The sequence below is a fragment of the Lithobates pipiens genome, unplaced genomic scaffold, assembly GCF_037356315.1.
Source record: "Lithobates pipiens isolate NorthernLeopardFrog02 unplaced genomic scaffold, aLitPip1_a1.2 Scaffold_13, whole genome shotgun sequence".
NCBI lineage: Eukaryota > Metazoa > Chordata > Amphibia > Anura > Ranidae > Lithobates > Lithobates pipiens.
Genome location: NW_027507718.1, coordinates 135,431,586 through 135,575,764, shown reverse-complemented (window position 1 = coordinate 135,575,764; position 144,179 = coordinate 135,431,586). Strand labels below are relative to the sequence as shown.

The 144,179-nt window shown below is 45.0% G+C and overlaps 1 protein-coding gene across 1 annotated transcript; it reads left to right on the top strand.

Annotated features, from left to right (window-relative positions):
* Positions 1–24,905: 24,905 nt before the first annotated feature.
* On the top strand, positions 24,906–124,576 carry SHC2 (SHC adaptor protein 2). The gene is made up of 13 exons (XM_077475615.1): positions 24,906–25,612; positions 83,240–83,310; positions 83,869–83,929; positions 87,598–87,717; positions 88,046–88,099; positions 88,178–88,229; positions 100,437–100,563; positions 104,142–104,328; positions 105,448–105,514; positions 107,128–107,292; positions 116,518–116,810; positions 119,821–119,955; positions 123,709–124,576. The coding sequence occupies exons 1-12, from the start codon at positions 24,938–24,940 to the stop codon at positions 119,953–119,955; spliced, it is 2,007 nt and encodes a 668-aa protein (XP_077331741.1). The 5' UTR covers positions 24,906–24,937; the 3' UTR covers positions 123,709–124,576.
* The last annotated feature ends 19,603 nt before the right edge of the window (positions 124,577–144,179 follow it).

Here is a 144,179-nt window from a genome sequence, read left to right as displayed (position 1 = left end):
TGCATGTTACACAGATCCCCTACAGTGCAGACCCCCTCCCTACCATACTGACCCCCATCTACAGTGTAGACCCCCCTACAGTACAGAATCCTCCCCTACAGTGCAGACCCTCCTACAGTACAGACCCCTTCACCCTATAGCGCAGACCCCCCCCTACAGTGCAGACCCTCCTACAGTACAGACCCACCCCCCTACAGCGCAGACCCCCCTACAGTACAGACTCCCCTACAGTACAGGATCCTCACCTACAGTACAGACCCCCCTACAGTGCAGAATCTTCCCCTACAGTACAGACCCCCCCCTACAGTGCAGGACCCCTTCTACAGTGCAGGACCCCTTCTACAGTGCAGGACCCCTTCTACAGTGCAGGACCCCCTACAGTGCAGGACCCCTTCTACAGTGCAGGACCCCTTCTAAAGTGCAGACCCCCTACAGTGCAGACCCCCCTACAGTGCAGGACCCCTTCTACAGTGCAGGACCCCTTCTACAGTGCAGGACCCCCCCCTACAGTGCAGGACCCCTTCTACAGTGCAGGACCCCTTCTACAGTGCAGGACCCCCCTACAGTGCAGACCCCCTACAGTGCAGGACCCCTTCTACAGTGCAGGACCCCTTCTACAGTGCAGGACCCCCCTACAGTGCAGGACCCCCCCTACAGTGCAGGACCCCATCTACAGTGCAGGACCCCCCTACAGTGCAGACCCCCTACAGTGCAGGACCCCTTCTACAGTGCAGGACCCCCCCTACAGTGCAGGACCCCTTCTACAGTGCAGGGCCCCTTCTACAGTGCAGGACCCCTACAGTGCAGGACCCCTATAGTGCATGACCCCTTCTACAGTGCAGGACCCCTTCTACAGTGCAGGACCTCCCTACAGTGCAGGACCCCTTCTACAGTGCAGGACCCCCCCTACAGTGCAGGACCCCCCCTACAGTGCAGACCCCCCTACAGTGCAGACCCCCTACAGTGCAGACCCCCTACAGTGCAGGACCCCCTACAGTGCAGAACCCCCCCTACAGTGCAGGACCCACCACAGTAAAGAACCCCCCTACAGTGCAGGAACCCCCCCTACAGTGCAGGACCCCCCTACAGTGCAGGACTCCCCCTGCAGACCCCCTACAGTGCAGGACCCCCCTACAGTGCAGACCCCCTACAGTGCAGGACCCCCTACAGTGCAGGACCCACCACAGTAAAGAACCCCTAGTGTACCTGGAGCCCAAGGCAGCGGCATTGCAGGGGGGAGGTGCGAGCAGCACCCGAGTGGAGTGTCACCTGTCGGCTCAGTGATCCGGGACCCGGCGCAATAATCCCCTTCTCTCTGTAGTCACGTGACTCACATCGCACCGTTCAGATCAGTCTCGGGCAGCGGCTGTCACTCACAGCCGAGCAGAGTGAAGCCGCCTCCCCCTCCTTGTCTACACAGTGCTGTGCATGGAGGAGGGGGAGGCGGCTTCACTCTGCTCGGCTGTGAGTGACAGCCGCTGCCCGAGACTGATCAGAACGGTAGTGCGACGCGACCACAGAGAGAAGGGGAGCCGGGCCCCGGATCACTGAGCCGGCAGATGTCACTCCACTCGGGTGCTGCTCGCACCCCCCCCCGCAATGCCGCCCACTGCCAGTGCCTCGGGCTCCTCACTGCGCTGTCTGACACTTCAGTTGCGGAGAGGGGAGGGGGGGGGCGCTGGCCTGACACCCCCCCCAGTGTGTGGCACCCGGGGCGGCACGCCCCCCCGCCCCCCCACTTAGTACGCCCCTGGAGGGTAGTGTTAATGAGCTCACGACATTCCATATATCTGGCAAAGTCATTCAAGTCTGATCTCTCACTCTTCGGTGCCAAAGTAACTTGTGGAACCCCTCGAGTGTGAAAGTTCTCTGGTGAAGTAGGGCAAGGTTTACCAGGATGAAATGATGTTGCAAGAATGTGGTGTAGTCCCTAAGGCTTGTGCTGGCTGTGGCTTGAGCTGCGGCTTGTCACTAGAAGTCACCTTGTTGTCAGCAAGAGTGATGCAGTTTGTTGCATAGATACACATGTGTTATAGACTTGAAGAGGCTCACGCATTTGGAGCTCAGAGGTCTCTGTATTGAGAGTCAGAACAGTGTTGTTAGTAAGACGTACAGGAGATAACTCTGTATCATTGCAAGTATTATGCTTTAGTACATATTCACTGGTGTGTTGAACTGGGTCTTGCAGTTCCGCTGGGATGGACCAGTCTGAGTTAGCACTTTCTACCAATGCTTATTCGAGAACTCTCAGCCTTGCTAGGGCAGCTGCTTCTTCCTTTCCATTTACATAATCTTTAATTGGGAATCTGCCTCTGCTTGTTGAGCTTCCATTTCTGCTTGTTGAGCTTTCATCCCCGCTTGCATCTTTGCCTTTTGTGTTTCTATTTCTGCTTGGTGAGCTTGCATTTCTGCTTGGTGAGTTACCATTTTGTGTTTCTACTTCTGCTTCCTTTCTGGTAAAGGAGCTTTGCACTCTTTTTGATTCCGCATCAGCCTCTATTATCTTAGAGCTTAATGTTGAACTTCTGGAGCAAGAGGATCTAGAAGAACGTGCAGTGTGCTTGGTTGATGTGGATCTGTGAGGTCTGGTCTCTTGCAGTTGAGCAATGCGGAGTTCTGCGTTACACTGGGCTTTTTGATCTAAGGCCGCGTACACACGGGCGGACTGTTCGCCCAACTTTGTCCGCTGAACAGTGTTTGGGCGGACAGTCCGCTCGTGTGTGGGCTTTCAGCGGACAGTTTCAGCGGACAGTTTGACGAACAAGGTTTTTCGGAAATTCCGTAAAACTGTCCGCTGAAATCTTGTTTGAGCGAACAGTCCGCCCGTGTGTAGGCTTGTTCGTCAAACTAAGTCCAGCGCATGCTCAGAAAGGATTTACACTCCGAAAGTTATAATGCAGTGTATAGGACGTCGTATTTTTCGTCCCGTCGTACGTGCCGTTCACGTCATCGCGCACGGTTTCAGCAAACTGTTCGTTCGTCGTGTGTGGGCATGTCCGTCCATGCTAATTTTGAGCGGACTGTTTGCCGAAACTGTTTGACGGACAAAGTTGGACGAACAGTCCCCGCGTGTGTACGCGGCCTAAGAGATCCTTTGTTGGTTTAGTGCATCAGCCCTGGTCAGTTCTGCTGAAGAGTCCTCCATATTACAGTCCTGCAAGAAAGCTTTGTATTTTGCAAACAGCGGCTGGTAGCGTTCGTACGCGGCAGATAAGCGATCTATAGAGTCTCTTAGTTCAGCTGGTTGATCATTCAAGTGTAACAAAACTGACATGCAGTGTGAAGTATTGTCCCATGAGTCTGACAGATTGCTGGAGAACTCATCTCTAGTAGTTTTATAGTTTTCTCAGAGTTTCTGTGTAGGTTTTATTGTACGTTTAGGTCTTACACTCTGTTCAGCAATATCTGCAGAATCCGCTCCCTATACATCTGTGGGTTCAGAGGCATGATGAATCTGCGTTGGTTCAGCCACAAAAGGGTGCTCAGAGTCTTGTCTAGACATTTTTCAAGTTTTTGAAAGAAATGGTACTGTCTCTTTAAGAAGACGAACAGCAGCTTAGATAGGAGGGGAGACACAGTTTAATGTAGAGAAACAGTTTTTAACATTCACATGAGGTGCAGTAACAAGATGGTGGATGGCACTGAGCTTGATTGCAGACCAGGCACACATACACACAACAGATTGTGGGAATTCTATACATCTTTTGACTAGTCTGACTCCGATTGTTGTTAAGCTACTATCCCTATATGCCTGGCCTGTATAAGATATAATCACTGAGGACAATCCTCTTTAGTTGAACTCACCAAATACTGATTCCATCCACAAGATGCTTTTATTCTGAACATCAGGTTACAGCAGATGACTGGATAAAAACAGATGAATAGGTTGTAGTATTTATGTGGTCAAAAGATGATATTGTCTTTAGCTTACAATGCAGAATATATGTGCCCTGCTACATGTGGCTTGTTAGCTGCATCCATGAGACAGGAAGTGTGTCATATATAAGGGAAAAAGAACATAAGAAACAAGTGCATTACCACAAAAGTTCACTAGATGGCAACATGTGAACTAAATATAAATTTCCATAGGAAATGGTTAGGAAAACAATCTATTATAAATTCTATGACCTGTTGGGGCAGCACAGGGTAAGCAGGTAGCAATAATTGGCAACGGCTCCTGCTGGGTGCTATGGGTAATGACACTCATTATCGTAGCCCTGAATAGCAGGCAGAGCACAAACGTCCTTCCCATGGGCTCAATTCCTTAACGGTGGTGGAACAAAGCACATTGTTCACAAATCTCTAAATTTGTTAGTGAGCGCTTCTCCTTTGCTGAGATAATCCATCCACCTCACAGGTGTGGCATATCAAGATGTTGATTAGACAGCATGATTATTGCACAGGTGTGCCTTAGGCTGGCCACAATAAAAGGCCACTCTAAAATGTGCAGTTTTATCACACAGCACAATGCCACAGATGTCGCAAGTTTTGAGGGAGGATGCAATTGGCACGCTGACTGCAGGAATGTCCACTAGAGCTATTGCCCTTGAATTGAATGTTCATTTCTCTACCATAAGCCATCCTCAAAGGCGTTTCAGAGAATTTGGCAGTACATCCAACCGGCCTCACAACCGCAGACCACGTGTAACTACACCAGCCCAGGACCTCCAAATCCAGCATCTTCACCTCCAAGATCGTCTGAGACCAGCCATCTGGACAGCTGCTGCATCAATCGGTTTGCATAACCAATGAATTTCTGCAAAAACTGTCAGAAACCGTCTCAGGGAAACTCATCTGCATGCTCTTCATCCTCATCAAGGTCTCAACCTGACTGCAGTTCGTCGTTGTAACTGACTTGAGAAGCCAAATGCTCACATTCAATGGCATCTGGCACTTTGGAGAGGAGTTCTATTCATGGATGAATCCCGGTTTTCACTGTACAGTAGAGGTGGCAGACAACGTGTATGGCGTTGTGTTTGGTGAGTGGTTTGCTAATATCAACATTGTAGATCGAGTGGCCCATGGGGGGGTTATGGTATGGGCAGGCATATGCTATGGACAACGAAAGCAGGTGCGTTTTATTGTTGCCATTTTAAATGCACAGAGATACCGTGACGAGATCCTGAGGCCCATTGTTGTGCCATTCATCCACGACCATCACCTCATGTTGCAGCATGATAATGCACGGCCCCATGTTGGAAGGATTTGTACACAATTCCCGGAAGCTGAAAAAATCCCAGTTCTTGCATGGCCAGCATACTCACCAGACATGTCACCCATTGAGCATGTTTGGGATGCTCTGCAACTTCACACAGCCATTGAAGAGAAATGGAACAACATTCCATAGGCCACAATCAACAACCTGATTAACTCTATGTGAAGGAGATGTGCTGCACTGCGTGAGACAAATGGTGGTCACACCAGATACTGACTGGTTTTTGGACCCCCCTGAACCCCCCCCCCCCCCCCCCATACAGTAAAACTGCACATTTTAGATTGGCCTTTTATTGTGGCCGGCCTAAGGCACACCTGTGTAATAATCATGCTGTCTAATCAGCATCTTGATATGCCACACCTGTGAGATGGATGGATTATCTCTGCAAAGGAGAAGTGCTCACTAACAGATTTATACAGATTTGTGAACAATATTTGAGAGAAATAGGCCTTTTGTGTACATAGAAAAGGTCTTAGATCTTTATGTAGCATCCTGGTATTAGGCAGGGTTGCTAACAAATTTAGTTATGCTAGGCGTTAATTAGTCTGGCTAATTGGTAGTTGTATCCTCTGACTTTTTTGCCTTAAGCCTGAATCTGGTGCATTTATATCTTCTATAAATAGGCGGCACTGCTGCCTTTAGCATTAGAATGACACGACCACAGTGAGTTCAGGTTGTGAATAGCCAATCATATTTGTGGCTAAGCATGTGGGGAGAGTCTATTTAAGGGGAATGAGTCAGGTGATCAGTGTTTTCTTGCTGAAGCCTGGGGGCTGTATGTGAAGAAGCAGCTAAAGGTTAGGCCTAAGCCTGAGGCCTAGCCACGTTTGCAGAGGCTCAGCCCGAGGGGAACCTGATCGTTGCAGAGGTTCACCCGGACAGTGAACCAAGTGTTGCCAGAGGTGAAGGAGAAGCAGTTGCCACCTGGGATGACCATCCCTGTTACCAGAGGCAAGTGAGAACCAGAAGTTAGTGATAAAGGAGACACAGTCGCCAGTAAGGGACAACTACTCCTGTTATCAGGGGCCAGGATTGTGAAGTCTGAAGAAGTACCAAAGCAGCCTTTTTCACTAGGTGGGGATGGTGGACAAGTTGGGAAAGCTTCAGGGTTCTAGTCAGGGACCCAGCGGATGAGCGTGGTCTATGCTTGGAGTGTACAGCGGGTTACCTGTGGAAGAGCTCAGGGGATCCAGAGGGCGGCTGGGATCTGAAAGTTTGGTGAGAAGACCGGAAGCTACAGTGGGAGGCTGTGAGATTTAGGTCAGGTCCTCCACAACAGGGATACCAAGTCTGGTATGTGTACAGATCTGTGTTGAAGTCAACCTATAAGCTAAATTGCCATAGGAGACAGCAGTTCTTCAAATACAGTGCTGCAACTAGCTTAAAGGCCCTTAACCTGTATAGCTGTCTGCCTGTTTTGTCTCGGAGTCTGCCAATTGCTATTGCATCTGCCTAAGGATGTTCAGGCCCTAACCCTCTCTCCCCAAGTTATTGTTATGTCAATGTGACATTCACCTGGAAATAACGGCCACGCAGGGCCTAACAAGTCATTTCTGACTAACATAGTCTCCTAGCTCTTATCCATTCTTATCCTCCCCCCTTACTCCCTCCCCCTTTTCACAGCTCAAACACACGAATACAACCAGATGCATATCATAGGTGAGTTCTTTCCCATTCAGGATTGTTTTATCATCATATGACCATTACAGAATAGTTATCCCTTTATTTATTTGGTTCCACTCTCTGTATCTTAACCAACCAGAATTGGTATTTCCAAAAGACTGTCATTTTCTCTGGTCCTGCCCCCCCACTGTCACACTATTATGTTAAAATAGTATCGGGTTAAATGGCGCTACCTAAAAACAGGCCTCCATTCCAAAGTGGACTTATAGAGGATAAATAATAGAGATACAGGCCAAGGTCTTTTTCCAAAGAACCCAATAGTCTCCCTCAGCCTAATACTAATGAAACTCTATGTTGATAAACCCAGGAAAACATAAAAAACATCAGCTTCACCCAGAGAAAGGTTAAATCAAACAATGAATGTGATAAATCTATAGGCCACCAGGGACAGTAGTCCCAAAACATAGATTTCTAATGCCAGGGACTAATAATCAAACCTATTATATATTAATTCTCCAAAACAGCGGAAATATCAGGAACTGACAGGGGAGGGCTGGGCCAGGGGGCAGGGATGCAATTGCCCCCTGGGCTGCTCTGATATGCAGTGGCAAAGGCTGCTGTGTCGTCAGCTCAAAACCGCAACATGCACAGTTCTTGAGCTGGCCGAGTCCAGTACTGTGAGCCAGAGATGTCTTCATGTCAGGGCTGACAGTCTGTGTTACACAGCACAGCCCCGCCCAGCCCCTCCCTACTCCACACCATTGGCTTGCAGAGGCTGGACCTGCTCTCTGCTCAATCTGAGCAGTTGGCTGGAATCCAGTGAGGCTCCTGGGAGGCTGGGACCATCCAAGTAAGTGAGCTCCTCCTCTCTCCTCCTCTCTGCAGCCAAGGAGTTTTTTTCTAGCAGCCTGTGCCAGTACCTTGCCCTCCTAGGGCTAGGTGGTATGATGTGGGCTCTCACTGACATGCTGCAGATTGGCTGCAGTGCTGGTGTACTGGCAGTCATCCTGCATGTTGCCCCTGGGACATAGAGGATGCACATTTTTACTGCATGTTCTGAAAGTGCACAAAACGTTGTGCATGCTGCATGTTTGGTGCACTTTCAGAACATGCAGCAACAATGAGTAACCTAAAAGAAGACTGAGGGGGTGTGACACCCGCCAGTACACCCGCACTGCAGCCAAACCACAGCACACCAGTGTGAGCCTAAATGCTTGTATTCACTTGCAGCAGCCACTGCCACTCCTCTGAAAAGTGATCCATGCTCAGGTCACTTTTCAGAGGCATTTGACAGGCAGTGAATAGTTGATATCACATTTCATCCCTGCCTGCTTTAACCCCCCTGAATGCCAATCCCTGCAGGTAATGACACAGTTCACTTTGAACTCCACCTTATTTCCATTACTCTGTAGGTATTATATGTGGTCTCACCTTTTTGTTTGCACATCTAATACCCAAGGGTAATTTTACACTGGGGCGATGTGGGCGGTAGTGGTACAGCGCTGCTCGTTTTAGTGGCGCTTTACCATTGTTTTAGTGGCGCTAGCGGGGGAACTTTTAACCCCCACTAGTGGCCAAAGAAAGTGTTAAAAATGGCCGTGTTGCATTCATTTCAATGGGCTGGGCACCTCTCCCAAACTGCCCCAATAATGCTGCTTGCTGGACTTTTCATAATGTCCTACAAGCACACGGCCCCAGTGGGAAACCTGGGGTGGCATAAGAAGTGCTTTACAGGTGCAATTTCTTAGCACTAAAATGCCTGTACGGCGCCTTCAGTGTTAAAGGACCCTAAAGAGAGTTCTGGAAATAAGGTGGAGTTCAAAGTGAATTTCTACACCTAAGTGGAGCCCCCCTTTCAGAAGATTTGAGGATATTATTAAACCCAGAGACTGGTGGACTTAGGCCACAATAGACAGATTGAATTTCTGCCGGTTCAGCAGACATTTCAATCTATCTCTGTGCAGACTGGTTGTACAGAATTTGACTCCATCAACTGACACTACAACCAGCGTGTCTTTATGTTTTTTAGCGATCAGTGCTGGCTGCTATAGCTGCCAGCAGTGATCACTGTATTCTGATGGCCTGGAAACTTTCACCTCAGAGCCCACATCCACACACGGCTCTTACGGAAGCTTGGTAATTCAAGTTCTAGGCTTCCCTAACATTACAGCCCTGTGGGGCTGTGACCAAGTCTGGGCAAGAGCTGGGATATGACATTACTTACCTCATATCCCTGCCACTCCTAAACCTACTCCACTGCAGCACCAGGCCCACAATGCCCTTAATCTGGCCTGTGCCCCGGCATGCGCCTGCATGTGCATTTCTTACTATCCGCAATTGAGACAGGAGGAACCTGCACCCTGGTGAATCTGGTGTTCATGCCGGGGAGACAGCAGGACTTGCGTGTTTAGCCTGCTGCGCTCACTGTGACTCTCAGCTACTCTGCTTACTTGGCTTGCTCAGTGGTGTGGTGCTCACTCACCAGAGAAGCTCTGGACTCCACAGGTAGTGCTTAGTGTGGTGGCAGTGACAGCACAGTGTTTAGTCTTCATCTTCCTGCAGTCTCATTGGTCTGTGTACTGGGTGTGGGGAAGGGGCAAGCTCTTTTTCTCAGTCTCTCTGGGGGCAATCATGCAGTCTCTTTCTGAGAGACTGCTCCATTCTCTGAGAGACTGCTCCATTTCACACTGCCTGTACAGAGACTGACTGCTTCACAGTGCCTGCACAGAAAGTGGCTGCTCTCTCTGTGCAGGCAGTGTGAAGCGGGGTCTGTGCAGGCCGTGTGAAGCGGGGTCTCTCTCTGTGGAGGCAGTGTGAAGCGGGGTCTCTCTCTGTGGAGGCAGTGTGAAGCGGGGTCTGTGCAGGCAGTGTGAAGCAGGGTCTCTCTCTGTGGAGGCAGTGTGAAGCGGGGTCTCTCTCTGTGGAGGCAGTGTGAAGCGGGGTCTCTCTCTGTGCAGGCAGTGTGAAGCGGGGTCTCTCTCTGTGCAGGCAGTGTGAAGCGGTCTCTCTCTGTGGAGGCAGTGTGAAGCAGTCTCTCTCTCTTTGGGGCAATGTGGAGCAGTCTCCCTCTCTCTCTGTACGGGGAATGTGGTGTAGATGGGTGGGGAGCTGATTCATTGGTTCAATGGGCCACTTGACTGGACTTTCCCCCCAGGCCTAAGGCTGCCAGCCCTCCCCTGGGAACTGATGATGTTGGAACAGGCCAGAATACTTCCTTACAAAATATAATCAAACCCTCAATCTCAAATGGATTATAAATTTAGGCCAAAAGCATAAAAACACGTGTACCAAACTACATGTACAACCTAATGTGTTTATAAATCAAGTCGCAGAAATGCGAAAAAATCACTCAGTGGTAAAACCTACTATCAACAACACCATAGGTACCTTATACCAGTGTAAAGTGATAAAAATATATATATATACTTGGTGTAACGTTCATTAATAATCAACCTGAAATCACATAAGTATACTCAAACAGTGTATAGTGACAAAAATATATATATATAAGCCTGAAACAGTGTTTATGTTAAACCAATGTATAGTGACAAAAATATATATATAGACCAAATAACTAAATATGTGAACACTACACAACCCAGAACCTATGGCAATTATAAATAAAAATTGTGTGTGTATTCGTGCATACAGGGGGTGAAAAATACTCTAATAGAAAACCTTTTAGCGATAAAGGCTGAAAAAGCTCTAAACCATAAAAATATATGTGAGAAGTGCATATGCACATAGAAATGAAAAAATAAAAAAATAAAAAATAAAAATAAAAATAAGGATAAAAATAAAAATAAAAATAAAAATAGAAATAAAAATATATAAAAATAAAGTGCAGAAAAATACAAAAAATATATGTGAGAAACAAAAGATATATATATGAAAATAAGTCCCAAATAAATGTTCAATGGTGTTAATCCAGAAAAATCCTTAAAAATCCTTAAAGTGACTTTCGTGCTTCCTATGTAGTCTTCACTGTGACTTCTGTGCTCCCCCACCAGGAATCCTACTCACCAGAAGTAAATACCCCTGCAGGGGTTGTACGCCTTAAGGATCAATCTCCAGATATCCCGTTCTTTACTTTGTGATAGATGACTGAACATGTATCAGCATGGAATCCATAAGCCCTCATGGGAAAAAAATGGAAGCCTCCATAGTGTAATCCGTATAAAAATGGTTTATTGGCACAGTAAATATAAAAATATATATGTAAAAAACAACCATAAAAGGCAAAAACAGCGCAACAAAAAATCAAAACAAGAAAAAACAAAAAATACTAAAAGTCCACAACTCTCATAAAGTGAGTTATATTGTGAGACCACAGTTAATCAGGGGGTTGATATAATAATCTCCCCAAAAAGTTCCGGATTGACCCCAGAAAATACCATAAAAAATATATGTAGTAATACTAAGAACACAAACGAAAAATGGAATCACTATCTCGGGAAACCAGAACAAACCTCCCTATAGAGGTGGTGGATCTCAGCTGTGTTCACCCTGGGATAGAGCCTTTTCCGTAGTGTCCAAAACCAAAGCGCAATTCTTTCCTCGGGGACACTATTATGTTAATAACCTTTGGATGTTTACCTCTTAACCCACTGTATTGTCGGATTCATACCATGCCCTCCACACTTTAGCAAATTTTTTCCCACACCCCCTAGCCCTGTATGTGGTTTTATAGTAGGGCAACATGGAGTTAATCAACCTTTTCCAGAAGCTAATATCTGCTGTGTTTATGTTTTTCCATTTGAGTAGTATGGCTTTTTTACCGTAGAACAAAGGATGGTAAGTAATGTTCTCAGTGCCCTTTTAGGAACCACCTCCTCTACCAATCCCAACAAGCACACTCCCCCAGTTATTGTTAAGAGACAATAAATCTCCTTTTTGTTCGCATTGAAAAAGTGACTGGTGCCCAATCATTCTATCTTGTATAGCGATACCCTCACTTAAGAGGGCCGCAAGTTTGGTTTGGGTCCTGAGCACAGCTCCGCCAACCCCCCGGCAATCTGCACTACCCACTCTGGCACAGTTAGTATCTAGCAATACACATTAAATCACTTATACTCTAAATATGTGTGTGTGCGTGCGTGGGTAACTCAAGCTCATAGACAATCTTTGAAAGTATATAACTGACTTTACTTGTTGTTTTATAAAAGGAATAACATGAATTGAACATTTGGTTTGCAACACATAAGCAGGTCCCTGCAGTAACCAGTAATAAAGATAAACAGAGTAATCAGCACAATAAAGTATTGCTATGCAACTCTAACGCTGCCCTTTTTCAGCTACTTCCCCGCATGGGTAAACTAACACCCAGCACTATCTACCTATGCAGTCAGGCCTGACTGATCTAGATGGAAGTCCAGTAAAACAATATTCGCTAGCAATCTTTCGGTGGTGCACTTGAAGAACAACTTTGTAATCCAAACGAATAATAAAGATAAAGCATCTGTCTTTAAACAGCTCTCACCACCCGGACAAGTCCAAGTCTGGTTTCTCTGCCTTTTCGTCTAGGAACAGGAATCCACCGACCTCCAAGTCTTCAATCCTTCTGGTGTACTGCAGCAAGGAATGAGAAAATGTCTCTCAGGTGCAACTAGGCTGGCAGAGAGCTCTTTGGAAAAGAGCACAAGGCCCAGGCTTCAGGCCTTGTGCCTCAGCAGTTCAGCACAGATCTCCTCTTGCTTGAAGAGAGGGGGGTGTCCAAAGAGGAAGAACTAGGCCTCTCCCCCTCCTTATATATCCTCCCCCATAAGTCTTTGAGACATAACTCAAAACATCCTGGGAACCAGCGGGGTTCTGGGAACAGTAGTTTTATAGTCCTTAAAGAGACCCCGCTACACACTCCCCCCACTGAAACTCTTTGGTCCCCAAAGATAAACTTTTAACACATATCCTGTACCAATTTTGAAAGTGCTGGGTATGATGTTGGTACAGGGAATTTCCACCAGAACTCAGAGGTGGGATTCCCTGTCCCACAGGTCACACTGACATGAGTGGCCTGCCTAACTGTGCCAGAGAGTGAGCTGGGGTTGCCCTCCACCAAATGGTCAGTGGAAGGATTAGAGTGTTCAGCACTTCTTCTAGCAGTCACAACAGAGTCCTCAGAGCTCTCCCCCATTTGAGAGTAGGTTAGCTTCTTGGGGGGTCTCACAACTCGGCGAGCTCTCTGTTCTCTTGGGACTTCAGGCTCTGGTGCCACAGGCTCTACTTCAAGAACACATTCTGACAGCATCACTGGTTCTGGAACATCGGTTCCTTCCTCTTCTGAGTAAATGCTAGGGATATCTTCCCAGCCTTCAGGCACACCACTAGATGGAATGAACTCTGTAGCTTCTGGGTTCAGTGTCCCATCCTGTGTATCCTCAGTAGGTGGGAGATCTATGGCAGAATTTTCTGGAGTTGATGAAGGCCATAGCCACTCAAGCTCTCCTCTTCCACCTTCACCTCGTTGGGGATCTTGTCCATCTCTAACCCGGGAGGTCTGAGACCGAGTGCTGGGTCCCGGGGTATCCAGAATGGAAACAGATTCAGGTGGATTTCTCACTGGAGGTATTCTGACTGCTTCAGTAAGCGGGAGCAAATGATTCCTGTGCCAAGTCTTCAAGGGCCCCACTTTCCCCTCTGGTTTTAGCTTATACACAGGCAATCCAGGTAGCTTTCTGCAAATGACATAGGGCTCCGATCTCCATCTATCAGCAAGCTTGTGCTTCCCAGGGATCCCCAGATTGCGTAGCAGTACACGGTCCCCAGGCTGCAGGTCTTGCACTCAAAACTTCAGATCGAAGTTCCTCTTGTTGCGGGCTCCCCTTTGGTCCGAGGCCGCCTGAGCTCGTTCATGGGCCACTTTCAAATTGTGTCTAAGTCGATCCACATATCCCTTGTGGGAGGTAGCAGAGGCATGGTCTAGGGAAATGCCAAAGGCCAGATCCACCGGCAATCTTGCTTCCCTCCCAAACATGAGCCGGTAGGGGGAGCAACCCGTCACATCACTTGTGGTGCAGTTGTAAGCGTGCACCAAAGCTGATATGTGTTGGCTCCAGTGTTGCTTCTTCTCTGTCTCTAGAGTTCCAAGCATGTTTAGTAAGGTCCGATTAAACCTCTCAGGTTGGGCATTTCCTTCTGGATGATAAGGTGTAGTCCTGGTCTTCTCTACTCCCAATGAGTCCAGTAGGTTCCGGATCAGACGACTCTCAAAGTCCCTTCCTTGGTCTGAGTGGATTCTCTGTGGTAATCCATAGTGGACAAAGTATTTTTCCATGAGCACCTTGGCCACAGTGGAGGCCTTTTGGTCTTTGGTGGGGAAAGCCTGGGCATAACGGGTGAAATGATCGATTATCACCAGAACATTTCCCAATCCACTCAAATCGGGTTCGAGGCAGAGAAAGTCAATGCACACCAGATCCATTGGACCCTGACTCTGTAGGTGGCCCATTGGGGCAGCTTGATGGGGTAGAGTCTTCCTCTGGATGCATCGTGCACAAGAACGGCAATATTCCTCCACTTCTGCCCTCATACAGGGCCAATAGAACCGGCTTCTGACAAGCTGGAAAGTTCTCTCCGCCCCTAGATGGCCATGCTGGTCATGTAAGGCAATTAGTACCGTCTCTCGGTGCTTCTCTGGGAGAAACAACTGCCACTTATCTTCTGAGTTATCAGAGGGGCCCCTTCGGTAGACCACTCCCTGATGTACTTGTAGCTTATCCAACTCTTTCCTCAGCAGGCGAGCCTCCTTGGAAGGGTGATGTCGAAGTCCCTCTGGATTCTCGTTCTCCAAAGCTTCAAGGACCAATCTCCCCATGGGGTCTTCCAATTGGTCATAGCTCAGCTCCTTTCTGGACAGCTTTGGCAGGAGTTCCTCTGCTAGTTGAGTTACCCCACAGTAGGGTTGAGAGACTCCCACTGCGGTGACTCCTATCTCCTCTGCTCTGGGGCCCCCTCTTGCTTGAAACTCAGCACCCTGACAGAGTGCTCGCACTCCTTCCGGTGCTACCTGGGTCCAGTCTTCCCAGTCATTGACCATGACATGAGATCTTCGGGACAGGGCATCTGCATCCCTATTTCCAGCCCCTGGTCTGTACTTTAGACTGAAGTTGAATCCGGATAATGCAGCCAACCATCTGTGTCCGGTTGCATCTAACTTTGCAGTAGTGAAGAGGTAGGTCAGAGGATTGTTATCTGTCTTTACGGTAAACTCCGCCCCATAGAGATAGTCCTTCAGTTTGTCTACTACTGCCCATTTGAGGGCCAAGAACTCCAATTTATGAGTGGGGTAGTTCTTCTCCGAGGGAGTCAGGCTCCGGCTCACATAGGCCACTGGTCGCAGCTGCCCTTCATACTCTTGATAGAGCACTCCGCCTAGGCCCTCATGACTGGCATCGACATGTAGCTCATATGGTCTGGTGGGGTCGGCATAGGCCAGGACTGGGGCCGTGGTAAGGCTCCTCTTCAAGGTTCGGAAAGCCTCTTCACACCTTGGGTTCCACTGATCTTGAACCGACTCACCGGCCCTCCTAGGTCCCAAGCCATCCTCTTCTCCTTCAGTCTTGAGCAATTCGTTTAGTGGCTTGGCAATCCGGGCAAACCCATCCACAAATCTTCTATAATAGGAGCAGAACCCCAAGAAAGATCTGAGCTCTGTGACTGTTGTCGGTCTTGGCCAAGAGGTAACTGCCTCCAACTTCTCAGGGTCTGTAGCCACTCCCTTTTCAGACACTATGTGTCCCAGATAGTTCACAGAGGATTGGTAAAACCGGCACTTCTCGGGAGAAAGCTTGAGTCCCTCTTCGCTGAGTCTTCTCAACACCTTCTCCAACCTGGCCTCATGTTCTTCCAAAGTTTTCCCGAAGACAATGACATCGTCCAAGTACACAAGGACTTCTATGAGGTTCATGTCTCCAACGGTCTTCTCCATGAGGCGTTGAAAGGTAGCAGGGGCTCCAGACAGGCCCTGAGGCATTCTGTTGAATTCGAAGAATCCCACTGGGGTTATGAAGGCTGTCTTCTCTCGGTCTTCCTGGTGCATGGGGATTTGGTAGTACCCACTCTTGAGGTCCATTACACTGAACCACTTGGCACCAGCCAAACTCTGTAGGGCATCCTCTATTCTCGGTGTGGTATACTGGTCAGGGATGGTCCTCCTGTTGAGAGTCCTGTAGTCAATACAAAGCCTCAACGACCCATTCTTTTTCCTGACCACCACTATGGGGGAGGCATATGGACTTCTAGACTCCCGAATCACACCAGTCTTCTTCAACTCCGCAAGCTGCTCCCTCAGATCCTCCAGATCAGCTAGAGGGACCCGCCTAACCCTTTCCCTGAAGGGTTTGTCTTCTTGGAGGCGGATTCGGTGGGTGGCACTCCTGGCACATCCCACATCAAACTCATCCTTTGAGAAAATCCTCTCCCATCTAGTCAGCTGGGCCTTGGCTCTCTCCTTCCAGGCTCCAGGTAGGTCCGGGTTCTCCATGGAAAGTTTCTCCTAAACATCTCCTCCTTCACCCGTTCCTTTTACTTCTGACCAGCTGACTGGGGCCGCAGGACTCACCTGCCCCAACAGCATCCTGGCAGGGATCTCTATGGGTCTCTCCGTAGGGTTTCTCACACTCACTGGGACTCTTCCTCGAGCCTTCTTCAGGGCCTTGATTGAAATCACTTCCGGTATCACTTCCAGGCCTGAGTGGTCCTCCCTTGGATCGGATTCCAGCATGACAAAGGGGCCAGGCTGCTCCCAGGTAAGCTTCACCGTGGCCCTGAGGCAGGCTACCCCTCCGGGCTGCAGCACCACTCCCTCTCTCCCAAGTCTCCACACCTTCCTTATCCCCTCTCCTGGGGTCTTATGCTCTAGGACCAACCGTTGGTAGGCTGTCTTCAGCATGGGATGGATATTGGGATCTTGATGGTTTCTCGTCTCCACTAGAGGGGTCAGAAGTCTTCGCACCAGATCCGTATTGATCCCTATGATGAGGGACATCTTGCTGGCCCCGGGCGGTCTAGGACACACAACTGCCAGGGTGTCAAACACCTCTGTTTTCCCCGCCACAGATGGATCAAAGGTCAGCTTTATGGGCAGGTAACCATCGTAGGGGAAACTCTGAGCTCCCGGGCCCCATATCTCCAGCTCTTCTATCTTCTGTATAGGCAAATGGCTCAAGTGCCTATCATAGAAGTCTCTGTACAACAAAGTCACTTGAGCTCCAGTATCCAGGAGGGCCTTCGTGTAGACTCCTTCCACCTGGATGGAGACAGTGGGGGATGGGCCGACCAATTCTTCTGGGTAGGGCCGGGTTGAGGCCACCCTCTTCTGGGGACCCGTCTTCATCCAGTTGGTTTTAGACTTTATTCTCTTTCGAGTCTGGTATGCATTGACCCTCCCCACAGTAATGGGAGTACAAACCCGCTGAGGGATGTTATCGTTTCTTATTTGTAGACATTCCTTCTGAGGGGTCTGGTTTTCTCTCTTCCTCTTCCCTCTATTCAGTTTGGAGTTCACTGAAAGGCATGGGCACCCGGTTGACTCCCTCACCGGGGCCCTCTGGCGTTTCCCGACGGCTGGCGGTTATCTATCTTCTTCTTCTTGGGACTGGAACATCTACTGGCGAAGTGGCCACTGCCCCCGCAGTTGTAGCATAGCGTCTCTTCTCGGTCTCGAGTGGGGCTTGGTGTTGGTGTATCTGGAAACAACTCCTTCCTAGGACTTGGTTTCTCGGCTCCCCCTTGACCTTTCGCCATCATAGCAGTCAACATCTCCATCACCTGGGACATCTGTAACTTCAAAGTGTCCACCTCCTTATCTCTAGCGGTAGTCATGGCCGGTGTAACTATTGCTACCGGTTGTTTGACGGGCTCGGTGAGATGTTCTTCCCTTTTCTCTTCCAGTAGGGCCTCTTCCTCTCTGATCATTCGGATGAGGTCAGTGTACTCCAGATTCTTCCCATCCAGTCGGGCACGCAGTGTCCATGCAATAGGATCCATGTGTTGAGCTCCCCTCAGTACCTGTTGAGCACGGGCCTCATCTACTTTTCTTGGGCTGATCCCCTTCTTTAGGATCATCCTATGCAGGATTTTATCTAAACGTCCCATGTAGTCTGATAGTTTTTCACCCTTTTTCTGGTAGCAATGCTCTAACTGATAAGCAAGCTCAGAGATTTTCTCTGTCCCACCAAACACAATCTGTAGTACATCTAGGTACTCCTGCGCATTACAGTCTGTCCTGGTCATCTTCAGGTTGCGTACGGCCTCTAGAGCAGGCCCCTTTAGACTTTCCACAATCCTCTGCTTCTTTATGCGCTCTGGAACTTCCCATTCCTCTAGTGCCTGAGTTGCGCTATCTAACCACTCTTCAAATCCCTCTTCTTCCGAAGGTACAGGTTTCCTCCCTGAAAACATCCAGAGTTTTCTGTACCCCGACATCGGGTAATCTGTGGGATCCTTCTTGCACTGGGCCACAATCTCCCCCAGGACAGCACACAGTTCTGCGCTAAGGGTGGCCGGTGCTGATCTGAGACTCTCGGGTGAGGTACGGGCCGCAGCCTGCGGTGATCCCGTTGGCGAAGGCTCCTCCTTTATTGCGTGCGCCAACCTAAAGGATCTGTTGTCTTGTGTCCGTACACGGTTGCGCTTGCAAGCCTCTGGCATCCCATCCCAGTATTCCACTAGCGCATACTGATATTAGATGTCTGGGTCTGATTTTATCTCCATCACCCATGGTTCATGGTCTGGGGACACTGACTTCATTAACTCCTCTACGGTCTCAGTCGACCATTTCTCCCCTGGGAGGCTAATGACCACTGACTGACTTGGGTCGGCCTTAGCGGCTTCACACCACGCTCTGACTCCCTGTGGGTCCATGCCGGTACCTCTGGCGTGTTCACCGCTGTCTCAGAAATCCCGGATTTACGAGCCCCCACGTATAGCGATACCCTCACTTAAGAGGGCCGCAAGTTTGGTTTGGATCCTGAGCACAGCTCCGCCAACCCCCCGGCAATCTGCACTACCCACTCTGGCACAGTTAGTATCTAGCAATACACATTAAATCACTTATACTCTAAATATGTGTGTGTGCGTGCGTGGGTAACTCAAGCTCATAGACAATCTTTGAAAGTATATAACTGACTTTACTTGTTGTTTTATAAAAGGAATAACATGAATTGAACATTTGGTTTGCAACACATAAGCAGGTCCCTGCAGTAACCAGTAATAAAGATAAACAGAGTAATCAGCACAATAAAGTATTGCTATGCAACTCTAACGCTGCCCTTTTTCAGCTACTTCCCCGCATGGGTAAACTAACACCCAGCACTATCTACCTATGCAGTCAGGCCTGACTGATCTAGATGGAAGTCCAGTAAAACAATATTCGCTAGCAATCTTTCGGTGGTGCACTTGAAGAACAACTTTGTAATCCAAACGAATAATAAAGATAAAGCATCTGTCTTTAAACAGCTCTCACCACCCGGACAAGTCCAAGTCCGGTTTCTCTGCCTTTTCGTCTAGGAACAGGAATCCACCGACCTCCGAGTCTTCAATCCTTCTGGTGTACTGTAGCAAGGAATGAGAAAATGTCTCTCAGGTGCAACTAGGCTGGCAGAGAGCTCTTTGGAAAAGAGCACAAGGCTAGAGGTCGACCGATATAACGGCGGCCGATATATCGGCCGATATTTGCCGTTTTTTAAATAATCGGCATCGGCCGATTTGTGCTGATGAAAAGCCGATTTAGAACTACAGCGGGACTTTGAAATGACTTCTGTATAGAAGTCAGTCTAAGTTGACTGAGTCGTCATAGCAACCCTTTCCTCCTCTCTGGGCAGGCTGCCAAGAAAAGAACTAAATGATACAATGTTTACACTTGAATGAATGAAGTCATCTCAGTGTGTAGAAGTTCTCAGTTTAACCATTTAAAGACTAAATCTTTTCTGACACTTGTTGCTTACAAGTAAAAATCCTGTATTTTCTGCCAGAAAATCACTTAGACCCCCCCAAAAATGATATATATTTTTTTAGCAGAGATCCTAGGGAATAAAATAGCGGTTGTTGCAATATTTTATGTCACACGGCATTTGCACAGAGGTCTTTCAAATGCATTTTTTTGGGAAAAAAATACACCATTTAAAAAATAAAAATAAAATAAAAACAGTAAAGTTAGCCCATTTTTTTTTTTTGTCCAAAAGTTTTGACTACCTGTTTTTATTTAATATATATATATATATATATATATATATATATATATATATATATATATATATATATATATATTTTTTATCTAAATCATACATACAAGTAAACTGATTGGAGGTTTGTTTTGTTTAATAAATGTTTAACTGTAAGAAATTTTCTGTATCACGTATGAAGGCCGCTTTCACACTGGAGCGGGCAGGCGTTGATGGTAAAACGCAAGTTTTAGCGGCTCTTTACCATAATTTTAGCGGTGCTATTTGGCTGCTAGTGGGGCACATATAACCCAGCTAGCGGCCAAGGAAGAGGTTAAATGCGCCCATGAAGCACTGCTGCCAAATCACATTGCATGCGCTTCGGCAGTGGTGCCCATTCATATCAATGGGCAGGAGTGGTGGAGGAGTGGTATACACCACTCCAAACGTGCTGCTTGCAGGACTTTTTTTTAAGATCCTGCCAGCGCATCGCCTCAGTGTGAAAGCACTCTGTCTTTCACACAGACTGCAGGGGAGCCATTTTACAGGCACTTTACAGGCGCTATTTTTAGCCCAAAAGCGCCTTAAAACGCCACAGTGGGAAAGGTGTGTTAGATCAAGGGGGATTAAAAATAAATAAATAAATAAAATAAAATCGGCCTAACATATCGGCCCAAAAAAATCGGCATCATATATCGGCAATCGGCCGCCATGATTTCTAAATATCGGCATCGGCATAGGCCAGAGAAAAACCCATATCGGTCGACCTCTACACAAGGCCCAGGCTTCAGGCCTTGTGCCTCAGCAGTTCAGCACAGATCTCCTCTTGCTTGAAGAGAGGGGGGTGTCCAAAGAGGAAGAACTAGGCCTCTCCCCCTCCTTATATATCCTCCCCCATAAGTCTTTGAGACATAACTCAAAACATCCTGGGAACCAGCGGGGTTCTGGGAACAGTAGTTTTATAGTCCTTAAAGAGACCCCGCTACACTTGCATTACACCGAACCCACTAAAGAAGGATGTCAGCTCTCCCTGACTCTCGAGATCACCATTAGGCCTCTAGGGGTCGGGCCCTTGCTACATTTAAGTTAAGCTCATGATAAATAGGGGCAAACACAAAAGTGTTCAGTTTATAATTTTGCTCAGTGTATCTTTTCAGGTTACTCTTTAGGACCAGAATATGTAAAACATACCCTACCTTCAAAAATGTATAGTAAGGTTATTAGTAGTGGATGTGTAGCACAGACCCAAGGTCTGTCCCATGTTGTTCCATTCCATATAAGGGCACAGCAGCCAGGCGCACAGCAGCTGTACAGTCTCACAACTCAATAAACAAGACAGTGCATGTCTTTTTGTAGTTTTAATGCTGATTAAACTGGGTTAGGGTGCGGGTGTGCCTTAGGATATTTAAAATTCAGTGCAAAATATAAAAGAGGACACTCTCTAAGTCTCTAAGCCCACGTACACACGGTCGGAGATTTTGCCAACCAAATCCGTTGGATTTAATCCGACGGATTGTGTCCGAAACTGTTGCATACACACGGTCGGGCCAAGTTGGCGAAAAATCCGATCTTTCAGAACGTGATGATGTAATTTCGTTACGATGGGACTACATTCAGGCTAGTAGCCAATAGCTTTGATGTAGGAATTTGATCTGAGCATGAGTGGCACTTGGTCCAATGAAAATGCTCTACACATGATCGGATTAGGTCCGTCCGGCCCAATTGGTCGGGAAATATTTCCAACATGTTGGAAAATTGGGTCGGACAGAGATTCGGACGGAATCAGTCCGATGCATACCACACACAGTTGGATTATCTGACGACACGGTCCGATAAGACTCATTCCAACAGATTCTCCGACCGTGTGTACAAGGGCTAAGACTGACTCTTCAGGGTGAAACCCCTCTTGAGTCTAGCAATAGGTGAACTACAGCTCAGTGGACTCCAATGCAAGAGTAAACCTGAGTCAGCAACTCTGGAACTGTCTTTCCAAGGGTTAACAAGAACAGTCACTAGGATCTCTCACTCTCAGGCCTTTACTTACTGGGCCCTATGTACTTGGGTCCTTTTCTGCAGTACCAGCAAGCTTCTCTACTGTGAGCCTCCAGGCCAGATCCTCAGTGGATTTCCTCCAAACTGCTCCCAGCAACTTCAAAGAATACACCCCCCAGCTCTACCTGAGTTGGAAGCTCAAGGACCCTGCTGTTCTAGGCCCCAGTCTATTTATACCCACCTGAGGCTGTATGAATATGGAAGTTGAAGATTCAGCCGACGTCACCGACCAATGCATCACCAGGTGGCCCTGTCGCTTACCTATATAAGAACTGTCAAACGGCGGAACCTGCAGTCGTTTATTAGCTTTCGTCGCGGGCTGACCTTTTCTTTTTCTTTTTTTTTTTCAGGGTCTGCCAGTGGTGGCGGGCGTGGTGACCTACATCAGGCGACATTGTTTTTTTATTTTTAATAAAGGAATTGTCAAAAACTGTGTCTGTTTTTTTTTTCTTTTTGACACTTTTTTGGTCAATGGGTAGGAGTACAATATACCCTATACTCATTCACATCAGGAGGCTGGGATCTGGGGGCACCCTTCTTAAAGGAGGCGTCTAGGCTCCTGTCCCCATCAACATGGGAACAAGGTGCTTTGGGGGACCTGCTAATGTCTGGTATGGATTTTGGGGAGGCCCCAGGCCATTAAAAACAAAATTGGCTATAGGGTTCCCCTTTAAAACTATACCAGACCTAGGGGTTTGGTATGGATTGGGGGGGAGGGGGGGCATACCATTTTATTTTTTATTTACACATTATAAACATACTAACATTATTTTATGCTTCTGGGTCAGCTCACAGGAAGTGTCACAGGAAGTGACAAGACACTGCATTTCTGAACAGATGAACAGGTATTTTCTGTACTTGCTGTAAGTATTTTACCCTGATAAAAGGCAACCAATGCAGTCGTCACGTCTAAGAACTAGTAAGCTGCCACATTATATTTTTGTTCTTGTGCTTACATATTCTTTGTGATCTATAGCAGTGAATGCAATTCAGTGTTAGAGTAGAATTTTGTTTAAAATTTTTAATTTTAAGAATGTTTGTTTAATTTGTTTCATTGTTGGTGTGGTCACATTGATGTTCAAAAGAAAATTCAAAGGAGGAGGATGAAAATCTTTTCCAGAATGAATTAATTTCATACAGAGAATGTGTTTTTTGTTTGGGAAATTACATTCATTCCAATCAAATGTTAAAAACAAACACAATTTTGAAGCACTTTTGAATGACATTCAACCAGTCATCAAATGCCAATTTACTAGTATGTGACAAGCTTAAGGCACCTCCTTCTCTCCAGTTTGCACTCAGCATACACTAATGCTGCGTACACACAACCGTTTTTTTCCGTCAGATAAACTCTGACTTTTTTTTCCAACGGAGTTCCGCTGAAACGGTCTTGCCTACACACGGTCACACCAAAGTCCGACCGTCTAGAGCGCAGTGATGCACCACGCATACGATGGGACTAGAAAAAGGAAGTTCAATAGCCAGTAGCCAATAGCTGCCATCTCGTACTTGCTTCAGAGCATGCGTAGTTTTTTGGTCCGTCGGAACAGCATACAGACGAACGGTTTTCCCAATAGGAATTGGTTCTGTTGGAAAGATTTAAAACATGTTCTATTTTTAGGTCCATCAGAATTTTCAAAAAAAAAAGTCAGATGAGGCACACATGATCGGAATATCTTATGAAAAGATTCTGTCTGACTTTTTCTGCTGGAAAGTCCAACCGTGTGTACACAGCACTACTGTAACAATATCACTCCAAAGTCCATTCTTAAATATCAGCTGTCCATTTGTGGGCAAGATTAAGCTCTTTTTAGGCAAAACACGTAAAAGGATGAAGGTCCTAGGTGGGGCTAAGTGTGGACCATTCAAATGTAAAAATCAAGTTTGAAGCTGAACCTGAAGTGTGGCGTTGGCTCCTAATTATATGGTGGATTACTCTTCTTTTGCCATACTTGGCTAGCCTTTACTTTAAACTTACAGAAATCATAACTTTTAAGATGTTGTTTTTTCACAGTTGTGCTAATAAACCTAGTAAATGGTCTCTTCAAATGAAATACACTCCTGTTTCTTGCTTTGTATTATGTTAAATCAGTAGTTCAGTAGTAACAAACAGAGTCATGTATGTGGATCCTAGGTCACAGTTCTACACAATGCAAGATTCATTGTTCCCCCCCCCCCCACCCCAAAAAAAAAAAGATGCAGCGTGATATGACCTGCATCCACCCTTGAAATGTATGTGGAAGAATATTCCCCATCCTTCTGCAGAGTATCCATCTTATTATTCTACTAGCATCATGACACTTTCAATTACAGTGATACACTGATACACACCTCTCTTAATTAACAAATTCAGCTACTGTATATCAATGTTATTGTATTCCAGAAATCACAGGCATTGAAATACATACAGTACCTTGCAGTACATTCTCTTAAAATACAGTATTTACACTCACCAATCTCCTAATTTTGTAATGTTAAAGGTTTTTTTATTTTTTATTTTTGAGTAATCAATTCAGGAAACATATTCTCTTCTTCATAATACAGTTATATATACACCTCTAATATACAGTTTTGTATGTCATTGTGATTGCATGATGTCAGGATGCAGGCTTCTTGTTCAGATAAGCCACTTTGCTTCATTTTTTGGCTAGAGAGCTTTTCATCCTTTTAAAGTGGTTGCTTAGAAACAGCGCGGGAGAAAGATAAATCAGTTCCTTAATTTAAGCCGTGCATGTAAGACCAATACTTTACAGCACAAGAGGATCTTGAACTTAAACTACCTCTTTTATAAACAATCGCCCTGTGCCTTTATTTAGAGGGCTGGGGGATGTGTTGATAAGGAGGCAGGTTCTGCTGACCTGAGCTGGGATGATGTGTGTGGTGGGGGTACATGAGTAATATGAGAATGACATCATCTTGTGAGAGTGGATCCTCCCCAGGGAGAAGGGGTAAGCAAGAGGAGGGGATGAGAGAAAGGAGCAATCACTCTGAAAGCTCTGGATGGATCCCAGCACACGGCATGCTGGCTGACTCCAAGTATGATCGCTTTCGCAATGACTCTATAACTTCTGCAGAGGAGCAGATACCTCTGGCAGCTGAAGCTATGAGTGGACAAGTGGCCCCAAATTCTCCAACCACCTCGCCGGCACTGGGTCAGCCATTTGCTGAGTCGCAATGCCCAGAAGAACAGGATGTGGCTACCACCTTCTGCATGATGATACCCCGAATGGGGCAGTGGAAATTCTCAAGTCCTGCGGCTTTCCTGAGCCGATCTCCTTCTGGAGCTAGCAAGGAGCTTTCGCTGGAGAAATCTGGGTCTTCTGGGGGACTGGGATCAGTGTTCGGAGCTTGTGATCCAGTTTGTTCCACACCTTGTACTCTGCAGGTGATAAACCGGTTGCGAGGAGGAGCGTCAGGAGGAGGTAGAAAGACTTCCAGAGCAGAGACATTTAAACTGTCTGGAGAGGAATGGACCCGTAAAGGAAATTTTATCAGTAAACCAGCTCAGGGATGGCTTCATCCTGATGACCGGCTGCAGGGTCCTGGAGTTTCTTATATTGTAAGGGTAAGTCATGTTGCAACAAGAATCAATAGAAGCATGTGTGAGCCACCAAAAAAAATGAAAGAATTTTGGGTGGGGCAGCCTTTCTGCAAATAATAAAGATGCAGCATTATACCAAAATGAATTATAGGTGGAAGCTAAAGAGCTTATCATTTGCACTAGGTACGTTAAACACAAGGATTGCAGAAAACAAATACAAATAAATAGCTTTCTGCTCCGAACAGCTGTCTAATAAATCAAATTAACCCCTTTTCATCCTGGCTCATAACACTTTCAGAGATACACCCTGTGTTACCACAATTATGTGCATGCCTCTTTAACTAATGGCTCGGCGCAGTAAGAGCAGTGCGCAGGGTGTTCTGTCCTGTTACCTGATTGGCTATTTTCTCTTGCCTGGTGCTGATTTGTAAAAGTGCTGATGCAATGTTTTTCTTTGTTTTGCTGAGCACTGATTGGCTAATATCTTCTTTGTTTTGAAGGAACTAAGGAAGGGCTTGCTGATGATACTGTAACCATATTACCTTCTAGAACAGTTGTTCTTAAACAGTCTTGGAAAGCCATTATCTGTTTCACCAGTACTGCCAAAGGGAGAGAGAATATCATTTGCATCCAAATGTTTTGGGGGTAAAAATAAAATGTATGTTTGAGATGTAGCAATCCCTTATATATGGCTAAAACTAAGGACCACCTTTTTGCAAAACCATTGCATTCATTATGTAGCTAGAGCTGCTAAAGTTTGCCTAAGTTCTATACAGCTGTGAATTTTGCATGGAGGTACAAATCTGTATGGTTATCTAATTTTAATATAGATGGGTTAGATATATATATATGCATAAATAAAGAGAGATAGAGAGAGCAAATAAGAGTGATTGTCTAAAGGTAATGGGGAGATGTCAAAATTTTGCCAAGGGCTTAATACTCTCTTGCTTCAGTAGAGAATTAGGTTGACATCTAAAGTGGAAACTGATCTAAAGCCTCCTTACCCTTAATTGCCCTACCTCCTCTGCTGTGTTTTTATGCAATATTCAGTTTCTGTAAAGTAGGTTTGCATTTTCTCTTGCCTTTCCCAGGGGTAATCATCTGAGCCAAGGAGTGGCTTCCTTCTGTCATCCATTCTGGACTGTTGCACATTTTGGTTGCAACTCAATTTATTTATTTATAAGAAGCAAGGAAGAAAGATAAAAGGGAATAGAACAAAGTATTTGTCAGATAATGTCTAAGGCATGCAAGAACGTCAGATAAAATGTTGATGTTTACATAAGGGGAATTGCATCTTTTAAAAATCTTGTGCTTTTACATTAATCATTGAATGCACATCTATAATTTATAGAAAGAGTGAGTTGTTTTCCAGCAGTATCCTTATTACAAACAGCTTCCAACAGATTGCATTAGGTCATTGTTTTCATATACAGTAGGTACATTACAAAGGGCTAGCACTCCTCATAAAAAGCAGACCAGGTCCTAAAATCTGAGAATTCTAGTAAAGGTAATTATAGACATAATATGATGGTTATAAGACCCAACTGACACAATATTAGTATTTTGCACAGTCCTGGCATAAACATGCAAAACCACACTGGCCAAGCATATACCCTTTGCGCTGGCCTAAATCAGTGGAACAATAACAACACATAAAGAAAATCTATAGTGAATTTGTAAACAATTATTTCTAGATTACTTTGACAAGTTGACTGCACAACCAAACAATTGTTTCCAGACTGGAAAACTGTCATAGACTTAACTTCCACAAAAGCTGATCCAATAAGGATAAATCATGTACCTGTACATGCCTTCTTTATTTTCATCAGCTGTCCCAAAGGCCCAAAATGCAAGAGGCTAAATATACAAATATGACTTGGACTCTGTGTCTTAACTGGGTATATTTTTTCATAGTTAAATTAAGTTTGCTTGTGAACCTGTCAGGCATTTTTAACTTTAAACAATACCTGCCTAAGAAACACCAAAGTGCTAATAAATATTTAAGCTATAAGATTTTACTCTGTTTACCTCTTTGCTGTAGCTTCACTTTGTAATGAGGGGCTTGACTTTCCCAACTTGAGGATGCCAAAGCTTTGCTTACTAAATGCCCTCTAGTTGAATGAGAGTACCTCCACCTAGGATACAGCAGTGTGGGTATAAAATGTAAGCGGAAAATGGGGTCAGCAATTTTTTCTTTGAAGAATATCAATTTATTTTGTAGATCATCCTCATTCTCTCAATTTTTATCCCCTAAATTTCTATTTTTGCATAGTTACATTGACCCAGTCTGGGCCAATGTAGGTAAGTATGTGCCATACCTGGCACCTCTACTATAGTGATTGTCACTTTCTTCTGGGTCCCATGCTGAGCAGCTGCACTACTGCTTGGTGAAAACAGAGAGTTGCTCGCTCAGCAAGGCGCTATTCAGAGAACACTTTCTCTGATTGGACAAGGTGGGGATAGGGATGTCACATACCATCTTTCACCTCATCCATTCAGAGAATACTTTGTATACATTGAGAAAATGCAAAATGATCTCTGAATGGTGCCTGTGCTAAGCCAACACATGTATGGATGTTGGGGTTCTGTGCAGATCCAAACTTAGCACTTTTTTGTTTGTGATGTGATCCTTCTTAAATAAATAAACTTTTAGACTTATTCTAAAGATCTGGGGTATGCTGGCAAATATTTACATTGTGTGCTGAGCAAGCAACCTCTTGCATTCACTAAGCATTGAGGCAACTATTCAGCACATGACCCAGAAGCCAGCGACAATTACTGTAGTGAATACCACAGACATGCAGACTCACTCTTGAGCCTGGCTGTGTGCTTCCATAGAAACAAACAGCACAGCTCATCCCTGCCTCACACTCTGCTCGCAGTATTTGTTTGACAGCCGTAGGAGCCAATGCAAAGGTGAAAGGGTGAAAGGAGGGTGCTGCTGCAGACTGGTACAGCGGTGGATTCAGGTACGTGTTTAGAGGGAGTGAGGGGTTGATACCACTACTATTACATTTTTTACCTTAATGCTCAGAATACATTATGGTAAATAATAGCTTTGCTTTATAACCACTTAGGACAGCGGGGGACCATAGGCTTCTGCTGCTGTCAGTCAAACTCCTGTGATGAGGGAGCAAGGACATGGCTTATCAACGGCGTGTGTGTTGTGGACACACACAGCCCAGCACAGGAGCAGGAGCACATGGCTTGCTAAGGGGGCAAACGTAGGAAGAAGGAGCAGATGGCGGCAAAGACAAGGTATGGGACCGCTTTGTGCAATATTTTTATGAGAAAAATAACATTTAAAGTGTTTGTTAACCCCCAAAAAATACAGATCCTGGTCATTATATTATACTTGTGCTGTATAATCTGCCCCCCTCTAAACATTAAAAAACCTCCCTGATTCCTCCACTTCCTATGTCCCCCTCTCTGTGCTACAAAAAATCAGAACTGCTGAGCCCTGACCACCGTGGTCAGAGTATGTCCCTTGTCATCCACAGCTGTCCTCTCTGCTCTCATCTCTATCCCTCACCCCCTCCTTCCTGCCTGTCACCTCCGTATCTGTGTCTCTGTCTCCACCCCCCCAGCTTCTATTCGTAAAGATAAAAAGTTATAAATTGTCACTGCCAGCCCCTCTATAGTAGGCAGGCATAGCAAACTGTATACATTTTTTACTTAAATGAGGCTTGTAAATACTGATAGCGAGATCTTCAGGCCAGTCACGTGACTCTTGGCTGGTTTCCAGAGCTACTGCAGGAGGCCATTCGTCAGAGCTGTACAGCAGCCATGAGTCATGTGACCGGCTGAAGAAAGCTCTAAACAAGTATTTACAAGCCTTGTTTTCAGAAAAGACAGGTACAGTGTGCTATTCCAGGCTTTATAGAGGGGTTGGCATAGACTTCATAATATGGATTAACAAACACTTTAATATCCCTTTAAGTTCAGAATGCAGCAGAGAAAATGAAAATAGGTACCTTTTGATTAATTTTAAAAACCAGGTACATTTCTAAAAACAAAACCTGGACTGAAATTGGGGCAATTGACAGATATGCAGGTTAAAGCACTTGAGTGGTTGGTATAGGATACATGTACCACGTCTTTACCCAAAAACAATACAAGATCTATCATCATAAATAAATTACAGCTGTGAGAAAGTTTACGGTATGTACCCTTAGGCATTTCCTGGAAATATGCATTAACAGCTTGAAATCAGGTCAGAATCATATATAAAGACAGAATTGTTTAACAATAACACACATAACAGTTTATGTTTTTCATACATGAAGCTTACCTAAAATATGTTTGCTATAGCCCTTAGCCATAATACGGTCCCCACTTCTTACTATGGGAGATTAGGCACACCCCCTTTTGCACCCCACAGAGCAAGGGTTGGTGGTTATAATTCCTAGTATATCGCTTACTCCCGAAGGAGCCAATGGAAATTTCCCAGTGGATTGTCCCGCAGCCAGACAAGCGCTCCCAGTCACTCTTCTCTTCAAAAACCAGCATAGGGGTGTTCTTTTTAGTGTTTTTATTTTTGGAGAACTTGGATAGGGTTGAGGGAATTGAGTGGGATAAACCAAAAAACAGAACTATGTACAGATTTGAGGACAATAAACTCGTGAGGACTTGGCTTTGTAGTGGAAACAGTTAAATGCAGACTTCTTTCTTTAGAGCACCCAGAGAAGAGCCCCATCACAAAGAATCAGAGCTCTTCAAGAGACCAGCTGATGTCCCCTGGCAGTAGTCCTGTGCACACCGCTATTTACTCTCTCTTGTAACACAGAAGCCCGGCTTCTGTGTTACAAGTGACAGCGTTCTTCTCTTAACAGCTCTTAACAGAATGCTCTCCGCCCGACTCTCAGAGCGGGGACATGGTAAGGACAGCTTTTGGCTCACAGTGTGATACGGACTGCAGGGGAGGGTATCTCATGCTGAGCTTCAGCCTTGTGTCCGCATACTAATGCCCCTGCTGGTTATGCTGGTTGATCTTGCTACTGTTCAACAGGTGCTGGCCACTGGGGAAGAGGTGGAACCGAGAAACAGCACAGTAGCCAAGTGGCTACTGAGAAGTGAGCAGATGGGGACATTGAAGGGGTGGGGAGGATCATGTGTGCAAAGGTGAAGGCTGTGCTGGCAGAAAGATCAGAGCTAAAGTAGATGGCTGCAGAGCTTAAAGTGATTATAAAGAAAAAACCTTAAAAAAATTAAATAACAAACATCTTTATACTTACCAGCTCTGTGTAATAGAATTGCACAGAGTGGGCACAAACTTCCTATTTTTGGGTCCCCTGCTGGCGCTCCTGGCCCCTCCTCTCTGTCCAGTGCCCCTATGGAAAGCTGCCTTCCATGGGGGCACTTGTACGTGCTCGCTCCTGAGCCCCGCTGTTGCGTCCATTGACACAGACAGTGGGACTCGACCCCCCCACCCACTCCCTCATAACTGGCTTTGATTGACAGCAGCAGGAGCCAATGGCTTCCAGTGCTCTGAGCATAACACATGCTTAAACTCTGCATTCTGTGTGTAAAAAACTCCCATACCATGCATTCTGAGCATAATGCACTGAACCCTACACTCTGTGCGTACGCACTGCTGAACCCTGCACTTGTGTGTTATTTCCTCCTGTCTTTACTTAATAATGCCCCTTTAAGACCCTCCCACTGGTGCAATTTGGCCAAACCCACCTTATGACACATGTCTGGGAAGCGTGGTGCGGATGGGGAGAGTGAGTTCCTGCACCTCTTCTCTGAGAAACAAAGTCCTGCATACTGCCATCTGCATAGCTCCATACCTATGTTCCAGAGAATTCTACAGCTCTCTGGAAGGCCGAGGGAGCAATCAGCCTAGCAGCAGTTGAGAACACTGAACTCACCTAATTAATCAGCTGCACTGGTTACAGTGAGCACAGCTAGATTTGCCTGACACAACAAATACACCCACACTGATTATAGTGAGGCAACCTAAAATAAACAAAACACACCCAGCTCCACTGAACATAGTAAGCCAGCCCTAAATCTAATGCATCCTAGCACCTAACTAGGAGGTTGCTACACTAACTTTAGGATTGTTATTTTGGGAACATGCGCCTATGTATGTGAAATTACTGGCTTAAAGCAGTAGTAAATAGTGATGGACGAACTTCCGACGGGACGTTTCGCGAACGCGAAACGCGAACGGACACAAACGTTCGCGAAAACGACCGTTCGCCGCGGGCTCCATTGACTTCAATGGGAGGCGAATTTCGCAAACCTTTAGGTCGAATTTGCGGCCACGGGGTAATTATTAGGGGGTAGCACGTAGTCCCACCACCTGGACAATAGCATAATACATGTATGAGGTGAATTTGGGATCGATAACTACAAGCATTTTTTTTTTATTTGGGAAATTGTTCTGACAATTCAGGACTATGGAGCTAATGAAGGCAATGGAGGAGAGGGAAGGTCAGGGACCAGGGTAGGCAAACAAGAGGGTGCAGGAGATACAGAGCACTGACAGCAGCACCGTAATACAGAGCACTGACATCAGCACCGTGACATACAGCGCTGACAGCAGCTCCGTGACATACAGCGCTGACAGCAGCTCCGTGACATACAGCGCTGACAGCAGCTCCGTGACATACAGCGCTGACAGCAGCTCCGTGACATACAGCGCTGACAGCACCACCGTGACATACAGCGCTGACAGCAGCTCCGTGACATACAGCGCTGACAGCAGCTCCGTGACATACAGCGCTGACAGCAGCTCCGTGACATACAGCACTGACAGCAGCTCCGTGACATACAGCGCTGACAGCAGCTCCGTGACATACAGCGCTGACAGCAGCACCGTGACATACAGCGCTGACAGCAGCTCCGTGACATACAGCGCTGACAGCAGCTCCGTGACATACAGCGCTGACAGCAGCTCCGTGACATACAGCGCTGACAGCAGCTCCGTGACATACAGCGCTGACAGCAGCTCCGTGACATACAGCGCTGACAGCAGCTCCGTGACATACAGCGCTGACAGCAGCTCCGTGACATACAGCGCTGACAGCAGCTCCGTGACATACAGCGCTGACAGCAGCTCCGTGACATACAGCGCTGACAGCAGCTCCGTGACATACAGCGCTGACAGCAGCTCCGTGACATACAGCGCTGACAGCAGCTCCGTGACATACAGCGCTGACAGCAGCTCCGTGACATACAGCGCTGACAGCAGCTCCGTGACATACAGCGCTGACAGCAGCTCCGTGACATACAGCGCTGACAGCAGCTCCGTGACATACAGCGCTGACAGCAGCACCGTAAGCAGCCCCAGGAGGAAGTCAGCACAGCACAGGGATGGTGTGATCCCCTCATAATAAGAACCCCCAGGAGGAAGTCAGCACAGCACAGGGATGGTGGGAGCCCCTCATAATAAGAACACCCAGGAGGAAGTCAGCACAGCACAGGGATGGTGGGAACCCCTCATAATAAGCAGCCCCAGTAGAAATATGACACCGCTCAACCTCTTCAAAGAGGAGGGTAGGGGCATATAGTACGGTGTGCTTTTTTGGGTCAGGGAAGTGAGCCAAATGAATTAAGAAGGTCTGTGTGCTTGATTCCAAAAATTGTTTATAGACATATACATGGTCTACTGATCACATGTGTTGAATTCCTCCGAGATCCATGCCTCATTCATTTTTAGAAATGTGAGGTAGTTAACACTGTGGTGAGCTAGGCGAGTACGCTTATCGGTCACAATCCCCCCTGCTGCGCTGAACGTCCTTTCGGACAGGACACTGGATGAGGGGCAAGCCAACAGTTCGATTGCAAATTGGGCAAGCTCTGGCCAGAGGTCAAGCCTGCCCACCCAGTAGTCTAGGGGTTCATCACTCCTCAGAGCGTCCACATCGGCCGTTAACCCAATGTAGTCGGACACCTGACGGTCTAGGCGTTCCCTGATGCTGGATCCGGATGACACCTGTCGATGGGTCGGCTGAAAGAATGACCTCATATCCGAAGTCACCAACACATCTTCAAACCGGCCTCTTCTTGCAGGCGCTGTTGGATTGGTACCCGCAAATCCTTCTCTGGGAGTGGGAATTGCTCCTCTGCCAGCGCACGCAAAAGCAGAATGCAGCATTTCTCGAAGCAAGGCCTGGAAGTGCTGCATTCTGACAGCCCTCTGCGACGGCGGTAACATTTCCGCCATTTTGTGTTTGTACCGGGGGTCTAAGTACGTTGCCACCCAGTACTGGTCCTTGACCCTCATGCTTTTTATACGGGGGTCCCTATTAAAACACTGGAGCATGAAGGCCCCCATTTGCACTAAAGTGGAAGCGGTGTGGTGGCCTGGCTCCTGCTCATCATCCAGGATAATGTCGTCCTCTTCATTCTCCTCTCCCCATCCTCGCACAACAGGGATCCCAGAAAGGTTTAAAGCATGCTCTTCTTGCTCCTGCTCATCCGCCCCGGCACCATCCTCCTCTGACTCCTCATCAGACTCCTGTTGTTGACTTGTCTCAGATAGAGTAGCCCCCCCTGGGAATTCATCCAGCATTGCGACTTCCTCATCTTCCCGCTCCTGCTCCTCCACAGCCTGATCAATGACACGACGCAATGCACGCTCCAGAAAGAAGGCATAAGGTACCATGTCACTGATGGCGCCATGGCTGCGACTGACCAGTTTGGTGATCTCCTCAAATGGCCGCAGAAGTCTGCATGTGTCGCGCATGAGCAGCCACTGGCGCGGTGAAAAAAAACCCAGCTCCCCAGAACCGTTTCTTTCGCAGAGTTCATACAGGTAGACGTTAACTGCACGTTTCTGCTGGAGCAGCCTATCAAGCATATAGAAGGTTGAGTTCCATCGCGTCGGGCAATCGCAAATAAGACGTCTGACCGGCAGATGGTGTCGCCGCTGAATGTCAGCAAGGCGAGCCATGGCCGTGTAAGATCTTCTGAAATGGGCCGAGATTTTCCTTGCCTGCCGCAAGATGTCCTGGACCCCAGGGTATTTGACAAGGAATCGCTGCACGACCAAGTTTAAGACGTGTGCCATGCACGGCACGTGCGTGATTTTGCCCTGTTTCAATGCGCTAAGCAGATTGGCACCGTTGTCACACACCACTTTACCAACTGTCAAATTGAGCGGTGTTAGCCACTCATCTGCCTGTGAACGCAAAGCTGAAAGGAGTGCCGGGCCAGTGTGGCTCTTTGCTTCCAGGCACAACAGACGCAGCACGGCATGGCAACGTCTCACCTGGCATGTGGAATAGGTTCTGGGGAGCTTGGGCGGTGCAGTGGAAGAGACGCTAGCAGCGGAAAAGGAGGAGGCAGCTGAGGAGGAGAGGGAGGAGGATGGAGTAGGAGGAGGAGAAGAAGAGTCAGGCCTGCATGCAATCCGTGGCGGTAAAACCAAATCTACACGGGTGCCACGGGTTACATGCTTGACGGCCGTCAGAAGGTTCACCCAGTGGGCAGTAAAACTGATATACCTTCCCTGCCCGTGTTTGCTAGACCACGTGTCTGTGGTCAGATGTATCTTGGCACCGACACTGTGTGCCAGAGATACATTCACTTGCCGCTGAACATGGCCATATAGCTCTGGGATGCCCTTCTCTGAGAAATACTTCCTTCCTGGGACCTTCCATTGTGGTGTTCCAATGGCCACAAATTTGCGAAAGGCCTCCGAGTCCACCAGTTTATATGGCAGTAGTTGGCGGGCTATGAGTTCTGACAAGCCAGCCGCCAACCGTTGGGCAAGAGGGTTATCCGGCGTCATCATTTTTTTACGCTCAAACATTAGGCCCACGGAAGCCTGCCTTTTTGCAGAAAAATGTGAGCTTGGCGTGATGGAAGGTGGAGTGGAGGACAATTGTGAGGAGAGAGGAGAAGGAGAAGTAGAAGACGAGGCTGGACGGTGAGAGCCTGCAGTGTGGCTTTGTGTGTTCCGTTGCTCCCACTGGGCTCGGTGATGGCTGCTCATGTGCCTTCTTAAGGCGGTCGTCCCTAGGTGAGTATTGGGCTTACCGCGACTAACGCGTTGACTGCAAAGATTGCAGATGGCAACGCTATTGTCAGCAGCGGACACGTTAAAAAAAGCCCACACTGCGGAGCCATGTGCCGGTGTCCTGGGAGCGCCAGATGTGACCGTACATGGTCGATGACTCGCTCCTGATACATTTGCAGTCTGCTTTGTCCCTGCTGTGCAATGTAAGTCATTGCTGCTTCTCCTCCCTATCTGCTGGTCCATATCTCCCTCTGAACTCCCCTCCTCTTCCTCTCTTGTGGGCACCCACGTGACATCACTAGACACGTCATCATCAACGTCACCTTCCCCACCGCTATAAGTAGAGTAGGCAGCAACACCGGGGACCAACCTCCTCCTTGGGCTGATCTGGGTACTGGCGTCAGACTGCTGAGTAGCGCTTGTTGCTACCTCCTCTTCCTGATCCAATACCAAGAGTGGCTGCGCATCAGAAATGTCCTCTTGATATGGATCGGAAAATAATTCCAGTGACTCAAGCGGAAGGTATGTGGTGGTGGTGGTGGTGGTCGTGTTGTTGGTGGTAGTGTCTTTGGGGGTGCACATAGCAGAGAGTGAAGAAGAGGGTGCAGATCGAGAGGATGAGGAGGGTGCAGAAGAGTAAGGCTGAGCGAGCCACTCAACCAAGTCTGGTGCATCCTTTAAAGTAATTGAACGCACCTTCTGCAACTTCCCACTTTGGCTCAAGCCTGTTGCTCCTGCCCTACCCCTACCACCCCTGCGGAAGGGCCTGCCTCTTCCTCTGCATGTCATTTTTTAAATGACCCTGTGACAAAACTCTTAGTCCCTATACCGCTGAAGGACTGCTGCAGTATAGGTGAGCGGTCAGCAGTGGTGCACGTCAACCCTATCTATTGTGGACCTATAGCGGTCCTTACAGAACAGCAGACTGTACCGCACTCAAGCCTATGTACCGTAGCACCCTATACCAAGTTACCAGTCCTTATAAGAACTTTTGTGGACCAAGCAGGTTGTGTATTAGTGTTTAGCAGACTGTACGTCAGTCCCTATACCGCTGAAGGACTGCTGCAGTATAGGGCAGCGGTCAGCAGTGGTGCACGTCAACCCTATCTATTGTGGACCGATAGCGGTCCTTACAGAACAGCAGACTGTACCGCACTCAAGCCTATGTACCGTAGCACCCTATACCAAGTTACCAGTCCTTATAAGAACTTTTGTGGACCAAGCAGGTTGTGTATTAGTGTTTAGCAGACTGTACGTCAGTCCCTATACCGCTGAAGGACTGCTGCAGTATAGGGCAGCGGTCAGCAGTGGTGCACGTCAACCCTATCTATTGTGGACCGATAGCGGTCCTTACAGAACAGCAGACTGTATCGCACTCAAGCCTATGTACCGTAGCACCCTATACCAAGTTACCAGTCCTTATAAGAACTTTTGTGGACCAAGCAGGTTGTGTATTAGTGTTTAGCAGACTGTACGTCAGTCCCTATACCGCTGAAGGACTGCTGCAGTATAGGGCAGCGGTCAGCAGTGGTGCACGTCAACCCTATCTATTGTGGACCGATAGCGGTCCTTACAGAACAGCAGACTGTACCGCACTCAAGCCTATGTACCGTAGCACCCTATACCAAGTTACCAGTCCTTATAAGAACTTTTGTGGACCAAGCAGGTTGTGTATTAGTGTTTAGCAGACTGTACGTCAGTCCCTATACCGCTGAAGGACTGCTGCAGTATAGGGCAGCGGTCAGCAGTGGTGCACGTCAACCCTATCTATTGTGGACCGATAGCGGTCCTTACAGAACAGCAGACTGTACCGCACTCAAGCCTATGTACCGTAGCACCCTATACCAAGTTACCAGTCCTTATAAGAACTTTTGTGGAACAAGCAGGTTGTGTGTTAGTGATTAGCAGACTGTACGTCAGTCCCTATACCGCTGAAGGACTGCTGCAGTATAGGGCAGCGGTCAGCAGTAGTGCACGTCAACCCTATGTATTGTGGACCGATAGCGGTCCTTACAGAACAGCAGACTGTAACGCACTCAGGCCTATGTACCGTAGCACCCTATACCAAGTTACCAGTCCTTATAAGAACTTTTGTGGACCAAGCAGGTTGTGTATTAGTGTTTAGCAGACTGTGCGTCAGTCCCTATACCGCTGAAGGACTGCTGCAGTATAGGGCAGCGGTCAGCAGTAGTGCACGTCAACCCTATGTATTGTGGACCGATAGCGGTCCTTACAGAACAGCAGACTGTAACGCACTCAGGCCTATGTACCGTAGCACCCTATACCAAGTTACCAGTCCTTATAAAAACTTTTGTGGACCAAGCAGGTTGTGTGTTAGTGTTTAGCAGACTGTGCGTCAGTCCCTATACCGCTGAAGGACTGCTGCAGTATAGGGCAGCGGTCAGCAGTAGTGCACGTCAACCCTATGTATTGTGGACCGATAGCGGTCCTTACAGAACAGCAGACTGTAACGCACTCAGGCCTATGTACCGTAGCACCCTATACCAAGTTACCAGTCCTTATAAGAACTTTTGTGGACCAAGCAGGTTGTGTATTAGTGTTTAGCAGACTGTGCGTCAGTCCCTATACCGCTGAAGGACTGCTGCAGTATAGGGCAGCGGTCAGCAGTAGTGCACGTCAACCCTATGTATTGTGGACCGATAGCGGTCCTTACAGAACAGCAGACTGTAACGCACTCAGGCCTATGTACCGTAGCACCCTATACCAAGTTACCAGTCCTTATAAGAACTTTTGTGGACCAAGCAGGTTGTGTATTAGTGTTTAGCAGACTGTGCGTCAGTCCCTATACCGCTGAAGGACTGCTGCAGTATAGGGCAGCGGTCAGCAGTAGTGCACGTCAACCCTATGTATTGTGGACCGATAGCGGTCCTTACAGAACAGCAGACTGTAACGCACTCAGGCCTATGTACCGTAGCACCCTATACCAAGTTACCAGTCCTTATAAGAACTTTTGTGGACCAAGCAGGTTGTGTATTAGTGTTTAGCAGACTGTGCGTCAGTCCCTATACCGCTGAAGGACTGCTGCAGTATAGGGCAGCGGTCAGCAGTAGTGCACGTCAACCCTATGTATTGTGGACCGATAGCGGTCCTTACAGAACAGCAGACTGTAACGCACTCAGGCCTATGTACCGTAGCACCCTATACCAAGTTACCAGTCCTTATAAGAACTTTTGTGGACCAAGCAGGTTGTGTATTAGTGTTTAGCAGACTGTGCGTCAGTCCCTATACCGCTGAAGGACTGCTGCAGTATAGGGCAGCGGTCAGCAGTAGTGCACGTCAACCCTATGTATTGTGGACCGATAGCGGTCCTTACAGAACAGCAGACTGTAACGCACTCAGGCCTATGTACCGTAGCACCCTATACCAAGTTACCAGTCCTTATAAGAACTTTTGTGGACCAAGCAGGTTGTGTATTAGTGTTTAGCAGACTGTGCGTCAGTCCCTATACCGCTGAAGGACTGCTGCAGTATAGGGCAGCGGTCAGCAGTAGTGCACGTCAACCCTATGTATTGTGGACCGATAGCGGTCCTTACAGAACAGCAGACTGTAACGCACTCAGGCCTATGTACCGTAGCACCCTATACCAAGTTACCAGTCCTTATAAGAACTTTTGTGGACCAAGCAGGTTGTGTATTAGTGTTTAGCAGACTGTGCGTCAGTCCCTATACCGCTGAAGGACTGCTGCAGTATAGGGCAGCGGTCAGCAGTAGTGCACGGCAACCCTATGTATTGTGGACCGATAGCGGTCCTTACAGAACAGCAGACTGTACTGCACTCAGGCCTATGTACCGTAGCACCCTATACCAAGTTACCAGTCCTTATAAAAACTTTTGTGGACCAAGCAGGTTGTGTGTTAGTGTTTAGCAGACTGTGCGTCAGTCCCTATACCGCTGAAGGACTGCTGCAGTATAGGGCAGCGGTCAGCAGTAGTGCACGTCAACCCTATGTATTGTGGACCGATAGCGGTCCTTACAGAACAGCAGACTGTAACGCACTCAGGCCTATGTACCGTAGCACCCTATACCAAGTTACCAGTCCTTATAAGAACTTTTGTGGACCAAGCAGGTTGTGTATTAGTGTTTAGCAGACTGTGCGTCAGTCCCTATACCGCTGAAGGACTGCTGCAGTATAGGGCAGCGGTCAGCAGTAGTGCACGGCAACCCTATGTATTGTGGACCGATAGCGGTCCTTACAGAACAGCAGACTGTACCGCACCCAAGCCTATGTACCGTAGCACCCTAGACAGACCAAGTTACCAGTCCTGATAAAGAGCTTTGTGGAACAAGTGAGTTGTGAATGATTAGCAGACTGCAGCAGAAGGGCAGCAGTCAAGTATAATATTCTTTCTATATTTGGAAGAAAGAATATTATACGTGTACAAGCCTATTACCGTACCACTGATACCAGTCCTGAAAAGAACCTTTGTGGAACTAATAGTAACAGCAAGTCTTTAAAATTATCCTCACTGCCTGACACACTGCTTCCTGCCTGTCCCTATACAAATTGGCAAAAAAGAGTAGGCTGGAACGATTAGCTGGAATAGCTCTTTTGTGGACCTGATAGTAACAGCTAATGATGATGATGATGATGATGATGAAGAAAGACTAATCTGGCTGAGCTGTCCCTAAAATAGCAGCATACAGCGCTCTGTCCCTTTATCTAAACTGACAAAAGAAACTCAGGCTGCTGACCTAACACCTATACCAGTCCTGAAAAGAACTTTTGTGTACCAAATAGCTAGCGTTTTCTCTGTCCCTACTCCACACAGGATCCTTTCCCTACAGTGACAGAAGAAAGAATGTAAAATGGCCACCGGATCGGGTGTATTTATAGGTTAGGGGGAATGTCCAAGTGTCCATGAGCTGTCATGTCTCAATTGGTTGTCCTGTAACACATGATAAACGTGTCACGAAAGGTTAAAGTTCTTGTATACATTAAACACGTAAGTCCGCCGGGGCGAACGACGGAAAAAGGCGTTCGAACCCGCGGACGGCGAAAGTCGGAAATTCGCCGCGAAACGACCGCCGGGCGAACCGTTCGGCCATCACTAGTAGTAAATGTGAAAAAAAAATGTGGGCCCTCTACAGGTTTGTGCCGTAATGTACTAGTATGCACCACAAAGCAGAACATTACGACAATCTTACCTTTCAAACAAAGCCTTCCAGCAGCACACTGTTACTGCTACCGGGGCTCCCATCTTCCCCCAGTGTTCCTTCTGGGCTCGCAGGCTCTGGCCATTTGAATGGCCGGCCCATGATGATGTTACTTCCGCATCCATGTGTTGGAGTCACAACCGCAGCACAGCATTTGCATTTCATGGCACACTCTGCGTGCTGTGAATGCAAAGCCCCACTGCTTGGCAACTTCATTGGCTACTGCCAATGTGAATAGCTCCTAAATGGTGCATGTTTAGGAGATGTTTATTGTACCTACAAGTAAGCCATTTTGAAAGTTTACATTTAGGTACAATTTGGTATGCAGAGTTTACTACCGCGGACTGTATGAGCAATAATGATAGATAGGCACTAGGGAACTTATCACTTTGCATGCAGGCCCCTGAGTACAGATTTACATACATTTTATCTACCATTCTTTACACTTGGTTTGAGCGCAGTACTTTTTTCCAAACATTGTATAGCACTCTGTCAAAAAAATAAATAAAAATCTTATCTGTTTATACAAAATTGCTCCAATGTTACTGTGGAACATTCAGGAGGTCCTCAGAAAATTAGAAGAGACGGCATACAAACGGAGGAACGGATCCAGCAGAATCAGTGAACAATTTAAAATCGCTATCTACAATAAATTCTTCTTACCAGAATGTTCTTTCTTTAAAATGAACAAAAAAGTAACATATTTTCTTTCAATCCATTAGTCAATCTTATATGTGAAAATCATATATTTTCACTTCAATCCAGAAATAGCCATGTAGAGCCTTCTATAAAATATTCTACCTATTGGCAATACTCGAGTAGCAAAAGAAAATCATCAAGGTAATGTAATAAAAAAGGATAACCCGACTTAACAGAAACAATCCATTCTAAAAAAGTGGAAATTGATTCAAAATAAAAACAAGAAAGGGAGCACCCCATTGGAAGAAATCTATCAAAATAAAATTTACCATTAAAATGAAAACCCAAGGAATTAAAACTGCTGGGGTATATAGGGAGTAACCGAAAGGCCACTTTAATATTGGCTAAAGCGTTGTCACCTAATAATCCAATTTTTTGTATCGCACTAGCAAAAGAGGTATAAGTAACCGAAAAAGATCTTCATCAATTTGGGCATTCAAATAAGAACCCAGAGGAAAAGATAAATGATGGATCAATGGTACGAATGAGGTTCTTTTTTAAGCACCAGCCCTAAAGGGGATAACCAAAAATCTGGAAAAGGCGGGGAATCAAAAGGACCAGAAATTCTGCTCTCCAGAAGTTCTTTTTGTAACTTATCTGCAACTATATGTGATAGATCGGAAACAGAAGAAAGATTTTTAATCATAGTACAACCTGAACCTTTAAATGGTGGAAGGAGAAAACCTTCCGAGAACCTATCAATTAGTCGCATCGCTAGCTGCTGATTTGGGTAACATTGGAGCCAAGGCAGAATGCTTTCCAATCTGACTGGAGTGGTCACGTCATATGACGTCCGATCAGGATTATGCAACCACTTTGCCCCCGTCAATTTGTTATAGGGCGGGCAGCAAGTGGTTAAGGTTTCACTGACACTCCCAGCAGTCCGCATAGGGCAGTGTGAACTGCCGGCGGGAGGCATGCGATGCGGGAACCTGCCGCGGATTCGCGGCGTTCCCGCATCGACCAGTGTGAACCCAGCCTTAGAGCAGGTCCTCAAATTTTCCGACAAGAAAACTTGTTGTCGGAAATTCCGAGCGTGTGTACACAATTCCTACGCCCAAAAGTCCACACATGCTCAGAATCAAGCAGAAGAGCCTCACTGGCTTTTGAACTTCATTTTTCTCGGCTCGTCATACGTGTTGTACATCACCGCGTTCTTGACGTTCGGAATTTCCGCCAACATTTGTGTGACCGTTGTGTATGCAAGACTAGTTTGAGACAACATCCTTCAGAAAAAATTCCACGGTTTTGTTGTTGGGAAAATACCATTGTGTGTACAGGGTATAAGACTCTGGATGTGAGCCTTTACACAAAGTGCACTCATGTTTGTATTTACAATTAGTATTCCATTTACATGTGCTATCATTGAAAGAAAAACATATGCCTTTTTTGTATTGTATAGGCGTACTAGTTACATAGTTACATAGTTACATAGTTAGTCAGGTTGAAAAAAGACACAAGTCCATCCAGTTCAACCTTAAAAACAAATAAATAAAATAAAAAATAATCGTAGTGTTGATAGGAGCCAATGATGGTGTGGAAAAACTTTGTCTTGGAGGAATAAAAAGATTAAGCCAAAGACCAACATCTTTAGTGTCCCATTGTAAACCTGACTCTACTGCTATTTTTTGGTGAAATGCTTCGTCATAACTGTACCAAGAAAAAACACCAAAATTCCTATAAGCTTCCTGAATAATGTCTATATGCTGAAAGATACCCGGGCTCTTTTCCAGAGATCTTTCACACAACACACTAGCATATATACACATTCCTTGTAACCAATTAGCAAAAGATTTTGCTACTGGCCTGTGTCTATCCTCCTCATTTCTGTCATCCTTTTTTTCCATCTTTAACCACTTTCAGACCGGACCATTTTGCTGGTAAATGACCAGAGGTCTTTTTACACTTTGGCACTGCGCTGCTTTAACTGGTAATTGCGCGGTCATGCAATGTTGTACCCAAACAAAATTTGCGTCCTTTTCTTCCCACAAATAGAGCTTTCTTTTGATGGTATTTGATGGCCTCTGCGATTTTTATTTTTTGCGATATAAACGTAAAAAGACCGCAAATTTTGAAAAAAAATGATATTTTCTACTTTTTGTTATTAGAAAAATCCAATAAACTCAATTTTAGTCATACATTTAGGCCAAAATGTATTCAGCCACATGTCTTTGGTAAAAAAAAAGTCAATAATTGTATATTTATTGGTTTGCGCAAAAGTTGTCACATCTACAAACTAAGGTACGTTTTCTGCAATTTACGCAGCTTTTAGTTTACGACTGCCTATCTCATTTCTTGAGGTGCTAAAATGGCAGGGCAGTACAAAACCCCCCCAAATGACCCCATTTTGGAAAGTAGACCCCCTAAGGAAATTGATAAGAGGCATGTTGAGCCCATTGAATATTTTATTTTTTTGCCTCAAGCGATTGAATAATGACAAAAAAAAAAATTTTTTTTTTTTTTTACACAAAGTTGTCACTAAATGATATATTGCTCACACATGCTATGGGCGTATGTGAAATAACACCCCAAAATAAATTCTGCTGCTTCTCCTGAGTACGGGGATACCACATATGTGGGACTTTTTGGGAGCCTAGCCGCGTACGGGGCCCCGAAAACCAAGCACCGCCTTCAGGCTTTCTAAGGGCGTACATTTTTGAGTTCACTTCTCACTACCTATTACAGTTTTGAAGGCCATAAAATGCCAAGATGGCACAAAACCCCCACAAATGACCCCATTTTAGAAAGTAGACACCCCAAGCTATTTGCTGAGAGGCATGTTGAGTTCATGGAATATTTTATATTTTGCCACAAGTTGCGGGAAAATTACAAACTTTTTTTTTTTTTTTTTTTTTTTCACAAAGTTGTCACTAAATGATATATTGCTCACACATGCCATGGGCATATGTGAAATGACACCCCAAAATAAATTCTGCTGCTTCTCCTGAGTACGGGGATACCACATATGTGGGACTTTTTGGGAGCCTAGCCGCGTACGGGGCCCCGAAAACCAAGCACCGCCTTCAGGCTTTCTAAGGGCGTAAATTTTTGAGTTCACTTCTCACTACCTATTACAGTTTTGAAGGCCATAAAATGCCAAGATGGCACAAAACCCCCACAAATGACCCCATTTTAGAAAGTAGACACCCCAAGCTATTTGCTGAGAGGCATGTTGAGTCCATGGAATATTTTATATTTTGCCACAAGTTGCGGGAAAATTACAAACTTTTTTTTTTTTTTTTTTTTTTTCACAAAGTTGTCACTAAATGATATATTGCTCACGCATGCCATGGGCATATGTGAAATGACACCCCAAAATAAATTCTGCTGCTTCTCCTGAGTACGGGGATACCACATATGTGGGACTTTTTGGGAGCCTAGCCGCGTACGGGGCCCCGAAAACCAAGCACCGCCTTCAGGCTTTCTAAGGGCGTTACAGTTTTGAAGGCCATAAAATGCCAAGATGGCACAAACCCCCCCCAAATGACCCCATTTTGGAAAGTAGACACCCCTAAATTTAGGGGTACACTAGTGAGACTAGGTAATAAATGGCGGGTGCCCTGAAACTATAAAAAAATAACTAACCAACCAGCGTCACCTGTAACAGTTATATGGTGATCACTGGTGAAAGGGTTAACTAGGGGGCAATCAGGGGGCTTTATGCGGTAGTATATGGGGGTCCCTGGCGCTATAAAAAGCTGCGGCGAACCTAAATACCTACCTGCCTAACTAGCGTCACCTGTGACACTAATACAGCGATCAGAAAAACGATCGCTTATTAGGCTGGGTTCACACTGGAGCGATGCGGGAACGCCACGAATGCGCGGCGGGTTCCCGCATCGCATGCCTCCCGGCGGCAGTTCACACTGCCCTATGCGAACTGCTGGGAGTGTCAGTGAAATGTTACTGACACCCCCAGATCAGTTCGCATATCGCAGTGCGATCTGCAAACTCGGATCGCATGGTGTGAACACCCATGCGATCCGATTCTGCTGCGGGCCAAAAAAAGGGTCCCGTGCGAATTTGCGGCGGGTGCGGCGGGTGTGGCGGGTGCGGCGGGTGCGGCGAATGGCTGAACTCGAATCGCACAGAGATCGGATGTGATTTGCACTGCAGTGCGGTGCGAATCACATCCGTTCTCATAAACCGCTGCAATGTGAACCCAGCCTTAGTGACACTGGCGACGGGGGGTGATCACGGGGTTAAACCTTTATTGGGGGGGTTAGGGGGGTACCTTAGAACTAAAGGGGGCTAACCCTAACTGCCCTAACAGTTATTAGTCACAAATGACACCCGCCGGGTGATCAGGGGGTTAAACCTTTATTAGGTAATAAATGGCGGGTGCCCTGAAACTATAAAAAATAACTAACCAACCAGCGTCACCTGTAACAGTTATATGGTGATCACTGGTGAAAGGGTTAACTAGGGGGCAATCAGGGGGCTTTATGCGGTAGTATATGGGGGTCCCTGGCGCTATAAAAAGCTGCGGCGAACCTAAATACCTACCTGCCTAACTAGCGTCACCTGTGACACTAATACGGCGATCAGAAAAATGATCGCTTATTAGGCTGGGTTCACACTGGAGCGATGCGGAAACGCCGCAAATCCGCGGCGGGTTCCCGCATCGCATGCCTCCCGGCGGCAGTTCACACTGCCCTATGCGAACTGCTGGGAGTGTCAGTGAAATGTTACTGACACCCCCAGATCAGTTCGCATATCGCAGTGCGATCTGCAAACTCGGATCGCATGGTGTGAACACCCATGCGATCCGATTCTGCTGCGGGCCAAAAAAAGGGTCCCGTGCGAATTTGCGGTGGGTGCGGCGGGTGTGGCGGGTGCGGCGAATGGCTGAACTCGAATCGCACAGAGATCGGATGTGATTTGCACTGCAGTGCGGTGCGAATCACATTCGTTCTCATAAACCGCTGCAATGTGAACCCAGCCTTAGTGACACTGGCGACGGGGGGTGATCACGGGGTTAAACCTTTATTGGGGGGGTTAGGGGGGTACATTAGAACTAAAGGGGGCTAACTCTAACTGCCCTAACAGTTATTACAGTCACAAATGACACCAATGCAAAAAAAAAAAAAAAAAAATGACATTGGTGTCACTGTGACTGGGGGGCAGGGGTAATTGGGGGGGTGATCGGGGGGTAAAGGGGGGGTGTGAGTGTGCCTGGCATGTTCTACTGTGTGTGTAGAGTGTTGGTGCAACTCACCGATCCGCTCTCCTCCGTGTCGGAACGAAAAATACCGACACGGAGGAGAGAATACATCACTTCCTCTCCTGTGTTTACATTACAGGAGAGGAAGTGATGTCACGGGGGATTCCTATTCGTCGGGAGCGATCGCGAGGGGGTGGCCATGAACGAATGGCCGTCCCCTCGTCCGGGATCGCTCCCGCACGAATACCGACCGCCGCAGGCACCGGGCGGGGGCCCGATCGGGCCCCCGACCCGCGGGAGGCAAGGGACGTACATGTACGCCAATATGCCTGCCCGTGCCATGCTATCGACGTACATCGTCGTGCGGCGGTCGGCAACTGGTTAAAATTAATTCTCTGACAGATGGTAAAAAGGACAATATAGCCACAAATTCACCCTTCCATATTTTTTCTTTTATGCATAAAGGACGGTGAAAACCCAAAGGAGATAGTACACAGGGTATTGTTTCTTTTAAACGCAATTCAGGGACAAATAGAAACCACATTCTCTTTTTCATCATTAGGAGAAATTAAACATTGAAGTAAAGAACCACTATTGATAACTGAGCTAGCTGCCCAAACCGAAGCAGCAGGATCAGAAGACCCCATAGTTGCATGAGATGAATTAGCAGATTTTGAATGCAAATCTTTAAATACGTTTGAAAGAGAGGATGACAATTCACACCACAGTCGCATTTGCTGGAATTTTCAGAAACCAGATTTCTTACTGAATCTGGCTGCTGAGATGAACATAGCACTGGAATGCTGTACCCAACTGGATTGGTTCCCAGCTGGGCAGCCACCACTGAGCTACCAGGTGTTGCAGGCTCCCCGCTTCGCTGCTCTGGTTCTGGTGACACTGAAAGAGTCATCTTTTGCTGAGGAGAAAGCACCCTGACACTAGGCATCCTTTTAACGCCTCTGCCCCTGCCGGCTCTGCCCACCGCTATATGCTGCTCAAGCCGTTTACCATGTGATCGGTCTGTCAAATGAGCGATCATTTATAAACAAACCGGCATCATGTCCGGTTCCTCTCTCCTCTCTCTGTACGATCTGTATAGAGAGGGGAAAGAGGAACCGGACATGACGCCGCTGTGGGCTGGATGTATACTGCCCACATCGCTGATATGTGACGATTCCAGCACTCATCCATCCCAGCAATACTCATCCATCTATCCATCCCAGCAATACGCATCCATCCATCCCAACAATATTCATCCATCCATCCCAACAATAATCATCAATACTCATCCAGCCATCCCAGCAATACTCATCCATCCATCCCAGCAATACTCATCCATCATCCCAACAATACTCATCCATCCATCCCAGCAATACTCATCCATCCATCCCAGCAATACTCATCCATTTATCCCAGCAATATTCATCCATCCATCCCAGCAAACTTATCAATACGTATCCAGCCATCCCAGAAATACTCATACATCCATCCCAGCAATACTCATCAATACTCATTCAGCCATTCCAGCAATACTCATCCAGCCATCCAAGCAATACTCATCAATACTCATCCATCCATGCATCCACCCTCAGCAATACTTATCCAGCCATCCATGCTCAGTCATCCATACTCATCTATGCTCAGCAATACTTATCCATCCATACACAGCAATACTCATCCATCCATCCATACTCAGCCATGCCCAGCCATCTCATCCACACTCAGCCATACCCACCCAGCCATACTCAGCCATACCCGACCCAGCCATCCCATCTATACCCAGCCATACTCAGCCATACCCAGCCATACCGTCCACACTCAGCCATACCCAACCCAGCCATACTCTGCCATCCCATCCATATTCACCCAGCCATACTCAACCATCCCATCCATATAATCCATATAGCTGTACCCAACCATCCACATTCATGGCTCAACCATCCTTAGTCATCCCCATCCAGGGCTCATCCATGCCACTACAGTGCCTAAAAGTGTAATAGGTAGTCAAATTAGATTTGAAATTTATGTCCCTAGAACGCCTGATGGTGCTCCCTGCATGTTGGGCCTCTGTATATGGTCAAGCTGTGTAAAAGTCTCACACATGTGGTATCGCCATACTCAGGAGGAGTAGAAAACAATGTTTTGGGGTGTAATTTTTGCCATGTACATGCTATGTGTTAGAAATATTGTATAAATAGACAAAAATAAAAAAAATGCGTTTTCATTTTCTTTCCACATTTTCCAAAAACTTGTAGAAAAAAATGACATGTTCAAAAGACACGATGTGCCTCATAGATTATACGTCGGGGTGTTTTTTTTCCATAATGAATCACCATGCCTCTAACTAAATACCTTTGAATGTCTCATTTCCAAAAAGGTGTCATTTGGGCAATATTTGTACTGTCCTGGCTTATTAGGGTCTCAATAAATGAGATAGGTCGTCAGTACTTCAAGTGTGATCAATTTTCAGTGATTGGCACCATAGCTTGTGGACTGAAAGCTGAAAATTGGTCTGGTTAGGAAATGAGTTTAAGTGCCCAGTGGTCAAGTGGTTAAAGCAAGTAGAGAGGCTTTAAGTTGGAAAGATCCTGTGGCCACCCCTTCCAAGCAAATTAAATACTTCTAACAATTTAAGAAGGAAATTGTCAACTTTCCATTCTTTGCTGAACTTGGCCAAGTCATCACAGACGAATGGGGTAAGGTGGAGAAAAAGAATTCCATGCTTTCTAAAGTTCTGAAGCTTTATCTCTTCAAAGAGGAAGAGGTCAAGCATTGGAGCAAGTGGATGCAGCTGTGACGAGGCTGGTAAAACATGTAACTCCTCCCTTGGAATATACAGTCTCCTTTAAGGACGCCTTGTATAGACGGATCGACTCTGATCTGAAGAGAGTTTACCTTACAGCAGGTATGTCCTGCAAGCCAGCTTTCATAGTTTCATAGTTAGTAAGGTTGAATAAAGACACCAGTCCAACCTGAGTGAGTGTCTATCCCTATCCCTGTACATTACACACTCACCTTGGTCCCTGCCCTCAAGGAGCCCACAATCTAAGGTCCCCATTCATATACTAGGGCCAATTTTGGACAGAAGCCAATTAGCCTAGCTGCATGTCTTTGGAGTGTGGGAGGAAACCGGAGTACCCGGAGGAAACCCACGCAGGCACAGGGAGAACATGCAAACTCCAGGCAGGTAGTGTCGTGGTTGGGATTTGAACCAATTACCCTTTTTACTGCTAGGTGAGAGTGCTAACCACTACACCACTGTGCCGCTTTAGCTCTGGCTGCCATGTCCAAGGCCATGGAACATCTCAGAACATCTCAGCGAGGAGTTCACCCATCCAGGAGCTGAGGCTAGCATCTGCCTTTCTGGCCTTCATCTATATCATCCATCTGGTGGCTTGGGTCATGCTTTCAACTGTCACCACCAAGCGTGCCTTGTGGCTCCGTCCTTGGCTGGCTGACCCAGCATCTAAACAGGTGTGGTGCCGAATTCTTTTTTAATGGTCTTCCTTTTCTGGCAACAAATTGGATAACCCAGGCCACTGGTGGTAAGTTGGGGTTCCTTCCTCAGGATCTGCGTTTGCGAGGCCAGAGAAGATCTTTCCAAAGGAAACAGTAACAGGAACGAGCCAGGGAAGCTCATAGCTACAGGCCGGGCCATGAATTCTCCAGGTCATGGAAGGCAAGGCAGTCATCCTTCAAGAAACCCGCCAACAGCGGTTCAACTGGGGAGAGGGAACCGACCAAGTCCTCTTGAGATTGGGCCCGCTCAGACAGGCCAGGTGGGGGCTCACCTTCTCCACATTCGGCACGTCTGGGTGGCCTCAATTCAGGACTTCTGGACAGTCAAGACGGTCTCTTCAGGCCATGCCTCGGTCTTCAGCAGCGCTCCCAGACTCAGGTGTGTTCCCACCTCTCTTCCGGCCTCAGAAGAAAAAAGGCTGATTCTGTTAGCCTATGTAGAATCTTTATTTGATTGGATCAAGGTGCTGCTATCCCAGACAACCAGGCAAGGGATTTACTCTCCTCTCTTTATGGTCAAAAAGAACGGTGCATGGAAGCCGATCATAGATCTGACCCACCTGAATCGTTTTATCTCAAAAGAAAAGTTCAAGATGGAGACACTGTCTACAATTCAGCAGTCGGTCCAATCAGGAAGCTGGATGCTTTTTTTTATGTTGCTGTGGCAGAGGATTTTCAACAATTTCTCCACTACAGTGAAAGGCACCATCTCTTTACCCGATGGAAAGATTTCGATAGTCCGAGACAGAATTCGGCCGGGTCCCTCTGCTTCTCATCTCCATTCCCTCCAGTGTCTGAGGATTGTCGGCACCACGGTGGCCATGATACCGATGGTGAAGTGGGCGCAGTGGAAGATGCATCCCTTCCAAAAAGGCTTTCTTCATCAGTGGTCATGCAACAAAGCCCAGCTTATTCGCATTACTTCGACCATGAGAAGTTCCCTTCCCTGGTGGCTCCAGTGGGAAAACCTATGCAACTGCCACTCCATTCTTCCCATCACATGGGTCACGATAATAGAATAGAAATTTGGAGGCCTGGTCCCCAACCAGCACCACCAGAGGAAGGGAGCTAGCGGACTATCATGGTACGTGTTAAAGATGAAGTATAAATGATCATGTACACAAATATATAAAAAATCTATATCAATTTATTTATACATAAAACCAGTTGACAATAAAGAACAGGTACATGTGGTGAAGTATTTAGACTAGTTTCGCTATATCTTAGCTTCTTCAAGAAATGTATACATCTGAAAAAAATATAAACATATAATAGCATTGAAATAGAAAAGGACCTATATTTATTAAATAAAAATAGGGAAGAGAAAAAAAGGGCAAACACAATTCATAAACCACAGGTTCTTACCCCACTTATAGTACCATCAAGGCATACGGGACCCAGTAGAGCCTCCCACGGTGATTGGGGGAGGTATTCAATAACCAACAGGCCAGTGTCTGCATAAAAAGATAACATATTGACTTGCCTTAAAAACAGGGAATAATAATTGACCGTAGGTTCCGACACAATACTAAGTGGCAGGATCCAAACACCATGACCGGCTTTAACCATATGTGTAAGATCAGATTGAAAAAGTGCAGGACAACAACTAGTTGCAATACATAAGCCACTTAGGGTGAAGATGGTGTGAGTGAGGATGGTGATCAGTGAAAGGTGAAGGGGGATTAGAATATCCAGGACAAGAAGTCAAGGGAAATCAAGGGAAGAAAGAGGGTGGGAGGGGAGTTGGATCTTAACCTTGGGGATCTCCCCAGAAGTTGATCTCTTTGCCTCCCCTTGCAACAAGAAGCTGGTGAGGTACTACTCAAGGTTCTGGGATCCTTAGGCCTATGGGGTGAATGCCCTGATGGAGCAATGGTTGTTCCGCAAAGCTTATGCCTGTCCACCAACCCCCATCATTCTCCAGTTCCTGCGGAGACTCAGGTCAGAAGTAGTGGAGGTGATAGCCATAATACCTTACTGGCCCAACAGGCCTTGGTTTCCCCCCCTAATGCTCCTCAGTATCCAGGATCCGATTCCCTTGCCACTCAGACCAGATCTTCTGTCTCAGGCCTTAAAACGACATCCTTGCCTTGCTTACCCACGCCTAAAGGCCTAGTTTTTGAGAGGGGAAGGCTGGAGGCATTAGGCTGCCCCAAAGAGGTCATTCCCACTCTCCTCAATGCAAGAAGGAGAAGTACCAATCGGGTATATGAAAGAATTTGGGCTAAATTCACAAGCCACATGTCCTCCAGATCCAACTCTTGTAGTGCTCCGGCAGTTACGGACATCTTAAGTTTCCTGCAAACGGGACTGGATATCTTCTTGTCTGTTGGTTCTCTCCATGTTCAAGTATCATCAATTTCAGCTTTCTCTGAGGTGTCATGCGCCAAACATCCTCTGGTCCAACAGTTCTTCAAGGGGGCAGTCAGGCTCAGGTCGCAGAGGAAACCTAGGTTCCTCAAATGGGATCTTCCACTAGTTCTTGATTTTTTCTTGCAGCTTGACAAGCCACTCTTGATCAGAGAACTTACCCTTAAGACTACCTTTCGGGTAGCCATAACTTCGGTGAAGAGTATTTCTGAAATTCAGTCTCTAGGGTTAAAGGAACCCTTTCTCACCTTTTTTCCGGGCAGAGTGGTTCTAATCCTGATGCTAGGGGCAAATCCCAAGGTCACCTTAATCTTCCATGAGAACCAGGAAATCACGCTTCCTACATTTAATTCTGCTGGAAGTCTAGAACTACATCCCCTCGATATGGGAGTTGCCCTGAAGCAGTACCTGGAGGCTACAGCTTCTTTTTGACAAGCTATCTCTTTGTCCTGTTCCATGGAAAAAAACAAGGGCCTCCAGGCTTCCGTCAGATCCATTGCTGCATGGGTTGTTCAAGCTATCCAATGGGCTTATAAACCGAAGGGCTTGGCTCCTCCTGAGGTGGTAACAACTCTCAACTTCATGGGTGACCTTACGTCATGTTGCACCTGAAGTGATCTGCAGAGCAGCTTCATGGTCATCAATTCCTACTTTTATGTCTCATTATTGTGTTGAACCAGCTACTTTGTCTTCTGTCAATTTAGGTTTGAAAGTACTGTCGATTGACGGTGTTAAATAAATCTTTGTTCAGCATTTTTGCCCAATCAGGTGTGTATGGCGAGTTATTTCCCACACGTTGCTGCCATGGATTCTATCAGGAAGATGGAAAATTACTGGACTCCATGGCAGCAGGAATTCTCTCCCAAATGGCTGGAGTAGACTAGTTATTGAACATGGCCACTGGCAGAGAGAAAAGATTTATGGAAGTAGTGTCCTATAGGGTAGTAGAGGTGGGACTAAACCCAAACACTGCTGCCATGGAGTCCATCAGGAAAACAAAATTACGGTAAGTATTTTGATAGGAATTTTCCATTTTTCCTTTATCCAAGTGATAACATGCATACAGTTTGGGACCCCTGTGATTAAAGTAATGTATCAAGAAATCTAAACTGCACATCCACTAGAGGTGAATGAGTTATTTGCATTATATGTAGGGTTGCCACCTCATCCCTTTAAACCCGAACACATATGAATTACACAGGTTCTGTGGCTGATTAAGGTGGAAATTAAACTCACTTGGTGCCTTATCTGCATTAAATTAGCCTCAGAACTTGTGTAATTAATATGCGTTCGGGTTTAAAGGGATGAGATGGCAACTCTAATTATATGTGACAACATTGATAAATGCCAGCACACAAAAAATAGGGTAAAGAGGATCGGTCTTCACTTGCACAGCATACTGATGTTGACATTTCGGCACCACACAGGGCCAATTTATACAGTCATCTTGATAAAGGGGTCTTGTGTGGCCCCAAAATGTCAATTTCAGTATGTCATGCAAGTAAAGAGCAACCATAATGCTATACTCTGGTGTGCTGGCATTAATCTACTTTGTGATTAGAGGGCACCTGCTATGTTGATATCAGCCTACATGTCTTTAATTTAATTTACTAAGAGGTTGTATGGAGATGTGACTAGCTGCCCTTATTGTCCCAGACACAAACATGTATATATTTTACCAAAATAAATATCTATTTAAATATGAATATACATTTCATACATACATATTTTGATATTTGTAAATAATAGTAACCTTACACTAATAAGATTTGGTGGCATTTTGTAATCTTCTTTAGAATGTTGAAGAGATTTATGGAAGAAAAGGGGCATATTTCAATGTTAGCTGTATTACATTTGTGAAGGAAGTTAAAGCCATTTCATGAAATGTTTTTTTATCCCAATGTATGTACTAAAATGATATGTTACTCTTTCTTCACCTAAACTATATTTCCACTCCTCAGGGGAAAATGATTTATTTAAGGGTCCTTCCCATTTAGAGATAATCAGAGGGTCATCTCTGGAACCACTTCCGGACTGCCGCACGACTATATACGGCCTTACTTTGAGTTATCTGCCATAACCCCGGTATCGCCACGTTCGGCCAGCAGTCCGCTACAAGATAAAAGTGGTCTCTGTGGCAGATTTGCCGCAAGATCCCTTTTATTGGCAGTGGGAGAGGGCCCCCCCTCCCGCCGCAATCCGGTGCCCTCTATTGCTTACCGAAACCGTTGGCAGTGGCAGAGGCAATCGGATCCTTCCCGTGGCTGAGCATGGAGACGAGTGAGGGAAGAAGATGGCCCCCACCCATCTCCATGACACTGCAGGGCGGAAGCGACCTCAAAACGTCACTTCTGCCCATGGCAACTTAAATGGACGTTTTTTTTCTTTTTCTAACCACTTACAGACCAGACCATTTTGCTGGTCAAAGACCAGACCACTTTTTGCGATTTGGCACTGCATCGCTTTAACTGATAATTGCGCGGTCATGCAACGTGACTCCCACACAAAATTGACGTCCTTTTTTCCCCACAAATAGAGCTTTCTTTTGGTGGTATTTGATCACCCCTGCGGTTTTTATTTTTTGCGCTATAAACAAAAATAGAGCGTCAATTTTGAAAAAAACACATTATTTTTTTACTTTTTGTTATAATAAATATCCCCCAAAAATATATAAAAAAACATTTTTTTCCCTCAGTTTAGGCTGATACGTATTCTTCTACATATTTTTGGTAAAAAAAATAGCAATAAGCGATTATTGATTGGTTTGCGCAAAAGTTATAGCGTTTACAAAATAGGGATAGTTTTATGGCATTTTTATTAATAGTTTTTTATTATTTTTTTTTACTAGTAATGGCGGCGATCAGCGATTTTTATTGTGACTGCGACATTATGGCGGACACATCGGACATTTTTGGGACCATTGTCAGTTATACAGCAATCATTGCTATATAAATGCAGTGATTCCTGTGTAAATGACACTGGCAGTGAAGGGGTTAACCAGTGAGTGTCATTGTAGGGGTTAAGTGTTCCTAGGGGTGTGTTACTAACTGTGGGGGGTTGGGCTTTCATTTAGTGAACACTGATCTCTGCTCCAATCACATGAAGCAGAGATCAGCGTCACTAGTTTCTAGGCAGAATGGAGAAATGCTGTTTACAACGGCACTTCTCCATTCAGCCGTCCCATGAGACGATCGCGGGTATGCCCATGGTGATTGAGTCCGCGGGACCCATGACCGGATTCACGGGGGTCCCGACCCACACACGAGCGCGCCGCCGCCGGTGCGCTCACGATGGCAGGGCGGCATTGAAGATTGGACGTACCTGTACGCCAATATGCCTGCCCATGCCATTCTGCCGACATACATAGGCGTGCGCTGGTCGGGAACCGGTTAAATGACAAATCTTTTTTTTTTATAGCATTTTTATCTTTTTGACCCCAGATCTCATATTTAAGAGGTCCTCGATCAGTAGAGGGAGAGCAATAATTCTAGCTCTAGACCTCCTCTGTAACACAAAACAAGCAATCTGTAGAATTTTTTAAATGTCGCCTATGGAGATTTTTAAATGTAAAAGTTTGTCACCATTACACGAGCGAGCGCAATTATGAAGCGTGACATGTTGGGTGTCAATTTACTATATTACTATCTTTCACAATATAAAACAAAATTGCGCTAACTTCACTGTTGTCTTATTTTTTAATAAAAAAAAGTATTTTTTAAAAAAAAGTGTGCTTGTAAGACCGCTGCGCAAATACAGTGTGACAGAAAGTATTGCAATGACCGCCATTTTATTCTCTAGGGTGTTAGAAAAAAAATGTATAATGTTTGAGGGTTCTAAGTAATTTTCTAGAAAAAAAAATGTTTTTAACTTGTAAACAACACATCTAAAAAAAGAGGCCCAGTCAATAAGTGGTTTAAAAATGTCTAGCTTGTGTGGATAGGGAATCCGTTATGCTTTTTTAAGCGCTTTGCGCCCGCCCTATAGCCAAAAGACGGCTACAGAGCGGACGCTAACTGCCGGGAGGCCGTTCCTGAATGGCTGATTACTTCCGCAATGCATGCTGCCGCGTGCGCGCATCGGGGAAGTTCTGTGCTGGCCGTGTCCCTCGGACACAGCCAGTCACAGATCGCTGTAAACGGCCAATCACAGCGGCCGTTTAAAGCGCGATCGGCGTGTCCAATGAGAGATGATCTCATATGTAAACATATGAGATCATCTCTCAGCGCCGCTCTCCCTCCTCACAAGACAGCGTGTGAGAAGAGAGAGATCAACGGCTGCAGCGGCCCTAAGTTAAAAAAAAAAGGAAAAAAGTGCCATCTGCCCCAGTGCCATCCTCCCCCAGTGCCATCCGCCCCAGTGCCATCCTCCCCCAGTGCCATCCGCCCCAGTGCCATCCTTGCCCAGTGCCATCCTCCCCAGAGCCACCTGCCCCCAGTGCCACCTGTTAGTGCTATCTGTTCCCAGTGCCACCCGTTAGTGCTATCTGTCCCCAGTGCCACCTGTTGTCAGTGCCATTTGTCTCCAGTGCCATCTGTCATCAGTGCCACGTATAAGTGCCATCTGTCATCAGTGCCACGTGTCATCAGTGCCACATAGTGCCATCTGTCATCAGTGCCACATATTAGTGCCACCTGTCATCAGTGCCACGTATCAGTGCCATTTGTCATCAGTGCCACCTGTCAGTGTCACGTGCCATCTATTGTCAGTGTCACGTGTCATCAATGCCACTTATCAATGCCATCTGTCATCAGTGTCACGTGTCATCGCTGCCACGTATTAGTGCCATTTGTCATCGGTGCCACGTATTAGTGCCACATATTAGTGCCATCTGTCATCAGTGCCACGTATTAGTGCCATCTGTCATCAGTGCCACGTATTAGTGCCACGTGTCATCAGTGCCACGTATAAGTGCCATCTGTCATCAGTGCCACGTATAAGTGCCACCTGTCATCAGTGCCATGTGTCATCAGTGCCACGTATAAGTGCCATCAGTGCCACGTATCAGTGCCATCTGTCATCAGTGCCACGTGTCATTGTCCTGGTGCTCCAGGGCCTTCAATAGTGTAATAGGTAGTCAACAAGTTAGATGTGTAATTTATGCTTCTAGAACATGTGATGGCGCTCCCTGCATGTTGGGCCTCTCTATGTGACCAGGCTGTGAAAAAGTCCCACACATGTGGTATTGTAATACTCAGGAGGAGTAGCAGTTTTCTTTTGGGGGTGTTATTTGTGGTATACACATGTCATGTGAGAGAAATAACCTATTACAATGACAATTTTGTGGAAAAAAATAAAAAAAATAAAAAATCTTAATTTTGCAAAGAATTGTGGGAAAAAAATGACCACATCAAAAAGCTCACCATTCCTCTTACTAAATACCTTCCAAAAAGGGGTCATTTGGCGGGTATTTTTACTTTCCTGACTTGTTCGGGTCGCAAGAAGCGAGATAGACCACCTGTACATCAGATGTGATCAATTTTGTATGATTCGCACCACAGCTTGTAGACTCTCTAACTTTCTCAAAGACCAAATAATATCCACTAATTAGGGTTATTTTTACCAAAGATATGTAGCAGTATAAATTGTGGCCAAAATTTATGATGAAAAATTTAAAATTTGCATAATTTTGTCACAGAAACAAAGAAATATGCGTTTTTTTTCAAAATTTTCGGTCTTTTTTCATTTATAGCGCAAAAAATAAAAACCCCAGAGGTGATCAAATATCACCAAAAGAAAGCTCTATTTGTGGGAAAAAAAGGACAAAAAATTAATTTGGGTACAGTGATTGTCATTCAAAGTGTGAGAGCACCAAAAGCAGAAAATTGGTCTGGGCAGGAAGGGTGTTTAAGTGCCCAGTAGGCAAGTGGTTAACCACTTGCCGACCGCCGCACGACGATATACGTCGGCAGAATGGCACGGGCAGGCATATGGGCGTATATATAAGTCCCTGCCTGCCCGCGGGTGGGGGGCCCGATCGGGCCCCCCCCCGGTGCCTGCGGCGGTCGGCATTCCTTCGAGAGCGATCCGGGATGAGGGGGCGGCCATTCATTCATGGCCACCCCCTCGCGATCGCTCTCGACGAATGGAAATCCCCCGTGACATCACTTCCTCTCCTGTAATGTAAACACAGGAGAGGAAGTGATGTATTCTCTCCTCCGTGTCGGTATTTTTCGTTCCGACACGGAGGAGAGCGGATCGGTGAGTTGCACCAACACTCTACACACACAGTAGAACATGCCAGGCACACTCACACCCCCCCTTTACCCCCCGATCACCCCCCCAATTACCCCTGCCCCCCAGTCACAGTGACACCAATGTCATTTTTTTTTTTTTTTTTTTGCATTGGTGTCATTTGTGACTGTAATAACTGTTAGAGCAGTTAGAGTTAGCCCCCTTTAGTTCTAATGTACCCCCCTAACCCCCCCAATAAAGGTTTAACCCCGTGATCACCCCCCGTCGCCAGTGTCACTAAGGCTGGGTTCACATTGCAGCGGTTTATGAGAACGAATGTGATTCGCACCGCACTGCAGTGCAAATCACATCCGATCTCTGTGCGATTCGAGTTCAGCCATTCGCCGCACCCGCCGCACCCGCCACACCCGCCGCACCCGCCGCAAATTCGCACGGGACCCTTTTTTTGGCCCGCAGCAGAATCGGATCGCATGGGTGTTCACACCATGCGATCCGAGTTTGCAGATCGCACTGCGATATGCGAACTGATCTGGGGGTGTCAGTAACATTTCACTGACACTCCCAGCAGTTCGCATAGGGCAGTGTGAACTGCCGCCGGGAGGCATGCGATGCGGGAACCCGCCGCGGATTCGCGGCGTTTCCGCATCGCTCCAGTGTGAACCCAGCCTAATAAGCGATCATTTTTCTGATCGCCGTATTAGTGTCACAGGTGACGCTAGTTAGGCAGGTAGGTATTTAGGTTCGCCGCAGCTTTTTATAGCGCCAGGGACCCCCATATACTACCGCATAAAGCCCCCTGATTGCCCCCTAGTTAACCCTTTCACCTGTGATCACCATATAACTGTTACAGGTGACGCCGGTTGGTTAGTTATTTTTTTATAGTTTCAGGGCACCCGCCATTTATTACCTAATAAAGGTTTAACCCCCTGATCACCCGGCGGGTGTCATTTGTGACTAATAACTGTTAGGGCAGTTAGGGTTAGCCCCCTTTAGTTCTAAGGTACCCCCCTAACCCCCCCAATAAAGGTTTAACCCCGTGATCACCCCCCGTCGCCAGTGTCACTAAGGCTGGGTTCACATTGCAGCGGTTTGAGAACGGATGTGATTCGCACCGCACTGCAGTGCAAATCACATCCGATCTCTGTGCGATTCGAGTTCAGCCATTCGCCGCACCCGCCGCAAATTCGCACGGGACCCTTTTTTTGGCCCGCAGCAGAATCGGATCGCATGGGTGTTCACACCATGCGATCCGAGTTTGCAGATCGCACTGCGATATGCGAACTGATCTGGGGGTGTCAGTAACATTTCAATGACACTCCCAGCAGTTCGCATAGGGCAGTGTGAACTGCCGCCGGGAGGCATGCGATGCGGGAACCCGCCGCGCATTCGTGGCGTTCCCGCATCGCTCCAGTGTGAACCCAGCCTAATAAGCGATCGTTTTTCTGATCGCTGTATTAGTGTCACAGGTGACGCTAGTTAGGCAGGTAGGTATTTAGGTTCGCCGCAGCTTTTTATAGCGCCAGGGACCCCCATATACTACCGCATAAAGCCCCCTGATTGCCCCCTAGTTAACCCTTTCACCAGTGATCACCATATAACTGTTACAGGTGACGCTGGTTGGTTAGTTATTTTTTTATAGTTTCAGGGCACCCGCCATTTATTACCTAGTCTCACTAGTGTACCCCTAAATTTAGGGGTGTCTACTTTCCAAAATGGGGTCATTTGGGGGGGGGTTTGTGCCATCCTGGCATTTTATGGCCTTCAAAACTGTAACGCCCTTAGAAAGCCTGAAGGCGGTGCTTGGTTTTCGGGGCCCCGTACGCGGCTAGGCTCCCAAAAAGTCCCACATATGTGGTATCCCCGTACTCAGGAGAAGCAGCAGAATTTATTTTGGGGTGTCATTTCACATATGCCCATGGCATGCGTGAGCAATATATCATTTAGTGACAACTTTGTGAAAAAAAAAAAAAAAGTTTGTAATTTTCCCGCAACTTGTGGCAAAATATAAAATATTCCATGGACTCAACATGCCTCTCAGCAAATAGCTTGGGGTGTCTACTTTCTAAAATGGGGTCATTTGTGGGGGTTTTGTGCCATCTTGGCATTTTATGGCCTTCAAAACTGTAATAGGTAGTGAGAAGTGAACTCAAAAATTTACGCCCTTAGAAAGCCTGAAGGCGGTGCTTGGTTTTCGGGGCCCCGTACGCGGCTAGGCTCCCAAAAAGTCCCACATATGTGGTATCCCCGTACTCAGGAGAAGCAGCAGAATTTATTTTGGGGTGTCATTTCACATATGCCCATGGCATGTGTGAGCAATATATCATTTAGTGACAACTTTGTGAAAAAAAAAAAAAAAGTTTGTAATTTTCCCGCAACTTGTGGCAAAATATAAAATATTCCATGAACTCAACATGCCTCTCAGCAAATAGCTTGGGGTGTCTACTTTCTAAAATGGGGTCATTTGTGGGGGTTTTGTGCCATCTTGGCATTTTATGGCCTTCAAAACTGTAATAGGTAGTGAGAAGTGAACTCAAAAATTTACGCCCTTAGAAAGCCTGAAAGCGGTGCTTGGTTTTCGGGGCCCCGTACGCGGCTAGGCTCCCAAAAAGTCCCACATATGTGGTATCCCCGTACTCAGGAGAAGCAGCAGAATTTATTTTGGGGTGTCATTTCACATACGCCCATAGCATGTGTGAGCAATATATCATTTAGTGACAACTTTGTGTAAAAAAAATAAATACATTTTTTTTTTGTCATTATTCAATCACTTGAGGCAAAAAAATAAAATATTCAATGGGCTCAACATGCCTCTTATCAATTTCCTTAGGGGGTCTACTTTCCAAAATGGGGTCATTTGGGGGGGTTTTGTACTGCCCTGCCATTTTAGCACCTCAAGAAATGAGATAGGCAGTCGTAAACTAAAAGCTGCGTAAATTCCAGAAAACGTACCTTAGTTTGTAGATGTGACAACTTTTGCGCAAACCAATAAATATACAATTATTGACTTTTTTTTACCAAAGACATGTGGCTGAATACATTTTGGCCTAAATGTATGACTAAAATTGAGTTTATTGGATTTTTCTAATAACAAAAAGTAGAAAATATCATTTTTTTTCAAAATTTGCGGTCTTTTTACGTTTATATCGCAAAAAATAAAAATCGCAGAGGCAATCAAATACCATCAAAAGAAAGCTCTATTTGTGGGAAGAAAAGGACGCAAATTTTGTTTGGGTACAACATTGCATGACCGCGCAATTACCAGTTAAAGCAGCGCAGTGCCAAAGTGTAAAAAGACCTCTGGTCATTTACCAGCAAAATGGTCCGGTCTGAAAGTGGTTAAACAGCCCGCTGGCTGATCGAAAAATAAATGATATAACAAAAAAAATCATCTATGGCCAGCTTTAGTACAGTACTGTATTAAAATAATTACTTTGGTTTGTTTGACTTCCGGAGATGTAGGATAGCTGTGCTGCATTGCTAAGCAAAAAAACACAGCATGTATACATAACAAGAACAAATGGCTGCTACCTCTGTGTGTATATAATTTTAAACTTTACACTAAAAGAAGGCCATAGACCCCTTTCACACTGAGGCACTTTGCAGGAACTATAGCGTTAAAAATAGCGCCTGCAAAGCGCCTTGAAACAGCATCTCCATTTACTCCAGTGTGAAAGCCAGAGGGCCTTCACACTGGAGTGGTGCACTGGCAGGGCGTCAGAAAAAGTCCTGCCAGCAGCTTCTTTGGAACGCTTTAGTGGCTCCTAAAGCGCCCCTGCCCATTGAAAACAATGGGGCTGCGCTGCTATACTGCCGGCAAAGCGCCACTGAAGTTTTAAACCCTTTTCAGCTGCTAGCGGGGGTTAAAACTGCCCCGCTAGAGGGCGAATAGTAGTGCTAACACAACAGTAAAGTGGAGCTAAAAATAGCGCCGCTTTACCACTGATGCCCGGGGTGGCTCAGTGTGAAATTGGTCCTGAACACTTTCCGCCCACCATATAGCAGAATGACGGCGACAAGGTGGTTTCAATTAGTGATGGACGAACTTCCGACGGGACGTTTCGCGAACGCGAAACGCGAACGGACACAAACGTTCGCGAAAACGACCGTTCGCCGCGGGCTCCATTGACTTCAATGGGAGGCGAATTTCGCAAACCTTTAGGTCGAATTTGCGGCCACGGGGTAATTATTAGGGGGTAGCACGTAGTCCCACCACCTGGACAATAGCATAATACATGTATGAGGTGAATTTGGGATCGATAACTACAAGCATTTTTTTTTTATTTGGGAAATTGTTCTGACAATTCAGGACTATGGAGCTAATGAAGGCAATGGAGGAGAGGGAAGGTCAGGGACCAGGGTAGGCAAACAAGAGGGTGCAGGAGATACAGAGCACTGACAGCAGCACCGTAATACAGAGCACTGACATCAGCACCGTGACATACAGCGCTGACAGCAGCTCCGTGACATACAGCGCTGACAGCAGCTCCGTGACATACAGCGCTGACAGCAGCTCCGTGACATACAGCGCTGACAGCAGCTCCGTGACATACAGCGCTGACAGCAGCTCCGTGACATACAGCGCTGACAGCAGCACCGTGACATACAGCGCTGACAGCAGCTCCGTGACATACAGCGCTGACAGCAGCTCCGTGACATACAGCGCTGACAGCAGCTCCGTGACATACAGCACTGACAGCAGCTCCGTGACATACAGCGCTGACAGCAGCTCCGTGACATACAGCGCTGACAGCAGCACCGTGACATACAGCGCTGACAGCAGCTCCGTGACATACAGCGCTGACAGCAGCTCCGTGACATACAGCGCTGACAGCAGCTCCGTGACATACAGCGCTGACAGCAGCTCCGTGACATACAGCGCTGACAGCAGCTCCGTGACATACAGCGCTGACAGCAGCTCCGTGACATACAGCGCTGACAGCAGCTCCGTGACATACAGCGCTGACAGCAGCTCCGTGACATACAGCGCTGACAGCAGCTCCGTGACATACAGCGCTGACAGCAGCTCCGTGACATACAGCGCTGACAGCAGCTCCGTGACATACAGCGCTGACAGCAGCTCCGTGACATACAGCGCTGACAGCAGCACCGTGACATACAGCGCTGACAGCAGCTCCGTGACATACAGCGCTGACAGCAGCTCCGTGACATACAGCGCTGACAGCAGCTCCGTGACATACAGCACTGACAGCAGCTCCGTGACATACAGCGCTGACAGCAGCTCCGTGACATACAGCGCTGACAGCAGCACCGTGACATACAGCGCTGACAGCAGCTCCGTGACATACAGCGCTGACAGCAGCTCCGTGACATACAGCGCTGACAGCAGCTCCGTGACATACAGCGCTGACAGCAGCTCCGTGACATACAGCGCTGACAGCAGCTCCGTGACATACAGCGCTGACAGCAGCTCCGTGACATACAGCGCTGACAGCAGCTCCGTGACATACAGCGCTGACAGCAGCTCCGTGACATACAGCGCTGACAGCAGCTCCGTGACATACAGCGCTGACAGCAGCTCCGTGACATACAGCGCTGACAGCAGCACCGTAAGCAGCCCCAGGAGGAAGTCAGCACAGCACAGGGATGGTGTGATCCCCTCATAATAAGAACCCCCAGGAGGAAGTCAGCACAGCACAGGGATGGTGGGAGCCCCTCATAATAAGAACACCCAGGAGGAAGTCAGCACAGCACAGGGATGGTGGGAACCCCTCATAATAAGCAGCCCCAGTAGAAATATGACACCGCTCAACCTCTTCAAAGAGGAGGGTAGGGGCATATAGTACGGTGTGCTTTTTTGGGTCAGGGAAGTGAGCCAAATGAATTAAGAAGGTCTGTGTGCTTGATTCCAAAAATTGTTTATAGACATATACATGGTCTACTGATCACATGTGTTGAATTCCTCCGAGATCCATGCCTCATTCATTTTTAGAAATGTGAGGTAGTTAACACTGTGGTGAGCTAGGCGAGTACGCTTATCGGTCACAATCCCCCCTGCTGCGCTGAACGTCCTTTCGGACAGGACACTGGATGAGGGGCAAGCCAACAGTTCGATTGCAAATTGGGCAAGCTCTGGCCAGAGGTCAAGCCTGCCCACCCAGTAGTCTAGGGGTTCATCACTCCTCAGAGCGTCCACATCGGCCGTTAACCCAATGTAGTCGGACACCTGACGGTCTAGGCGTTCCCTGATGCTGGATCCGGATGACACCTGTCGATGGGTCGGCTGAAAGAATGACCTCATATCCGAAGTCACCAACACATCTTCAAACCGGCCTCTTCTTGCAGGCGCTGTTGGATTGGTACCCGCAAATCCTTCTCTGGGAGTGGGAATTGCTCCTCTGCCAGCGCACGCAAAAGCAGAATGCAGCATTTCTCGAAGCAAGGCCTGGAAGTGCTGCATTCTGACAGCCCTCTGCGACGGCGGTAACATTTCCGCCATTTTGTGTTTGTACCGGGGGTCTAAGTACGTTGCCACCCAGTACTGGTCCTTGACCCTCATGCTTTTTATACGGGGGTCCCTATTAAAACACTGGAGCATGAAGGCCCCCATTTGCACTAAAGTGGAAGCGGTGTGGTGGCCTGGCTCCTGCTCATCATCCAGGATAATGTCGTCCTCTTCATTCTCCTCTCCCCATCCTCGCACAACAGGGATCCCAGAAAGGTTTAAAGCATGCTCTTCTTGCTCCTGCTCATCCGCCCCGGCACCATCCTCCTCTGACTCCTCATCAGACTCCTGTTGTTGACTTGTCTCAGATAGAGTAGCCCCCCCTGGGAATTCATCCAGCATTGCGACTTCCTCATCTTCCCGCTCCTGCTCCTCCACAGCCTGATCAATGACACGACGCAATGCACGCTCCAGAAAGAAGGCATAAGGTACCATGTCACTGATGGCGCCATGGCTGCGACTGACCAGTTTGGTGATCTCCTCAAATGGCCGCAGAAGTCTGCATGTGTCGCGCATGAGCAGCCACTGGCGCGGTGAAAAAAAACCCAGCTCCCCAGAACCGTTTCTTTCGCAGAGTTCATACAGGTAGACGTTAACTGCACGTTTCTGCTGGAGCAGCCTATCAAGCATATAGAAGGTTGAGTTCCATCGCGTCGGGCAATCGCAAATAAGACGTCTGACCGGCAGATGGTGTCGCCGCTGAATGTCAGCAAGGCGAGCCATGGCCGTGTAAGATCTTCTGAAATGGGCCGAGATTTTCCTTGCCTGCCGCAAGATGTCCTGGACCCCAGGGTATTTGACAAGGAATCGCTGCACGACCAAGTTTAAGACGTGTGCCATGCACGGCACGTGCGTGATTTTGCCCTGTTTCAATGCGCTAAGCAGATTGGCACCGTTGTCACACACCACTTTACCAACTGTCAAATTGAGCGGTGTTAGCCACTCATCTGCCTGTGAACGCAAAGCTGAAAGGAGTGCCGGGCCAGTGTGGCTCTTTGCTTCCAGGCACAACAGACGCAGCACGGCATGGCAACGTCTCACCTGGCATGTGGAATAGGTTCTGGGGAGCTTGGGCGGTGCAGTGGAAGAGACGCTAGCAGCGGAAAAGGAGGAGGCAGCTGAGGAGGAGAGGGAGGAGGATGGAGTAGGAGGAGGAGAAGAAGAGTCAGGCCTGCATGCAATCCGTGGCGGTAAAACCAAATCTACACGGGTGCCACGGGTTACATGCTTGACGGCCGTCAGAAGGTTCACCCAGTGGGCAGTAAAACTGATATACCTTCCCTGCCCGTGTTTGCTAGACCACGTGTCTGTGGTCAGATGTATCTTGGCACCGACACTGTGTGCCAGAGATACATTCACTTGCCGCTGAACATGGCCATATAGCTCTGGGATGCCCTTCTCTGAGAAATACTTCCTTCCTGGGACCTTCCATTGTGGTGTTCCAATGGCCACAAATTTGCGAAAGGCCTCCGAGTCCACCAGTTTATATGGCAGTAGTTGGCGGGCTATGAGTTCTGACAAGCCAGCCGCCAACCGTTGGGCAAGAGGGTTATCCGGCGTCATCATTTTTTTACGCTCAAACATTAGGCCCACGGAAGCCTGCCTTTTTGCAGAAAAATGTGAGCTTGGCGTGATGGAAGGTGGAGTGGAGGACAATTGTGAGGAGAGAGGAGAAGGAGAAGTAGAAGACGAGGCTGGACGGTGAGAGCCTGCAGTGTGGCTTTGTGTGTTCCGTTGCTCCCACTGGGCTCGGTGATGGCTGCTCATGTGCCTTCTTAAGGCGGTCGTCCCTAGGTGAGTATTGGGCTTACCGCGACTAACGCGTTGACTGCAAAGATTGCAGATGGCAACGCTATTGTCAGCAGCGGACACGTTAAAAAAAGCCCACACTGCGGAGCCATGTGCCGGTGTCCTGGGAGCGCCAGATGTGACCGTACATGGTCGATGACTCGCTCCTGATACATTTGCAGTCTGCTTTGTCCCTGCTGTGCAATGTAAGTCATTGCTGCTTCTCCTCCCTATCTGCTGGTCCATATCTCCCTCTGAACTCCCCTCCTCTTCCTCTCTTGTGGGCACCCACGTGACATCACTAGACACGTCATCATCAACGTCACCTTCCCCACCGCTATAAGTAGAGTAGGCAGCAACACCGGGGACCAACCTCCTCCTTGGGCTGATCTGGGTACTGGCGTCAGACTGCTGAGTAGCGCTTGTTGCTACCTCCTCTTCCTGATCCAATACCAAGAGTGGCTGCGCATCAGAAATGTCCTCTTGATATGGATCGGAAAATAATTCCAGTGACTCAAGCGGAAGGTATGTGGTGGTGGTGGTGGTGGTCGTGTTGTTGGTGGTAGTGTCTTTGGGGGTGCACATAGCAGAGAGTGAAGAAGAGGGTGCAGATCGAGAGGATGAGGAGGGTGCAGAAGAGTAAGGCTGAGCGAGCCACTCAACCAAGTCTGGTGCATCCTTTAAAGTAATTGAACGCACCTTCTGCAACTTCCCACTTTGGCTCAAGCCTGTTGCTCCTGCCCTACCCCTACCACCCCTGCGGAAGGGCCTGCCTCTTCCTCTGCATGTCATTTTTTAAATGACCCTGTGACAAAACTCTTAGTCCCTATACCGCTGAAGGACTGCTGCAGTATAGGTGAGCGGTCAGCAGTGGTGCACGTCAACCCTATCTATTGTGGACCTATAGCGGTCCTTACAGAACAGCAGACTGTACCGCACTCAAGCCTATGTACCGTAGCACCCTATACCAAGTTACCAGTCCTTATAAGAACTTTTGTGGACCAAGCAGGTTGTGTATTAGTGTTTAGCAGACTGTACGTCAGTCCCTATACCGCTGAAGGACTGCTGCAGTATAGGGCAGCGGTCAGCAGTGGTGCACGTCAACCCTATCTATTGTGGACCGATAGCGGTCCTTACAGAACAGCAGACTGTACCGCACTCAAGCCTATGTACCGTAGCACCCTATACCAAGTTACCAGTCCTTATAAGAACTTTTGTGGACCAAGCAGGTTGTGTATTAGTGTTTAGCAGACTGTACGTCAGTCCCTATACCGCTGAAGGACTGCTGCAGTATAGGGCAGCGGTCAGCAGTGGTGCACGTCAACCCTATCTATTGTGGACCGATAGCGGTCCTTACAGAACAGCAGACTGTACCGCACTCAAGCCTATGTACCGTAGCACCCTATACCAAGTTACCAGTCCTTATAAGAACTTTTGTGGAACAAGCAGGTTGTGTGTTAGTGATTAGCAGACTGTACGTCAGTCCCTATACCAATGAAGGACTGCTGCAGTATAGGGCAGCGGTCAGCAGTAGTGCACGGCAACCCTATGTATTGTGGACCGATAGCGGTCCTTACAGAACAGCAGACTGTACTGCACTCAGGCCTATGTACCGTAGCACCCTATACCAAGTTACCAGTCCTTATAAGAACTTTTGTGGACCAAGCAGGTTGTGTGTTAGTGTTTAGCAGACTGTGCGTCAGTCCCTATACCGCTGAAGGACTGCTGCAGTATAGGGCAGCGGTCAGCAGTAGTGCACGGCAACCCTATGTATTGTGGACCGATAGCGGTCCTTACAGAACAGCAGACTGTAACGCACTCAGGCCTATGTACCGTAGCACCCTATACCAAGTTACCAGTCCTTATAAGAACTTTTGTGGACCAAGCAGGTTGTGTGTTAGTGATTAGCAGACTGTACGTCAGTCCCTATACCAATGAAGGACTGCTGCAGTATAGGGCAGCGGTCAGCAGTAGTGCACGGCAACCCTATGTATTGTGGACCGATAGCGGTCCTTACAGAACAGCAGACTGTAACGCACTCAGGCCTATGTACCGTAGCACCCTATACCAAGTTACCAGTCCTTATAAAAACTTTTGTGGACCAAGCAGGTTGTGTGTTAGTGTTTAGCAGACTGTGCGTCAGTCCCTATACCGCTGAAGGACTGCTGCAGTATAGGGCAGCGGTCAGCAGTGGTGCACGTCAACCCTATCTATTGTGGACCGATAGCGGTCCTTACAGAACAGCAGACTGTACCGCACTCAAGCCTATGTACCGTAGCACCCTATACCAAGTTACCAGTCCTTATAAGAACTTTTGTGGACCAAGCAGGTTGTGTATTAGTGTTTAGCAGACTGTACGTCAGTCCCTATACCGCTGAAGGACTGCTGCAGTATAGGGCAGCGGTCAGCAGTGGTGCACGTCAACCCTATGTATTGTGGACCGATAGCGGTCCTTACAGAACAGCAGACTGTAACGCACTCAGGCCTATGTACCGTAGCACCCTATACCAAGTTACCAGTCCTTATAAGAACTTTTGTGGACCAAGCAGGTTGTGTGTTAGTGATTAGCAGACTGTACGTCAGTCCCTATACCAATGAAGGACTGCTGCAGTATAGGGCAGCGGTCAGCAGTAGTGCACGGCAACCCTATGTATTGTGGACCGATAGCGGTCCTTACAGAACAGCAGACTGTACTGCACTCAGGCCTATGTACCGTAGCACCCTATACCAAGTTACCAGTCCTTATAAAAACTTTTGTGGACCAAGCAGGTTGTGTGTTAGTGTTTAGCAGACTGTGCGTCAGTCCCTATACCGCTGAAGGACTGCTGCAGTATAGGGCAGCGGTCAGCAGTAGTGCACGGCAACCCTATGTATTGTGGACCGATAGCGGTCCTTACAGAACAGCAGACTGTAACGCACTCAGGCCTATGTACCGTAGCACCCTATACCAAGTTACCAGTCCTTATAAGAACTTTTGTGGACCAAGCAGGTTGTGTGTTAGTGATTAGCAGACTGTACGTCAGTCCCTATACCAATGAAGGACTGCTGCAGTATAGGGCAGCGGTCAGCAGTAGTGCACGGCAACCCTATGTATTGTGGACCGATAGCGGTCCTTACAGAACAGCAGACTGTACCGCACCCAAGCCTATGTACCGTAGCACCCTAGACAGACCAAGTTACCAGTCCTGATAAAGAGCTTTGTGGAACAAGTGAGTTGTGAATGATTAGCAGACTGCAGCAGAAGGGCAGCAGTCAAGTATAATATTCTTTCTATATTTGGAAGAAAGAATATTATACGTGTACAAGCCTATTACCGTACCACTGATACCAGTCCTGAAAAGAACCTTTGTGGAACTAATAGTAACAGCAAGTCTTTAAAATTATCCTCACTGCCTGACACACTGCTTCCTGCCTGTCCCTATACAAATTGGCAAAAAAGAGTAGGCTGGAACGATTAGCTGGAACAGCTCTTTTGTGGACCTGATAGTAACAGCTAATGATGATGATGATGATGATGATGAAGAAAGACTAATCTGGCTGAGCTGTCCCTAAAATAGCAGCATACAGCGCTCTGTCCCTTTATCTAAACTGACAAAAGAAACTCAGGCTGCTGACCTAACACCTATACCAGTCCTGAAAAGAACTTTTGTGTACCAAATAGCTAGCGTTTTCTCTGTCCCTACTCCACACAGGATCCTTTCCCTACAGTGACAGAAGAAAGAATGTAAAATGGCCACCGGATCGGGTGTATTTATAGGTTAGGGGGAATGTCCAAGTGTCCATGAGCTGTCATGTCTCAATTGGTTGTCCTGTAACACATGATAAACGTGTCACGAAAGGTTAAAGTTCTTGTATACATTAAACACGTAAGTCCGCCGGGGCGAACGACGGAAAAAGGCGTTCGAACCCGCGGACGGCGAAAGTCGGAAATTCGCCGCGAAACGACCGCCGGGCGAACCGTTCGGCCATCACTAGTTTCAATAGCCTGACTGGGCGTCATATGATGTCCCCAGGATATTAAGACGCTGCACGCCCCCGGGGGCACGCATCGCGGCGACCATTGTTGCGGGGTGTCAGTCTGAGACGAGCTGATCACCTTATATAAAAATCAACCTAGAAGCTGATTGGTTACTATGCAGAGCTGCACCAGATTCTGTGTGCTCCATTTTTAGTAAATCTTCCACTGTTATACACCTTTACCATTATATCATCACCATACCCCATTTCCCTTGCTCCACGTTGTCTTTTTTGCATTTTGAATGTAAAATTGAATATTGTCTAACAATGACACTTCACAGCCTGGGCAGAAGGCTTAGAAAAAAATTGTACTCTTGATATATGATTGGATTCTCATCTTGCTTCATGTCAGTCAGGAGTAAGGATGAGCTCCAGCGTGTTCGCACAGCCCACGTGCAGAGCCCGCCAGGAAGTTGGCACTGCATTGAGCTAATCACACATTTCCAGATCTCTGCAAGCATGTAACATTTGTGGTACTAAGTAATTTGTATAGAACTTGTTAATGATAACAAGAAAAGCAGACCGCCCCAGCAACAGCAACAATAGATCCCCCTGAAACAATGGACCACCTACAACAAAATACCCACCCTCAGAAAAAAGAGACCCTTGGTAGCAACAACAGATCTCCCCACAGCCAACATTGGTAGACCCTCCAGCAGTTAGCAATAGACCCCTCCCTCAACAGTAGATCCTGGGGAAAAAAGGGCCTCACTGTATCTGTTGAAAGAGCTGGTCACCGCTCTCCTTTAGGCCTTGTTTACACTTTCTTGTGGCATTGGACATGCTTTTTTAAAGCACTCCGAATGTTAATTAAAGTTCTGTCACTAAATAAAGTGGTAAGCTCACAGTTCTGTTTACATGTATTTACTTTGCTTCAAAAAATTATATGTCACTTTCAAAGCATCTCCAAAGCCTCCTTAGAAGTCCATGACACTTAAACCACCTGAATCTGTTGAGGGTCTTTTTTCATCGTTAGCTTGCCTTTGTTTTGGAGGTATTGCAGGTATGAGATATCCCAGGATACACTGGGAAACCAACAAGTGAAATTTAAAAAAAACATTATCAGCATTGCTCCCGGCTCATGTGTATATATTCTGGAAGTGTCTGGTGTAGACGGCTCATCTGGTGTGCAGCAAGAAGGAGAGCTGGATCCTGACTGGAGCAGAGCAAATAGCCGATGGTGCACGTGGTGTGCAACATGGGAAGGCTATAGCAGGGAGGTGAGCAAGGACCAGAGAGAGAAGAATGACTGATAGAAGATCCATAGAGCTAGGAGACAGGAAAAACTAGTAACGTTACACATGGTGAGCAGTCTGGAAGAAATATAGTGGGAGGTGAGTGGGGACCTGAGAGAGGAGGAGGATCAGAAAACCAGAGGATCAGCAGAATAGGAGTTACTACTGAGTGGGGGATCAGCAGAGCTGGGGGTACTACTGAGTGGGGGATCAGCAGAGCTGGGGGTACTACTGAGTGGGGGATCAGCAGAGCTGGGGGTACTATTGAGCAGGGGATCTGCTGAATGAGGGTACTAATAAGCTGGGGATCTGCTAAAAAAGGGTACTAATAAGCTGGCGATCTAATGAACAGGGGTATTAATGAGCTGGGGATCTGATGAGTGCGGGCACTACTAAGTCGGGGTTCTACTGTGCCCCTTTTAAACAAACAGAAAATCAGAAACAGGGCATTTGCACTTTAATGTTTGTTAAGGTCGAAGCAAGTATAAATGAGCCTTTACTGTGCAAAATAGCATTATGTAAAATTAATGTTCAGTACGCTTTGCAGTGAAAATAGCCTGACCAGTGCTGCAAGTGAAATGAAAAAGGCAGAAATATTTTTCTATCTTCACTTCATATATGGTGGAACCTTCAGGTGCAAGGTGAACAGAGAGTGGTATTGGGCCCTGGGTAAAATTAATATTATTCTTTGTGATCCTTTAGCTGCTAATACTACAACGATGAGAGGTGAGATAACTAAGTCTAGGAAGTAAGTTAAAAATTGTATCTATTTTCTCTTTTTATACACAGAGACATACCTAAGTCTAACGTATATTTGCCCTCTGGTGTCTGTCATACTAAATGAAGTAACAGAATGTTGGTATCTTAATTTTCCTTCTTATACCCACAGTATCTTGGCGAGAGTGAAAAGTAAAAATAGCTCTTGTATATCAAGAATGTCAGTTCAAATCAGCAATTCCATGCCACAGTGAGGTTGAATAGAGCATTGGCAGCTACCAACAAATATTTTATTAAAAAGAAGACAAGGGATCATTATTAGTCTCGTTTAATGGAAAAAACTGTGGCTCCTACACCACCTATGTGCGTTTATGATTAGTGAAGCTTACAACTGCAGCTGTTAGAGCAAGTCAGAAGCTCTCTACCCTTGTCCCACCACAAAGCAGGTTGAAGCTGTGGGGAGAGTTCTGAGCATGATACTGTTGTATATGCATACTCAGGCAAAGGTGCATTTTGCTACCCCCCCCTTCTTCTACACCATCCGCATAGCTAAATAAATGCATCTGGAGCTGGCTTGCACTGCATTTGCGACCTGTTTTTAGGGTGTTCTTAACTTTGAATTGACACCCGCAGCAACACACAGGCCGCGTACACACGGGCGGACTGTTCGCCCAACTTTGTCCGCTGAACAGTGTTTCAGCGGACAGTCCGCTCGTGTGTGGGCTTCAGCGGACAGTTTCAGCGGACAGTCTGACGAACAAAGTTTTTTGGAATTTCCGTAAGACTGTCCGCTGAAACTTGGTTTGAGCGGACAGTCCGCTCGTGTGTAGGCTTGTTCGACAAACTCGCGCATGCTCAGAAAGAATTTACACGGTGAAGGTTGCATTGCAGTGTATTGGACTTCGAATTTCTCGTCCCGTCGTACGTGCCGTTCACGTCATTGCGCAAGTTTTCAGCGGACTGTTCGTTCGTCGTGTGTGGTCAAGTCCGTTCATGTTAATTTTGAACGGACTGTTTGTCAAACTGTTTGACGAACCTAGTTGGGCGGACAGTCCGCCCGTGTGTACGCGGCCACAGTGTGCTTGTAATGCAATGCGGGAAACGCTCAAGGATCCCTGTGTTTTTTAAAACAAGATCTATATCACAAAAAGAGAAGAGATCAGTCATTAAGGCTACTTTCATAGTGGGGCGGTGAGGCGTTGGCGGTAAAGCACCGCTAGTTTTAGCGGCACTTTACCGTTGTTTTAGCTGCGCTTTTTGGGCGCTAGCAGAGTGCTTTTAACCCCAGCTAGCAGCCGAAGAAGGGGGTAATAGCGCCCGTGTAGCGCTTTGCAGGCACTTCGGCAGTGCTGCCCATTCATTTCAATGGACAGGGCCTTTTAGGAGCGGTGTATACACCGCTCCCAAACTGCCCCAAAGATGCTGCTTGCAAGACTTTTTCTAACGTCCTGCAAGCGCACCACTCCACTGTGAAAGCACTTGGGCTTTCACACTGGAGTGACAGGAGAGGCGCTTTGCAGGAGCTTTTTTTAGCGCTTAAACACGCGTAAAGTGCCTCAGTGTGAAAGCAGCCTACACAAAGCTATGCAGAGGATAACACACTGCTTTGGGATCACGGCCTGAATCGGGAGGAGAACTGATTGGAGCAGACGGACAGCACATCTCCTGCTGTGACTCACACTGCTTGGAGGTAAGATGCCAACCGTTGTCAAACAAGGTCCTGCTTCCTGGATCGGCTACTATGATGGACATCACACTGATCCAATTTCCTGGCATTGGGCCAGTGTGCTGTCTATTATAAGAGGGGATCCAGGAGGCGGGGACCTTTTTGACAGTGGCCTGTGTTCCGTCAGCTGCATCCACCACTACAAAGTTTTCTCATCTGACAGAACACCTGCAGTCAGAAGAACATCTTACTACACCCAGCTACCTCTTGAGTAATATTAGCAATAAAGTGAGCGTATATAAATAAATATAGTGTATTGACATCTGTGATACTGTTTGGATGTCACATTTTGAAAGAAGCTGGGCACTTGGAAGGTGGCGGAGGCCATGTTGATACACCCCACACTGCTCAGCTCTAAACCTTTAGGCTTTCAAAATTTAACACCCAAACACCATCACAGATGTCAATATACTATATTTGTAGTCAGAGTCTTCAAGCGGGAAATGCAATACTCCCAAGAACCAAGACCTGAGGTTTGCCTTGGCAGTAAAGCTGAAAGAGGGCATACCCTGAGTGTAAGTATCCAGCAAGTATTCGCTGTGACAAGGGAACCCTCCAACTCCTGACTTGGTGATGAGAAGGAACCCCCTATAGAACCTGCGAAATTACCCCGAACCCAACTGAACATCCCGTGAAAGATTGGATTGAGCCTGATGCCCGAGACAACCCAGACATGAGAATGAACTGCTTGTGAAATGAGAGGATACGTGGGGGAAAGGAACAAGGCCTGGCCTGAGGAACATAATAAATATGATAAGTGCAGCGCTCAAAGGCACCCATATAAAATAAGTATATGTGTACTTAAAAGTGAAAAATAATAACCAAAGGTCCACTAGAGTCCAAAGAGGATGTAAACAATCTTAAAGCCAGTCTACCTGGACCTCAAAGCGATATGTTTCTCATCTTGGGACTTCTGAAGTTATCAGATGGCATTCGTAAAATAATGACTCCCAGCTGTCTCAGACCTCAGAACCTCTTGGGAACAGATTATAAAATAATTATTGAAGGTGGATACTCTTACTGGATAGGTTGGACACATCCACTGTATAGTAGTGTATCATAAAAGCTTGTGGGGGGCTCCAATAAAACACACCCAGAAGTGGCCAGCCGGATAGTAATTCACCTCAGAATTCCTCATCTTGAATCCCTTGGGGTCTCCAATTGAGAGAAGTGGATAAACTTTCCGAGCCGTGGATAGCTGTGGAACTTGGCACCAGATATCTCATGGGAATTCACCATAGTGGGGACAAAGCATAAAAAACACCTCTCATGATGAAATAAAACCAGTAACAGTTTATTGAAAATATTCGGATATAAACCAAATAGAACAAATAGTCCGTATAAAATCACGTGATAGATAAAAACAAAAAAAGCAATGTGGGGAGCAGAAAAAACGCAGGCCTGAGGAACCCCTGCAAATGATAGCCGAGAAGATCGAAATACTCAACGAACACCAATGAAATAGCTCAGCGACATGCCCCTCCCCACCCCCCAATCCCTGGCCTACCCACACTTGATATGGGGAAGTGAGAGGGTGAGTGCAAAAAGACCACTAGCAGTGCGAAATGCTGGATACCTGATGGATGTAGGATAAGGCCCATGCACCATGGCAATAAACATCGCCAAACGTGGAGAAACAATGCCAGACACAGGACACTGGTCCCACCGGATATGATCGGGTCATGCTTCAGCCTGAGACCTAACAGCTGAGTCCAAATCCTGAACTGAGGAAGGAGGGCCAGACTCCATCCTGGGGAAATAAGTCCCATGCATGATACAGACATACCCAAGTGACTGAAGCCCCCTTACTTGGAACAGGCTGGGGATCGGAAAAGACGACTGGACTGACGTCCTTGAGCAGTACTCCAGGCAACCTGCTAGACAAGATCAGGGCCAAGAGTGGAACCCAGAATCATGATGACGTTTGCCCAAACCTACCACCCAAGGACCGTCACGGGGATGTAACTTAGCACACACCCTGAGAGAGACTATACATCCCTAGGCAGTAACTAGGACCTCTACGCAACAGGACATCAACTGAAGAAAAAATTGATGACTGCTTCTGACCCAAAGGGTGAGCCCAGTGGCGAAACGACATCAGCACCAATCAACTAGCCCCAACAACGGCCGGGCTGATGGAAGTGAGTGCAAGCATGGTTGATATTGGTATGGATGCCAAGACGGCCCTACCTGAAAACACAAACTGGAGAAATGACAGACAACCAGACACGAGAATACCAACGCCCCTCTGTGCCTACCTAAGAATGAGAACATGAGCAGAAATGTCAAGATCACTGCACGCAAATGAACCTGACGACGGAACCCCCCCCCCCTCATGTAAGTGGTAAGTGAGCCAGAGTAACCTGCAGTGCAGAGACAGGTAAGAAACTGAAAACTCAGGGCTAGTGTACCCACAGACCGTGGTGGGTAGTTGTATAGGTGTGGTGAATGAACATGCATCGTATGACATATGGTATACGGGCGAGAAGATTATGGACAACAATCAATTAACAAATGAAAACCTCAGCCCATATGGATCTGTAGACATGACAGATCCTGACATGCGAACCCTAGCTAACTGACCCAGGTACAAACATGAACATAGACACAATGAGACATGACAATCAACGAAGACGAAACTACCAGAGTATGCCATAAGTGAACAACGCCCCTCTGAAACTCGCTGAACACAGAGGCTGGAATGCTATGACAGAAATGCTGGGCAGCAATGCTATGACAGGAAAACTATGACAGTAACGCTATGACAGAAACTCTATGACAGAAACGCTATGACAGAAACACTAAGACAGAAACACTAAGACAGAAACACTAAGACAGAAATGTTGAAACTGAATGCTGGGGCAGAAACGAAATGACAGAACTTGATGCTGATGCAGAACGTATTGACAAAAATACAGGGGCATAAATGCAATGACAGTGACACCAAGACTGAAACGCTGAGGCAGAAATGCAATGACAGAAATCCTGGGCAGAAACGATATGACAGAAATGCTGAGACAGCAATGTAACAGCAGAAATCCTGGGGGAGAAATGCTATGACAGAACGCTGAGGCAGAATGCCAGACAGAAATCCTGACCAGAAATGCAATGACAGAAACACGCTGAGACAGAAAATGCAATGACAGAAATCCCGGGGCAGAAACGCTATGACAGAAATGCTAAACTGAACGCAGAGCCAGAATACTGAGACTGAACGCTGAGCCAGAAATACTGAGACTGAAAGAAGAGCCAGAAAAAGCTGGGGCAGAACACTATGACAGAAATTCACGCAATGCCAGAAATGCTGGGGCAGAACGCTATGACAGAAAAAGCTGGGGCAGAGATGCAATGACAGAAATGCTGGGGCAGAGACGCAATGACAGCAATGCTGGGGCAGAGACGCAATGACAGCAATGCCGGGGAAGAACACAAAGACAGAACGACGACAGAAATGCTGAGGCTGAACACTTATGACTGAAATGCTGGGGCAGAATGCTATGACAGAAATCCCTATGAATTGAAAACCTGGGGCAGAACGCTATAACAGACATGCTGGGCAGAAACACTATGACTGACATGCTGGGCAGAACGCTGACAGACATGCTGGGGCAGAACGCTATGACAGAAATCCAGGGGCAGAAATGCTGTGACGGACATGCTGGACAGAACGCTATGACAGACATGCTGGGCAGCACGTTATGACCAAAATGCTGGACAGAACGCTATGACTGAAATGCTGGACAGAACGCTATGACAGAAATGCTGGACTAAAACGCTATGACAGAAATGCTGGACAGAACGCTATGACAGAAATGCTGGACAGAAACGCTATGACAGAAATGCTGGACAGAATGCTATGACAGACATGTTGGACAGAAACACTATGACAGACATGCTGGATAGAAGCTATGACAGAATGCTAAACAGAACACTACGACAAAACTGCTGGACGAAATGCTACGACAAACTGGACAGAATGTTACGACCGAAATACTGGACAGAACGCTATGACCGGAATGCTGGACAGAACGCTACGACCGAAAATGCTGGGCAGAATGCTATGACTGAAAAAGCTGGACAGAATGCTAGGACAGAAAAGCTAAAACAGAACGCTACGACTGAAATGCTGGACAGAACACTATGACAGAAAATGCTGGACAGAAAACGCTATGACAGAAAAAGCTGGACAGAACGCTATGACAGAAATTGCTTATGACAGAAAAAGCTGGACCGAACGTTGGCTGCGATAGAAACACTGACCAAAGAAAGTAAGTTCACAAGTAGCATCAGCAACCCTGGCAGACCTGTCACCTCACGTCTGGCCATTGTCATGACTGTTGTGGGTGGTCTGATATACTCTGTCACAGCTGCAGAGATGTCAGTTCTGTGGGAATCGGCGGGCGGTCCCCACGTGGAGCCATAAGTACATGGGGAGAGGGCGGGCGGGGAGCGGAGAGAATATGAGGTGGAACATAGCAGGACGAACGCACCCCCGCTCCTCACCAGCATGAACGCCAGGAGAAGCGGGCGGCACGCTGTAGTGATGTCCAGTTCATGAACAAATCGTTCTTTTGAATCGGTTCTTTTTAGTGAACTGGATGAATCGATTCATCTGAGTGAACTGATTCGTTTGAAACAGTTCACTCTGCACTCAGTACATAACAGAGCAGCAGAACTGGCAGTGGTAATATGATCCTAGAGTGAGAGAGCTCAGCCCCTCCCTGCAACCAGCTGACTCAAACCACAGTGACACTCAGGAACTGGATACAAGCTTAAAAGAAGAGCCAGGGGTACACAGTACACCGAGTTAAAGTGGTTGTATACCCACTTTTTTAACTTTTACCTACAGGAAAGCCTATAATAAGGCTTACCTGTAGGTAAAAAAAATATCTCCTAAACCTGTACGGTTTAGGAGATATTCCCCTCGGTATGCGCCGCTGACTGCAGCGGCGCATGCGCACAAGGGGGTTCTCTCCGTGAAAATCCGGCAGCGCTCGTCCGGCCGGATTTAAATCTCCCGCGCGCATGCGCGGGAGTGACGATATCGCGGCTCCGGCCACTCACAGCGCCGGAGCCGCGATACCCGGAAGAGACGCCGAGGGAGCATGTCGGCTCCCTCGGCGTGGATCGGGCGAGATGTCGGGGCCTCGTTCTAAGGTAAGTATTTCATAATGAGCTAGTATGCGGTGCATACTAGCTCATTATGCCTTTTGCTTTGCAGGTTTTAAAAAAAATAAAAATAAATTGCGGGTTTACTACCGCTTTAAAGAATCATACAAGTTACCGAGTTAAAGAATCAAACAGTACACCGAGTTAAAGAATCATACAAGTTACCGAGTTAAAGAATCATATCCGTTTTTAGAACACAGTACACTGAAAGAACCATGAGTCACCACCAGTAGTTATAACACATTTCCCTATGATCCAATTGATTATAACTCTGATCATACTGATCAAAAAGGAAGGAAAGTGTTAAATTCTCAATGGGTGACAATTTAAAAGCCTGTACAGTACATTCATTAACCATGAATTATATTTCTAGAATTATTGCAGTCACTCTAGCGTTTGTGGTGACACCTAACGTGTAAAGCAATTATCGTTTATGTACACGTGCATGCCCTACGCACATTTATTCACATGCAGATATCAGGGTTGGTGGGGATGGTTTTAGTTTTTATTTTATTAATTTTTTCACTTAACAAGCCCCTATGTGATAGTTTGTTGAAGTGACAGGTTCTCTTTATTGCATATGGGGTCTGGTATATGATTATATGAGTATAGGATTGAGCTCAGTAACCTGGGTAGCAGGTGTTCTGTCAGATCAAGCAATTTATAGAAACAGCCAATATTGCCACTTACGGTGATGCGCAAACAGTTGTGTAAACAAAAAGCATGTTTTTGTGTGTATTTTCTGCATTCTGATGGGCCAACTTCACAGGTAAGATCCATCAGATTTGTCAGTAGTCTTTACAGTGCATAATGAGGCTCCTTTTACACTTGTGTGACTTATCATGCAACTTGGGACTACAAAGTCGCATGACAAGTCGTACCCCAAGATTTCCAATGAGTACCATTTATATCTGTGGGTCTTCCAGTCACAGCGACTTCAAAGTAGTTACTGCACTACTTTGGTCCGATTTTGATGCGACTTGAGGCAGAGACCTCAAGATTACATAAGTATTCCTTCAAGTCACATCAAAATCGCATCAAAGTCACGGTAAAAATTGTGGCAAAAATTGCATGACTTTCAAGTCGCACAAGTGTGAAAGGAGCCTAACGATTGGATTTTACTACCGTGGATACTTCGCCTGGACGCAGAAGTAAAATACAATCATTTTTCCTGTGCATGCACTGAAGGGATATAGAGAACGGAAAAATCTGATGTCTAGCAATGTTAACTGTGTAGTTGGCCCATCACATGCACAAAAATCAGCTTTTCATTTTCACAGCTTTATGTGTGTCACCAAAATTGATGACGCTGGCTGATCTGACAAGTTGTGGTCTGACAGAATAATAGGATTGTGCTTGTGATTGTAGCAAGAAACTAAATGCAAGTAAACCTCCCCAGGACCTGCCAGCCTTCTGAGAAGAATCATTCTTTTGATTCTAATCATTTAAGAAGGTTGAGTCAGAGCTTCAGTTCACTTGCTTGTCAGTAGACTCAGCAAGTGAACCGAAGAACCGAAGAATCGATTCATTGAATCGGTTCATTTCAGTGAGTAGTTCGAAATGAACCGATTCACTTAAAAGATCCGGACTTCCCATTACTAGCACGCTGGCCAGATGGAGTAGTGGGGAAAGTGGGTGGTGGAGGATAGATGGACTGCCCCCCCCCCCCCCTCCCATGAGCGCCGGGAGAAGTGGCGGTGGCTTCCCCCCATGATGCTGGAACATGGGCTGCAAGAGGGGACAGGTGGGGCGGACTCCAAACAACCGGTGGAACTCAGGGATGACAGGGGGGACCATTGCTATGGCCGACCGCCGATCTGAAGGTAGCCGGGAGGGACATGCATCACCCAGAAATGCAGACAACACTAGCCCCGACAGAGGAGGAGGATTAAATAGCCCTCTCAGATTTCCTCCCACAAATACAGGCTGGCCTCCGCCCAGCCTTTACACATATTTACTTTATTTCTAAAATTACTGTGAAATTCAAGAAGTAGCTGGGTGTAGTAAGATGTCCACTGCCTCCTTCTGACTGCAGGCCTTCTGTCAGATGAGCAAACCTGGTAGCGGTGGACGCTTGCTGGACTGTCACTTCAGTTACCTAATCTGATGGGTCACCGATTCTGATGGAACACTGGTTCTCCTCCCGATTCAGGCTTTGATCCCGGTGTCTTGTCAAATAGGGTCCTCCATCAGATGCTGTCTCCTGCGTACTGCGCATGCGCAGTACACAGGAACAGAGATTCCGAAAATTGCCGAGGATGAACGGCGCCTGCGCCGTGAGTCCAGGTTCTATCCCCACTATCCAAGTGGACATAGAGTTAGAATAAAAAAGAGCCGAGCACAGCGAGGCCGAGCCCGAAGCGTGGCGAGCGAAGCTCGCCCGCGAGGGGCCCTCTAAAATTCTCAACCCTATGTCCGCTTGGATGGTGGGGCTACCACCTCCACTCACGGCGCAGGCGCCGTTCAGCTTCGGACTTTTTCCGAAGCTTCGTCTGCTCCTTACTACGCATGCGCAGTACGGAGCGGACACATATTGATGGCCGGACTCTATTAGGCACAACACCGGATCAGTGTACCATTTTCCGCACAGCTTTGTCTAATGCTTTATAGCTAATCCTTTTCTGAGTGCATTTAGTTTTTCTTTTAATAAACATTCTTGCTTTTATGCAGTTAGAGGTTTCTTTTACCTTGGGTATTTAGTTTGTTTAGATTTTTCCACCCTCCCATCCTGGTGTCTAAGGCAGCTGCTTGACCTGCTTACATGCTGGCGCTGGCCCTGTATGCAGGGGCGGCACAGTGGTGTAGTGGTTAACACTCGCGCCTAGCAGTAAAAAGGGTCGCAGGCTTGAATCCCAACCAGGACTCTACCTGTCTGAAGTTTGCATGTTCTCCCTGTGCCTGCGTGGGTTTCCTCCAGGCACTCTGGTTTCCCTCCACACTCCAAAGACATGCGGGTAGGTTAAATCTCTTCTGTCCAAAATTGGCCCTAGTATATGAATGTCGACCTTGATTTGTGGGCTCCTTGAGGGTAGGGACCAATGTGAGTGTGCAATGTACAGGGATAGGGACAATTGTAGGCACTCACTCAGGTTGAATTGGATGGACTGGTGTCTTTATTTAACCTTAGTAACTATGTAACTATATGCTCCAGATCATTCTGTAGAATTAGATAGCTGGTAAGAGTTCACCAGTCACTTCTAGAGCAATGCTAAATGAACTGATTTAAAACTTGTAAAATTGAATGATTGCTGTCTATACCTTTAAAGCTCATATCAGGCTTGAAATCACTGGCATAATTGCTGAATATTACTTAAGACTACAGGCAACTATACCAAGTTTTTTCATTTTCTAATTTAAAGTAATGGATATGTCAGGACTGTTTATACTTTATTTACTGGTTTCTAAAATTGTATCTTGCTTTCTCAATCTCTCTTTCACATGTTAGTACATGGGCTGCATTGAGGTTCTTCGTTCCATGAGATCTCTGGACTTTAACACAAGAACCCAAGTGACAAGGTGAGTGACAAACATGTATTACATTTGGGTACAGTTTTTTTTTGGTAAATTAAGAATTGGAGGTGTCCAGCTAAAGAGGATACAGCATTCCAAAACCTGTCATTAAATTCCTCTGGATCAAAATATGTCTGGTTCAACAGGGTATGGGCACCCTGGTTTTACAGAACTAGATCTACTGATTGACTTCTGTACAACCAGCCTGTTGGGTTTTTCCTGATCGATTAGTGCTGCCAGCTTTAGCTGACAGCACTGATCACTGTATTCTGATGGGGGTGAAGGATCCCTATGGTCAGAATACAATAGCATGGCTAGAGTGATTCCTTATCCACATTGAATGTGTGTATGGAAGAATTGGATCTTTTTTTTTTTTCATGCAACCCACTGGTTGATTGAAATTTTTTTTTTATAATGTATGGGCTGCCTTACTAGTCTAGTGTATAAATATATTGTAGACCAATAAACCCATCCTGAATTGTCTAAGTGTTTTTCACAAGTGCATGTTGAATAAGTAACAGCACACAGCAGTACGCTGATGCTAATTGTTTTTTTTTGCAACAGAGAGGCTATCAACAGACTATATGAAGCTGTCCCAGGAGTAAGGGGAACCTGGAAAAAAAAGGTGAGGAAGGGGACTAAATCTCATTGTATACTATATATCAAACGATGTAATATACCTACCTAAACTATCCATTCAAATAGAGGCGTAACTAGAACCTTCAGGACCCCGGTGCAAGAAACCATGAAGGGGCCCTTACCCCAAAGTCAGGGGCACTTTACTCCCATCATGGGACCCTTTTTTATGGTTCTGCAGTAGGACCCTCTCACATGTTCTGCAGCAGACTCCTATCCTGTGACTCCCCACAGTGGTGAAATGCCATGGCCAGTCGCAAGTGCGACCTATTTGACCCTGGTATTTTTAGTATTTAATTTTATTTGTAATTTTTACAATTTTATTTATTTTTAAAAAATTTTAGGGGCTCCATTGGGGGGCTTTGGTGAAATATCAGGGGTCTAAACAGACCTCTGGTGTTTCACCTTAGAGACAGAGAAAGGTGATTGGGTATACAGCCCTCAATCTCTCTCTGTAGCCTTAGCTGCACAGAATGCATGGACAGGAACAGCTCTGTACAGAGCTTACTGTTCATTCACAAATTGAAGCAATGGTGGCCACCATTTTCCTCTTGCAGGAGGGAGAGAAGGAGAAGCAGGATTTTAGCAGCTACAGGAAGAAAATGGAGGGGATGGGTTCCTCTATATGCTGCCCCCACCACCCCTTCTATCCAGCTGTACAGGGGAGTAGCACGAGTCCCCCTGGAGCATCAGGACTGGTCACCTTTGAGACCCCTATAGTTACTCAACTGCATTCAAAATGTTTCCAATCAGGCAGGTCCTTGCATTATAAAGTTGTTGGTCTAAAAGAAACTAAAAGAGATTGTAGAGCCAGATTATAAAGAGTGTGTTATGCACGGGAGTCTATATCTGCCAGGTCTAACCAGGAAGGTGGTTGTAACTGATGCTGCAAGGAGGCTCAGGGCCCAGAGGAAACAGTGAAAGATATGGGTTCCCTGATGGTCACTAAGGGAACACTGGAAGCTAGATCTACAGATTGGTAGAAGGCAATGGAGACACAGAGGCCAGCAGGGGCTGATGATTTTAACCAGAGCACCCTGTAATGGATTATAGACTTTGTTGAAAGAATGCTCCCAGGTTGCGGCCTTCTGACTCACCTAAACAGACAACTACAGAGATAGATACACTGGTACACAGAAGAGTCACTAAGAGCCCTGGGATGCTGGGTTCACAGGAACACAGGAAAGGCACTGGGGTGCTGGGAGCACAGGAGCACAGGAAAGGCACTGGGGTGCTGGGAGCACAGGAAAACAGGAGTTCAAGAGTCTCTGAAAGCACTTTGTCCTGAGAAAGACACTGAGAACTCACTAGGAGTACTAATGAAAAAACATTATTAACACCTAAACAGAAAGAAACAAAGTTATAGTGGGCTAAAGAAAAGCAATCATGGACTGTGGATGACTGGATGAAAGTGATATTCAGTGAGGAATTACGAATCTGCATTGGGCAGGGTGATGATGCTGGAACTTTTGTTTGGTGCCGTTCCAATTGAAATGTACGAAGATGACTGCCTGAAGAAAAGATGCAAATTTCCAGAAATCCTTGATGATATGGGGTTGCAGGTCAGGTAAAGGTATGGGGGCAGATGACAGTCATTAAATCTTCTTCAATAAATGCACAAGTTTATATTGAGATTTTGGACACTTTTCTTATTCCATTAATTGAAAGGATGTTTGGTGATGATGACATCATTTTTCAAGATGTAATCTGATGCAGATGTTGTTTTTAGAACTGCAAAGTACATGGTGCTTTCATAATATTTTCCTCCAGAATTAAATTTTTTCCCATCTGCAAAAACAGTTGCAACTGTTTTCTTTCTTTTTCTTAAAGGGGTTGTAAAGGTTTGTGTTTTTTCACCTTAATGCATCCTATGCATTAAGGTGAAAAAACACCTGTCAGTGACCGGCCCCCAACCCCCCTGTTTTACTTACCTGAACCCTTGAACTTGTCCCATGGGGACGTGCCATCTCTCGGCTAAGGGGGTTCTCCGCTGTTGATTGGATAGATTGATAGCAGCGCAGGCATTGGCTCGCGCTGCTGTCAATCAAATCCAATGGCGTGGCCGCGGGGTGGGGGGGCTGAGTCCTGCATTCGGCATCTATGGACACCGAATGCTGTGCTCCGGAGTACACCTGCATGGTAACCCCCTGAGAGAGAGAGTTTCTCCCAGGGGGTTATCTAATGCGGGGAGGAGCCAAGAGAGCTTCCGAGGGACCCCAGAAGGCCAGCTTTGGGACCACTCTGTGCAAAACGAGCTGCACAGTGGAGGTAAGTATGACATGTTTGTTATTTTTATTTTTTTAAAGAAGGAACCTTTACACCCCTTTCACACTGGGGCGTTTTTCAGGCGTTTTTCATGCGCTTTAGCGTTAAAAAATACGCCTGAAAGAAGCTGCAACTGCAATCCCAATGTAAAAGCCCGAGTGCTTTCACACCAAGATCCCTTTCACACTGGGGCGTTTTTCAGGCGCTTTAGCGTTAAAAAAAGCGCCTGAAAGAAGCTGCAACTGCAATCCCAATGTAAAAGCCCGAGTGCTTTCACACTGAGGCGCTGCGCTGGCAGAGCGTCAAAAAAAGTCCTGCAAGCAGCTTCTTTGCAGCGCTTTTGGAGCGGTGAATACAACGCTCCTAAAACGCCCCTTCCCATTGAAATCAATGGGAAGCGCTTGTAAAACGCCCGAAAAACGCCTGAAAAACGCTACTGGCAGCAGCGTTTTGTGGGCACTTTTAACCCTTTATTTGGCCACTAGCAGGGGTTAAAAGCGCCCCATTAACGCTCAAAAAATGCTGGTAAAGCGCTGCTAGTTTAAGCGGCGCTTTACGAGCGTTTTTCAGGCGCTGACATTTCACATTGGGACTGCAGATGAGGCTTCTTTCAAGCGCTTTACAGGCACTTTTTTAACGCTAAAGCGCTTGAAAAACACCTGAAAAACGCCCCAGTGTGAAAGGGGTCTAAGGCCGCATACACACGCGGGGACTGTTCGCTCAACTTTGTTCGTCAAACAGTTTCAGCGGACAGTCCGCTCAAAATTAGCATGGACGGACTTGGCCACACACGACGAACGAACAGTCCGCTGAAACCGTGCGCGATGACGTGAACGGCACGTACGACGGGACTAGAAAACGACGTCCTATACACTGCAATGCAAACTTCGGCGTGTAAATCCTTTCTGAGCATGCGCGGAACTTAGTTTGACGAACAAGCCTACACACGAGGGGACTGTTCGCTGAAACAAAGTTTCAGCGGACAGTTTTTTCGGAATTTCCGAAAAACTTTGTTCAGCAGACTGTCCGCTGAAACTGTCTGCTGAAAGCCCACACACGAGCGGACTGTCCGCCGAAACACTGTTCAGCGGACAAAGTTGAGCGAACAGTCCCCGCGTGTGTACGCGGCCTTAGTGTCACTTTAATGGCAGAAGGTTGGAATGTTAAATGAAAATAGTTTTGAAACATGTCTGTAATTAGATTTTTTTCTACACTATTAAACAACTGAATAAACAGTTTCCAAGAGTTCCATACTTTTTGCCAGGTATTGTATAAACAAATTAGTATCAGAATGCCATTGAGTGAACTTTGTTAACTTCATGCATCTTACTACATACATTATAGTCACAATACTACAACCTGATATTCATCATAGTTTGTTGTTTTTCTTAGGCACCAAATAAACCCTTAGCAACTATATTGGGTCGAAGTAACCTTCGTTTTGCAGGAATTAGCATTGCTGTAAATATATCCATTGAAGGACTCAATCTTAGTATCCCAACCACCCGACAAGTAAGTGTTAAGCCAAAATGTGAATCTATGCATTCTTCTAAAGCAAACTGTAATTCATTCTTAATGTCCAGACTCCAGTTAATTTCTGCATTTACACCATTTGTCACCATGCACAGATTTGTCAATTATGTATGCTATTAGTCCTGCTATATGCAATTTAATTGAATTCTAATCGAATCTAATACAATCTAATTTAATTTAAATTTCATCTTAATCTGGCGTTGTAATCCTATTCTTTTGTATGCCTAACAGCACAGATCTGTCTATAATGTCCTTGTAGTAACTGAGAGATGTGTAAAATGAATGGTATTTTATGTTTTATGTGCAGGTTATTGCTAATCATCACATGCAAGCTATCTCCTTTGCATCAGGAGGGGATGTGGTAAGGCTTACTAATATTTTGGTCATTCCTAGGTTAGAATATGAATAAGGTCAGTGATACTTTTCTGTACTCTAACAGGACACCGCAGACTATGTAGCATATGTGGCCAAGGACCCAATAAACCAGAGAGGTAATTCAATTTTATTTTTGTCCTAGGATAAGGCACTTAAGTGTTATATATCGATGATAACTTTGACAAGAGCCAGCCTTGAATCATACAGAGATTCTTCTGCTATACATATAACATATTTTAAAATAATTTTACTGGCAAGGACTTTTCCATTCACTCTTAACCACTTGCTGACCGCTGTACGCCGATATACGTCAGCACAATGGCAGAGGTGGGCAAATGGGCATACCCGTACATCCCCTTTAAGAGGCGGGGATAGCAGGCACGTGCGCGTGACCATGACCGCGGGACCAGCGGACATAGAGTCTGCCAGTCTCCGGGCGATCGTGTCACGGAGCCGCAGAATGGGTTATGTAAACAAAGCATTTCCCTGTTCTGGCTTGTGTCATGACAGAGATCATTGCTCCCTGTCATTGAAAGCAGTGATTGCTGTCATTTGAGTTGTAGCCCCCCCCCCACATTTAGAATCACTCCCTAGGACACACTTAACCCCTTCATTGCCCCCTAGTGGTTAACCCCTTCCCTGCCAGTGTCATTTACATAGTAATCAGTGCATTTTTATAGCACTGATCGCTGTATAAATGACAATGATCCCAAAATATTGTCAAAAGTGTCCAATGTGTCCACCACAATGTCACAGTCCCGATAAAAATTGCAGATCACCGTCATTACTAATAAAAAAAATAATAATAAAAATGGCATAAAACTATCCCCTATTTTGTAGACGCTATAACTTTTGTGCAAACCAATCAATATACGCTTATTGTGATTTTTTTAATTTATTTTTTTACCAAAAATATGTAGAAGAATACATATCGGCCTAAACTGAGGAAAAAAATCATTATTTTATATATTTTTGGGGGATATTTATTATAGCAAAAAGTAAAAGAATTGCATTTTTTTTCAAAATTGTCGCTCTTTCTTTGATTATAGTGCAAAAAATAAAAACCACAGATGTGATAAAATACCACCAAAAGAAAGCTCTATTTGTGGGAAAAAAAGGACGTCAATTTTGTTTGGGTGCAATGTTGCACGACTGCGCAATTGTCAGTTAAAGTGACACAGTGCCGTATCGCAAAAAGTTCTCTGGTCAGGAAGGGGGTAAAATCTTCCAGGGCTGAAGCGGTTAACATTTCTTATTTAAAACAATAAGACCCCTTTCACACTGAGACATTTTTTAGGCCCTACAGTGCTAAAAAAATGCCTGCAAAGCGCCCGAAAAAAGCCTCAGCTGCAAACCTAGTGTGAAAGCCAGAGTGCTTTCACACTGGGGTGCTGCGCTGGCAGGGCGTCCCAAAAAGTCCTGCCAGGGGCTTCTTTGCATCGGTGGAGGAGCGGTGAATACACCGCTCCTCCACTGCTCCTGCCCATTGAAAACAATGGGGCAGTGCCGTGATACCGCCGGTGTTCTGGCATATAGCGCCCGTCCATCAGATAGTGTCCTCCCCGTACTGCGCAGGCGCAGCGCTTGCGCAGTACAGAGCAGAAGGAGATTCGGAAATCTCCGAAGATGAACAGTGCCTGCGCTGTGATTGGAGGTGCTAGCTCCACCATCCAAGTGGACATAGGGCTGCAAATATTAGAGGGCCCCTTGTGGGCTTGCTTCGCTCACCACGCTTTGGGCGCAGCCTCGCTGTGCTCGGCTCTTTTTATTCCAACTCTATGTCCACTTGGATATTGGGGCTAGAACCTGGACTCATGGCGCAGGCGCCGTTCATCTTCGGCTATTTTCGGAATCTGTGTGTCCTGTGTACTACGCATGCGCAGTACACAGCGGACACTATCCGATGGGGGACACAATGTGATAGGACACCGGCAAAGTGTCGCTGCAGCAGTTACAGCAAACAGTTTTTGTTTTCTTTTGAGATAAAGGTTTTACATAAAGTAATAAAAGCTGACCATTGTAATCCCCTCCGTCAGTGGTAAATGGTTTATCTCAACCCTTTAACTTCCACTTTTGCGGACAGCTTGGTCTAATACTAAAAAATAACCAGCATACTCACAGGATCACTATGTGAAAATAAAGGGGGAAAAATACTTTAAAAATAATGCCACTACCACATTGAATTTGTAAGCTACAATGCTATCAATTTAGTTTTTTGGTTTTAATAAGGAAGAACCAAGTTAAAAAAAAAAGAAAACTGTGAGAGGTAAAGTTGTTTTTGTTAGAGACTTTGTATGTCTCTTCTGCCAAAAAAACTCCCATTTCTTCTAGCATTCTTATTTTGTGCACTGTCTATGGAACATGCACTGTCTAGTGAACATGAATGACACATTCCAATATACTGTAAGAACAGAAGCGGCCAGTCCATTAGGGGCGCAGGGACACCACCCCTCTAGTTTGCATGTGGAGATGCATGCAGGGTGCTGGACTTATACATTTGTATGAGGTTTTCTTTTCCAAGCCACAAGATTCGGTCCCAAGACTCTAATTGGCTTGAAAAAGGTTGGGTTCGGGGGGCAGTGAACCCACCTACCCACTTGTCTTCTGGCTTCTCCTCCCGGCCAATCAGGACAGGAAGTGGATCAGGTTTGCCGTGGAAACCGTGAAGGGGCTGAGTGTGGGGGGGGGGGCGCCATGGACGTATGAGTGTGGGGGACCGTGCCGCAGAGGGGTGAGTGTGGGGGGACCGTGGAGGGATGAGCGCAGGGGGATCGTGCTCGTTAAGGTGTGAGTGCGGGGGGGGGGGGGCGTGCCATGGAGGGGTGAGTGCGGGGGACCATGGAGAGGTGAGTGCAGACCTGTAGGGGTGGTTTGTTTGCTGTCCCCCAAAAAAGCCGCCACTGTGTAAGAACATTCTGAAAAGGGAGGAAAGCAGTATGAATAGAGGGATACCTTCACAAGTGTGCCCTTGCTTCCTCATTGGTCAATTAGCAAGCTGAGGTTGAGTTCTTGATCAAACCAAGCTGGTGGAGATAAATGATCTGGCTTTGTTGTCTGGAAGAGGTGTCTAGAGCAAAAGACTGTCTACACAGAACTAGAAATCCTTTAGCTGGTATAACAGCTACCACCCACACAGTTTGAAAGTGTATTCAGATGATTTTTTAAGGAGTTCAGCTTTAAAGTCATTATATATACTGTAGATTACAAATTGGCTTTTGGGTATAGTTGTATGAATCACTTGTGTACTGTTCTTACCTGTGTTTTGTTAGATCTATAGTTATAGGTTGGTGTTTTGGCATTAACCCCATCTCTTCAAAATTGGGTCTAGCTTAACCTTTATTTGTTTTGGATAAAATGGAAATTAAACACGTGCACTGCCGAAAAATTTGTTCGTTTTCGTTTCATGTTTTTTTTTTTTGATTCAAAAAACCGGAGGTTTGATAATTTGTAATTTGTAAATTTGTAAATTTAGAGATTAGAAAATTCAGAAATTCAGAGATTTGATAATTCGGATATTTGGAAATTCAAAAATTCAGAATTAGAAAATTCGATAATTCGAAATTTCTGAAATTTGGAAATTCTAAAATTCAAAATAATAACTAACAATAGCTAACTATTAAATTATATGTATTGGAATTTTCTTTCAGATTTGTCTGTCAGTGAACGTAACGAATACAAATTTATCTGAAGTTACGAATTATCCGAAATAAAGAATGCTGCATCTAAACAAATGGAACGGAACAAACTTATAATTAATAATAATAATAATAATAATAATAATACCTTTTTATTATTATTATTGTTATGTATTATTATTAATTAATTACGTTCCATTCATTTCGATAAGGCATTCGTATTTGTTCACTAACAGCCAAAATTTGAAAGGAAATTCCAATACCTATAATTTAATAGTTAGTAATAGTTAGGTTATTATTTCAGATTTTCGAGTTTTCGGGTTTTTGAATTTTCGGGTTTTCTCTCTTATTTTCGGATATTCATTCTTTTGAAATTTCAGATTTTCATTCTTATATTTGGATTTCCGAATTTTCAAATATCGAATTTCCGAATATTCAGAAAATTTGGATATTTCTGAATTAACAAATTTGTCTAAATTCATTAAAAAACGAATTACTAAACAAACTAAAAGAACAAAAAGAACTAAACAAATTGCACATGTCTAATGGGAATGGGTTTTACCTTCTGCCAGTTATTTTGTTTATTGTCTGTTGGCATTTTAGTGAGATTCCCTTCATTTTGGATATGGTCACCGGAACAGGAAGTGAGGAGTATCTCTGTCAGGAACACCAGTCACAATAGAAACACTTTTTAGTAGGGCAGGAAAGTGTTGAAATCTCTGTCAGGTTTTTTATTCTTTACTGTATGTTCCCATTGGCAGATTTCTCCTGTATGATCACCAGGGCAAACTAATTAGTAGTGTGATTACCAAAACAAGTGTCTTAGTGGGTTAACAGACAGTAAGCAGCATAGTGGTGTAGTGATTAACACTTCTACCTTGCAGCACTGGGTCCTTAGTTCACATCCTGGTCAAGACAATTATAAACATTGAGTTGGTATGTTCTCCCTGTGAATTGTGTGGGTTTTCTCAGGGTACCCTGGATTCCTCCCACACTCCACAGACATGCTGGTAGCTTAATTGGCTCCTATCTAAATTAACCTAATTTGTGTGTGTATATTATGCTTGCAAAATAGGGACCTTGGGCTGTAAGCTCCTCAAGGGCAGGGACTGATGCGAATGTACAATATGTAAAGTTCTGCATACATTGTTAGAGCTATATACGGTAAATACCACAAATAAAAACGTTGGAGGATCCTTACCATTCCCTATGGTAAAGTAAATCTGTCACAAGCCTGCAATTGCAAAAGATGAAAAATGCTTACAGTATATCTAAAACTAAACAAGACTTTCCTTCACTCTGCCTTGAAAAAAAGGGAAGTAAGGGGGGGATCCCATCAAATGAAGGGAAATGCCTTTTTAGACCGTTGTCATTTGAACCAATGTTTCCAATAAAATGTCCCTTCTATTGCTGTTCCAGTGGCAACTTAAAATATTGACTTTTCCAAATAAAAATAAAAAAAGGATGGCATTTTCATATTTTCAACTGCATTCCATTTTTATAAGACTCCAGGCAGAAAGTAACTAAGACATCTGTAACCCAGGGCTTTTTTTTCAGCAGGGACTAGGGGGAACTCAGTTCCACCACCTCTGGCTCAGATCTTCTGCTGCCTGCTCACCACTATCACTTGGTGACACTGAAGTCAAGCTTCTGCGTTTACAAGCGATAGCTTATCTCCCAGTAGCTCCCACAGGTCAGATCTCCTGTGCAGATCCCACTGAGTGCCAGACAGGGACAAGGGAGATACAGAACAGGTGCCCAGGGTTCAGTGCAGTCATTGGCAGGAGAGGGTGCGTGATAGGCTGCACCCTCTGTGGTCTCCATTTTTCCCTGGTGACCAGTTGTTGATGCTCCTACTGCATGATCTCCCTTGCAAGTGATTATAGTATGCTGGGAGGTACTACAGCTGGATAGGTGTTTCAGCTTAATATTGCAACAAAGGTAAGACATATGACAGATGGCAGAGATTTTGAGGAGGGGGGAGAAGATGAGGGCAGTGGAGGGAGGGGGTTGTATGCTGAAGAGGGAAGAACTACCGTATTTTTCGGACTATAAGGCGCACCGGATTATAAGGCGCACTAGCAACGACCGGCTGATAAAATGGATATTTCCATATATAAGGCGCATCGGACTATAAGGCGCACCGGATTATAAGGCGCACTAGCAACGACCGGCTGATAAAATGGATATTTCCATATATATAAAGCGCATCGGACTATAAGGCGCACGGTCGATTTTGTGAGAAAATTTAGGCTTTTACGTGCGCCTTATAGTCCGAAGGTTTACGTCAAGATGACAGATACTGTTAACAAAGAACTCCAGCGATGTCAACAGGTCATATATAAGGCGCACCGGACTATAAGGCGCACGGTCGTTTTTGGGAGAAAATTTAGGCTTTTACGTGCGCCTTATAGTCCGAAAAATACGGTACTATTTGATGCCATTTGGCAGGTATGTGTGTGTGGCGGGCATGGTTGAGTTCCTGCACCTATTCTCTGAAAAAAAAAAGGCCTGCTGTAACCTATTTCTAAGCATATTTCTAAGTAGGCATATTTGGCAGAGCTGACATTTTCTGATACAAAGGTATGAACTAGTGCAATTAATAGCCATGGATCTTTTTACTTGGTTCCGATATGGATACTTATAGTCTGATTTTGAGCAGCATAGAAACTCCTTATGTTGTGCTGTGAACAATCATACTACAGTATGTTTTTGTGTAGCTGTTGCAAATGGGAAATGAAAGATGCTGTGCATACATGAATTTGTCTCAGACTCATATGTCTCATAACATAAATATTTTTCAGGGAACCTGTCACGTCATTTCAGTCTAAGCATATGATAAAAAAAAAATGTTACCTTCAATGAAAACCACATGCCATGAAATATCAATAGATCCAGACATAAGCCTAATTTCTATGCATATTTTGACTTTTCCTGGTAAAGATTGATAATTACATTAAAAGGACAAATAGGGGAGAGTGTGAAGTAGTGTGGAACACACGAGCTGTATTTCTGGAATTATTGATTCATTTAATAAGTTGATTTCACTGGAGGCAACCACTGCTTAAAATATATGTAAAGCCAAATACATTTTAATACGTTGTTGGTTAGATTAATGAGGGGTTAGAACCTCTAGAAGGTTTGTATTGTTGTCTGTGTCACTGGGACTCAAGGTGAGAAAAAAATAAAATTTTCTATAGCTGGGAGGGTCTCAGCCAAGGAAGGACCAGAGGGTCACTGTCTGAGCTGCCAGCAATTCAATTCATCACTACCTTAGATAACGCATTTCATTAAAATGTTGTGCCACCTAATATCTGTATAACACATGTATGTTTATAATAGCAGTGTATAATGACTCTTTTCTAACTGAAGATGCTCTCAAGCACATAGTTAAATCAATGGGCAAATAAATCCATATATCATTGAAGATATAAAAATGATAGTTAAGGTGTAACTCCAAGCAAAACTTTATTTTCTAGTTTTATGTAAAATGGAAAAACCAGATTCACCTTCGCTTCCTGTCTATGTGAATGGAAATCTAAATGGTCTCCAAATAAAAATGACAAAAGACAGTTTGTATTTTTCATGGCTGACCAAAAAATAAAAAATAGGTTCCTCTATATACATGAGGGATCCCCCCCCCCCATGTTGGGGCAGATTGTACTTTGATAACAGATGGTGCTTGGCAGAATACACTAATCAGCAGCTCCAGCCTCTGACTGACAAAAGTTTTCCAACTTGTCCATTCAGCAGAAGTTGATTTAATGATCAACTTCTGTCAAACAGGGACGGCCACGCACTGATCGAGATTTGGCTGGTTCAGCAAGGAACAGCCTAATTTTAATCAGTGTGTGGCCAACTTTAGAGAAAGGGAAACATTTAGCCAGTGGTGACCTTTTTAATGACAACTCAACAAGTCATTTCAGCTCAATCTTGGCCATTTTTTCTCACTCTTGTGTCACTGGTGCAGGAAGTAAGGGGGAATTCTTCCAAATGCAATCACAGCATAAATAACCAACAAAATTTCCAGCCATTCCACATTCTATCCTAAACTAGATAAGAAAAGAGTTGGAGTTACACTTTAACCGCTTCAGCCCCCGGAAGATTTTACCCCCTTCCTGTCCAGAGCACTTTTTGCGTTTTGCGACTGCATCGCTTTAACTGACAATTGCGTGGTCATGCGACGTTGCACCCAAACAACATTGATGTCCTTTTTTTTCCCCACAAATAGAGATTTCTGTTGGTGGTATTTGATCAACTCTGCGGTTTTTATTTTTTGCGCTATAAACAAAAAAAGAGCAACAATTTTGAAAAAACACAATTTTTTTTCTATAATAAATATCCCCCGGTGGCGGGACTGTGTATCCTAGGGAGTGATTCTAACTTTGGTGGGATGGGCTACAACTCCCATGACAGCGATCCCTGCTCTCGATGACAGGGAGCAGTGATCTCTGTCCTGGCACTAGGCAGAACTGGTAAATGCCTTTTTTACATAGGCACTTTCCCGTTCTGTGGCTCCATGACACGATCGGCGGGAGACCAGCGGACATCAAGTCCACCGGACCTGCGGGCACGGTCACAAACGCATGCCTTCTATCCCCGCTTCTTAAAGGGGACGTACAAGTATGCCCATTTGCCCACCGCTGCCATTGTGCTGACGTATATCGGCATGCAGCGGTCGGCAAGTGGTTAAAGCAGAACTACACTGTATCTGAGCACCACAAACCAAAAGCTTTATTTAATTAATTTTAATACATTTTTAATATCCAGTAGGGTTGCCACATCATCCCTTTAATCCAGGACACACATTAATTACACAGGTTCTATGGCTGATTAAGGTGGCAAATAAACTCACTTGGTGCCTTATCTGTATTAAATCAGCCTCAGAACCTGTGTAATTAATATGTGTAATGGATTAAAGGGATGATGTGGCAACCCTAATCTCCAGTCTTTATTTGGCTGAGAAATCACTTCGAAAAACACCCCTTGCATTTCTGGCTGTGGCCATCTTGAGTAAGGACAGATGATTCATGGAGCATATACTTCCTGGAATCTATCTGCCCTTAATTCAAGCATGCATGCAGGAGGGCGTGCTTAACTTCCCCTCTTGAAGACTCCTGGGATGTATGGCATCATTTGCCAAGGCATAAAAACCAGTAAGTAACTAAAGAAATGTAAACAACAGTTTAAAACAAGTAAATATGATATATATTTTTACTAATGCTGGCAGCATAAAGATTCAAAATAGTCACTGCTGATTGAGAGAGTGAAGTTCCACTTTAAGAAAATAGTTGCATGATGATATAATTTGGTTATAGGCTGTGCTGCTGCATCACCATTTCATGGTTCATGGAGAACAGAACAGATAGAAGTGAACATTATTACTTAATAACATGTTGAGCAAGCTGTGCCATGGCAGTGGTTGGTAGGGGACCTACAGTAGCTTCTTGAAAATATCCCTCTACGATATATACCTAACTACTCTGGTTTTCTTTCATTTTTGGTTTGCAAAACTGTTTTATAATATCACAAAGCAGCCAATAATGAAAATCTGCCACTCTACTGTTGTAGGAGGAACACACTTATTCTGCCAGAACATCACCTTCTATACTCATTAATATTTATAACTCAGCAACTGTTCCATACATTGAGATTAAACAGCACATACAGATGAAGATGTAGTGCTTATTTTCAGACAATAAAAGGAACATTTTGTAAATATGTTCTGTTAATTACTGTTCAGTACACATGACAAGTGAACCTTAATGTAGATATACACCTAATCACTAAAATCTCATATAATCTTTATTACGTTAATGTAATTTAAAAAGGAATTTTTTAAAATCTTTTTATATAGGCTGCTTTCATGAAAATAATACCTACTAATCCCACCTCGAAGATCCTTGTTCAGGCATCTTCTGTTATACGGTGACAGCACTCTGTCCCTCCCTGTCCCCTAATTGTGCTCCTGCATTGTGCTTCCTTCAGAGACTATTAGTGGCTTGCTGATGCTAAATTCACAGGCATGGTCCACCATTGTTACCATCAGATATGAAACTATCACTGCAGCTCATGCACGTAGGCAGGGAGTGGTTGAAAGGGACTGTAGGAATTCAGCAACACTAAGATGCAAACAAAGGTAAAAGTATAAAAGTACATAATGGCATATTTTCATAATACCAATGTTTTTCTTTTGTCATTCAGTTAAGGCTTAAATAAATTGCTAAATAATTTTTTTTAATTCTTGTCTGTTTAAAATTAAAAAGAAAAAAAAATCTAACTGTGATGTTGCAGTAATCCTCTTATTGAAAATCTTGTGTTTAGTTTTTGCCCCCATGCTATTGTCAGAGTCTAGGTCTTCTACATCAGTGCTCGCCAACCAGTGGTCCACTGATGGTCTACCAGAAAATGTTGGTGGCCCCCAGGGATTCTGCCACAAATCAACATTGTATACTGCCAAATGTTGTTTCCAGTGTTGTTCTTAATGTGCACTGACAGTCAATACTGCAGCGTGCATTGATACCCCATGCCTCCTCTGTAGTCCTGTGAACTCAGAGGGTGATGCTGGGAATGTTGTTGAGAGCAGGAGATGAAGAAGGAGGGAAATTCCAATGGCAGCACTAATCAAAGACTGTGGGAGGGAGCATGGAGCTCGAGAACATGGCTGGATAAGGAGGTGAGATCCAATGATGTCTGTGTAAGGCAGCAGAATAATGCAGAATGGGGGGATGCAAAAGGGGGCAGAGAGCTGGGTAGAGACATTAGGGTTTACACAGTGACTGCTGCAGATAATGCAAAACTTTTCTTTGCATACTTGTTTGGGTATTGGCAAAAAGTATGAGCAGGGGCTCAAAAAAACGTTCTTATTTGTTAACGGTAACTTCTATTCATATAACTAACAGCCACTTCATGCAATACAATGGTGCCTTCATTGGACGATCCCCAAGTTGGTTGCTATATCTGCTGCTTCTGCCACTATGCAGCTGCAATTACCACATACTGTAAACAGACCACAAGATAAATTTATTTTTACCATGATTTGTAGGGTGACAATTGCTGCAAAATCGCACCACGATCGAGGTGCCATTGGCAGTGGCGGGGATCGCAAGGCCGTCCCACGATTTGCCGTGATTCGGGATCGTAACAGAATCACAACAATTCTGCCTGCGATCCGGGATGCCTAGATGTAAAATGAGCCTTAAAGATCTGCTGGAACATACTGGGCTATATGTGTTCATGAATTCTTTATGAAAATAGCACTGAACCCCATTAAAAGATTTCAGGGGGTGTTAGAAAAGGGTCTCTGAAAGCTCATGCAATTGTGAAGGATTACAAACCAATTTTTAAACACTTTTGCTTCCATCAGTCCAAAATCATGCAAATCGCTGACTGATTGAAGAAATTCAGCACCAGTGTAAGCCCTTGTACACACGGTCGGAGATTCCGACGGACCATTTTGTCGGATATTCCGACTGTGTGTGGTCTACATCGGACTGTTTCCGTCAGAGTATCCGACGGACCAAGTTTTCCAACTTGTTGGTAAAATTTTCAGACAAAATGCTCCGATCGGACATACTCCAATCATGTGTAGAGAATTCCGATCGGACAAAGTGCCACGCATGCTCAGATCAATTTCCTACACCAAAGCTATTGGCTACTAGCGTGAATGTAGTCCCATCGTAACGAAATAACGTCATCACGTCGGATTTTCCGACAACTTTGTCCGACCGTGTGTACCGGACCGTGACCAAAAGTTTTGGACAAAATCCGTCGGACAAAATCCGACGGATTTTGTTGTCGGAATCTCCGACCGTGTGTACAAGGGCTTACAAGTGAATCCTCACCAGTGAAGGATTTCCTGCTGCCTCAAAGAACAAAGTGCTGGAATTTATTGAGGGAAATAATAATTAAGCTGTATTGGGAAATTATAAGTTGGCTTATGCAGCATTATGATGAGAAGCAATACATAGGAGTAAATTAATAACAGAGAGGCTCAAACTAAATTACTTCTATCATTAGAAATACCATGTCATGGCTTCAGTTTCATTTTGGTGACCTCAAGAAAGCTCTTCAAGAAATAAAAATAGAAAACTACAGAGGTAGTGCTAAAAAATGAACCCTCTGTGAGGGTATAAATAGTAGTGCTAGAAAGCCTAATTAGTAGGCATGGTTAAAGTTATTGCTAATAAGGAAAGTTCCACAGGGTACCTAATATAAGGATCACATACTTTTCCATCACAAACCTTGACTGTTGAAACTATTTATTTATCAATGCTGTGGCAATGTAAAAAATTTGTACTTGTTAGGTAAAATTATCCTTATTTTTTCATGAAATTTAGATGATATTTTAGAAGTCATTCATGTAAAAACAAGACATTTACTGCCTCCCAACTGTAAAGGGATAGCTGGACAGACTGATAGGATAGGTATAAAAAATGACATGAAAGAGAGGGTTAAAAAAATTGTATATTTAGTTATTTTGCTCATCTGATATGGTCTAAAAACTGATAACGGTTAACATTAAAAAGTCTGTCCATGATTCCTTTCCTTTTTTCACTCTTCAAACCATTTGTGGATTTCATCCTTGTGTTAATGTGTGTTTTTGTCTCTTGCTATACCCCTTGCTGTCCTACTTTGAACCATCCTTGTCTTCCCATCTGTCCCCTGGTGTCCCTAAATCATCCGCAGCCTGTCACATTCTGGAGTGCTGTGATGGGTTGGCCCAAAGTGTGATCAGCACTGTAGGACAAGCCTTTGAGTTGAGGTTCAAACAGTTCCTGCACAGCCCCCCCAAAGTGGCAGCGCCCCCAGACAGGTATGCTGAGAACAAAGCTTAACCCACTCACTGTTTTTAATGTTAGCCTTTAAACCAAACATTGTTGTGAATTTTAAAGATGTAATGAGTTCTTATTCTGCATAGAGTCATATCACATTATTTTGGTGGCATACTTGTACTGGAAAAAGTTTTTGGAGTCCCGCGCTTATGGAAAAAATTCAAGAAGAACTGCTGCCTCTACCAATACATCAATACATCCACCTAAGTGGAATGTACAAGTTAAATATGTGAAGGAAGGAGGGTAGATGTGGCGCTGTTCTGGGGTGTAGTGCCACATACCCCTATATGGCTTGCAGGAAAAATAAAATGTATCTTGGATTTGAGACCAAAAACCAAGGCAAATGATATAGTATGAACCAAAAGTGCAAATAGCCCATGTTCTGGTACAGCAATCTAATATGCTTCGATTTAAATAGCCTCAGTGTGCCCATAAGGTCAAAAAGCAAAAATAGTGACATAAATATATGAACCACAGTGCATGTACTAATATAAAAACACATATGAAAATATATTTTTCAACTGATTTGTGCCCTATACATGTATTCTAAGGTGATATTCCCATGTATCAATTGACAATTTAAGATAATATATGCTGTGTGCAAAGAAAGTCCATAAACCGTTTGATGCAAAAATAAAACAACAATAAAGTGACAGGTGCTCTTCATAAACTGTGCTCAGTGCTTCTTATGGATGCCCTATAGGTAATGCACTCACCGGTACCCTTCACCCCATGTAGGGGTACTGCGCTTTCACAGTATCTGCCACTGTGTAGCAAACAAAATGCTTTCTCCTGTGTTAGCTGGTTGTTTCCATGTTTGCGGTATAAGATATGAGATATAAGGGTCTCCTCTAGTTTTCCCTTCGCAGCTCTGCATGCAGTGGTAGAACCACAAGCTTTGTTGCTAATCTGTGAGAGCAGACCTGCGAAAGGAAAGCTAAAGGAGACCCTTATATCTCATATCTTATACCGCAAACATGGAAACAACCAGCTTACACAGGAGAAAGCCTTTTGTTTGCTACACAGTGGCAGATACTGTGAAAGCGCAGTACCCCTACATGGGGTGAAGGGTTCCGGTGAGTGCATTACCTATAGGGCATCCATAAGAAGCACTGAGCACAGTTTATGAAGAGCACCTGTCACTTTATTGTTTTATTTTTGCATCTTAACGGTTTATGGACTTTCTTTGCACACAGCATATATTATCTTAAATTGTCAATTGATACATGGGAGTATCACCTTAGAATGCATGTATAGGGCACAAATCACTTTAAAAATATGTTTTCATATGTGTTTTTATATTAGTACATGCACTGTGGTTCACATATTTATGTCATTATTTGTGCCACACTGAGGCTATTTAAATAGAAGCATATTAGATTGCTGCACCAGGACACGGGTTATTTGCACTTTTGGTTCACACTATATCATTTGCCTTGGTTTTTGGTCTCAAATCCAAGATACATTTTATTTGGGATTTCCTGCAAGCCATATAGTGGTATGTGGCACTACACTCTAGAACAGCGCCACATCTACCCTCCTTCCTTCACATACCTGTACTGGAGATATAAAGAGCTAAAAATGTAATCTTTATAAAATAGGTAAGGCTCTGTCTATACACTGATACCTATTATTGCTTAGATTATTTGTATCTGATTTAAAAAAAAAAATACACATCTGTGTTCCCCAAAGCAGTCATATCCAAGCTGTTATTTTTTAAGTAGCATAAGAAATAAAGGAGGTATTGGTAGGTTGCTTCTGACCTTGACCTCCAATCCTATTTTATTCTCCCCAGAGTATAGATAAAAAAAAACAAGTATACATTAAGAAATAACTTGCATGACATTTGTTGTATTACCTTCAATTTTAACAAACTTTCACTATTTCATCAGTCCCTGATCCTAAAAAGTAAATATACACTATCTCACAAAAGTGAGTACAGCCCTCACATGTTTGTAGTTATTTTATTCTGTCTTTTCATGTGACAACACTGAAGAGATGACACTTTGCTACAATGTAAAGCAGTGAGTGTACAGCTTGTATAACAGTGTAAATTTGCTCTTCCCTAAAAATAACTCAACAAACAGCCATTAATGTCTACAGCTGGCAACAAAAGTGAGTACAAATTGGCCCAAAAGTGTCAATATTTTGTGTGGCCACCATTATTTTCCAGCACTGCTTTAACCGTCTTGGGCATGGAGTTCACCAGAGCTTCACAGGTTGCCACTGGAGTCCTCTTTCACTCCTCCATGACGACATCACGGAGATGGTGGATGTTAGAGACCTTGCACTCCTCCACCTTCCATTTGAGGATGCCCCACAGATGCTCAATAGGGTTTAGGTCTGGAGACATGCTTGGCCAGTCCATCACCTCTACCAAAGCAGTGGTTGTCTTGGAGGTGTGTTTGGGGTCGTTATCATGTTGTAATACTGCCCTGTGGCCCAGTCTCCATAGGGAGGGGATCATGCTCTGCTTCAGTATGTCACAGTTCAAGTTGGCATTTATGGTTCCCCCAATGAACTGTAGCTCATCAGTGCCAGTAGCACTTATGCAGCCCCAGACCAAGACACTCCCACCACCATGCTTGACTGTAGGCCAGACACACTTGTCTTTGTACTCCTCATCTGGTTGCCACCACACATGCTTGACACCATTTGAACCAAATACGTTTATCTTGTTCTCATCAGACCACAGGACATGGTTCCAGTAATCCATGTCCTTAGTCTGCTTGTCTTCAGCAAACTGTTTGCTGGCTTTCTTGTGCATCATCTTTAGAAGAGGCTTCCTTCTGGGATGACAGCCATGTTTTATGCAGTGTGTGGCATATGGTCTGAGCACTGACAGGCTGACCCCCCACCTCTTCAACCTCTGCAGCAATGCTGGCAGTACTCATTCATCTGTTTCCCAAAGACAACATCTGGATATGATGCTGAGCACATGTACTCAACTTCTTTGGTCGACCATGGCGAGGCCCGTTCTGAGTGGAACCTGTCCTGTTAAACCGCCGTATGGTCTTGGCCACTGTGCTGCAGCTCAGTTTCAGGGTCTTGGCAATTTTGTTATAGCCTAGGCCATCTTTATGTGGTGCAACAAGTCTTTTTTTCAGATCCTTTAGAGAGTTCTTTGCCATGAGGTGCCATGTTGAACTTCCAGTGACCAGTATGGGAGAGTGAGAAAGATAACACCAAATTTAACAAACCTGCTCCCCATTCACACCTGAGATCTAACGAGTCACATGACATCAGGGAGGGAAAATGGCTAATTGGGCCCAATTTGGACATTTTCACTTAGGGGTGTACTCACTTTTGTTTCCAGCGGTTGAGACATTAATGGCTGTTTGTTGAGTTATTTTGAGGGGACAGCAAATTTACACTGTTATACAAGCTGTACGCTCACTACATTGTAGCAAAGTGTCATTTTTAAGTGTTGTCACATGAAAAGACATAATAAAATATTTACAAAAATGTGAGGGGTGTACTCACTTTTGTGAGATACTGTATATTTTTGTTCATAGTTTGGGTGTACCTACATTTCTTCTCTGCTGTTATTTTCCAACAGGGTGGTTATTGGGAGTGAAGAGCTTACGTGGGGTGCTGAGGATGATCACAACTCAGAACACAACTATTACAATAGTATCCCAGGCAAAGAGCCCCCTCTTGGAGGAATACAGGACTGCAGAGTGAGAGATCCAAGTACAATAAGCCATGTCAACACTCAGATGATTGCCAATGGACACTGGGCACAGGTAAGACACTGTTGGGCTCCTGGTGTCAATAATGTTTAACGTGGGACTGGTGGTATTCAGAGCTAATACTTGTAAGGGTGTGTTGATATTTTAATACAAAGTATTGCATTTTTGTTAACGCATAAGCCAAAATACGTTATTTTTTTTCCCTGCACTTCAAGAAACCAGAAAGTAACTGAAGAAATGTAAAAAAAAAAAGTATAAAACAAGTAAATATGAATATCTATTTTCCTGCAAGAGTCCCTATTCATGACCAAAATGTTAATTGCCTGAAAGTGGCTCAGGCGTTGCCTCCGACTATCCGTGAATGGATGGCTGCTGTTAATGCCACCCTACCCTACAAAAAAAATACTGTACGCTTACAGAGGGTGCCCGGCCAAATATAACAAGTACTGGGACAAATGGTCTGAATCTGCTTCTACCTGCGATGGCGAGGATAGTGCTGATGTGTAGACAAACTGCTGTAACAGTAGCATGTGTGGTGACCATTGTTATGCTATAGATATAACTGTTGTTATGCTCTGGGTGACTATACAAGTTAGTGAACCCTGGGGTGTCCTTTTCATTTGTGCCTTCCACCATTAGGCCTTATGACATGGTTGCATACTTATATATCGAATGTTGTGAGCTCCATGTGCTCCTCTGTTTATTATTACTTTTGATTGTTTTTTTTTTTATTGTTTTGTAATTGTGTACATCGTGTTGTATATTTGTCATGCTGTCTAACCTATGCTCTTCTCAAAGAGTTTGTTTGTAAAAAATAAAATAAAAAAATATATTATATACTTTCCTATCTGTTTACTAAAGCTAGCGGCATGAGGATTAAAAATAATCAATGTTGACTGGGAGAGTGAAGTTCCACTTTAAAAGGTTTAGGGCTATTTCTTAAATCTTTAAGGTTATGGCTAGGTTGAATTTAAGGGTCTGGTGAACTGGTAATGGTTCAGTAGGGGAAGATAGGAATTCTGGCATTATTTTAGGGGTCCCATTAAACTTTAGGTAAGTGTTGTTACCTTTTAGGTGTCATTGCTTTATTTTCTAGACACTTTTCTATAACTGAACAAATTGCCATTCTACTTCTTGCCATGTTATAAATTACTTCAATTTTACTCTTTGTAGGTGGGATCTCCTGCCAGAAAGCCACCAGTATCACATTCAGGATCCCAGTGGGAGCTAGAAGATCAAGGTAAGCATAATATAGACTCAAAGTGAACCAGCGGGCAAACTCATTTCATTTATTTAACCAGCACAAAAGTACATCTCAAACAAACACTCCCTGATTTCAAACGATGCAGAAACAAGAGAAGTTATTCAATATGGAATTTCTCAGCCAGAGCAACTTCAATTCAAGTCACTCTCTCTGGCTAGCCTGCAAACATCACCCACTTTTCCTTTTATCTATAATGCTGCAGATTTATTGGTCTTCTTATAGTTTTATGCACACTCCCTTGACAGGCTGTAGAATTTAAATAGTACCTATCAAGGGAGCACATTGATCTGCTCTGGCTGAGTGTTTACTTAAAGAGACCTTGTCATCAGATTGAAGGTAAAAGCACTTAAACATTATCTTAAATACTTGCAACAATGTGCCACTGAACTTGCTAGAAAATGAGACTACTCTAGGAGAAGTCAATTACCATGGAATAGCCCTCTCCTTTCTCTTCTCTATTATTAGTGTCTAATTGCTCTTTGTGCTAGCCCAGCTCCTCAACCCCTTCCCACACTTACAATCATTTTTATGTAGCTGCTGACTGTGAGGTTACACAGTTGAGTGGTCATCCATTACAAACACATTGACCACTTAGTTAGGGTCCTATTTGAAGAAACATTAGAGTGACAGGTCTGAGTCTGCTGGGGCTGTTGACCTCATATCCAAGATGGCAACGTTCAGCAGCAGTCTCAGGGTTTTTGGATGTCTACAAAATAGAGACCTTTACAGATAAATGACATGTATAAACACAGTAAAGCTGAACCCTGGGCATAATCCCCCCCCCCCCCCCCCCCACATTTGGATAGGTAATTTCTTACCCTACAGCAATCTCTTAATGTATTTCTATGCAGCCATCCAGCCACAGATAAATCCTATCCTCTGTGTATTTAAATTCATAAATTAGCAGAAATGTAATTATACCACTGTGCATTATATTTAGAGAACCCAGGAGTCTCAGACTCATGGTTTGATCTGTCTAGTGCCCACTAACTTAACGTGGTTTGATTGACAGACCAGGAAACTCCTGGCCTGTCCCACCCAACTACAACTTTAAACTTTGACCCACCCACTTAATTCTGCCCACATTCACAACCCTTGCCTCCTAATCCATGCCAATTGTAGATACAATTCCTATTGAATTTTATGGGAATTGTAGTTTTTAACAGTAGTCATGAATATGGTCAGGGATCGACACTGATGCTTCACTACTACCGCCTGCAGGTGCTCAGGCTATGAGCAATCAAGAGCAGAAAAGCTCAGATATGGGATATAAGGAGTGTGAGCAGTGATTGACAACTATTACATGCCCCTGGCTCTCCTGGAGGAAATCAGACTCACATGGTTTTGTAATAAAGTTCCAGGAGGAAGAAAAAATTGAGCAGTATACTACTATCTTCAAGGCAGTTAGATTTAATTTTTACCTTTGGAAAAGGAATTATAATTTCCTTGTTTGGGGTATGTGCTTTCTTTAAGGTATAACCTAATATATATATATATATATATATATATATATATATATATATATATATATATAACTTTGAGGTGCAGGGGCTGCTTATTTACTGATTTACATTACTTTTCTGTATCAGGAACAGCTAATGATGTTTTCCAAGGTTCAAATGGACGTGCTCCAGGACTTCGAGACTATGAGGAGCACATGTATGTTAATACACAGAGCTTTGATGCACTCAATGTGGACAAAGAGCCCTATATGATCCCAGAGGACAGTCCAAAGAAAGATCTGTTTGACATGAGTAGGTGAACTTATGGAATTTAAATTGATGTCCAATAATTGTAAAAATGTTGATTAAAAATAAAAGCTGTTTGTGGATCACCACAGGTTTAAAGGGAATGTATAATGACTTTGTATAATTTTATTTATCATGGTCAGGGCTAAAAAGTACAAATTCCAAAATTATTTTATTGTTTTCAATTAGGTAAATATAAAATGTTGTACATGAATCATTTTTTCTCATTTTCAGTCTGCAGGTATAGCCTTGAGTTCATTTTTACTATACTTATTGAATATGTTTGCTAACAAAATCCTGCTGTTTACGTAGCTCAGAAGCTTAAAATTAAATTTATAAACAAAGAGAATCAGATTAAAGACACCGCCCTTTCACTCCTTCCTTGTGAGAAACAGCTTAAAACTAAGTTTTAATTTGAGAGAGGGGTATACAGTCGGAGGGAGGCATACAGCTACTGCTTTCTTTTTGTAAAGTCTATAGCCCCATACACTCTATTCAGATTTACCAAAACCATGTAGTGCAAGGGCCTGCCTGATTGCATACAAATTGAAACTCCTAAGGTTTGACCTCATATTATATGGTTTTGGTAAATCTGAAGGAAACAATCTGATAGTGTGTATGGGGCTTTTAAGGTTTTGGGAATCCTGTTTCACATGTACAAACTGTGTTAAATGTCCAAAAAGATTCACCACCTATCAAACTCTCTCTGAAAAGCAATCCAGCTTGAAATGCTCTTCCGAGAGCTACTGCAAGTTTCAACTAGTCCCAAGGCTCTGTTCACAACTATGCAGATGGGACAGAGTGTGTGCATTCTTACGCCTCTTGTTTTATGCATCATTTCAATGGGCTGTCCTACACGCGAAAACACAGAAAAGAATTGCACGACCCACCAAGACGTATGGTACTTTGTTATCATGCTTTTTGGCATGGGCGAACAAACGCGAGAATCACGTGTTAGCAAGGTGCGTGGGGTGCCATTAAGAATTAACGGCACCGTTGCATGACTGCTAAAGACTGTGTATTTTTTGTGCATTGCGGGAACATACAGGATTTTGTGTATATTCATACAACACACAAATGTGAACCTAGCATAGGAGAGGCTAAAGAGGTTTTAGGAGGAGAGGGGAGGTCTAAGGTTGAGTTGTCTCCCACCTTATACCTACAGATCATACAATCTTAACATGGTGCCCAGTTGTAATGAAGGCAGCTTCTCCTTCTTCCTCTCTCTGGTCATGTGATATGTCACATGACAAGGGGAGACAGGAGCAAGTGCAGCTTACCCTTCCTCCCCAGCAGTGAGACTGCAATGTGTTCTTAGCTTCAGTCAGCATCCTTCTACCCACGGCAGGCTGGGGGGAGGAGACTCCACCCTCCAGCAGCCATTGGCCCCTGCTCCTTCTAACAAGAGTGACACCAAATCTCCAGTGTTTCATCCTCAACATGGTGCCTGGCCATAATCCCCTCATGCCCCTCCCTGTCCCTCGCCCTGGCCCTTGTTCCCAAAGCAGTACTCATGCTCCAACAGTACACTCCATGTACTCCTCTGTTAATGGTCATCATTCCTATTCTGAGTTGAATGAGTTATACAACCCACTTGGGGGGGGGGGGGGGCCCTTTAGTTTGACTAAGGGTTGCCTACACAACCTAGAGCTGGCTTTAAGAGCCATTGCAAACTTGCAACTGTATAACAGAGATTTGTAAAAGCTAGACATCTCTATGCTTATTCCACTGCAAATGGTTGCTGCTACAAAGCCAGTTTTGTGACAAGGGTTTAAAAATAAAAGATCCTTCTTTCATGAAGGCCATGAATGGGCTTTCAGAGTACAAACTGGAAATCTTTTTTATATCATAAAATATAGAGCTGCGTTATCGCAAAAAGAAAAAGATACATTAAAAGAATACAAAATAATTAATAAAAAAGTTAGGGTAATTTTCGGAAGTGGGAAATAGACCTAGGAAGGACTTTTTCCGAGGAGCAGAAGAAAAATATGATACAATCTATCTTTAAAACAGCAACATGTACAAAACTACAAGAAACTAATTATAAAATCATTTCACAGTGGTACAGAACACCAGAAAAACTTCAAAAATATTTCCCTCATACATCAAATAAGTGTTGGAGGTGTCAGAAAGAAGTGGGAAATTTTCTACATACATTTTGGTCATGCCCAAAAATTTAGAAATATTGGAAGGACGTACGAGAGATTATTCAAAAATTCAGTGAAGTAGAAATACGGGAGGACCCAGCAGTATTTCTCTTGCATTTGTCAGAGACCCCGGGGAATATATATAGGAATTCCATCCTGTGTCACTTGGTAAACACAGCAAAGGCATGTATAACACTTAGGTGGAAACAAACACAACCCCCTAGTGTGAGCATGTGGCTGAAGAAAGTTGAGGAGGTGAACAGGATGGAAGACCTAATAAGGACAGCTAGGAAAAGAAGAAAAACCTACTTAGAAATATGGACACCATGGAATCTTTATATCTCTTCGGAGGAGGGAAAGAGACAGATTGATGCGATCTAAGGGGGAGGAGGGGGAGATATAGGGGAAGGAGATGAGAACTTCCCCTCTCCCCCTCCCCTCCTTGGTTTTTGGGGGTGTTGAGGGGGGTGGTTTGGGGTAGGATTAAAAAAAAAAAGGGAATATATATATATATATATATTTTTTTGGGGGGGGGGGAAACAAGGATGGAAATAAAGATGAGAAATAAGAAGACAACAATAAAACTTTGGCCTGGCTGGGAATAGTACCAACCCAGGACCAGACATAGGGTATGTGGGACCGAATTTAGAAGGAGGAGTTTCCTCGAAGTCGTCCCCATAAATTACCATTAACTTAGCTTTTTTTTTTTTTTTTCTCGGATTTATATATTACACTATAAGGGAAGTAAGAGGTAAAGGAAATAGAAGGAATTGTTATGTTTCCCTTTTTATTATGTATAAATATGGAAATTTGATGCATGATATTCAGACTGCTTATGTAAAATTCCATTCTTGTTTATATGAAGGAAAAAAGGGGGAAAAATAAATAAATAAAGAAATTGAAAAAAAAAAAGTTAGGGTAATTAACAGTAAAGCTAGCCCATTTTTTTTTTTTATATTGTGAAAGATAATGTTACATTGAGTAAATTCATATCCAACATGTCATGCTTCAAAATCGCAATGGTGATAAACTTTAACCCTTAAAAATCACCATAGGTGAAGTTTTAACATTTCTTCAGGTTACCATTTTTGAGTTACAGAGGAGGTCTAGTGCTATAATTATTGCTCTCGCCCTAACGATCGCGGTGATACCTCACATGTGTGGTTTGAACATCATTTATATGAGTTGAACCACAAAAATAATTTCTTGCGATTCCACTTCCACTTGCAATTCAAGTACACCCAAAAGTGCTCAAATATGAAATCTGCTCACCAGATAAACATGACCTCTTTAATTAAAAAGAAGGTCTAATGCGCTGTGTGGGAAATTCTGGATGGATTCCCTGAGCCAGTGGATAGATCTTCTATACTGTGACCTCCTCTCCAACAAAATGTAACAAAATGTAACATATAAAAGACAAAGGGAGAGTACATAGAGCAATACTGTTTTTTTTAAAGGATATCAAATACAAAAATTGCCTACTTACATTTGATGGTGCCTTGTCCTGGCACTGAAGATTGCCTGCGATACCTTACATGGGAACCGTGCACAACTGGGCTCACATTACAGAGCCGGCATGCGTTCCACTCCTTGCGAGAGAGAAACTGGAAGCTGGGACCCGGAAACGATGTGATCGTAAGCGCCTCTACGTACGTTTTGTAATTGCTACGTCATCAGGAAGCATACTGGTCACTGGGCATGGTAGCCCTATATGGCGTGGAAGTGAGATGCGATTGGTGGAGCCACAATTCTCCACCTTCCACAACCCCAATTGGTCTGGACAGTTTTTAACATTTATGTTATATTTATAAATCATGCACTGGCTCCCCAATCCGCAATTTAGACAGATACAATAAATGCAAAAATTATTTACATGGACAATTAATTACAATAAAATAGTTAAAAATATATAAAAAATATATATAACAGCGTATACATAAATTCAAAGACATATTTAGCACCCCCTACTATCACTATTCAACCTGCACAGTGGTATGCCCACGATTTAGGGAGCAGCTATATAGTTTTAATTTTTTTTTGTAGAAATGCACGCTTACCAAATGGATATGACCATCTATCTATCTAAAAAGGTTTACAAAGCTTAGATCTAAATACACATGAGACGAGCCACCGCATTCCGCTGCCAAAACCCTCTCCTTATGGACCATTATTGGGAATATGGAAATAAAATCCATAGCGGCATTGCGTAAAATGTGTGGCCCAAAGAACAATATAATATTCTTATATGAAAGCACATATCTTCAAAAATTGAACAAAAAGATCCGGATGGCCACACTCCAGTGAAAACGATTTCTTTATTGATGTAATAAATCCATGCAGCAAGGATAAAACTACTGACGCATTTCACACCGTTACAGCAGTTGCTTATTCCTTTTGTCTATTCGTGGAAGAAACCCATATATACCCGGCCACATTGGCATCGCACTAAAAAACAGGTCAGCTTCTCAGATTTAGAAGCTGAGTCAGCTAATGACACATTAGCTGTCACTAATTCTGATTCATGACCAGAGGCTTCGGGAAGTCAGGGAGCTGGCAAACGTAATCCACAGACTTTAAACAAAGGAGCCAGGGGCTCAATCAAAAAAAAGAAGAGAGACGGAAGAGGACAAGAAGGGGAGGAAGGAGACACCACCAACGGAAGCAGATATCAGTTGCCATTAACAACAACGGCTAATCTTCTGAATTTGTCTAAGAGAGCCATGAAGGGCTCCAAAGTGTCTCTTTTGTCACGTGGATTGAACTTCTGCTCGATTAAACAATACAATCTTTTTGGCACAGTTTTGGGCATTAACAGATTGCTCCGCTTTCTGACACTCAGAAAGCATTACTATGGAGAATGTGATCCAATTCCTTCTTGTGGTGATATGGTGGTGGGTGAGTCGCCTCCTTCTCTTTCATCTCAGTTTTCCTCCCCTTCCTTGTCTCCTCCTTCACCTCCTGTTCTTTCTCCTCTCTCCCTTTCTTCCCCATATCTCTTTCCTGAAGTTTGTGCACTAGGGGATCTACTTTATTTGGCAGTGGAGTACAATCCTTGTCGCGATGAACAAACAGCGTTAGCTGATGGTATACCGTTTAAGATAAGATCAGATTTTTATCCCATTAATGTGGCAAGGATATGGATAGGATATTGATACTTTTCAGTAATTAATTGAGGGAAATCTAGTTAATTTAGCGAAGAAATCTTTTACTAAATGTTCAATTAATAACTTTACTATTGAAGAAAAGAAAGCCATTAAAACCCTGATGGATGACAGCAGTGTGGTAATCAGAAATGCTGACAAAGGTGGGTTAACAGTGGTTATGGACTCCGGAGACTACAGTAATGACGCCACCCATCAGCTTTCTGATTCTAGCACCTATGTTTATCTCAGAGGTGATCCAACACAGCCTTATAAAAAAGAATTAACATTGCTATAGGAAAAGGGAGTCACGATGGGTATCTTCACACATAAAGACATTAACATGTTTTTGCCAGAATATCCTATCATGCCAATATTTCATTTCTTGTCTAAAGTCCATAAAGGGTGTAATCCTTTAACAGGCAGACCAATAATGATAGGTATAGGTTCTAGGTAAAGGTTTTTTGAACAAACAATTAGCTCAACAGATTGACACAAAAGTGAGTACACCCCTCACATTATATCTTTTCATGTTATAACACTGAAGAAATTACACTTTGTTACAATGTAAAGTGGTGAGTGTACAGCTTGTATAACAGTTAAAACTTTCTGTCCCCTCAAAATAACTCAAAACACCACCATTAATGTCTAAACCACTCCAAATTGGGCCCAAATAGTCAATATTTAGTGTCATTATTTTCCAGCATTGCCTTAAACCCCTTGGGCATCGATTTCTCGATCACAGAGCTGGTGGATGTTAGAGATCTTGTGCTTCTCCACCTTTCATTTGAAGATGCCCCTCAGATGCTCAATAGAATTTAGGGTTTAGGTCTGCAGACACGCTTGGCCAGTCCATCACCTTTACCCTCAGCTTCTTTAGCAAAACAGTGGTCGCCTAGTATGGACCTGTTGGCTAGATGATAATACCACAGCAACTGATGCAGTAACCAATTCCTAGATTAACACTATATCTCTAGTCTGTTAATATATTGTCCCAACTAATCTCATGTTGTATTATCCTGTTGGTACCAGTTTGAGCACAGATTCTCCTGAAATGAACCTCTCCCCACATTGGGGTTATAGTATAAGTTAGTTTGTTTATGTTGTATGTTGTGCCCTGTTGCGGTATGTTGCCGCATCAGAAGAACTGACCCTGCATGGGCAAAGGTTTGGCCCCTGTGTGGGCTAAATTTGTATGCTAATGAAAAATGTAATAAAAAAGATTTTGCAAAAAAAAAACAAAACAGTGGTCGCCTTGGAGGTGTGTTTGGGGTCGTTATCATGTTGGAATATTGCCCTGCAGCTCAGCCTCTGAAGGGAGGGGATCATGCTCTGCTTCAGTATGTCACAGTAAATGTTGGCATTCATGGTTTCCTCAATGAACTGTAGCTTCCCAGTGCTGGCAGCACTCATGCAGCCCCAGACAATGACACTCCCACCACCATGCTTGACTGTAGGTAAGACACACTTGTCTTTGTACTCCTCACCTGGTTGCTGCTACACACACTTGACACCATCAGAACCAAATAGGTTTATCTTGGTCTCATCAGACCACAGGGCATGGTCCCAGTAATCCATGTCCTTAGTCTGCTTGTCTTCAGCAAACTAGGGTTTTCTTGTGGATCATCTTTAGATGGCTGTCATCCTTCTGGGATGACAGCCATGCGGACCAATTTGATGCAGTGTGCAGTGAATGGTCTGAGCACTGACAGACTGACCCCCCGACCCCTTCAACCTCTGCAGCAATTCTGGAAGCACTCATCCCTCTATTTCCCAAAGGCAGCCTCTGGATATGATGCTGAGCATGTGCACTCAACTTCTTTGGTAGACCATGGCGAGGCCTGTTCTGAGTGGAACCTGTCCTGTTAAACTGCTGTATGGTCTTGGCCACCAAGCTGCAGCTCAGTTTCATGGTCTTGGCAATCTTTTTATGGCCTAGGCCATCTTTATGTAGAGCAACAACTCTTTTTTTTTTAGATCCTCAGAGTTCTTTGCCATAAGTTGCCATGTTAAACTTCCAGTGACCAGTATGAGAGATTGAGATCGATAATACAAAATTTAACACATCTGCTCCCCATTCACACCTGAGACCTTGTAACACTGACGAGCCACGTGACACCAGGGAGGGGAAATGGCTAATTGGGCCCAATTTGGACATTTTCACTTAGGGGTGTGCTCACTTTTGTTACCAGTGGTTTAGACATTATTGGCTGTGTGTTGAATTATTTTGAGGGGACGGCAAATTTACACTGTTATACAAGCTGTACATTCACTTCTTTACATTGTAGCAAAGTGTCATTTCTTCAGTGTAGTCACATGAAAAGGTATAATAAAATATTTACAAAAATGTGAGGGGTGTACTCACTTTTTTGAGATACTGTATATTTTTATGGAAAGTTTTTTTTTAAACTATATTTTTGTTTTTAGAAGACTTTTTTGAATGGGGTATTTTCCACCTGTTTAGGTGGTTTAATTATGTCAAGTATGCATCACCGTTAAATTGTTGGTCGTTATTTATATATCTTTTGTGGGTTTGGTTTGTTTGTCTTTTTTTTTTGTCTGAAGAGTTAACCTTGTGATCATGTGAGAGAGAAGTTAAGCTGACTCGCCTTTACATCAACTGAGAGCATTGTGTCACCTGTAGTGGGCGTGCACCATGCCTAATTACCCCAATTTATGGTTTTGTTTGCTTGCGTATATATGTCTTTGTCGTTATTTTAAAACTTAGCTATGAATAAGCACCTGCTGTAATGGTGTGAAATGTGTCAGTGGTTTTATCCTTGCTGCATGGATTTATTACAACAATAAAGAAATCGTTATCATTGGAGTACAGCCATCCGGACCTTTTTGTTCAATTTTTGCATATGGTTGTATATTGAGCTGCACCCACGCCTGGAGAGGGGAGAGATCATTAGGAAATAGACACCTAGAGCGAGTTATTTTTATTGTATCATATCTTCAAACATGTTATTTTGATGTTTTTAATTGTCCAGGGATAATTCCCTCTGCATTTTTAATGAGAGAAATAATGGCTTTTGTTATAAAAACAATATACCTTTAGCAGCATTTTTTTGCTTGTTTTCTCATATGCCTAATTAAAGTCTCATATATTTTGCTTTGGCTTTTGTTTGTTATATGTAGTAGGATGCTCCCTCCACTTAACAATATTGGATTTAGAAATGATGAATATGGTCACTGAGATGATGGCTCTGAATCTTACACCTCTGTGCAGCTCTATGGCCTGTAACATGCAACTAGAAAATGATTGTGCTGTGTGTGTTACTTTTGAAACAAACAGAATGGAACAGCCAATAATCTTATAATGTAACTGCGTCCTTAGTTAATGTGCAATTAACTATTCATTATCGGCATTAGCCACATATCTCATTGTATATATACCTAGGGAGTTTCTCAGGAAACACAAATACAAAAAACGCTTGTACACATAAAAAGAGTACAGTTGTCACAAGATATGAATGGATTCAATGCCTTTGCAAAACAAATGAATAGTGTATTGGGGCAATTTACAGCACAACACTGGAACACAAGTTTTAGAATAAAAATTATTTCAACTATTTAAAATGTTTTGCCTAGTTTAACATTTTCTCCAGGCAAATTTCATTTCTGTCTGAATTTACTGTATGTAAATGTATTAGTGCATACATAACATAACTGAAGACAGTGTAGGCATATCACAGAAACAACAAAACATATACAAGTTCTTTATGAGAAACACTATTTCTTTACCTGTCTTTTCCTATATCATAGTAGAATATGAAAACATCAGTAAACAAGGGCTACTGTACAAGGGCAGATGCGGTGCAGTGTGATGTAGCAATACGTGATAGTGTCAGCAAGGTTTGTACTGTGAATAGAGCTATTTGGTCTGTAAATAAACACAATATCCAGCCAGTATGCAATTAACTAATATCACTTGGTGTTAGGACCATTTGAAGATGCTTTGAAACTCCATGAGTCCAGCCTCTCAGCTACCCAAAAGGTGGATCAATGGCCAAGTCCTCCAACCAGAAGAGCTCCTGTTGCACCTACAGAAGAGCAACTCAAAGGAGAGCCATGGTACCAAGGAAAAATGAGCAGAAGGGAAGCAGAGAAACTTCTTCAAAAAGATGGAGACTTTCTAGTCAGGGACAGCATCACCAACCCAGGACAATATGTGTTAACAGGAATGCACAATGGACAGCCCAAACATCTGTTATTGGTGGATCCAGAGGGAGTGGTAAGAACCTTTATTGAGATAAGAACATATGTTAGAACTACTAATCCCAAGCTTCTAGGCTCTTTTGTAAAGTTAAATATTACTGTTATCATTGAGATATGAAGCCTTTTAACATACAATGGGGTTGGTTTACTAAAGGCAAATAGACTTTGTATGTGCAGTTGCTCACAGAGCTTATTAAGTGAGGTAAACCTTCATATTGCAAAGAATGCCCAATCACATGCAAGAAAAATAAACTGCAATTTTGCTTGCACATGATTGGATGATGAAAGTCAACAAACCTTCTACTCATTTACTAAGCTCTGGAGCTACTGCACTTGAAAAGTGCATAGTCTATTTGCCTTTAGTAAATCAACACCAATGATTTTAATGTGTCTAAATGCAACTTGGATTCACAGCAATCACATGATCGTAAAGCACCCGATTGCAAGTATGCATCGGGGGCTTACCGATCCCCACTGGCTACCGCCTCGGCAGTGTGCAGGGCGCATACATGTGGCCCCTCAGCGTTAAGGCTAACCCGGCAAGAGGCTGCATATATGCATACTGTTGGCGCCAAGAGGTTAATCAAACTGATATTTGAAACAGTTGGATGATGGTCAAATACTTGGGTAAGTCTATAATTTTGTGATATCCAACACTGATTGGTCACTAGAGTGTGTTAGTGAATTGGAAACAGTTATAAAAAAAGGTTATCACTCACTGTGTTCACTGGTTTTGTATTGACACCTTAAATTCTTCTGACAGAAGGTTCCTGTATCATTTGGTAGACTGACATAATTCCAAAGTGTGATTTTAAAGGGTTTGTTCAAAACTGATATTTTAGTGATATGTGGTTACTGCTGTGAACAATCATTGATTATTTGTTATTATTCGTATATAATCCAGTTTTTTTTTAAATTATTATTATTTTCTGTTGCCTACACATAATGCAACTCTGTCTGCCTCAGTAAAGGGTTCTTATGCATAATAATCATTTTTAAGTGCAGTAACCCAAAGCAACTACCCCAAACTCTGCCATTGAAATCAGACCTTTAAAAAGATGGAATGTACTTGGCTACTAAGGTTAACATATATTTAAGAAATATTACTTAGTGCACCTGTCCTGAGACTATGGACATATCTTTACATAATCTTCTCAAAATCTACAAAGATCACAATAAAGACTGTTAGCCTAGAATGTGCTGACAATAAAGTCTGGCAAACGGCCAAGATTCTGGTGCAGTATACAGTAATGTCCTGTACACACGGTCGGACATTCCGACAACAAAATCCATCGGATTTTTTCAGACGGATTTTGTGTCAAACTTGTCTTGCGTACACAGGACAAAGTTGTTGGAAAATCCGATCGTTCTGAACAGGGTGACATACAACTGGACTATAAACGGGCCAGTAGCCAATAGCTGTGGTCTCTTAATTTATTCTGAGCATGCGTGGCACTTTATCCGTCGGAATTGTTTATACACGATTGGAATTTAAGCGATCGGATTTTGCCGTCGAAAAATTTTAGATCCTGGTCTCAAACTTTTTGTGTCGGAAATTCCGACGGAAAAAGTTCGATGGAGCCCACATACGGTCGGATTTTCCGACAACACGATCCAAACACATATTTTCCGTCGGAAATTCCGACCGTGTGTACAGGGCATAATAGGAAAAAAGCTAAAGTTTTTGGTGCTTCAGTTATGATTTTAAAGATACTTTTCTCCACAATGCCTCTAGCTACTAATGTGAATGAGGCTTATTTTAAAGTACCTTTACGGCTTGTTTAGAATATGTAAATACTTTAATGTAAACATAAACCAAAGTGGAAATTTAGCTCATGCCCTGACTGTATGTGTGGATAGGGGATATTATTGTGCTAACTCAATTAGTGAAGAAAAATGAACAGCTGCTACATAAGAATGTGACAAAAATGAAATGTAAAAATCAGTGAGAAATGTAGAGCTAAAAATATGAAACAATAAACATTGAACAATATATCAAGTACTGTGTGTAAATAATAAAAACTTTGTGATAAAAATCTATCTAAAATATAATTAATATAAAACAGAACATGTATATAATGAATAGAAACGAAGCCCCAAAGGTGAAACTATCCTATGGTAAACATATACAGTATGGGGTCCACCACGAAAAGTTGTTGCTCAGAAGTGGGGTACAAAGGCCTCAGCAGGCATGTAGAGCATCAGGGATAGTGTGTCCTCCACCCGAGATAAGGGGTATACACTCTTACTGGAAATAGTGGATTTGAATGTCAGCAACAACGAGTCAATCAAGTGAGGATAGCCTGATCAGCAGATTTCCAAATGGAACCAGGGATTCCAAAGAGCCCCAAGAATGAATCCAAGGAATCATGCAGGTAACCGTGAGGCTGGACCTCAGAGGTTAAGCAGCCAGACTGGAAAGCCAAAAACTGTTTACAAGATCACATTGTTGTGTAATCAAAAAGTTCACATTCTTCACTTCTCTCAAAAGTGGTAGTGGCTGACTGTATAAATTGTAATTTGAGATGAGGATTGGTTTACTTCCATATTCCAATCACGTGCAAGCAAAATGCAATATTTCTTGCTTGTCATTAGGTATTCTTTGCAAAATAAATTTTCACTGCATTCACTAAGCTAATTGAAATGACCCTTGCAAAATGAAAAGCATATTTACATTTAGTAAATCAACCACACAATAAACATTTTTTTTCTGGAGAAAAAAAGGCCATCTGCTGTTATTGTCAATGGCACTTGGCAATACTGTGATTGATTAAACATTTTTGATTAACAGGAGAGTGACAAGATTGACAGCAATAAGACTACAGTACTTCTTCATTCTTCCACCTTGTCCTGGCATGGGAGCTGAAAAATTTCCCCCAAAATTGTTTTTGGTCATTTAATGTAGTCATTTAGTGTAGTGCTAAATTAAATTGTTTTGTGACAGTTTTTTTTTTTTTGTACTTGGATCTTTGTCACATTTGTCAAGAACTGGAAATTTACACCATTCATTTTCTGGTATTTTGCAGGTCCGGACCAAAGATGTGCTTTTTGAGAGCATCAGTCATTTAATTTCCTACCACTTACATAACCAACAACCGATTGTGGCAGCCGAGAGCGAACTGCACTTATGGCAGGTGATAGCACGGAGAACAACATCCTAGGTAAAATATCATAGTACAAAAAAAGTGTTAAATAATAGTAGTGTTGATTATAGTATATGTCTATATTGAAATGTTACTAACAGAAAAAAAGATATAATAAACTACTTTTACCCAAATATGGGGACTAATTGTGTTTGATGCAGAGATCTGGAGTAATTGGCATGGCATTTTATATATTGGAACTGATACTATTGGTGCCTGATTAAATAAATGTGTGGTTCCTAAAGTTCAACCCCATCCAAAAGGTTTTTTTTCTCTAGTTTTAGTTCCTTAGCACTGCAAAAATGATTACGTTCACCTATGATGAAGGGTGTGCCCATTATCTATCTGTACCAGTACAGAACACAGGATTGAAAGTGGAAAAAGGAGGAAAACATATTTCAACCGCTTGCCGACCAGCCACTGTCGTTATAATGTCGGCTTCTTCCCGCGAATCGCCGTAGCTGTATGTCGGTCCCTTTAACAGCTATGGCAGGCGTGCGCATGCCCGCTGCACAGCGGAGAAGCTTATGCGTGTGGCCAGTGGCTGCAATGTCCGCTGGCCACCCGTGATCGCTCCACAGAGAGCCAGCACAGGGATCTGTCCCAGTCAGTCCCTTCCCCCTATTGTTAGAAACCCAAACACTGGACTTTCAAGCTAGCTAAATCCAGCTCCAAGGCCCCCCCCCCCCCCACAGTGATGGGATGCCCCAATTCTTCAAGTAGAGGGACATCTGTCATCCTTTGCAGATTTCTGGGTCCAGACATCCTGGATTTTTAGGTTCAGTAAGTCGTCTCCTAGCCTGTTTTTTTCCACCCAGTTTTCCCTCTTCCCTGTAGTGACTGGGAGATCTGCCAACTGCGCTGCAACAGCAACTTGCCTTAGGGGCTATTGTTTCTGTTCCCATGGAGGAGCACTTTCCAGGGTTTGTACTGTAGCCTGTTTATAGTTCCAAAGACCAAGGGCAACATTCCCTTCCTAGTCCAAAAATCCCTGAGCTTCCTCCTTTAAGTTCAAAAGTTTATAACTTCCTTCCTTTAGAAAGATTTCCTAGCTTTCATGGACATTCAGGATGCCTATTTGCATATCCCCATCTTTTCCCCACATCAGTGATTTTTGCTCTTTGCAGTGGGTGAGACACTTTTCCCTTTGACCTGTCAGCAGCTTTTGGGTCTTCACAGAAATGGTGGTTCTTATCCTGACTTGGTTTTGGTTACAGGGCTTTGTGGGCTATCTAGACAACCTGCTGCTTTAGGATCATTCCACTCAGGCTTTGGTTCCAATGGGCAGTGGTTGATATGAGAGTTGCAAAGCTTTAGGTTGATCCTAACATTTCAGATGTCTGTGTTGGATTCAACTCACTACCTGGAATGCCTGGAATGTTTTTTTTTTTTTTACACAAACAAGGCTTGGGTCTTTATTCCACCAGATACGATCTAGTTCCTCTGCTGAAATTTTGAGTCCAGAAAATGTCCCTCAGTTTCTTTTGTATGAGGGTACTAGGGCAGATGGTAGCCTCTTACAAGGCATTTAATGGTGCTCATTTTCACTCCAGGTTGCTACAACTCAGCATTCTAACTGCATAGAACAAAACAAACCAGTCTCTGGACTGGCCTATGTGTTTGTCACCCAGTGCCAAATTGTTCCTGTCATGATGGATCGCCAACCTGGTGCTTGAATCAGGGAAGTTGTTCCTGCCTTTAACCTGGAAGATACTTGCAACAGATGTCAGCCTGTCTTACTGGGGTGGAGTTCTCAGGCCCTTAATGGTCCAAGAAACAAAGCAGGAATGCGAAACTGAACTTCCCATCAACATTCTAGAACTAATTGCTATTCAAATATCCCTTTAATGTCAGGCTCCTCAGCTTTGGGGGCTCTCAATGCAGGTAAAGTCAGACTTCGCACTGCCTTCGCCAACCACCACCAAACCTTTAAGCTGCACACCAGAAGTTGCGCAGCTTAAACTGAGGCAGATCTGATTCTGACCTAGGCAACACAGCATGTTTCAGCCCTAACTGTCATGCTGGTCCCGGGAGAGTGGTTCCTTCACCCCAGGTGACTTCTGTCACAGGTGAGAATAGTGGGCATTGGCATTCTAGCATCCTGGTTCAACACCAAACTGGATAGATTTCTCATCAGTTTCAGGGATCCTCGAGCCTTCCCTGTAGATACTATGGTGACTTTGGTTCTCCCTTATCTATGTCTTTCCTCCCATAAAGATACTTCCTCAACTGATAAACAGGATCTATGTGAGGGCTTTCCAGTGATCTTCATGGCACTAAATTGGCTCAAAAAGATGTGATACTCAGATGTAATTTATATCCTGATAGACACTGTGCTGCTGCTTTTGGACTTCCCAGATATTTTTGGTCACTAACTTTGACAGCTTTGCTGTTGAAGCCCAGATCCTGAGGGTCAGTGGCTTATTGGATTTGGTCATTTTTTTGCTTCTCTGTGCTAGGAAGTTCACTTCTCGCATTGGCTAATGCTCCACCCAGAAAGCCTATTTTCCTTGATGTGAATTAAAGAAGTTACATTTTAGGCAGTACTCCATGGAGCAAATCTCGGCCTTACTCCAGTGGGGTCTGGATCAGCATTTAGCCTTGAACACTCTCAAGGGGCAACCTGAGACCTAAGAATTTTTTTCCTAAAGTGGTCTCTTTATTCTTTCTTAACCAGAATATTTCAGAATGTCCCATGTATGTTCTCTTCACTGTTTGGACATAGTCTATACTGTGTGAGCTTACCTCTCCACTACAGACAATTTTATTTTGCTCCACCATGGCACAGTGGATTTAACAATTGTTCAACCCTTTTCTGTTTCGGCCCACTCCACTTCACACAGGTGCCTCTTTGGCTTTTCAGCATCAGCAATCTGTTTCACAGATTTTCATGGCTGTCTCCTGGTCCTCTGTTCACAAGTTTGCAAAGTTTTAACATTTGGATTCTCCAGTCATCTGCTGACACCGGCTTTGGCCAAAAGATGCTAGAGGCTTCTTGGGCCCTTCTGTTCTGTGGGTCTATTGGAGTATGTTTGCTGTGTTCCTTGCCCCTGCCTGTGACCTGTAGTGTACAAAAAATAAATCTTCTTTTTTGGCTATAGAACTGAAAAATGTATTTCTTAGCATATAGTACACAAGACCCTCCCCTCTGTCTGTGTATCCTTTTAATACTGGCTGGGGATTGCTGGGATTGGGGGGGGGGGTGTTATATGGGGGTCCTGACAGCTCTGCTTTGCCAGTATCCAATCACCTATGGGTGTGAGCAAATAACCTGATCGTCTAATCCTGGCCATACACTATATGAAAAATCGGCCAAAATTCAGTCATTTAGACAGGTCGTTCATTTTTCAGCAAGTTAATGGGCACAAAATCGATAATCGTTGAGATGTTTTTGAGCCGAAAAAACAAAGGACAAGTTTTGACATTTTCTGCCAAGCCAACGATAGACGAAAGGTTAATGTGTTTCCCATCTGAACTGTCTGCACTAGGTATGTGTAAAAAACGAACAAAAAATGCATTCATTTATGTTCACTGAACAATTTATCGGTCATTACATGATAGCACTATCGTTTGTGCTCACTGCCGAATGTTCGTTTTTCAAAAATGGGTTCGGCTGGCATAAGACTCTGTGTCCTATACTGTACTCCAAGAAACAGATTTTCCAAGTAAATTTTAAAAATCCAGTTTTGTGTAATAATTGAAGGTCTTGAATTGTGATGTGGATGATAAGTTTTTTTCATGCAATTTATTAGTAAGTTGTATGTCTTTCAGGGTCACCTACAATTGGAGATGAACATCAATAAAAAAGAAAGTGCGCAGGAGCTTTTCCTAAATGAGGTCACAAATATTAACAACGTGCCATATATGTGGCCCTCTAGTCTTCTTTTCTGCCTGAACGTGTAGTCACTACTGGATTATTCTACTTTCTTCAACCAGGGGATGTAGCTGAGTTTAGAAGAAATGGATCATTTCAAATAACACTGTTCATAACTGTTGACATGAAACCCATCACTGTTAAAAAAAAAACTATGTAAGAAAAGGAAGGATACATTCTACCCCCCACCAAGAGAACAATGTTACCTCTGTATAAAAATGTGCAATTCTTTTTGAACTGTCAAAACAATCTATTGCTGTCTCTTTTCTCATTTTGCTGTAAAAGCTTACACCTTTTCACCACCATTTTCAGATATCCCTTTGTGTCTTCCATGCATGGCTGACATGTTTGTAGTATAATCTGTATTATACACATTTCCTAAAAAAAAACAAGCAAAAAAAAAAAACAAGATGCTGCTTTGATTATTATTATTTTTTTTTTATACACAATAGTTCAATTATTCTGATACAGTACATTAGACTTTCCATTAGATGGGATTGTTTTTTTTTTTTTTTTTTTACAAACATAGAAAGAGTGGTGGGCAATATAGTTGCTGAGATGTCTGTATAAAATATATTACATGGATTGCACATATGATCAGCATGATTAATGACTTTCAATTATCTTAACTTTCAAAATCTTTCAATTATCACATAATGATTGTTTGTGTTTTGGAGTGCTGTCACATCTCTAGCAATGGTCTATCTGTGGCCATCCTTTACAGCATTTTGATTAAAGCCCATCAAATGGTATCGTTACTAGTAATCAGCATGGATTCATGAAGAATCGTTCTTTCCAAACCAATATATTAACCTTCTATATGAAGGCAAGTTGTCATCTAGATAAAGGAAGGCTCGTAGATGTGGTGTATCTGGATTTTGCAAAAGCATTTGACACAGTTGCCCATAAACGTTTACTGTACGGTGAGTACATGGATTGAAAACTGGCTACAAGGGCGAGTTCAGAGGCTGGTAATAAATGGGGAGTACTCGGAATGGTCAGAGTTGGAAAGTGGGGTCCCACAGGGTTCTGTGCTGGGACCAATCCTATTTACTGTATTTATCAGCATATAACATGCACTGTTTCCCCCTTAAAATAGGGGGAAAATCGTGTGTGCAGGTTATACACCGATATATAGGGCCGACTTGGAGGGGAAGGGCCGACTTGCCGTAATAGACAGAACCGGATCTCTCCTATGTACTCAGCTTGCAGTCACGTCCAGTCATGTCCCCTGGACGGCTCCTAGTGTTGAAGTCCGGGATTGGACCGGTGGTATGTTCATTATAGTAGCTGAGCCAAGGGGCGTGACTCCGAAATCTGGCTCTCTGCAGATGGGTATGGATTAGCTTGCAATTATGGACAAGGCTGCAGATGGGCATGGGTTAGGCTGTAATGATGGGCAAGGCTGCAGATGAGCACAGATTAGGCTTCAGAGATGGGCAAGGCTGCAGATGGGCACTGCTTAGGCTGCAATGATGGACAAGGCTGTAGATAGGCACTAATTAGGCTGCAATTATGGGCAAGGCTGCAGAGGGGTAGTGATCAGGTTGCAATGATGGGCAAGGCTGTAGATGGGCTCTGATTAGACTGCAATGATGGGCAAGGTTGCAATTATGGGCAATGGCAAGACTGCATATGGGCACTGATCAGACTGCAGTGATGGGCAATGGCAAGGCTGCAGATGAGCAATGGCAAGGATACAGATGGGCACTGATCAGGCTGCAATGATGGACAATGACAAGACTGCAGATGGGCAATGCCAAGGATGCAGATGGGCACTGATCAGGCTGCAATGATGGGAAATGACAAGGCTGAAGATGGGGACAGATCAGGCTTCATTAATGGGCAACAGCAAGGCTGCAGATGGGCACTGATAAGGCTGCATTGTTGGGCACTGACTCTTATTTTGCTTCAAAATTCTTTATTTAAAATGTAAGTGTTTTTCCTGAAACATCCCTCTTAAAATTAAGCGTGTTATATGACGATAAATATGGTAATTTGTGCATAAACGACCTGGAGGATGGGGTAAACTGTTTAATCTCTAGATTTGTGGATGATAATAAGTTAAGCAGGGCAATAACTTCTCCGCAAGATGTGGAATCCTTGCAAGAAGATCTGAACAAATTAATGGGGTGGGCAACTACATAGCAAATGAGGTTTAATGTGAAAAAATTTAAAATAATGCATTTGGTGCTAACAAACCAAACAGAATATTGGCATGCATTAAAAAGGGGGTTAATTCCAGAGATAAAATGATAATTCTCCCGCTCTGCAAGACTCTGGTCAAGCCTCACCTGGGGTATGCTGTCCAGTTCCGGGCACCAGTCCTCAGAAAGGATGTGCTGGAAATGGAGCGAGTACAAAGAAGGGCAACAAAGCTAATAAAGGGTCTGGAGGAAAGGTTACAAGCACTGAACTTATTCTCTCTGGAGAAGAGACGCTTGAGAGGGGATATGATTTCAATTTACATATACTGTTCTGGAGTGCCCATAAGCTCTTGTACACACGGTCGGAGATTCCGACGGAATGTGTCCTATCGGACCGTTTTGTCGGATATTCCGACTGTGTGTGGTCTGCATCAGACTGTTACCTTCGGAATATCCAAAGGACCAACTTTTCCAACTTACCGGTAAAATTTTCAGACAAAATGCTCCGATCGGACATACTCTGATCATGTGTAGCCTACTCCGACGGACAAAGTGCCACGCATGCTCAGATCAAATTCCTAGACCAAAGCTATTGGCTACTAGCCTGAACGTAGTCCCGTCGTAACGAAATAACGTCATCACGTTATGTACAATCGGATTTTCCAACAACTTAGTCCGACCGTGTGTATGCAACATCACTTCCGGACCTCTTCCGGAATTAATCCGTCAGAATTACTCTGACGGATTTGGTTGTCGGAATCTCTGACCGTGTGTACAAGGGCTAAGACATAAGATATGTGGCCACTCATTAACATTATAAGAAAAGACATTTAATCTTAAACTGCGTACAGGGTTCTTTACTGTAATAGTGGCAAGGATGTGGAATTCCCTTCCACATGCGGTGGTTTCAGGGGGGGCATCGATAGTTTGAAAAAACTATTATATAAGCACCTGGATGCCCACAACATACAGGAATATAATATACAATGCAATACTGACATATACCGTAATCACACACATAGGTCGGACTTGATGGACTTGGTGTTCTGTCCACGCACGAAAAAATTAAGTCAGCAGCTGCACATACTGTATAGCTACGGACTTTTAATAATAGGACACTTACCTGTCCTGGAATCCAGCGATGTCTGCACTTCAGCTGATGTTTCCATTGGCTCGGGGGTGCTGCCGCCGCCATAGCCTTGTAGGGGAAACCGTCAGTGAAGCCTTGCAGCTTCACAGCCAGTTCCCTACTGTGCATGCACAAAGCACACTGCGCTCTCTTACTGGCCCGGCGGCGGGGGGAAGGAGGAGTAAATGGGGCCGGACTTCTGACGTACTTCGCCACAGCATTGTCCGAGAAGAGGGGATAGGTACCTGTCAAAATCAGGTACCCGCTCCCCCCCCGAAAGGTGCCAAATGTGGCATTGGGGGGGGGGGGGGTGGGGGGTGAAGAGATAAGCAGAGCTTCCACTTTTGGGTGGAACTCTGCTTTAATAAGGCAAAAATCACAGTCAAAAGAAATAAATTTTCACTGTTCTGACTACAATAATTTTAGTACTATCACACTTTAAATATTGGCAATACTTTTTTTTTTCTTTATAAAAATAACACTCTGGAGTTTTAACAGAAAAATAGGATTATTAATGTTGCAATGGGCAGTAAAAGTGTAGAACCCACTATAATCAATCAGATTCCAAATTTCTGATGTTCAATCAGTAAAAGATACATTTTTCAATAAGTTGCTATTGAGTGGTTTACCTTATTCAGTAAGCCCTTAAAGTGATTGTAAACCCTGGTTAAAAAAAATAAAAACCCTGCAAGACAAAGGCATAATAAGCTAGCATGCATAGCATACTAGCTCATTATGGATTACTTACCCGAGAACTAAACCCCCCACAGCCATCCTCGTCTCCCCCTCCAGCAGGCGACATCTCTCCCGGGGGGTTACTTCTGGGTATTGTGGCTCCAGCGCTGTGGGAAACCACCGGTAAGGGCACACATACGTGCCATTGCTTCAGTTTACTCCAGTGCACATGTGCCGATATCCTGGGTAGCTACAGGTAAGCCTTATTATAGGCTTACCTGTAGCATAAAGTTGTTGTAATGAGATTACAACCACTTTAACTGTAAAACGTGTCTCTTTGGCAAAAAGACCAGTGAACAATATGAAGGCTGATATCTGTGAAGCAGCAAAATGTCTAACATGCTCTATTCTGTTCCCATATGTCAGACTTGTATAGATGCTGCATTATGCCTATACGTTTTAATTTTGTAATCAGAAGTACTGTCCATCTCAGAAACCATAATGAAATGGCATATTCCTGCCTTTAGCTAAGCATTTTTCAGAAAAGTCAACACAAATTGACACATTGTAAACAACTTAGGCATCTGGCACATGGGTGAAAAATCACCATATTTTTAACCGATCTTAATACAGATGCATTATCGTCTATGGAAAAAGGCACACAGCTGAGCAGGGCCGCTGATAAGCCAATACAACCGACCCTGTTGTACCAGGCCCAGCGTCCTTGGCTCAGCAGGGGGGCCTGGGCAAACTGAACAGAGTGCAGAATAATTTTTTTTTTTTTTAAGTCTCTCTTCAGCCAGCTTGTCTCCCACCCCGCCCCTTCTACTAACTGATCTAGGTGTGTTTTTCCATTTTCTGGGTCCCTCTGTAATGATGTTCTGGTGGGTGTGTGGGAGGGACTATTTCTTCTGTTTCGGGCGCATGTAAATTCTGCACCCGCTCCACATGTTGTTCTTGGTTCAAGTCCCGGCCTGCATATTGCCTTCCCTGGCAGAGTAATTTATCTTCCTCTGCTCACGGCGGTCAGCTTTGCTCCCCACTGGGTCTGAGACTGGAGAAGAAGCTGTGTGGCAAAAGGCAGCAGTGGCAGAGGAAGCAGCTCAGCTGACATTTGTGCAGGCAGCAGCAGAAACAGAGGAACAGCGAGGAAGTGGTTTGTGGGGCTGCCAGTGCCTGTGTGTGCTTGCTTGGGGGTGATATGGATGGCACTGTCTCTGTAGCACATGTATTATGGCATTGGCATGGATGGCACTGTGTCTGCAGCACGTGCATTATGGCACTGACATTGATAGCACTGTATCTGCAGCACATGCATTATGGTATTATCATACATGTGCTGTCTCTGCAGTGAAGTGTGACAGGCTGGACTGGCCTACCGGGATACCGGGTAGGCCGTCTGTCCTGGGGCCGATTTAATCTGTGGCTGGCTGCAGCACTCCGCTCCTGCCTCATCCTCTTCTTTGTCACACACAGCGCCGGGAACGCTGTGTGTCACATAGCTGGGTCTGTGTGTTGTCGGCAGCACGGTGTAACAAGGTCCCGTCCCCCTAGATAAGCTCATGTGATAGCAAATTGAATCAGTGTTCCACCTATCACACGAGCCGGTCTGGGGGGGCGGGGCCTTGTTACGGCACTGCTGAACACACACCGATCCAGCTATGTGACACACAGTGGGAAATGTCCACTGTGTAATCCAAGGCAAGCTATGGTGAGTCTGCATTCATAGGCAAAATTGGGCTGCGATTATGGGCACAGAGAGGCTGAATTGATGAACACAGTGAGGCTGCGATTATTGGCACAGTGAAGCTGCGATTATGGGCAAAGTGAGGCAGCATTGATGGGTACAGTGAGGCTGCAATTATGGGCACAGAGAGGCTGCATTTATGGGCACAGAGAGGCTGCGATTATGGGCACAGTGAGGCTGCGATTATTGCCGCAGTGAGGCTGCATTGATGAACACAGTGAGGCTGCGATCATGGGCACAGAGAGGCTGCGATGATGGCACAGTGAGGCTGTAATTATGGGCACAGTGAGGCAGCAATTATGGCCACAGTGAGGCGTCATTGGTGGGCACAGAGAGGCTGTGATTATGGGCACAGTGAGGTGGCATTGATGAACACAGTGAGGCTGCAATTATGGGCACAGAGAGGCTGCGATTATGGGCACATTCAGACTGCAATTATAGGCACAGTGAGGCGGCAATTATGGGCACAGTAAAGCTGTGATTATGGGCACAGTGAGGCAGCATTGGCGGGCACAGTGAGGCTGTGATTATGGGCACAGTGAGGGGCACACACATCTGGGAGAAGTCAGATGTGTGTGGAGAGACACCAAACTGGAGCCGTCTAACTGAGCCCTGCACGGTGCACCTGAGAGTAGTCAGAGAGGGTCACTGATGTAAGGGGGGCGTGAATACAATAATGTAAAGGGACACAGATATAAAGGTTTCCCCCTTATATCAGTGACCCCCCTTTAACTTAGTGTATGCTTTTTTGCGGAAGGTGGTCTTAACATTTTATGTTAAGGGGCACTCTGATGGGCATATTTTATTTTAAGAGCAACACTGATGGGCACATTTTGTATTAAGGGGCACTCTGATGGGCACATTTTACGTTAAGGGGCACGCTTTGTTGTGCCCATCAGAGTGCCCCTTAATATAAAATGTGCCCATCAGAGTGTCCCTTAATATAATAATAATAATAAGTATATTCTTGTTTTGAAACTACATTGATTCTTTCTTAAAAATGGGGGGCACAGTTTGCCCTCTTTGCCCTGGGCACCAAATGGCCTTGTCCCAGCACTTTCTGCAGCACATGCATAATGGCATTGCCATGGATGGCAATGTTGAGTCTGTTGAATTATGATAATAATTTCAAGACATGGTTCTTTCAGGCCTGTAGTATGAACCTGTGATTGCCTTAGGTCTGCCTAAAATACTGCTTCAAATATATAACTAAAAGTAGAAAAGGGTCCACTTAGTATGTCTGTAATGGTGTTCACTGAAGTCTTGGTGAATAATGCATTTTGATGAACACCTAGATTTATTTTTGCCAAGTACCAAAGCCAAGGGGACATCTGATTTTTATTAATAATCCATTGGCCTTGGCTACCAGGCACTGTCATACTTACCTGCATATAGAGTTTGTTATCTCTGTTATAGATGTTCCTACCTATAGCTACATTAGAGAAACAACAAAAAAAAACACAATTGAATCACACTTATGTGAACTGTCTTATGTGCTAAAGAGTTTGTATTTCTCTCCAGCTGTTTTTGTGATTTGTACACCTCTGTTTGAGTTAAGGAATATCATGGAACCACTTTCTTGCCCTCAGCCTGCTGATTGGAGAATGAAGGAATGCCGAAAAATGGATAAGTCATCCACTCATTTTACTCTCCTCCTATAAAAATGTTACTTGTTATCAGATGTGCATGCAGCATAGTCTGATTGACTGGTAGTGCTTTTCCTCCCTCTACCAATCCAAGTGCTCCTGTGTAAGGGTTGAGAGGAAGCAGATATCAAGACAGGTTTGGGTACTTAAAGCTTAAAGCAGAACTCTGGGATTTTCAAAAAATCCCCCATTAGTACACTCCCCACACAAAACACTAAACATTATTTACATTTGTGAAATTTCTTACCGTTTAAGAGATATGACTGATTGAATTTTCAGGAAGTCAGCTTTGTGATTCAAAAAATGCATCATCTTTTCTGGCAGGGAAGATCCCTTATGCCGCGTACACACGACCGGGCTTTCCGGAAGACTAGGTCCGACTGTCTTCTCGACGGACATTCGACGGAGTTCCAACTGACTTTCCGAACGAATGGACTTTGCCACACACGAACGGAGTAAGGGGTTTATTTATGAAAGGCAAATCCACTTTGCACTTGAAGATCTGGGGGTAGATCTGAAATGAGTGGAAGCTCTGCTGATTTTATCATCCAATCATGTACAAGCAAAAACACAGTTTTTTTAAAACACTGTTCTATTTCTAGGTCCGCCAGATTTTTTTACCGAAAAAGGATCGGATTAACCCACACACGATCGGATTGTCTGATGGACTAATCTGCCGGAAAGTCCAGTCATGTGTACGCAGCATTAGAAGAGTGATTGCATCATATCCTCTTCTCTCTAACTGTAATCAGCCTACATTTCCCATGAATCCTTGGGATGGGAGTGAATGTGGAAGGTACACTAGGCTTGTACATGTAAATGTGAACTCGCCCACTTCAACATAAATCACACCCCTCATTCTGCAGTCTGCCAGCCATACATAAAACATGATATGATAGATTACAGCCTTATAAATACAAAGCATTTTAATATAAATGCATATTAATATAATATTAATTTAATGCATTTAATAAATACATTTAAATTAAATCAATACATTTAATGCATTTAATATAAATGCAAACCAGTGCAGCCTATCATTGTCCATCAGTGCCAAATGTCAGGGACCACCATGTCAGGGCTCACCAGTGCCGCTTGTCAGGGACCACCAGTGGGCTAAAACCCAGCCAGGGCCTTTATCCTAAAGTGGGAATCTGATGTCAGCTCACAGATAGAACTCAATCCAAACTGGGTAATGCCAAGCAAATGTCCTTATACTCTCATATGGACCAGGAATAAGCTCCATAGTCAGTGGGCATACCAGGGTAGCCAGAGTAACCCAAAAAGAAAAAGCTCACCAACTACACCTTTAATAATAAAAATAGTATTGCACTTACAATAAGGAGTACAATAAAGAGCATTAGTAAAAAGCCTTGTATGGCTTGTATTGACCACCCATTCTTCCAGGATCGTAGCACCATGGTGACATCAGCATGTCCCTCCTACTAACGTGTTTTGTCACAGGCTGACATCGTCCTGGGGTACAGGCTGCGTGCTGACTCAATGCTTATATAATAGACATAAGAAACCACACCTCAATCTGAGTCTCGGGTGACAAGGTGTGGTTTCTTTTGTCTATTATCTATGATTGTCTCTATTTGCTGGTGGGAGATTGGCTCTCACGCATACAGGCAGGGAGGGGGAGAGACTAACAGCAGAGAGCAGGATAACAAAGGCACATAAACTGACCACCGTATCATGGCTCAGCAGCCATGATTACTGTGGTCAGCACACACAGGAGGACACAGGAACAGACAGGATCAACCAGGTACATTACAAAATAAAAAGGGAAAAATTACACAGCACAAGTGCTGTGCTATAGATCATGCCATAAAGGAACAGGATCTTTTTTATTTTTATTTTTAGGGTACAACCACTTTAAGTTGTTAAGACATACAGTATCTCCATTTGTGGTCAGCCTTTTAAAAGTACACTAGAGAGAAAAAAAGCTTTTTATTGTGTGATTTTTCAGGGCAGCAGACTTTGCAAAAGTTTTTGTTCTCGTATCACCCAACAAGTTACTACTGATATGTTATCACTGCAATCAAGCAGTGATAACATATCAGGAATGGGGTGTTGGCTAAAAATATCACCATCCAGTAGTGTATAGCATTCTTGATGTAGGAATTTGATCTGAGCATGCGTGGCACTTGGTCCGATGAAAATGCTCTACACATGATTGGATTAGGTCCGTCCAGCCCAGTTGGTCGGGAAATCTTTCCAACATGTTGGAAAATTGGGTCGGACGGAGATTCGGATGGAATCAGTCCGATGCATACCACACACAGTCGGATTATCTGACGACACGGTCCGATAAGACTCATTCTGACAGATTCTCTGACCGTGTGTACAAGGGCTAAGAAAGATCGCTGCTCAACCCAATCTAGTCTATGTGGTAAATGTGTATAAGATAGCCTTAGCCTTTCACCACTCCACAAGCCATACCCTCTGACATGTTTCATCCCCACCCATCAGGGCTTAGTCATAGAAGTATTCTTTTATGACTAAACCCCGGTGGGTGGGGCGAAACAAGTCAGAGGGTATGGCTTGTGGAGTGGTGCAAGGCTGAGGCCATCCTACACACGTTTACCACATAGACTAGATAGGGTTGAGCAGCGATCTTTCTAAGTATGCTATACACTACTGTATGGTGATATTTTTAGCCAACACCTCATTCTTTAGTACCAGTGGGACAATACACATTCCCCTTATTTGCTTAGAGCGGCACTACATGTATTAACAGTTCCAGGGACAAGAAAATTAAAGGTACAAATCACCAAAACTTGGTATTGTTTATACAAACTTGGGTAATTAGCAATTCTTTTTTTGAGTTCTTATTCCTGTTACTGGGCACACCAGACAGCAATTATTTGCTGTTTCATAATAGAAAACAGAAATTAGAAAAATCTGATGCAGCTGTACATAGTAACCAATCAGCTTCCAGGTTTTATTGTCAAAGCTGAAGTTAGAAGCTGATTGGTTACTATGCAAAGCTGCAGTAGTTTCTGTGTGCAACAGTTTTAGTAAATCTCCCCCTTTGTCCGGGCCCACCTTAAAGAAGAACTTCATTAAAACCAGCAACTGTTGGGACAATGAACACTTTGGTCAGGACTATAAAATGTAAATGTATAGAGTGTGTAGAGTCAGAGTCAGTATAGTGTCAGGAGTAAGTAACATACAAAACAATATATAGAGTGCAGCATCAGGACAAACCCATCTGTTCACATCAGATTCCCTTTTTACATCAACAATCCCCATCAGAGTTCCCCCCCAAACAGAGTTCCTCCTCCATATCAGAGTTCTCCCCTTTATATCAGGTTCCCCAGAGTCACCCCCCTTACATCAGGGTCCCCAGAGTCACCCCCTTTACATTAGGGTCTCCAGATCCACCCACCTAACATCTCAGGGTCCCCAGAGCCACCCCCTTACATCAGGGTCCCCAGAGCCCCCCCTCAAACAACTGAGTCCCTAGAGGCACACCCTTATGTCAGGGCCCCCAGAGCAACCCTCTTACAACAGAGTCCCTAGATTAAGCAAACCCCTTTACATCAGTGACTCTCCTTACATCAGGGTCCCCAGAGTTACTCCATTACATCAGGGTCCCCAGAGCTACCCCTTTTACACCAGGGTCCCCAGAGCCACCCTCCTTTTACATCAAGGTCCCCCGAGTCACCCTTTTTTTTACATCGGGCTCCTCAGAGTCCCCTTCCTTACATCAGAAATTCACACTGCCCTTTCTAGAAAACTTTGTAATGAAGACAAGGATTTTTAGTTCACACATTTTGTTTAAATTCACACATACTTCTTTACATCAGGGTCCCCAGAGCCCCTTCATACATGAAGGTTCTTGGAACCCCTCAACTAACATCAGGGTCCCCAGAGTCATCCCCCTTGCATCAGGGTCCCCAGAGCTACACCTCTTACATTAGGGTCCGCAACATCTTCCTTTTACATCAGGGTTTTCAGAGCCCCCCTTCTTGCATCAGGGTCCCCAGAGTCACCTCCTTCCACTAGGGTCCCAGAGCTACCTCCCTTACATCAGGGTACCTAGAGCCACCTCCTTTTGCATCAGGGTCCCCAGAGTCCCCTTCCTTACATCAGGGTGACCAGAACCCCCTTCCATACATCAGGGTTCCTAGAGCCCCCTCCTTGCATCAGGGTCCCCAGAGTCACCCCCCTTTCATCAGGGTCCTCAGAGCTACCCCCTTACATCAGGGTCCCTTTAACCACCCCTTATACATCAAGATCCCCCTTTATATAAGAGTCCACAGAGTCCCCTTCCTTATATCAGGTTCTCAGAGTCCCTCTCCTCACAATAGGGTCGATACAGTCCCCCTTCTTACATTAGGGTCCCCAAAGCCCCCCTTCTTACATTAGGGACCCCAGAGTCCCACTCCTCACATCAGGGTCCCTAGAGCCACTCCCTTATATAAGGTCCCCAGAGATTCCCTAATTAAATCAGATCCCCAAATCCTCCCCCTTACATCAGGGTCCCCCTAATCCTTATATCAGAGTCCTCAGAGCCCCCTATCTTAACTCAGGGTCCCCAGGGTTGCCCCCTTACATCAGGGTCCCCAGAGCTATCCCACTTACATCAGGTTCCCCAGAGTCACCCCCCTTTTAACATCTGGGTCCCCAGAGCCACTCCCTGTACATTAGGGTCTCCAGAGTCACCCACTATTTACACCAAAGTGTCCCCTTCCTTCAATCAGAAATTCTGGATAAACCCTCTGCACACTACTAAATACCCTTTCTAGAAAACTTTGCAATGAAAAACTGGTATTTTTAGTTCACATGTATTGTTTACATTCACACATACTTCCTTCACACTACACTTCATACATCATTGTTCTCAGAGCCTCCCTCCATACATCAGGGTCCCCAGAGTCACCCCCCTTGCATCAGGGGCACCATAGCGACCCATTTTACATCAGGATCCCCAGAGTCGCCCTCTTTACATCAGGTTCCCTAGAGTCTCCTTCCTTACATCAGGGTCCCCAGGACCCCCCTTCATTGCACCAGGGTTCCCAGAGCCCTCTCCTTACATCAGGGTCCCCAGAGTCACATCTCTTAAATCAGGGTTCCCAGAACCCCCCTTCTTACATCAGGGCCCCAGAGTCCCTCTCCCCACATCAGGTTCCCTAGAGTCCCCTTCCTTCATCAGGGTTCCCAGAATCCCCCTCCTTACATCAGGATTCCCAGAGCCCTCCTCCTTACTTCAGGGTCTCCAGAACACCTCTTCCTTACATAGGGACTCCCAGAGCCCCCTCCTTACATCAGGGTCCCAGAGTCACTCCTCTTATATCATACTTCCCAGAGTCCCCTCCTTGCAACATCAGTGACCCGAGGGCTACCCCCATACATCAGGGTCCTCAAAGCAACCCTCCTTACATCAGGGTTTCCACAGTCACTCCTCTTAATATCAGGGTCCCCAGACCCTCTGTTCTTTACATTAGGGTCCCCAGAGCTGCCCTCACAACATTGAATCAGGGTCTCAAGAGTTCACTTACCCTCTTTGCATCAAAATCCAGTCTGTTCCTTCACAGTGCAGCCATCAGCTACAGGTGAAAGATGGGGATGGGGCACTGGCAGCAGGACTGGAGGAGGAAGTTTCATCCTCCTCCTCTGAATAATGGGGAGTGGGGTACGCATTTGGGATTGGTTGATAAGGTTATAGCCATCCCTTATGCCCTGTATACACGGTCGGACTTTCCGACGGAAAATGTGCGATCGAATCGCGTTGTCAGAAAATCCAATCGTGTGTGGCATCCATCTGACTTTTTCAGTCTGAATTTCTGACACAAAGTTTGAAAGCTGAATCTAAAATTTTATGACAACAAAATCTGATTGTTTAAATTCCGATCGTGTGTAGATAATTCCGACGGACAAAGTGCCACGCATGCTCAGAATAAATTACAAGACAAAAGCTATTGGCTACTGGCCCATTTATAGTCCCGTCGCACGTGTTCTACGTCACCACGTTCAGAACGATCAGATTTTTTGACAACTTTGTGCAACCGTGTGTATGCTAGAAAGTTTGGGCCAAAATCCGTCGGAAAAAATCTGAGAGATTTTATCGCCGGAAAGTCAGACCGTGTGTACAGGACATTCTTCTATCCAAAATGAAAACAAATGTTTTGCCTATAGTTCTACTTTAAGACGAACAAGTATATAGGCTCTGATGGCTTACTTAATCTCTATGACAAAAAATACAGGAAACGGCTTGCACCATATTTAGTCAGAATAATTAACATCCTGAACTCAGTATTCATCAGTGCCAACTATCAGTGCCTCTTCAGCAGGACTCTGAGCTGAGAACCTCTCTCTCAATCAGCCCAGAGCCTGCACTGACAGTTTCCCTTCCCTCCTCCCTTTGCATGGATGGAAGAGGAGAGAGCCGATCTGCTTTTTCTCCTCCTGTGTATGCACCACAGGAATGATCAAATTCAGATGCTTAGCTTCAGACTTCCCACAGTACACACAGGAGGAGAAGGAGCAGCTTGGCTCTCACCTCTCCCATCCATTTTAGGGAGGAGGGAAGGAGAACTGTCTGTGTAGGCTCTGGGCTGTGTGAGAGAGATGCTCATAGCTCAGAGCCCTGTGGCAAGCAACCCCACTGGGACCCCCTGACAGTGACAGAATGCCAGGGTCCAGTAGCAAGTGCGGTCTTTGGGACCCTGGTAGTTCTGCATCCGGCACTGGTACTCTGCATAAGTGAGTGCTCTCCATACTGTCAGCGGGGTGTACCTGGTTCCAGCTTGCTACTAGTCCATCACCATCATCAGGTGCCCTGGTAAGGAAGCAGGCTGTGTCTTAGACTCTGTGCCCTTGGGAGCCCCGGGTTGGCGTTCTACAAGTGCTTGCCATTTAAAGCTGACCTGCACGTTACTATGAAATTTAACCTTGTAGTGCCCCCTACTGCTGCACTACATATGTTTAATGCTCATTTTGTCCAGAGGGGTGGGAATAAGCACAATACTTTCAGTATTCCTCATGCCCCAAACCGTGATCCATTACCCATCACAGTCATCGGGTGATCAGGAACTATTCCTGGTTCCTAATTGTTAGTATGAGACCTCAAGCTGTCACTGACAGCTCGGTCTTTGTGCTTTGAGCGTGCTCAAAGTGCTTAATCACAGCCCTCCTTGCCTGGAAACAGGGATCTGATCCCCAGCACTTGATGTCCTCCCACTACACAAGCGCTGGAGGGATATTTGCGCAGAATCGAATGGCCTTCCTCACACTTGTGCAATGCATGAGGCCACAGTAGGCCCTCCTTCCTTGGGTGTAAGCTGCATACATTGCACCCATGGAGGATAGCCACTCCCATAGACATGTAAGGGGCCAAATACACCTGATAATGCTCACAAAATAGCTTATATACTATGTGATCTTGGGGTGTTTAGCTCAAGTGGTTAGAGGCATTTTTCAGTCCACATCAGGCAGGCGTTTATAGTTAAGGGCCTGGTAGCCCACGTTTATTAAAAGGAAAAACAAAATAATAGTCCATCCAGGAATCCCACGCAGGGGTCCAATCTTAAATTAAATACACACAATCCAAATGAAAATGCTAGCCCACCTGGCTACTCTTCAGCAGTAGTGCTGCTATAAGTACTTGACCCTCAAACAAGCTGCTTGGATACACACAGTCTTAGGCTCCTTGGACGCACACAGCTTCAAGCCCTTTAACACACAGTTTTGGACTCCTTGGACGCACACAGCTTCAACCCTTCATCGCACACAGCTTTGGGCTCTTTGGACGCACACAGCTTCAACCCTTCAACGCACACAGCTTTGGGCTCTTTGGACATGCACAGCAGCAAGCTACTCCACCATCCTCCACACTCCATTCCCAACAGCCCTTCATTATATGGCCTGTGTGCAGCTGGGCACACACCCTGCTCATTATCATTAAGACCTGGACACAGGGCTGGAGATATGCAAACTCTGTCTCTTTTTCCTCCGATTTCATAAGGACAGAGCCTCGCTCTGTCACATATCCCCCCCCCCTTTGTTTCGATCCGGAGGGAGGAACACCAGCACCCATCATGATGGTTGGGACACCTCTGTGCTGGCTGTCAGCCACGTAGGCCCAACCTTTTTTCCGGGTGTGCTTCCAGGCACGCCTTACCCTGGATCGCAACGGGGTCCTACAGTTCTGTATCCGCAGCCTACTTCCTCTGTCCTTGGGGTTCCTGAGCTCCCATTTATTTTCTGGTGGCCCACCGCCTTTCCTGCTACTTCCTTTCAACTCTGTTTCCAGATTCCGTAGGGAACCTGCTTCAGACACTACACCTGATGAGGAACTACCTTTTCCCTCACTGGTACTGGTTTTCCCCATCACAACAGGTCTCTTGGGTTTGCCAACTCCTTTACCTTTACCCTTGACCACCAACTCCCCAGAGCTTAACGTCTGTGTATCACGCTCATTTTCCAAGAAATTATTCATGTTCATATCAAGGCCATTATTTAAACTAACATTCAGGAATACACCACCATTTCTCCAATTACCAATACTGTCAGTTCTTTCTTGCTGGGGATTTGTTAGGGCCAGGCCCAAGGAGGGACAACACACAGGTGAGCAGCTATCCCCTATGGGATCTTCATAAGGCTTCACTTCACCTGTTGTCCAAATCTCTGTGGGCAATTGTCCTAACAATTGACATTGAACAACGCATTACCTATTTTCACCAGTATCAATCTTTGCCAGCTCACACTTTTCCATGTCACAATTTTTGTTCCTCTCCATTCTATATTTGAGGGCGTCTCCGGGTACACAAACTTGTACCTCTCTGCAGGTGATAGACAGAATCTCTGCTTTTGCCATGTCCATATCTGGCCCTTCCTTCTTACGAGGTCTAGCGGGTAACGCAGTATCCACACCATTTACTGAACCCTACTCAGCCGTACCTCGGACTGCACCAGCAGACATGTCTATCACTGCACCAGGCGGAGAGACCTCTGATGTCTCCAGCAGCCCCCTAGAGCGCCTTCCGTACTGAACCGTATCCGGAAGCACTCTCATAGGGAACTGTGACATCACTTTCCAGAGTATTAAGCATCATACCACCCAGTTCCACTGGTGATTAATGTTACCCAGCACAGCTTGCATTACCTGGCTCCACCCTTTGGTACCATGCAGCATTACCACATCTGACTGCAACAGAGGCACCCAGGCATACAAGGAAGGTGCTTTCATCAGTTCAAGTAGTTCTACTAGCATATCTGTAAATTCTACACACTCCACATCAATATGCAAAACATTTTTGAGGACCTTTCCCTTATCAGAGACATAGAGGGGCTCATTCACTTCAGCGTGAGGGGCCACGACATTTAAGGGGGCTTCCACCTCACTGGAGGTACCCATCACAGCCTGATGCTCCTCTGGAACACTGTTAGATGCATGTCTCCCACTCATCCCCTCTAACTCACCAATAAGCCTCTGCAAGTCAAAATTTATTACCGTGTCACCTTGACACTTGACATTTAGCGGCTGGGTTGTGAGCACCACATCTGCCATGCATGCGCCCTGATCTGGTCCTTCCGACAGGAGGGAAACATCCCTTGCAGTGACCAACGCACCCTCAACCATCGGTCACTCTGCAAACTCCCTGTCTGGCATAGCAGTTGTTGTATTCAGACCCCTGTCACTCAACATAGCCTTGTCTAACATGGCTAGTAATTGTTTGTCCCAATCCATTGTGCTCCCATAATGAGGGCTCAGCAGTACCTCTTCTGCTTTAGGAGGCACCTGGGATTCTGCAGCACAATCAGTACCTTTGTCAGTTCTATATAAATCCCATTTTGACGACATGCTTTTATTCTTTGCTAATGCTTCATCAAACAAGGCAGGGTGCAACACACCATCACCACCTTGCTTCTGGGGCACAAGCACACTCAGCGGTGTACCTTCAGCTTTGGCCAGTGGACTTAACCCTTTACCAAACAGACTGCTCACACAAACTATCACTGCATGGTGTAGACCCAGTCTGTTCCCCCAGAGCAAATTCAGTGCTGTCCTGGAAAATCTTTGGCTCAAACGCATGGAGAGCCCCTGAGACTTCCATGGACAACCCCGTGGCTCTGCGTCTGGTTACCAAGGGAGACATCCCTCTTTCCTCATTACTTTTGAGCAAATCAGAATAAGTACATTTATCATCAGCAATACCTTTACCATCAGCATTGATAGACATAGCAGTATTATTAGCTTTAACAGGCTGTTTTTGGTCAGTACACTCAGCACCCCGTGTACCACTCAGCACACCACCCTTCCTCTCCAAAGGCATTATTTTGCCCATTAGGGCGGCTCCACAGTTGTCCTGGGAAACCACGTGCCTCACCACTGCGGGCTCCTGGTAGGTTTCCCTGGGCATCTCTGTAGCACCAGTCACTAGGGAACATGGCATACAAACTGTATTGGTCACCCCTAGGTTACCACTTCCAGCACTCTGGTGGATTACACCAGGCACATACAGAGTCCAGTCTTTTTGAGTTCTTAACCTTGCTGCAGGTTGAGCTTCAACCTATGTCTCCCCACTACTCAGGGTAGCACACTGCAGCAAGTCCATTTTTACACCTTCTGCTGATCTTCCAGCCGGATATACTCCCACTTCACTGGAATCAGTCCCACAAACTGCAACAGTCTTACCATAATCTGTAGCAGGTAACTCTGGCTTCATTTGAGTACGTTGTCTCTCCTTTATCACGCTTTTACTGGCCAACTCTCCCTGGTGGCCATGGAACGAAACTGCAGCAGCTACTTCTGACTCCTTAGCACCCCCTGCAAGCACAACAGGTACTTCCTCACTGTTGCCAAAGGTGACTGACAACATGTTTGCACAAAAATCTGGGCTTGCGGACAAAGACTTCTGCCCAGTAACCACATCTCCAGGCATGTTCCATAACCTGGGACAAGAAAAAATACCATGCCCCAGTTGACCACATTCCAGGCATGGTACATTTCTGCACATATCTTAAGTGGGACGCCGTTCCACATCTCCACTGTAGCTCCTCCTTCCGGTTTTACACTCCATCTCCTGTTGCCAAGGGAGATGGCACTCTTCCAGCTGAACTTTGCTGGCTCTCTCCAACATGATAAATTGGCTCCTCCTTAAGCCACTTTCCACGATCCTTATTAGACATAGCCCATGGTACAGAGACAGCCCGACTGGCTTCCTCTGCGTTGCTATGGGCAACCACTCTCATCCTCAGCCTTTGATCAGCCTCGCTCCTTGCATATAGCATGGGCTTCTCTCTGCTGGATCCCGTCTCATGCTGTGACACATTCACATCTTTCACAATAGCTGTTTTAACTGCATCAGCTTTGCCAGGGGCAACAATAGCCCTCTTCCAGTTATGGACATCCAGCGGCTTTCCCCTTGCACTGAGGCGGCGTACACACGCGGGGACTGTCTGCCGAAACTAAGTTCGTCAAACAGTCCGCTCAAACTTTTGAATGAACGAACACGCCCACACACGGCACTTTTTGAGCGGACAAATACGGCAAACTTTGTTCGTCGTACTAAGTCCGCGCAACTTTTGAAATGAGCGGACTCGCCCACACACGAGGCAACAGTCCGCTCATTTCGAGCACGTGTGCAGGTAGGCGGGGCCCGTGACGGAGACGTCGCGGGCTCCGCCGCCTGGAATGGACTTAAAGGGGAACCCCAACGCCGAAAAAAATCGGCGTGGGGGTCCCCCCAAAGTCCACAACAGACCCTTGTCCGAGCACGCTACCCGGCCGGCCAGGAAAGGGGGGCAAGCGCGCGCGCCCCCCCCTCCTGAGCCGTACCAGGCCGCGTGCCCTCAGCATGGGGGGTGCCTTGGGGAAGGGGGGGCCGCGCGGCCCCCCCACCCCAAAGCACCTTGTCCCCATGTTGATGAGGACAAGGGCCTCTTCCCGACAACCCTGGTCGTTGGTTGTCGGGGTCTGCGGGCGGGGGGCTTATCGGAATCCGGGAGCCCCCTTTAATAAGGGGGCCCCCGGATACCGGCCCCCCACCCTATGTGAATGAGTATGGGGTACAATTTACCCCTACCCATTCACCTGTAAAATAAAAGTACCCAAAAAAAAACACAACACACGAGATAAAATATTTTATTGCACAGCTCCGGGGGTCTTCCGTCTTCGGGGGTCTTCTCGCCGGACTCCTCCGCTATCTTCTTGTAGCTCTTTTGCTAGCGGAGAGTCCGGCCTCTTCTCCCGACTTCGGGGGTCTTGTCCCCCTCTTCGGTTCTTCTGCCGGGCCACCGCGCCTTCTTATAGCTCTTTTGCAGGCGGTGGCCCGGTCTTCTGTCTTCTGCTGGGGATTTGTTAGGGCCAGGCCCAAGGAGGGACAACACACAGGTGAGCAGCTATCCCCTATGGGATCTTCATAAGGCTTCACTTCACCTGTTGTCCAAATCTCTGTGGGCAATTGTCCTAACAATTGACATTGAACAACGCATTACCTATTTTCACCAGTATCAATCTTTGCCAGCTCACACTTTTCCATGTCACAATTTTTGTTCCTCTCCATTCTATATTTGAGGGCGTCTCCGGGTACACAAACTTGTACCTCTCTGCAGGTGATAGACAGAATCTCTGCTTTTGCCATGTCCATATCTGGCCCTTCCTTCTTACGAGGTCTAGCGGGTAACGCAGTATCCACACCATTTACTGAACCCTGCTCAGCCGTACCTCGGACTGCACCAGCAGACATGTCTATCACTGCACCAGGCGGAGAGACCTCTGATGTCTCCAGCAGCCCCCTAGAGCGCCTTCCGTACTGAACCGTATCCGGAAGCACTCTCATAGGGAACTGTGACATCACTTTCCAGAGTATTAAGCATCATACCACCCAGTTCCACTGGTGATTAATGTTACCCAGCACAGCTTGCATTACCTGGCTCCACCCTTTGGTACCATGCAGCATTACCACATCTGACTGCAACAGAGGCACCCAGGCATACAAGGAAGGTGCTTTCATCAGTTCAAGTAGTTCTACTAGCATATCTGTAAATTCTACACACTCCACATCAATAT

What these genes read in the sequence shown, in the direction of transcription:
- SHC2 (XM_077475615.1), top strand. Translation starts at nt 24,938, where the DNA reads ATGAGTAATATGAGAATGACATCATCTTGTGAGAGTGGATCCTCCCCA. An exon ending in GGACCCAATAAACCAGAGAG is followed by an intron (nt 88,230 to 100,436) that starts GTAATTCAATTT and finishes AATCATCCGCAG; the next exon opens with CCTGTCACATTCTGGAGTGC. An exon ending in GTGGGAGCTAGAAGATCAAG is followed by an intron (nt 105,515 to 107,127) that starts GTAAGCATAATA and finishes TTTCTGTATCAG; the next exon opens with GAACAGCTAATGATGTTTTC.